General features: G+C 37.5%; 4 protein-coding genes, 2 long non-coding RNA genes and 2 pseudogenes across 8 annotated transcripts; 4 read left to right on the top strand and 4 right to left on the bottom strand.

Annotated features, from left to right (window-relative positions):
- The first annotated feature begins 44,648 nt into the window (after positions 1 to 44,648).
- Positions 44,649 to 45,543, top strand: LOC147496389 (thiosulfate/3-mercaptopyruvate sulfurtransferase 1, mitochondrial pseudogene; annotated as a pseudogene).
- Positions 45,544 to 61,106: 15,563 nt separating this feature from the next.
- On the bottom strand, positions 61,107 to 61,511 carry LOC147496388 (uncharacterized). Its single transcript, XM_086562568.1, has one exon. It carries the CDS (start codon positions 61,509 to 61,511, stop codon positions 61,107 to 61,109), a length of 405 nt encoding a protein of 134 aa, XP_086418694.1.
- A 1,985-nt stretch (positions 61,512 to 63,496) lies between these two features.
- Positions 63,497 to 63,856, bottom strand: LOC147496387 (uncharacterized). Its single transcript, XM_086562567.1, has one exon. It carries the CDS (start codon positions 63,854 to 63,856, stop codon positions 63,497 to 63,499), a length of 360 nt encoding a protein of 119 aa, XP_086418693.1.
- A 4,846-nt stretch (positions 63,857 to 68,702) lies between these two features.
- On the bottom strand, positions 68,703 to 70,362 carry LOC147496386 (uncharacterized). Of its 2 annotated transcripts, none has more exons than XR_015196581.1 (3): positions 70,290 to 70,362; positions 69,346 to 69,691; positions 68,703 to 69,236 (listed from the first exon to the last, which is right to left on the bottom strand). It is a non-coding gene; the product is annotated as an uncharacterized LOC147496386 (long non-coding RNA). The 2 variants fall into 2 exon arrangements; XR_015196582.1 differs by having other exon boundaries at positions 68,703 to 69,229.
- Positions 70,363 to 95,619: 25,257 nt separating this feature from the next.
- On the bottom strand, positions 95,620 to 96,480 carry LOC147496385 (uncharacterized). The gene has a single exon (XM_086562566.1). It carries the CDS (start codon positions 96,478 to 96,480, stop codon positions 95,620 to 95,622), a length of 861 nt encoding a protein of 286 aa, XP_086418692.1.
- Positions 96,481 to 105,936: 9,456 nt separating this feature from the next.
- LOC147496384 (uncharacterized) lies at positions 105,937 to 106,408 on the top strand. The gene is made up of 3 exons (XR_015194731.1): positions 105,937 to 106,069; positions 106,159 to 106,192; positions 106,275 to 106,408. It is a non-coding gene; the product is annotated as an uncharacterized LOC147496384 (long non-coding RNA).
- Positions 106,409 to 106,472: 64 nt separating this feature from the next.
- LOC147496383 (coatomer subunit delta-like) lies at positions 106,473 to 112,128 on the top strand (annotated as a pseudogene). Its single transcript, XR_015196737.1, has 9 exons — positions 106,473 to 106,491; positions 106,542 to 106,724; positions 106,950 to 107,097; positions 108,727 to 109,025; positions 109,970 to 110,165; positions 110,251 to 110,404; positions 110,912 to 110,974; positions 111,089 to 111,185; positions 111,899 to 112,128. The product of XR_015196737.1 is annotated as a coatomer subunit delta-like (transcript).
- A 4,483-nt stretch (positions 112,129 to 116,611) lies between these two features.
- On the top strand, positions 116,612 to 119,198 carry LOC147496382 (zerumbone synthase-like). The gene is made up of 3 exons (XM_086559407.1): positions 116,612 to 116,777; positions 116,891 to 116,989; positions 118,055 to 119,198. Exons 1-3 carry the CDS (start codon positions 116,755 to 116,757, stop codon positions 118,857 to 118,859), a joined length of 927 nt encoding a protein of 308 aa, XP_086415533.1. The 5' UTR covers positions 116,612 to 116,754; the 3' UTR covers positions 118,860 to 119,198.
- The last annotated feature ends 3,588 nt before the right edge of the window (positions 119,199 to 122,786 follow it).

The raw sequence follows: 122,786 nt of genomic DNA, 5'->3' as shown, positions 1-122,786 counted from the left end.
ATGGAAACGACCCTGAAGACCACCGACGCGGCTTGTTGTTTGGTGAGTTTTCTAGTTGTATCTTTTATTGTGACATGAATGAGGACTGTTAACAGTAACGTTCTTCGTGCAGTTTTTGGCGGGGTACGATAGGTTGAAGAGAACTGTTCAGCGTCCTGGTAACGGTGATGGTGGCGTGGCTGAGCTGGCGAGGATGCGTGCTGCTTGGGAAGTCGATAAGAAGAAGCTGACGTCCTTGAGGAACAAACATCAGGACACGCTGAAGGAGAAGACTGTGCTGGCTAGGGCAGTGAGGGATCTGCAAAAACAGTTGGTGTCCGTGACTGAGTACGCTAAGCAGTGTCAAGTGGTGGCTTGCAAAGTGCAAAAGGAGTATGATCGAAGTTGTGAGATCATGCTCTACTGGCAGAATTGTACGTGGAGCTACTGGAGAAGCAGGACCAGGAAGCTGAAGAAACCGCCGCACTTGTTGTTGCCCGTGATGCGAGTCATATCCCTTCTACTAGTGCCGTTCCAAGGGACAAGCATGTTGTTGCTAATGCAGGACGATGACTTTTTAGACTTCTCTCTGTAAGTGTTAAAGCGAGTTTTTTGATATGTTACGATTTCTCCTCTCTATAAGAGAATGAAACAATAGAGTTGGTTTCTCAGGCTTGCCTGAGTAGTTCGCTTTTTGGTGTAGAATCTTTAACGAGCTGGTTTCCATGAGAGTGGCAGATCGATGTTTTATCGCACTTGTAAGAACTACCGATCTGGATTTCCTGGGTAAACCCAGCAGATCGGTGAATTCGCGAACTGGTTTTCCAATATTGGGTCGGCAGTTCTATTGATGAATATGTATGGAATGCATGCTTATGCTTGATTGCTTGTAGCTAGTGTTTTGTTTATGATGGTTGTAGTACATAGTGGCTATGAAGCCTGAGATATAGCTTAAGAAAACATTTTACTCGTTAAGTTTTGCGTGAGAGAGCGATCTCACTGAGTTGATCCTAAAAGTATAGGTCCTCTACTAGTGAGAATTGGAGAGGCTATGAAGCCTGTTAGCTCAAGAGAGCATTCTGCTCGTGGAGAGCGTATTTAGCTTACAAAAGCGTATGGCTCTCTGAGAGCGTATTTAGACTATGAGGGTGTATTGCTCAATCGAGGCGATTTAGCCGAAGGCTACGCATCGCTCACTAAGAGCGTTTTGAGCCCTCGAAGGCGTCTTTGCTCATTTCGAGAGCATTCTCACTGAGTCAATCCTAGAAGTATAGGTCCTTAACTTAGTGAGAATTGGAGAGGCTATGAGCCTATAAGCTCATGAGAGCGTGCTACTCGCGGAGAGCATATTTAGCCTCTGAAGGCGTACTGCTCACTGAGAGCATTCTCACTGAGTCAATCCTAGAAGTATAGGTCCTTAACTTAGTAAGAATTGGAGAGGCTATGAGCCTGTAAGCTCATGAGAGCGTGCTGCTCGCGGAGAGCATATTTAGCCTCTGAAGGCGTACTGCTCACTGAGTTAATCCTAGAAGTATAGGTCTTCAACTTAGTGAGAATTGGAGAGGCTATGAGCCTGTAAGCTCATGAGAGCGTGCTGCTCGCGGAGAGCGTATTTAGCTTATGAAAGCGTATGGCTCACTGATAGCGTATTGAGCCTCTGAAGGCATCCTGCTCACTGAGAGCATTCTCATTGAGTCAAGCCTAGAAGTATCGGTCCTCAACTTAGTGAGAATTGGAGAGGCTGTGAGCCTGTAAGCTCATGAGAGCGTGCTGCTCGCGGAAAGCGTATTTAGCTTATGAAAGCGTATGGCTCATTGAGAGCGTATTGACCCTCTGAAGGCGTACTGCTCACTGAGAGCGTTGGAACTTATGAGAATGCTGGAAGTGCGCCGGTACTGGTGTTGCACTTGGTGCAAGTACGGTTTTGTCGTTGATGCGATTGAATAGAGTGGTTGACAACACAAACATAATTAAACTACCTTAATTGATAAGAAATAAAAACATGAATTGTACGAGACTGCCTCTTTATTGATAAAATCTCTTTAACAAATAAGTATTCCAGGGGCGTGGTAGTGGTTTCCCTTCTTGCGTCTTGATCCAGTACGCCCCGTTGCAAACAACTAGGTCGACGATGTATGGTCCCTCCCATGTTGGTGCTAGTTTGGACTCATCCTGAGTCTTTTTCAGAACTAGATCACCAAGCTGAAAAGATTAAGGATGTACTCGTTTGTTGTAGGACTTCTTTAGAATCTGTTGATACGATGCCACTCTGATGGCTGCCAGGTCGCGGCGCTCTTCCAGCAAATTGACCTCACGTGCTAGGACGGAGTCATTTCATCCTGATTCCACAAGTTCTGATCGAGTCATAGTGATTGTCAGCTCGGTGGGAATGACGGCTTCTGTGCCATAGCATAGGGAGAATGGTGACTCACCAATGCTGGAGCGAGCTGGGGTGCGATGAGCCCACAGAATGTTCTCTAACTGGTTTGGCCATTGGCTCTTGTTCTTTTTAATCTTTTTCTTCAAGTTTTCTAAGATTGCTTTGTTGCTGGCCTCTGCTTGGCCATTGCTTTGAGTGTACTGGGGAGTGGAGAATGCATGAACTATTTTCCACTTGGCTAGAAACTCTTTGACTATTTGCCCTTGAATTGGGAACCATTGTCCATCACCAGGGTGTGTGGCAAACCCAGTCTGGTGATAATATGAGTCCAAATGAAGTTTCTGACATGTGACTCTTTGACATGTGCTAACAGAATTGCTTCGACCCACTTAGTGAAATAATCAGTTACAGCTAAGACGAAGCGGAAACCGGTGCTTTTCTATGGGATGAATGGTCCCATGATGTCTATGCCCCACATGTGAAATGGCCAAGGGTTCGCAATGCTAATCAACTTGCGAGCTGGTTGGATGATGTTGTGGCCGAAGGTTTGGCATTTGATGCACTTGAGGACATATGTTTTGGTGACGATCTGCATGTGAGGCCAAAAGTATCCTTAGGAGATCGCTTTGTGGGTCAAAGAGCGCCCTCCAGCATGGTTGCCACACTCTCTTTCATGAATTTCTGCAAAAATTAATTGACCTTTTGGGCTTATGCACCTCAAAAGAGGTCTGCCAGCGGATTTGCGGAATAACTTGTTATTAACTAGGCAATAACGGCGAGCCAGATATGGGACTTGTCTGGCTTTGGAACGCTTTTCTGGGAGTGTACCGTGTTGGATGTACTCTATGATGGGCTGCATCCACGTCTGACTCATCTGAGCCTTAGAGAGTGGGCATAGGTCGCTGATTTCTAAAATGTAGTCCATTTGGTAAGTAGGTCGGTCAACTACCTCAATCAGTAGTTGTCTCGGGGCGCAGTTCGGTGTTTGAGTAGCCAAGTAAGCTAAACTGTTTGCGTGACAGTTCTCATCACGCAAGAAGTGGTGTATGGTGGCTCTCTTGAAAGACGGGAGTAACTAATTAACAACTTGAAGGTATTTAGAAAGGTTACCTTCATGGGTAGTGTACTATTTAGCAATCTGGCGAACGACCAGTTGCGAGTCACTAAAGACCTACAAATCTTATACATCGAGCTGTAGCGCCATTCTGAGCCCCATGATTAATGCCTCGTACTCTGCCCTATTGTTGGAGGTCGTAAAGTTGATGTGAACTGATTTCTCCACCATTGGTCCATCTGGCGACACTAAGACAACTCCGATTCCACTCCCTCTGGGGTTGCTAGAGCCATCCACAAAGAGAGACCAGACGGTCTTGTCATTTTGCTTTGAGGGTAAGATGTCGGCTTCAGGTTCCCAATGTAGGTTGTTGACAGGGAAGTCGGCGACGACCTGTCCTTTCTGCGAGGTGCGTGGGACGAACTCGATGTGGTGTTCCCCGAGTTCTTCAACACATACTGCCATGCGAGTTGTCTTGTTCTCTTTATGAAAGATTTTCTTCAACGGGAGGTCAGTGAGTACTTTGATTGGGTGCGCTTAGAAATAAGGCCTAAACTTCCTTGCAGAATATAATAATGCGAGTACTATTCTTTCGATGTAAGAGTAGTTCTTTTTGGCCAGAGTTAGCGTCTTACTTGTGAAGTAGATTGGTTTCTCGGAGTTGTTATCCTCTTTGAAGAGAACCAAACTGATAGCAAAGTCTAAATATTGCGAGATAAAGCCCAAGCATTTCTCTATCTGTTAGTTTAGCTAGGACAGGAGGTGTTGTGAGATACTCTTTGAGGGTGGAGAACGTTTGGTGACATTGATCGTTCCATGAGAACTGCTCGCCTTTTTTAAGAAGTTGTAGGAACGGTCGACACTTGTCTGATGCTCTGGATATGAATCGGTTGAGTGCAGCGACCATGCCTGACAGCTTTTGTATCTGCTTCTTTGTCTGCTGGTCGAGCATATCCAAGAACGACTGGATTTGGTCTGGGTTAGCTTCGATTCTGCGCTGTGAGACCTGATAGCCTAGAAATTTCCTGGAGGACGCTCCAAAAAGGCATTTTTCTGGATTCAGCTTCATTTGAGTGCGGCGTGACCTGGAGAACGCTTGCTCAAGGTGAGTGAGATGGTCACCTGCTTTCTTGCTCTTGGCGACCATGTCATAAATATAGACTTCCATGGTATCCCCTAACATGTCTTGGAACATGTCAGTTACCAGTCGTTGATACGTCGCTCCGGCATTCTTGAGGCCGAACGGGAGGATGTTGTGGTAATAAATGCCCTGCTCTGTAATGAAAGATGTTTTCTCTTGATCTTCCTCAGCAAGTGGTATTTGGTTGTACCCACTATATGCATCCATGAAGGAGAGGAGCTCGTGGCTGCAGGTCTGGTCTACAAGTCGATCGATTCTAGGTAAAAGGAAGTTGTCTTTGGGTGTTTCTTGGTTGACATTAGTGAAGTCAACGCAAAGGCGAACCGTGCCATTCTTTTTTGGAACTGCCACTATGTTAGCGATCCAATCTGGGTAGTTGACCTTTCGGATGAAACCGACTTCTTTGAGTTTGTCGACCTCATCATTGATTGCTTTTTGAAACCGTAATGATAGTCTCCTAGGTTGCTGTCGAACTAGTCGAGCATTAGGATTGACATTTAATCTATGGCATGCAATGCTAGGATCTATACCCGACACATCAATATACAACCAAGCAAAAACATCTTTATTCATGGATAAAAAGTTTACAAGCTGGGCTTTGAGTGTGGGGTCGAGGTTAGCCCTTACATAGACGAACTTAGGATCATCGTCTGTTCCTAAGTTCACTTTCTGCCTTTCGTCGGCTTGGACTGTGGCATGTGGTGGGTGAATGTCCTGTGGGGGACTGCTATTTGTAGTTACTTTGTCGGTCTGATGAGTAATGGGAGTTGCTGCGGGGAACTAGAGCTTTTCGTGGTTATGACATGTGGTCGAGATGACCGTGGTCATAACAACAGAGGCTCGAGTACTTGCCTGAAGCTGTATTGGTTGTATGGGATCTAGTGGGGCGACCTCTGGGGTCTGAACAGGTGGAGCACTGACTGTGGGAGCGACCTCTAGGGTCCTGACGATTGAATCAATAACTGCTTTAGTGACCTTCGGGATCTGGACAGATGGATAGACCTTTTTGCTGGAGCCCCCAGCATTCTGAGTTGGTGCGTTACCTCTTACCTCAGCGACCAAGTCTCAGGCCATCGTGTAGCTGGTGGGCTCGTTTCTTATGCTGACAGGGGACTCAACAGTTTTATTCGCTGAGAGGATTTGATTACAATGATAGGCCTTGAGTTGGTTGCTTCAAAGCTCCATCATGCCCCTAAGGCCTGGAAAATGAATGACTTGATGCAGTGTTGATGGTACGACCTGCATTTGATGAATCCAACGCCGTCCTAGGATGGCGTTGTAAGATGACTTGATATCTAAGACACTGAAACACGTATTGAAGCTGACTTTGTCCTCTCGTGATCCCACTGAAACTGGGAGTATAATATCCCCAATTGGGTCGGCTCTGGAGCCATTTAACCCGTATAGAGGAGCAATTGGATCTATGAAGACTGACTTGGGGAAGTTCATCTCTTGTACTGTGTGGTAGAACAAAATGTCACATGAGCTACCAGGGTCAATCAGAACACGCTTGACTGTCTAGTTGTTGATTTTGACATGGACTACAAAGCCGTCGTTGTCGCGGGGAAACAAACTTTTTGCCGAGGTCGGCTATCGCGGAAAGTGATGTCTTGGTCTTTGCGACACGAACTTCGCAGGCGAGTGCCGCTTGTGAGGAGAAATGGTAAACTTCTTGAAGGGCACCCATGCACCTTCTTTTCTCTTTGGACGAACTAACCGAGTCGTTAGGGAAAGTGATCATATGAATAGTTCTTTCATTTTCGTGATCTGATAAGTGCAGGCGTCGCTCGTGGCGGGAACGGTCACTGGGACGTCCTCTACTGCGAGATAGAGTTTGATCGTTGTGGCGATCAAGATGGGGTGGAGTTCGGCTGCGCAGCCTACGAGCCATCAATTTATGGCGCAGATCGCCATCAACTATGTTGGTGTACTGCTTGTTGTGTCCAGCTTCAATGAGGTCTTGAAGGTAATGCTTTAGCCCCCCAGCATGCATCAGTCTCATGACATTTTGCTCGGTGAAAGGCGCAGTAAGGCTTGTCAGGTCGATCTGCTGGTTGCCATACATCAGGTCGGTAGTATGCAGCTCGCTTGATCTTTTCCAGTATGTAACTGGGAGATCGTGTGAGGACTGCGAACTCACGATCATTATTCATTCGGTTTCCTGACTTCCGTTCTTGCTGTTGTGGTTGTTGTCGGGGTCACTTTTGTGAAGTTGAGGGGTTATCGGAAATTGCTGCGACTTCTTCTTCTTCTGGTAAGCCCTGGCACCTCAGTCCTTATTGTAGCTTAATGTACTTGTCCACGCGAGCATATAGCTCGGATAACGTCTCGGGGCGTTCTTTCATCAACGATCTGGCGAGTGCCATGTTGCACACGCGACAGGCATTAGAGAATGCCAAAGTGGCAAATGATTCTTTCAGGCTAGCTTCCATGCATAGTAACTCTGCTTTAAATCGACCTAGAAACTCACAAATGGTTTCGTCTTCACCCAGTGAGAGTTGGAACAGCGAATTGAGATCAACTTTCTTGCGTCTGTTACGGACATACTGACTAGCGAACAAATCGGTGAGTTGCTCGAAGGTCTTTATTAAGTCTGACTAAAGTGAAAAGAACCAATCGAGTGCGCCATCTTTGAGGCTGGCTGGAAATAGACGACAATGAAGATGGTCAAACTCAGGTGCGCTGTAGAGTATCAGGCTTTGAATGTAGCGAGCTACGTGCTGCCCAGGACATGTGCTGCCATCATACATCAGAAAACGTGGTTGTATGAAATCTAGAGGAGAAGCTCTGCTCAGTACTTCAGCAGTAAACGGAGATGTACGGTATGTCTTCAGTATTTTTTGGACGATCTGGGTGGCGTCTTTCTTGACAGCGCTTTGGTCAATCTGTTGTGACAATTCGTTGATCTGTTGATTAACTTCATTGATGTCGTCTTCTGCTAGGGGAGGAGGTGGAGTCTGAGTATCGACTTGCGTGCGAAGTAAGACGTTCTCCTGCCTGAGCAGGGTGATTTGTTCATTCATCGTTCCTAGCTGACCAGCTAAACTCTGGATTTGAGCTTCGAAGCTTGCCATGCTTCGTGGGCTTGAAAATTTTGGTTTCTGGTGTTAGGATTTGTTAGGTGGTTTCTCAAGAAATCGAGACCACAGGCGGCGCCAATGTAAAGGAACGTTTTGGTCTTTCCTTTACATACAAAAAGAGAGAAGGAGAACGGATTAGAATATGGTTAAGACTGAGTTTGTCGAGGAGCGAACTGCCTACGTATCTTCTCTTGATTCTGGGGGCAGAGAAGAATCAGGTCTGGCATAGTTCATATGGAGAGTATTTATAGGTGATCAAAGTGAATCCCCACCCAACACGTGTAAAGAACAACACAAATGTAGGGTCAAGATTATGGAGGCGTGTGGGAACTGTGTTTATAGGTCTGCTGTAATGATGGGGATTAGTAGCTTCATGGGATGGTCGATGGCGGTGATTTGATTTCGCGTCTGGCGTAGATTCCCTCATGATTGCTTCTAGAAGGTAAGATGAGTCATGCTATAGAACGGTCTGTATGATGATACGAACTGTTCTGGAGCGATCTCGTAGCTTGCTTGCGGCTGCGAGCTAGTGACATAGGTCGGCGAAGTACATCAGAGATTGGTGTGGTATCTCCACCATGCTGAGCACGTGCTTGATATTTCTGAAAGAGAATATTACTCCCTCACAAACATATTCGTACAGGAAAGAAAAGGGGTATAGGACAGCCCCTTGGATACCCAGGAACAATTCCCTGTGCATCAGTAAAACAACTGTCCAACCTCTTATTCCATTTAGAATACTAGGCCATACATTATATGTAATGCTTTTCTTCACATCATCATGTTCAATGACTTGTGTTGACAATAAAAGTAATTATCAAATATCAAGTAATATGTAATTGACCCGCCATTATACAATCTAAGTAAAAACATCTAATTACCATTACAGAACTGTATGCCAAAATCCAAATAAAATCAGGAAGAAATAGTGCATAGAATTAGTATTTGGCTTACTTGGCCAGATATAAAACAATTAAAAAAATACACTTGAGATCGATGCATAAGTGATAAACTTCGAACAACAAAGGTGTATCGGACGGCCGCTACAAATTCCGCTGCCCGACTACAGCAACACCTGCTATATCTAGGATTTTTTTTTTATGTGTAAGAGAGCACCACCCAGTTCCTTTAATTTTTTCATTGTTTCAATGTTGTTTGTGTTGTTAATATTTTATATATAAGGAAATATATATAAACTTAAATTAGGATAGACATCAAAATAGACTGGTCCATGACAAAGACTAGTCTCTATCGCTCCCATAAGGGATGGTAAATAGTTGAGCCACCTAGCATCTTTGAGAGTTGCTTGAATACAAGCATTCATACCCAAAAGGGTCAAAGGTCTAAATGCAACCTGTATTAATCCTACATGAATAAATTTATAATTTTTCATATAAGGATATAAATCACGAGGACTTAAAAGATGCAAATTATTACTCATGGAATGTAAACTAATAATTTGTTCCATAGTCTTTACAGCAATTTTATTGGTCAATTTTTCAATCCAGTTACCATATCTATATATGGTCTTGGGATCCATATTAGGAATCGTCTGTTTGTTTATTTTATCCTGCGTGTCGAGATCATATTCGATTAATTCTGTGTTCTTTATTGAACTCATATCATCATTTGATGACTATGCCATGGGTGTTGAGGTGTTAGTGCAAAAACAGGTAGAGTATAATGAATTGAATTAAAATCATACCAAACAGTATTAAAACTATTCATGATGTAATCATCGATATATCGTCTTCTTCACCAAGTATTATAAACAGTAAAATCAAAATCAAGTCTTCAGTGTTTATAATAGTAAAACCACGTCTGTCAATGCTTTACGGGGAGCAAACGGCCTAAAACGCATATCCTGCTAAACGGCACTGCATATACCCTACGCGACTTGGGTGACGTCTCAGAGTTACCACCATAAACGGAAGAAACTAGCAATGACCTATTGCTTATATCAATAGTCTTGTATAATAAATAATGAAATTAAGTAATCATAATATCATCTTTAACAAGATACTATTCATAATACTGGTAAGGAAGAGTCAACAGTATTTTAGGATCCAGGCGGACAGTCTTGTGGTCGGAAAACCGAACCTTTAGCAAGTAGTCCTTAAGAGTAACCCTCATGCTTTTTTCCTTAATCATACTGGGGCTATCCCTTACTTACATCTTTTCATAGGAAATACAATAATTAAATATAATTGTAAAATATTTTCTCATCGTTAATGTACTAACCTCAGTTTAAGCTGCCATGACTCTGATACCAAAGAAAAATAGAGATCAGGTAAAACACCTGATTAATGCGGAAGTGTCTTATCAGGCTAAACCTATTTACACTTGGAATATTGATGCTAAACCCGAATATCAGATTTATCACACTTTACAGGAGATGCTCATGTATGCGAGTGTTTGCAAAGCTCATGGTAATACAGATGCTGATGTCTGTAAGTTTATTTTCCATGGTTTTGTGGGAACCTTAAAAGGTTGGTGGGATAATCTTCTCACTAAGAGCAAATATATGAGATCTTTAACTCCACTAAGTTGGAGCTTAACTCAGAAGCAAACCAGGAAGTATCTACATCAGATGTTGTTTATACTTTATGTTTGTCTATTGATAAGCACGTAAATGTTACATTATTTACGCCCAATTTTATATCAGTTAGTTCGTTTATTTTATTCAGTTGATTAAGTTAGCGTATTTTCGGTGATTTTGCAGGAATTAGAGTAACTTGATTAATTATGTCGATATTGCAAAGAATTGAGATATCAGTGCGTGATTTTAGTTGGTACCCGAAAGAGCATCGGAGAATTGGGTAATTATTTGGATGGGCTAAAATAAAAGAATGAAAAGCAAAAGGACCATGAACTTAAGTGGGAACGTAACCAGCGAGAGTTGAGTTTAAGCCTATGTGCTGAAGACCGGACCGCCCATGTTCATCTAATTAGACCAGCCCATAACCAAACATCAAAGCCCACACAACTAACTAATGGCCACACCATTTCCTGTCCACCCGAGAAGTACCATATCCAAACATTAGTTTCCTTCTCCATTTCTCACGAACAGAAAACCCATCCTTCTTCTCCGGCGATAATAACCAAACATCCAAGCTAACCAAGCTACGCATGCTACCATCCATTTCTATCCCCGCACCACCTGATCACCACCTTCGATTCTCCATCTCCAATTTGCACAAATAGAAAAACCCATCCCTTAAATCCCGACTTATTCGATCGAACCCCGAACCAATCGAGCACTACACATCCTACCATTCTTCCATACGTCCACTTTCACTTGATCAACACTCTATATTCTCGATTGCACTAAAACCCAACAGGAAACAAAAGACCGACTTCCACTCAAACTGATCCAATCCCAAATCTCTCGCCACTGAATTAGACAATTTCAATTCTAATCAAACACTGCCCTAACCAAACCTCTATATATACAAGGGGAAACAAAGAGAAGGGGGGCGCTCCAGAATATCCAGAAGACAGAACAGAACATCGAAGAACCGAGAGCTGAAGAGCGAGAATTGGAGGGAGAAGAAGTAAGGCGAAGTGGAACTTGCTGTCGACATGAGTTTTTCCTCACCTTACTTTATTTTCAGTTCGATTATTATGTGCAGCTAAACTATTAGCTAGGGCTAAGATGAAGCCCTAGCCGTGATGTTATTATTTTGAGTTTGGGTTTTGATGATTTCACTTAGATGTTAACTGATTAATCTTCGTTCAATATATTCACGATTGATAGTAGTTTATTCTTTCACTTTGTATGTCATGCATCCTTAGTCGTTTGAATATATATTGTTATTGATCAAAGCTTGATTTAATTGCAAATATTAAATTTAGATATTATTCGTGCCGTAAAAAGCCGAGTAATCTTTTACGTTTAATCTTTAGTGCTCAAATTTGAAAGATGCTTTTATGTAAAAATAGTATTGCCACGATAAAATCCCGAGAAACACTGAATTCTCATTCGGATGTTTCTCGTTTTAATTTGAAACATTGAAACCTAATCTTAAAATATTTACTAAAAGGTTTAGTGGCGGAATCTAAAGTCCTAGTATTTCTCTCCAATCGTTCGTTTAATTTCAATTGTTTAATTTATTATTTTCGTAAACGTAGTTAAAATAATTAGCTTTAGTTAATAGCAATTCCAAATTTCTATAAAACAATATTGTCGAATTAGGTTAGGTAATATTTTAGTATTCAATTGTCTCTAAATAGCAATCCCTGTGGGATCGACCCGTTTGCCGCAACTATTTTCAACGATAGCTGTGCGCTTGCGGTTCAACTAGGGTTAGATTAGTCTATTTAATTAGACGGACTAGTTTCCTATCAAGTTTTTGGCGCCGCTGTCGGGGATTGCAGTGGTGCAATTGAGTTTTAGGGTCTTACTTAACGTAATTCATAGTTTAGGTTTAGTCGTAGTTTAGTTTTATTCCGTAGTCTAAGTGTTTGCTTTTGATTTTTACAGGTTTAGGAAAAGAAAAAATATATATATTAGAGCATACAGGTTCAAAGCTTAATAGAGAATAATCAAAGGAGCTTGCTTGTCGTCACCCGGCGTCGCAAGTGGCCCTTGAAGGCTCACGCCGGAGGTATGCTTTTAATTTTGTGGGGTTGAACTTGTGTGTTTGTTTGTTTTCGTAATTTTTCTTGCATTTAGGATTTGTTAAGTCACCTTTGACCAGCCTTAGGCATATTGCATTAGGATAGGTTTTAGCCCGCTCACTAGAAAAGCTCGTTTGACACGTGGATCAAGTGACGGTGCTTTTAGCACAAGAACCGGGAATCGTGTTATCCGGGTTTAGGAGCACTTATTTTAAACCTTAATTAAAAATTCAATTCGGTTTGAGATTTGTTTCTTATTTTCTGTGATTGTGTATCATCCCGCATCTTTCATTTTACGTCCGTTATCTTTCATTGTAGAGTTAGGTTTTCATCATCTAGAGTCAGAGGTTGTGTATGGTAGAAACCCATTCTGAAAATCCTGATATAGCACCTTTTGATCTGGAAATCGAAAGAACATTTCATAAGGGACCTACTAATCCAAACCAAGGCGAGTTAGAAAAACATTTGTTAGAAATGGCAGCATAACCCGAAGTTAAAACCCGTAAGGACTACTATTATCCAGTCCTTAATTCTAATCCTTCTTACATAGATTTGCCTGCATGTGATGCTAATTTTGAGTTAAGGGCAGCCATCATAAACTTGCTTCCCCAGTTCCATAGTCTTGATTCCGAAGCCCCTTATCTTCACGTTAAGGAGTTCTTAGATATATGTGGTACTCTTAACTTCCCTAGAGTCCAACCAGAGATTATCAAACTCCGCCTCTTTCCTTTTCTTTTCGAAGGATAAGGCAAAGTTGTGGTTGAATTCCTTAGAGTCTAAGTCTATCACTACATGGGATGAGTTGAACATTAAGTTTCTCATTAAATTCTTTCTTCTGCACAAGACTACTAGCCTTCGGCGACAGATCATGCATTTTACTCAAAACAAGAGTGAAGAGTTTTATATATGTTGGGAAAGATTTAAAGATCTTCTTTTGAGGTGTCCTCACCATAATTTTGTGAAATGGCAATTAGTGCAATTTTTCTTTGAGGGGTTGTCGATTTCACACCGTCAGTTTGTTGAGTCCCAAAGTGGGGCAGATATCCTCTCTTTGCAGGAGGACGCAGCTTGAAAACTTCTTGAGACAATCTCTGAAAGTTCTCAGCAATGGGAATCTCCAGGGAGGGTCTATGATATAAGTGTACAAGTAGCTTCTGAACCAAAGAAGGGTGGTGTTTATGAGGTGAGAGGCGATTTTGAGATGAGTGCCAAACTAGCCAATCTTGCTAGGGAGGTGGAATCCTTGAAGTTAAAAGGGGAGAGTTCTCATGTCAAGTCAGTTAGTCAAGTATGTCAGCTATGTGAGAGTCCCGCGCACACAGCCCAAACTTGTCCTTCTATCTCTGCGTTCAATGAGTGTATAGCTGAACAAGCTAATGCACTCAACACATATAATAAGAAATCGTTTGGTGACGCTTACTCTAACACATATAACCCTAGATGGAGGAATCATCCCAATTTCTCATGGAAAAATGGGTCGCATCAAACTGATCCAGGGGTGTCACCTGTGAACCCTCATTCCCAGTCATATGCTCAAGTTCCTTCCAACCAGTTTCAGCAATACCAACAACCACCTCCACCATCTAAGAAACCATCTCTTGAGGACACTCTTAGTCTTTTCATGCAGAGTTCCCTTCAATTTCATCAAGACACCCAATGATTTTAAAAGGATACCCGATAGAGTTTGCATTCAAACGCGTAATCTATTGCGAAGTTGGAAATTCAAATGGGTCAAATTGCTAATACTTTGAATGAGAGGGAAAATGGTAGGTTTCCTAGTCAACCAGTGGCTAATCCAAAGGGACAGTGCGAAATAGGCTCTAACTTGAGCCAAGAGCACCACTAGGAGCAAGCTAAGTCTATTATCGTTTTTAGAAGTGGTAAACATATTGATAATAGGGTTGAGATGCTTAGGGATGTTGAGGTCAGATCTGATCCTATAGAGTGTGGGGGCGAGAAGAGTGATGTAAGTGGTTCTAATAGTCATGATGCTTCTAAGAAGTGCTTAGAGCCTCCTACGTCTTTCGAGTCTAGTCATGTACCATCTTATATACCAAAAGCCCATTTTCCTGAGAGGTTAGTTCATGCTAAGAAAGGAAATACTTTTAATGAGATAATGGAGATGTTTAAGCAAGTTCATATTAATATTCCATTACTTGATGCTATAAAACAAGTTCCTTCTTATGCCAAGTTTCTTAGGGATATGTGTGCGCAAAAACGTAAGTTGAATGTGCATAAGAAAGCTTTCCTTACTGAGCAAATGAGTTCGATTATTCAAAACCGCACTCCACCTAAGTTTAGAGATCCAGGATGCCCTACTATTTCTTGTGTTATAGGTGATCATATGATTGAGAAGGCATTACTTGATTTGGGGGCTAGTGTTAATTTGTTACCTTATTCGGTTTATTTACAGCTTGGTCTTGGTAAAATGAAACCTACGTCGATTACACTTCAACTAGCGAATAGGTCTGTCAGGGTTCCACGTGGTATTGTTGAAGATATTTTGATTCAGGTTGATAAATTTTATTTCCCAGTTGATTTTATTGTTCTAGAAACACAACCTGTTCAAGATCTTAAACACCATATTCCTGTCATCTTAGGTCGTCCATTTTTGGCCACATCCAATGCTATCATTAACTGTCATAATTGAGTGTTGAAGCCTCCTTTTGGTAATATGACTATAGAACTTAATGTGTTTAATGTGAGTCAACAACCTCCTGAACCTAATGATCTTTAGGATATTAATCTTATTGACAGTGTGGTTCACAAGACTTTCTTGGAAAGTTATTCTGATGACACTCTTGAGTCTTGTTTAACTCACTTTGGTGGTGATTTTGATGTGGATAATTCTATTTGTGAAGTAAATGCTTTGCTTGATGCCACCCCAATCTTAGATACTAATAAGTGAAAAACCAATGTAGAACCTCTTTCTCCTTCTGAGTCTAAACCAGTTCCTTCCATAGAGAGTCCTCCTAAGCTTAAGTTGAAACCATTACTTGATAATCTTAAGTATGTCTTTCTGGGACCTGATGAGACTTTGCCTGTTATTATTGCTTCTAATCTTGATAGTGAACAAGAGAGTAAATTGCTTAGGGTTCTTAGAGACCATAAGACAGCTTTAGGGTGGACTATTGCTGATATTAATGGGATAAGCCCCACTGATTGTATGCATCATATTCATCTAGAGGAGAATGCTAAACCAACTCGTGAATTCGAGGACGATGCTTAATCCTAACATGAGAGGTAGTGAGAGCGAGGTTCTCAAGTTGTTAGATCGGGTATCATTTATCCCATCTCGATAGTAAATGGGTGAGTCGGTTTAGGTTGTCCCTAAGAAGTCCTGGTATTACGGTAGTTAAGAATGCTAATGGCGGGTTAGTTCCTACCATTATGACTCTTGGGTGGGCTTTTGCATTGACTATCGTAAGTTGAATCTAGCCACTAGGAAAGATCACTTTCCCTCTTCCTTTTATTGACCCGGATGCTTGAGCGGTTAGCGGTCATAAGTATTATTGTTTTCTCGATGGTTATTCCGGTTATTACCAAATATGTATTACACCTGAGGATCAAGAAAAGACTACATTTACTTGTCCTTTTGGAACTTTTGCCTACCGTCGTATGCCATTTGGGTTATGTAATGCACTCGGTACCTTCCAGAGATGCATGCTTAGCATTTTTTCTGACATGGTAGAAAGGTTTCTTGAGGTGTTTATGGATGATTTCTCTATATTTGGTGATTCTTTTGATGAGGTTTTGCACCATTTGGAATTAGTGTTAATTAGGTGCAAAGAGAAGAATCTTGTGTTGAATTGGGAGAAGTGTCATTTTATGGATCAACAGGGTATTGTTCTTGGTCATATTGTTTCTACTAAAGGAATTGAGGTCGATAAGGCTAAGATTGATGTCATTTCTAGTCTTCCACCACCTAAGACTGTGAAAGATATTAGGTCTTTTTTAGGTCATGCTGGATTTTATAGGCGATTCATTAAGAACTTTAGCAAGATTTCTCATCCCTTATGCAATTTACTTGGTAAGGACGTCGATTTTGTCTTTGATGATGATTGTTTGAAAGCTTTTGAGAAGCTTAAGCATTTATTGACTACCGCTCCTATCATACAACCACCTGATTGGAACGTATCTTTTGAGTTAATGTGTGATGCGTCGGACTATGTTCTTGGGGCGGTTTTAGGTCAACGGTTTGATAAGTTGGCCCATGTAATTTATTATGCGAGTCGAACTCTTAATGATGCCCAAATGAATTACACTACAACCGAGAAGGAGTTGTTAGCTGTTGTGTTTGCTTTAGACAAGTTTAGGTCTTATCTCATAGGGTCTAAGGTTGTCGTGTTTAGTGATCATTCAGCTTTGAAGTATCTTCTTTCTAAAAAAGGATGCTAAAGCGTGTCTTATTCTTTGGGTCCTCTTATTACAAGAGTTTGACATTGAGATTAGGGATAAAAAGGGAACAGAGAACGTGGTGGTTGACCACTTGTCTAGGCTTATAGTAGAGTCTTCTACTAGTCTTTTGCCTTTGAATGAGTCCTTCCACGATGAGCAACTTTTTTTGTCTCCCGGTTGCCTTGGTATGCAGATATTGTTAATTATCTTGTTATAGGTCGGGTTTCCTTCTCATTGGAGAAAACAAGATAAATCTAAGTTTCTTGGCCGAGGTTAAGTATTTTTCCGGGATGACCCATACTTGTTTAAGTCATGCCCTGATCAGATTGTTAGGAGATGTGTTCCTGAGAGTGAGTTTCGTAGTATTCTCTCCTTTTGCCATGACCATGCATATGGTGGTCACTTTGGTCCTAAGAAGACGGCTGCTAAGGTTTTGCAGTGTGGTTTTTATTGGCCTACTCTCTTTAGAGATGCACATGAGTTTTGTTTAGGATGTGATCGATGCCAGCGTACGGGTAATATTTCCCATAGGAACATGATGCCTCTTTCCCCTATTTTGGTTGTTGAGCTTTTTGATGTGTGGGGTATAGACTTCATCGGTCATTTTCCTCCTTCCTTTGGTTATATTTATATCCTCGTCGCGGTAGATTATGTTTCTAAATGGGTTGAGGTGGTGCCATGTAAAACGAATGATCACAAGGTTGTAGTTAACTTTTTGAAATATAATATATTTTTTCGTTTTGGTACTCCTCGTGCAATTATAAGTGATAATGGTACTCATTTTACAAATCGTGAGTTTGAATCTTTAATGAAAAAGTATTCTATTACTCATAAACTTGCTAGCCCTTACCATCCCCAAACTAGTGGCCAAGTTGAAGTATCTAATAGGGAAATTAAACAAATTTTAGAAAAGATGATATGACCTGACCGTAAGGATTGATCTCAACGTCTTAATGATTCCTTTTGGGCTTATAGGACTGCTTATAAGACTCCCATTGGTATGTCTCCTTATAGGCTTGTGTTTGGGAAGGCATGTCATTTGCCTGTGGAATTAGAACATCGTGCTTTTTGGGCCATTAAAACTTTTAACTTTGACATGCGTAGAGCAGCTTCACAACGTAAGCTCCAATTGAATGAGTTAGCTGAGTTAAGGAATGAAGCATATGAGAATGCTAAGATTTACAAAGAGCGGACTAAGATTTTTCATGATAAATCTATTCTTCGCAAGTCTTTTGAACCTAATCAAAAAGTTTTGCTATATAATTCTCGTTTGCGTATTTTTCCTGGTAAGTTACGTTCTAGGTGGACTGGTCCTTTCATTGTTAAAACTAATTTTCCTTATGGTGCTGTTGAGATAGAGGATCCTATGGGTGATCGTGTGTTTAAGGTTAATGGTGAACGCTTGAAACAGTATCTTGATGGTTTTGCTAATAAGGATGTGGAAGAGGTGGATCTTATTGATCCTGTTTATCATGACTGAATGAGTATGCTTGTTGTATTTTAGTAGTTTAGGTTTTGTTTTTCTTTTGTAAGAGTCGTTTCGCATTGTTCCCAAATATTTCATTATTGCCCCTAATCTTCATTTGGGTTAACCAATGAGAAACATATCATTGTGATTTTCAGGTTATGACAGGTTTTATATTTATGAAATGTCGAAAACACAGAGGAGACTCTGTCGATTTTTTTTTTTTGAATTTTGGGGCATTCATTTTATGTTTCATTGGTAGACAAAGTGCTCATCTAAGAATTGGGTGTGCGAAGCATTCGTTTGCTAGAGACGTTAACTGTAGCGCTTATGGGAGGCAACCCATGTTTTTATTTTTGTTGAGTCTTTTGTGCACGTGTATCATGCATTCCACTCTAGCACCTTTTCTCCGCCTTTTTGGAGACGTGTAACTCTATGGGATGAGACATGTGACACATTTTAGTCATTGTAGTAACTTGGTCCTCTTTTATATTATCATTGTTATATCTTTTGTGAGGTACTAATTTCTACAGGTGACTCAAAGATATTATTTTTCGTTTTTGGAAGCTCTTGGTAACCTCTTTCCTTATATACTTTTACTTGTCCATGTTGTTATCTTTTAAATTACGCATCTATGTTAACATTGAGGACAATGTCTATAAGAAGTTTGGGGGTGGGAACAAAATGTTTGTTTAGCGAAAAATAAATATGTCCAACATAGTATGATTAATGGTGATTTTCTATGATGAGAAATTTAAAAAAAATTTGATTTCTAAAGTCACTGATTTTCAAGGAATCTATGAAGTTAAGAGTCACTTTTGAAGTTATTGTTGCTTTTAGACTATTTTCTACCTCTAGAAATAGATTTTGTTGATGAAAGTTTAAGCCAAAGTGGAATATGCACTATTAGCCACCTGATACATGTCAAATTGAAGAGTAATTTAATCTCCTAGTGAACTAGAAGAGGAATATAGAGACTTAACCCGTGAGACTTGAGCCTTTGAATTTCTTGGAGAGTCTTTACGTAAATTCAGAGTCCAAGTTGACTCATTCATTCTTCTGTGCTGAAATTCGTTGTATAGTCTCATTTTTTTTTTCTTGTTTTGGTCGATCACGAAGTGACATCAACTAGGGAGATAGCCATTAGGTCTTGTAGTCTATTCGAAGCAGAATATCATATTGATAAGTCAAGTAGTGAACCAATTAGCCTTTATTTATACCACCTAGTAGGATTTTCATGTTAACCCTTTTGAGCCTTATATATCAAGCCTTTTCTTCTTAAACCAACTATCCTTAACCTAACTCCAAATTAGGAGTGTAAACCCATATTATTAGCCTTACCCATATTTCTGAGGATTTCTAAAGGACTATAGAGAAAGCTAGAAGAAGAAGATTATGAAGGAAAAATTTACCAAAATCAAAAGAAGAAAATCATTCCTTTTGCTCAAAGTGATTCAATAGAAAAGAAAGAAAGAATATATATATATATATATATATATATATATATATATATATATATATATAAGAAAAAGAAAAGAAAAAGAAAAGAAAAAGAAAGAGAAATCATTGAGCAGAAGTAGTGAGAAAGTAAAGTAATGTTGTCTACAAAGTGAAGAAATTTTTCCAAGAAGTACAAGTTGGTCTTTAGTTTATTCTCAGAAATTTTTTATTCCTTTTTACCTTTTTCTTGTCAGCCTATCCTAAGCCCCGTCTTAATACCCAAACTTATCACAAAAGTATGATATGAAGTCTAGAATAGGTGAGAGGATGCTAAAGTGAAGGACCCGACACTTCACATGTGATTGATATTCTTTTCATGAGACTAATTTGTTTTTGAAATTTCATATGTCCGTCTTTCTGGCTAAGTATGTGGGATGTTCTACTATTTTACTCATTTCCCTGCATACAGAGGTAAAATTGAAACTTATTTGAGAGAGAGACTTTCTTGTGAGTGTATGAATGGCGAGGATTGAGGTTGATATATTCTTTGGATAGTAAGTTAGGAATTCCGTTACTTGGATAAGAGACTGTATCAGTTTGACTAAACACACACACGCTTTGGTTTGGAGTAGTAATCAATGATTTCTATCTTTGGAAGTAGTGATGTGTCTTAGTGATAATGATGTAAACTGTGGTAATTGATGTTTATTGAACTTGTTTGTCAGTTGGAAAAAGTTTTTATCTCTGAGAAATTTATATATATCACTATATATCATGTTATGTTAATGTTTGTGGGTATCGTTTCTGAAAACCCTTACAAGACTAAACTCGTCCACTAGGGGTAACCTAGGTTAAAAGGCTTGTTACACATGCTAAGTGTAATCGTGATTCCTACGAAAGTGAGTTAGTTAGGATTTTTGTTAATTAGTTTAGTGTTAGTTTTTCTCGAGGACTAGCAAAATCTAAGTTTGGGGGGTATTTGATAAGCACGTAAATGTTACATTATTGACGCCCAATTTTATATCAGTTAGTCCGTTTATTTTATTCAGTTGATTAAGTTAGCGTATTTTCGGTGATTTTGCAGGAATTAGAGTAACTTGATTAATTATGTCGATATTGCAAAGAATTGAGATATCAGTGCGTGATTTTAGTTGGTACCCAAAAGAGCATCGGAGAATTGGGTAATTATTTGGATGGGCCGAAATAAAAGAATAAAAAGCAAAAGGACCATAAACTTAAGTGGGCACGTAACCAGCGGGAGTTAAGTTTAAGCCCATGTGTTGAAGACCGGACCACCCATGTTCATCTAATTAGACCAGCCCATAACCAAACATCAAAGCCCACACAACTAACTAATGGCCACACCATTTCCTATCCACCCAAGAAGCACCATATCCAAACATTAGTTTCCTTCTCCATTTCTCACGAACAGAAAACCCATCCTTCTTTTCCGGCGATAATAACCAAACATCCAAGCTAACCAAGCTACGCATTCTACCATCCATTTCTATCCCCGCACCACCTGATCACCACCTTCGATTATCCATCTCCAATTCGCACAAATAGAAAAACCCATCCCTTAAATCCCGACTTATTCAATCGAACCCCGAACCAATCGAGCACTACTCATCCTACCATTCTTCCATACGTCCACTTTCACTTGATCAACACTCTATATTCTCGATTGCACTAAAACCCAACAGGAAACAAAAGACCGACTTTCACTCAAACTGATCCAATCCCGAATCTCTCGCCACCAAATTAGACAATTTCAATTCTAATCAAACACTGCCCTAACCAAACCTCTATATATACAAGGGTTTAAGAGAAGGGGGGGCGCTCCAGAATATCCAGAAGACAGAACAGAACACCGAAGAACCGAGAGCTGAAAAGCGAGAATTGGAGGGAGAAGAAGTAAGGCGAAGCAGAACTTGCTGTCGACATGAGTTTTTCCTCACCTTACTTTATTTTCAGTTCGATTATTATGTGCAGCTAAACTATTAGCTAGGGCTAAGATGAAGCCCTAGCCTTGATGCTATTATTTTGAGTTTGGGTTTTGATGATTTCACTTAAATGTTAACTGATTAATCTTTGTTCAATATATTCACGATTGATAGTAGTTTATTCTTTCACTTTGTATGTCATGCATCCTTAGTCGTTTGAATATATATTGTTATTGATCAAATCTTGATTTAATTGCAAATATTAAATTTAGATATTATTTGTGCCGTAAAAAGACGAGTAATCTTTTACGTTTAATCTTTAATGCTGAATTTTGAAAGATGCTTTTATGTAAAAATAGTATTGTCACGATAAAATCCCGAGAAACACTGAATTCTCATTCGGATGTTTCTCGTTTTAATTTGAAACATTGAAACCTAATCTTAAAATATTTACTAAAAGGTTTAGTAGTGGAATCTAAAGTCCTAGTATTTCTCTCCAATCGTTCGTTTAATTTCAATTGTTTAATTTATTATTTTCGTAAACGTAGTTAAAATAATTAGCTTTAGTTAATAGCAATTCCAAATTTCTATAAAACAACATTGTCGAATTAGGTTAGGTAATATTTTAGTATTCAATTGTCCCTAAATAGCAATCCCTGTGGGATCGACCCGTTTGCCACAACTATTTTCAACGATAGCTATGCGCTTGCGATTCAACTAGGGTTAGATTAGTCTATTTAATTAGACCGACTAATTTTCTATCATCTATTGTCCATCATTTTATGGGACTTGACGGTATGAATGCTGAGAAGAACAAAGAACTTCTCCAAAACCTTAGATGTTCATCCCTATCTCATTTTAGATGGTATAAGGGTGTGTTCTTAGCCAAAGTGCTTCAATTACATAATGTTAATAAGGAGCATTGGAAATCTAAATTTATTGATGGTCTCCCTAACTTCTTGCATAAAAGGTTAGGAAAAAGCTTAGAGACCTAAATGGAGGATCTAATATTTCTTATAATTCTCATATATATGGGAATCTTATTAATCATGTCATTCAGGAAGGTCTTAGCCTTTATAATGATTTAAAGCTACAACATCAGCTTAAGAAGCAGAATCTTTCTGGTAAGAAAGAGTTAGGAGAATTTTGTGAGCAATTTGCTTATGATATTCCTCTTGAGAGGAAGAAGAAGATTTCTTCTCATAAAACTCAGAGACCTTATAAGAGAAAATATTATCGTAAAAATAAAAAGACTTTCAAAAATTGGAAATCTAATAAGGAGTTTTACAATAATCCACATAACAAAAATAATGTTACTTGTTTGAAATGTGGAAAGATCAGTCATTATGCCAATAGGTGCCAAACCAAACAGAAACTTAATAATTTAGAGATTGATGAAGATCTTAAATTACAATTAAGTAAATTATTACTTAATACTAGTTTTTCTGAATCAGAAAATGAATCTGACGATCCTTATTCTAGTTCTTCATATAAGGAATCACCATGTCAATGTAACATGTTGCAATCAAAATGTGATAGCATGGAAGCTATCTTACAGATGAATGGTTTGACGATTAATGTTTTAGCTTATGATCAGCAGTTTGTTTTAGATCTTATAGATACTATTACAAATCCGAAACTAAGCTAAAGTTAATTAAAACTTGCTTTAAAGCAGTAAAGGATGATATTGTTGATCCCTCTGTACAATCTTAAAGAAGTTTTTGATCGCCTAGGAAAGAAAAAACCTAGTTCTTCAAAACCACTATTTTCTCCTGACCTAAACACTGAGGTCCAAAATCTTAACAAGGAGATAATTCAATTAAAACAAAGAATGTTACAGATTGAGAAACACCAATATGAGGAAGTTACAGAAGAAAAGTCAGACAAAGACTTTCATCACTGCAATTTTATTTCCACTATATTTTCCAAAAAATGGAATATTTTTATAACTTTGATTATTAACAAAGAATATATTCTTACTGATTATATTGCTTTAGTTGATAGTGGTGCAGATATGAATTGCATCCAACAAGGATTGATTCCTCAAAAATATTTTGAAACTACTACTCAAACTATGACCAGTGCTAGTAGTAGTAAAATAGCTATTCAGCATAAATTAACTAAGGTTGCTATTAGTAAAAATGAGGTTAATATACCTCTATCCTTTTTATTAATAAAAAATCTTGCCCAGCAAATTATACTGGGAACCCCTTTTCTAAATACCAATTTTCTTATTAATAAAATTGATAAATATGGTATTTACACTAACTTTGAGAATCACCCTTTGGTTTTCGAATTTATTTCTTCTTCTTTGTAGGACATGAAGAGCCAAGATTGTGAAAACTAATTCACAAATAGATGTTTCTATGAGTATCCAAATATTTGGAAACGACATACTCTTCATTATTATTCAGAGAATATTTCTCTGGGATTATATCATGTGCATCTAAGACATAATTTAATGTCTTTTATAGAATCCAAAATGCTCCATTCATTGGAGAATCCATTATATGGACAGCCTTCAGAGCAACTTCCAGTGGCCTTTGAATCCTTACAGGATACTGCTGATGTTGGAAATACCAACAACTTTGAGGACAATATAGGCCTCCCTAATTAGGATTATTCCCAGGAGCCTGTTAGTCAACCTAATAGCAACAACAAGGGTAAAACCTTGGAGTCTGATGATATCAGCACCATTGCGAGTTCTTCGCATAATCTTTCTAGAAAGTCTAACAGTACTGGTAAAAGAAAAGTACGATTTGATAATCTAGAGTTACTTTATGTCTATGATAACAGACATAAGTACTTTACACATCAGAAGCTTCACAGCTTTCAGAAGTCCATTCTGGACAATGTTATCAATTATTTTGACCAGAATGATAAGAAGAATCTTATCCAGACCCTTAAGATTACTGCTAACTATTTTAGCAAGAATAACCAGAATGCAATTAAAACTTGGTATGATTTCACAAGTAAGTTTAATAGATCTCGTGATTTGAAGAGATCCCTTGATTGCGTTTCTTGGAGTACTCTCTCCAGAGACTTTGCCGAATCCTTTTGGAATAAAGCCAAAATATCCCTTCCATCACCTTTACCAGAAATTATACAGAATCTCCTCCCTTCACATTATCAGAAATGGATTCAAAATTAGAATTCAATTGTTTTGGGAACTTTTCCGTTAATTATTAAAGGCATTTCTCATATCACAGAAGGAACTCACAGCATGCATCCAAATTTGCATGTGTTTCTCCCTAGTTCATTCTGGCAGTATTTCAGGCAGTTAGATATGTATCTAATTGATGAACTGCTAGAAATGGGATTTATCAAATCCATCACAATCAGTCCAGTGGTATCTTTGGGAGCAGAAGTTGACACCAAGACATTCTTGGCTTTTCCTCTTGTTCAAGCTATAGATAATGCTATGGTGAAATGGCATTCTAATGTTTACTATGAATTTACCACAACATGTCCCGAATATACTGAATATGAAACTTATCCTTCAGTCCATTTGGTCTGAATTTACAGATAAAGACCGGTTGATATTTCAAAGGTTTTTTCACTTTTGGAAGCACAAGAGAAGCTTCATATTATTACTACTGAAGACAGATCCAAAGAGATGGCAGATATTCGTGATATTGGCCTTCAACAGATTAAATGGTCTATTAGATATAGTGCGGCACAAAAGAATCCAAGGTTCACTCTTTTGTCTGAATCTGATAGATTTCTGATCCAAACAGAATCATTGGATAATTCCAATAGAACCAGTTTTTATGAAAGGTTGGGCCGAAAGAGTTCTTTGGCACTTAGCCCATCTGCTCTTGAGACTTGGCAACTTATTAATGAAGAAGACCCCTTATGAATTCATTACTCATCTAGGTGGCTTTACTTCAGACTCAGAACCTGAAAACAGAAAAGAAGATTTCCTTTCTCAAATTGATGAGATGTTAAGCACTCAACTTTGCACTCATGATCATATTTGATCATATTGGCAGACATCATGGCTCATGATCAGGACCAGAAACAGAATCAACATTATTTTGCTTTGGATTCTTATCCTTACAGCTGGAATCAAGTCTATGATCAGGACCAGAAACAGAATCAGCATTATTTTGCTTTGGATTCTTATCCTTACAACTGGAATCAAGTAAAGTAATGCTTTGTCCAGTGGGACCCTTGAAGAAGACATCCTACCTTTTGCTTTTCTCAAAAGTCAAAAGTTGAATAGGATTTTAGCATTATAAGGATTTTTATCATTTCAAGACATAAGTAAAAAACAAGTATGCCTTGTCATGGTGGCCCAGTCGACTACGATTACTTTAGCACACGTAGCCACTTCCTGTGCGGACTCCAAATTATATTTTGAGATCCTACTAGTATAAAAGGGATACCTCACCCTTGTTGAGGAACATCTTTCATTTTAGCTTTTAATTTTCTCTTGGTTTGAGTGAGAAGAGTGCTCTCTTTTTTCTCCCCCTGTAATATAATTCTAGAATATAAATAAAAGTTCAGTTTATATCAAGTGTTCTTACTGCTGACTGATCATTTTTGCATTAATTAGGTGTTTTACCTGATCTATATTTTTCTTTGGTAAAAAAGAGAGATTAGGTAAAATACCTGATTAATGCGGAAGTGATCAGTCGGCAATAAGAACATTTGATATAAACTGAACTTTTATTTATATTTGTGGAATTATATTACTAGGGGGAGAAAAGAAAGCACTCTTATCACTCAAACAAAGAGAAAATTAAAAGCTAAAATGAAAAGATGTTCCTCAACAAGGGTGAGGTATCCCTTATATACTAGTCGGATCTTAAAATATAATTTGAGTCTGCACAGCAAGTGGCTACGTGTGCTAAAGTAGTCGCAGTCGACTGGGCCACCATGACAAGGCATACTTGTCTTTTACTTCTGTCTTGAAAGGATAAGAATCCTTATAATGCTCAAATCCTATTCAACTTTTGACTTCGGAGAAAAGCAAAAGGTAGGATGTCTTCTGTAGGGGTCCACCTTGACAAAGCCTTTATACCTTTATTCCGTCATTTAAGGATAAGAATCCTTATTATGATAATACTTTCTCTTTATGGAGAATAATTCTACTTTATGTCCTCTTCATGGGCCATATGTGGTCATCATTTCTTCTTTGATTTTTAGAAAACGTGTCGTGCAAGCATAAACTTCCTTATTTTGGAGAGGAAGTGGGCTTGGGCTCCTGATTAGCCTGAATGGCTTGCTTGAATTTAACCAACATGTCAATAGGTTCGACTGGGGGATTATAAGAACACTGATATATCTGGGTTAGAGCTTCCGTAAGATTAAAATTATCACCCAAGTCCTCATCTGGCTGACTTTCTCCTGCAAGGCAAGCAAATTGATTTGTTTCTTCTTGGCTATTATTTGATGTCATAGAAATATCATCATGCTGGGAGGATACTATTGCATTTTCTGAGGATGAGATCTCCTTTGTACTAGAGGATGCTTTAGCAGTAGTCGGTAGCTTGAATGAAGTCAAGAAATGACTCTTAAGCTTCTCCATATATAAGTCATTAATTTGACTTTCTGAGAAACTCAGATTCTGAAATCTGATAAGATTCTTCATCATATCAAAAGGGTTTCCTGTATCCATATCTCCGGCAGGATTATTTCTGGGAGTCTGTTCAATGGATGATTTCAAATCATTCTTAATACTGATAAGGCTTTCTTCTCTTGGAAAAGTAATCCACCATCTTGAATAAAATTTCCTTTTGAGAACTGGAATTTTAAGGTGATTATATTCACATTTAAAATCCCACTTAAAAATCCATGGGATACCATATAAGGTGAAAAAGGTTAAAGATGGTAAACCCATAGGAATCTTATCATCACCCTTTAATTGAGGATGATAATCTGTCCATTTTAGAAATATATCTAAAAGGCTAATAAGGAGAATATCAAGCTCAGGACCAAAATATAGCCACTAATGAAAAATCCAATATGGATAATCAGTCTTAATAGACTGGGGACGTACATAGTTTAATAAACCATGAATGTTTTCTGTGAGTATTTTGATAGAAAAATATGTTAGTACAAGCTGAGATATAATCCCAATAATTATAAGATATATTTTCCGAACTCAATTTTCGACATTTGTTAGGATCTAAACCCCAATCATTATAAGAGATAAATCTCTTAAATATTGCTTTGTTGTAAGAGATCAGACTATATTCCAAATCAGGCTTCTGTAATGTATGGTTAATATTCATAGTAGAAGTAGCCGAAGTTAGAATTTCTTCATAGATATATCTATGTTTGCCGTCAACAACAGGATATTGTTGTGTGTCAAAATATCTTCTTTGAATTTCCCAAGGATCAGGCATCCACTGCTCATCACCTGGTTGAAGATAAATGACTGTTTGATCTGCCCTTTTATTAGGGACATAAGGAGTCAGAGGAGTAAGAACTACCTCTTTCATTGACTTTCCTTTTTGCTGAGTATAACCATGAGACAAGGGAGGAAATTGCTCCTCATTGTCAAGGAAATTATATTTTCCTTTGTTCTTTCCATGACCTTTAGTGGTATAACCACAACCTTTGCCTCGTTGAGAGGTGCTCATGATCCCTGCAAAAATTCCCTAGTAAGAAAATATGGCAACGAATTAAAATCACCTTTAATATACTCAATATCAAAATCAAAGGCAGAGAGATCAGCTTGCTACCCTGCAAAAATATGTTTAGATGCAATATTCTTGATATCTTTCTGTAATACCTGTTTAGCAGCACTACAATCAATACGAACCAAGAATTTCTGATTTAATAAATCATCCTAAAATTTATGGATACATTTTACCAGCGAAAGAATCTCCTGCTTTATAATAGAATAATTAATCTGGGCTTTCTTCCAAGTTCCAGAATTAAACGGATTAATTCTTCTTTACTAGAAATAAAATTCTTTTGTTTTAAGATACCACCATATATATATATTAGATATCAGAGTATGAAGCTTTGCACAATGTGTTATAAAAAATTGTGAAGCTTTGCACAAAAGTCCTTGGCGTGTTATACAAAAATTCAATTTGATAATTCACAGTACAATTATAATTTGTTGTTTCAGATTTGTCTATTTTGGGAATGCATTTGACCATTAGGATGAACTCACTTGGATTTGTATTGACAAGCTTTGCTCCCTAGTCTAGTCTGTACCCAATTCCAGAAACTTGGATTTATTTTTCTTTTTTGTTCAGGAGCAAAATGGTGCCTCATACACTAAGCCTCGAGTGGTTGTAACATAAAATACAGTAACCAAGCTTAAACACTTCAAAGTTGTACCAAGTAGTGAACTTGTTAGACACTAAACATACATATAGTAATACATATATGACCTTCTGGCATTCTCAAGTTTACATACATGCACGAACTTGTTATCTATTGCGAGTAGAGAAAAATTCCTTTATTCCTTTATTCTTCATAATATCACCAGTGTCAAAATGTCTTATTGGTTGTACCAATTTTTTGCTTTTATAAATTGTGCATATCATTCATTTAGTGAGATGAGTTTCAGCACGTTGTCTTAAACGGTTTTTTCTTTTATCGATTTCTTTTACACGACTAAAATAAGGCGTTCACTCTTTGCGTTTTTATACATCAAGTTCTTGGAACTGTTTAACTTAAATTAGGTGAATTTTTTGCAGGGGACGTGATCATATTGGAAAAAAAAAGATGTCAATGGGTCAATATGAGCATTGGTATGATGTGCTCATTTTTTATTTGTATTTTTTTCTTTAATTATAAAAATTGACACTAACTGCAAGTTTTGATGCTCTTTGGAACTCTTGCATGCACCTCTGGGAATTGTCACTTGTTACCCTGTGCAAAGCCATTGCTATTTGGTATGTACGAATGGGATAATATTTTTGACCTTATGCAAAGCCTTTACTTATGTGTTTTTTACTCTTAAGTTCTAACCTCACACCACTCTCTCACAACTTACACAGATACACACATAAATTTGCATTATAATTTAACTTGATGTATTCCACTTAATGAAGACAAAAGAGATAGCTTAATCAAGTACTCAACTAGCCAACTTTCTGTTTCTTCCTAGGTGTACTTTGGAATGAGTGAAACATGGACCCTGGCTGCCACTTCACCTATATTTCAAAACATGTCTTAATGATATATATAACTTGGTTTCTAGCAATTACTTCTCGGTCATTCAAGGTATAGTATGGTTGGCCAGTAAGCTTGGGATATCTTTCATTGTGCAGGTACAAAGTGATTGTGTAAAGGTTACCTAGTTTAAGCTTAGGAGGACATATACACTATAGTCACGGATCTGAAGTCTAAATATCCTAATCTATCTATGTGAGTATAACCATACTCTCCTCTTTACTTTCTTTGTCCTTAATATCAGGGGTATCAAAATGTCTTATTGCTTATACCAAACTTTGCATTTATAATGGGTGCATTATTTCATTTAGTAAGACGACTTTCACTGATCTTTCGTAACTTGCTTTTGTTCAGTATGTAGTGACTTGTCATGACTAATAGATTCAAATTAATTAACAAATGGGCTCTTTACTTAATGCCATGTGAATATTATTATTTTACTAAACCATGTGCTTATCTTTCATTTTTCAATTATTTTTAATTGTAAAAGTTCACTGTTAACTACAAGGCAACAACTTAGATTATTATCTTGGGAACTCTTGTAGGTTTTTGCAAATTATTTGGGGGCATCATTGATCAAGTTCCCTAGCTTGTATACATTAAGTGCAGGCCATTGCTCGTAATCAGCATGCAAGAATGGAATAATCTTCAATGATGGATGGATGACTTGAGCATAACGTGATTTGTTTAGGTCTAGGTAATGAATAATTTGTTGGCCTCGTTGAATGTATGTAATGGAAAAATGTTTTACAATGTTAGTTATTGGTTATTTCAAAAAAATTGCAATGATGTATACTTGTTCGTTACTGTTATTCACTTGATATATTAATGGAAATTTCAAAGTTGCATACTTGTCATGTTATGGTTTGAAATATTGGAATGCAGTACATGTGAAATGATCTCAGCTAAAAATATATGGGTTGAGGTTATTGTAAATGTTCTAATTTTATTTTTGAGAATTTTGTAGTTGTTTTATTGGTGAAATAAGTTTGCAACTTAGGCATTGAATTACAGGTTATTATGCAGTATCTTTGGCAAGAAAAATATAAATAATATAATTAAAAAAAAAAAAAGATTTAGATGACGGGTCTAGAAGAACTATCATAGTGTAAACTTTTTGTTGGCGTATTTTTCCTCCATAAAATGACGGTTACACAGTAGTCAATGGGCATTTCTTGACGGTTTTGTCGTGAAGTGTTAGAAAATATTATGAATTTCTTGACGGTTCAAACTATAATTTATGACGGGTGCATATGAGGTATCATAATAAAATTTACCTACTATGAAGTTTTAAAGACTAATATATGTCATAATGAGAGGAATTTTTTAGACGTCTTTATATGAACTGTCATAAATTTAATGACGTTTTTAGTTGACTTTTTATGACACCCCCACTAATGACGGCTAATTTTTTCAATCAAAAAATGTCATGATATATATTTCATGATAGCTAAAAGAAGGAGAGATAGGTTTGTGGGTGGGGAGAGAGAGAGAGTTGGGTTTGGTTGAGCAAGTGAAGAAGAAGAAGGAGAGAGAGAGAGAGAGAGTGTTTGTTTCCAGCTCTCACTTAAGGAGGGAGAGGGAAAGTGGGAGTGAGCAGAGAGTAAACGAGGGAGAGGGAGAGAGAGAGAGAGAGGGAATGAGAAGGATTGAGGACATGTCAAGCCTTTAAGCACATTAAAACAGAAAAGTAATGAAAAAAAAAAAGGTTTGTTACATACCTTTAAGCTGTTAGGGATCGTATTTGTAAATATTCACAACAACTGAAGGTTTAATATTGTAGTGAGTATATTTCAAAATAGTTTAGATTAAGAGTTGAGGTTCATCCTAAATTGTTTAGAGTTTGAGTGAGAGAGATAGAAGAAGAAAGGTAGACTCTTGAATATTAGAATGGTTCTAAGCTAATGAACTTGAAAGCTTTGATTGTTGATTATAATGACTTGAAAACATGAAAGGAAGATTGATTAAAACATTGAAATGAAATAAGCAAACAAGATGAAGATTGAAACAAAGAACAAGTAACAAGTTGATTGAAATAAAGGAAATGAAATAACAAGTTGATTGAAAATAAAATAAAACAACAAAAAATTAAAAACGTGAATTGAAAAACAAGACAAGAAAATAAACAAACCAAATGTTTTGGATCCTAAGATAATGGATGAGTTCTTTCTCTTTTGCTTTTTGATTATATACCCCTACTTTTGTCATTTACAGATTTGCCCTCATCCATTCTAAACTAGACACCTCACCCCTTTCACTTTTGCTTTTGCTTTTTGGTGCCTTCTTGACCAAGATAGGTTTAGGGATAAGTCTTCATAATTTGAAATAAGGGCCTCCATCTTTGGTCTTTTGATTTGAGTCCTTTGACTGTTGACTTTGACTGATTGACTTGACTTTTTCAGTACTTTTCTATAGCAGCTACTGGTCTTCATAATAACCGTGATTAATGCTCCTTTTGGTGCTAAAACACAGCTTTTATAATAAGTGGTTTGAAATACTCCTTAACCTGAAAAATGTAGTAAAAGCTATGAGTTGTCTTTTCATTAAGCATAAGAGGGACTGTAATGTAGCAATATATGGGTGATAAAATGCACATTTGGGAGCTGATCACCACCACCAAATAGCATCTTGCTTGTCCTCAAGCAAGGATGAGAGAAAAAACTAAGATCACAAATGACTGATTTATTATATGTTATACTAATCTCGTTTCGCAGAGTGCGATTGCATTGACCATATACAACAAGGCCCTAAACTATTAGGAATTCCCTAGTGGATGAGCTTTAAGCCTTGTGAGAGTTTTCCAGTGAAGGTACTCACAAACTTCTTCTATTTAATACAAAGGGTCTTGTTTCCTTATTTATTCTCAGAAGTTCATACATCTCATTGGCGGTGAATAAGGACAAGCTCATTTGAACTCAGAATAACATATGTACAATAATTTAAGCATCTAAAGATAATTGTACAAAACATGAGCAATAAAATGCAAAAGCAAAGTTGTTTTCGAGGCTTTTGGAGAGCTTCCTTAAATTGGGTTCTCACATGTGTGTTGCAATCACAACTCTCTGATAGCTTCACTCAAGGTTCGTTCTCTCAAGTGCAATGGGCACTTATATTCCTCGCATACTCAAATGATGTCCAAAGGAACCGGGGTCGATTGATCACACTTGCCACTTACTATCACACCATCCTATTCCTAATCGAGCTAGAAATTTTTTATTAGGAGTTACGGGGCTAGGGTGATGGTTTAGAAAGAAAAATGAAGGAAAAAACAAAATCTGATAAGATGAGAAACTGGGCCTTCAAGATACTTGTAACCAGAGAAGAACCTCGTTTTTTTCTTTTGCTTTCGAATTGTGATACATTCTTTTAGCCCTTTGGCTTTGTGACTCCATATGATTTTAACTTTTGGGAGTTCTAACTTTACTTTTGATTCTTTTTGTTTATGATATCGTCTCCTTTTGATTTTGAACTTTTGGGAGATTCAAATTTTTTGACTCCTTTGGAGTTTTGGAGTTTTGGGTTTTTTGATGGGTCTTTCTTTTCTTTTATTCTCTTTTCTTTTCTTTTTCTTTTTGAAGAAAATAATTGTTATGCTTTTGTACAAAGTATTCTCTTCTCTTTTTCTGTTAACCATCCAGTTCTCAACTCATCAACTGGGTAAGATTTTTATTGTGTGTTGTGATGGGTTAGGAATTATTGGTGAAGAATAAAAAGGCTTTTAGAAAAAGTGAAGGCTCAAGAGGGGTAACTAGAGAAAAACTATATTTTTGGGTTTTTAACATTTATTTGGCTATATCGATCCAAAAAGGGCCTAAATTCCCTTATAGGATATGGCGTGGTGATCAAGTAAGTGGACGTGTGGTCTTTCTATCTAGACATCCTTTATGTCATCACTCAATAATCATTCAGATGAGGCTTTTGGCTAGATTCTTACAGGATATGGAACTTAATTGTTCTAACCTTGGCTTCGGAAACTCACTACTATATACAAACAAATGCTGATGCATGTCATTCTTGATTTTATGAAAAATGCAGAAACTATTGTACGTATATTAGTCTAAGTACGAAGAACAAGTCCTTACTCTATTGCTATAATGAGAATTCTAAATTTTTTATTCATCATAGAAAAAATAAACAAGACTTTTTAATACTAAACAGAAAAATATTTTTGGTCTGTTTTGAAAAAAAAAAAAATTAGAAAGGAAGAAATATACTATATATATACTACATAGAAAATGCATAGTTTTTGCAAAATGTTACTATACCAACTCTATGATAGAACTATGTTTGTCCTCAAGGTATGAAGAGATAAGAAAATATATTACCATAGAAACATGAGCAAAAACGGCAATACACCTGTATTCTGTTCTTCATGATTAAAATACGCCACCCCCAAATAAGTTTGGGCATGGGTTATTTGATATAGAATGAGAAATACATAGTTTATTATACTAGGGATATTTATTCTATTATAAAAATCTTTTTGGGTTTTTGTATTTTTGAAAACATATGTAATGCAGAAAATCTAACATGCATACATGAATATTATTACACTAACAAGTGAAGAAATAAAAATTGCAAAATGTAAAGTATGTAAACAACTATCTATACATACACATAAATAAAATGTGTGTTTATATTATATATATATATATATATATATATATATATATATATATATATATATATATATATATATATATATATATATATATATATAAAGGTTTTCTAAAACCATATAGAGGTTTTGATATAAAATAAAATATATATATATATGGATATATATATATATATATATATATATATATATATATATATATATATATATATATATATTTGGAATAATTATATTTTTTTTCAGGTGTAAAGGTATCTCTAACCATATAGAGGTTTTGACAAAAAGATAAAATTATACGTGGATCCGGTATCATTTTGTTTACTCCGGGGCGTATAATTTTTATTTTTATATCCTCTAGTTTTAAAAACTATGGAGAGATGTTTTAAGAAACTCGTACTCAAAAGCTGTAATTTCTAAATCAAAATTTTGAAAACCTAGTCTACCATGCCGTAAAATACTGAATCTAAATTTTGAAACTTGTACTCAAAAACCGTAATTAATCTACCTAAAGTATCATAATTAACGTGTCTTAGTCTACCATGCCATATACGTGAAGACTCAATCAAGTAAACAGAAGATTCAACTTTATAAGTGCTCTTTTACGCAATAGTAAAACAAGACATCCTAAAGAGCCCATCACTTAGATAGCCCTTGCCCACAAATACATCATTCTTAGTAAGTACAAACTTATCAGAAACAACGACCAGCCTAGCTTATAGCCATTCTTGATTAGCAGTGACCCAGAAACTAAGTTCTTGAGAATATCATGCATATATAGCACATCATTCAGAGTTAGTTCCTTCCCTGAAGTCAACTTCATCACCAACTTTCCTTTGCCTTCAACCTTGGACGTAGAAGAGTTTCCCATAAAGAGTTATTCTTCTTTCTCTATAGCATGATAAGTGGTGAACATTGATCTGGATGTAAAACAACGATCGGGTTTGTCATTTCGTTTAAATTTCAATAAAATTGCAAATGTTTATTTTCAAACATAAACTATTAATTCGATCACATGATTTAGTGAGAAAGTAGAGGAGAGAAAGTTTGATTTGATTTTGAAAGCATTTTGAGATTTTTCTATTTCCTAATTGATTTAGAGATTGAAAACATAATTTCAAATTAGAAAGTAGTAAAATGAAAGCAGTAAATGAATTTAAAACAAAAAGCAATAAATTAATCTAGAAAGCAATAAAATTACACTAGAAAGCAATAAATCTAACTCTACTCCTACTAATGGAATGCTAACCGTTCCATCAGAAAAACTAAAACTAGACCCTTCTATTTATAGATGAATGGATGGTCGTGATCGAATCTCATAAATCTGATCCAACGACTGAGATTTGATCACTATTCAACTTTTTAACTTTAAGGAATATTAATCACTATTTGACACTATTCGGAACTATTTCATCTTTTGACTTTACAAAAAGTTAAATAATAAAAAATCTAAAATATCTACGTCGTCTTCGATGAATAGTAACATGCTTGGCTTTATCTCTGATTTCAAACTATATGTTTATTTTGTAGAAGTAATATACGGTTGCGTAGAGTTTTCCGTGCTGATCATTTTGACAAGTCATATGTTTCAATCAAAGTTAGGAGACGGAAGATGTCGCCGTTTGAACTTTCTCCTGATTCTCGGGTTGTTTTAGGTCAGTTTGACCAAGTCTTGACCCAAAAATGACTCCTTTTGCTAGCTCAGGGGTTTAGGTTTGTTCTTTTGACTTGTTTCATGGCCCTTTCCATGGTGGGGCCCATTCTTGTTGTGGGACCCATAACTTTTACCAGTGAGACTCGAAAGTTGACTTTTTGCAAAATCTGGCATTGGATTGAGCATGTTGCACTGATCTTCTCGGCAGGTCACTTGCAGAATTTGGATTTCAGAATAATAAGATATGAGCTTCGGAATTTGGTTGACGTTTTGGCACTATTGACCTATTCTAGCCCGTTGAGTCCATGAGCTTTATTTTGGCATCTGTGAGCTTTAAACGGCTAAGACGAAAGATTTCAAGACCAAGCTTTATTCGACCGTATTATGTGCTAAAACACAGGTTTTGCTTGTATTTTGTCGTTTGAATGCCGAAACCTATAAAAGCACAAAAATATAATTAATTTATATTTATTAAACACATATTTAACCAAAATATTATGTCTCTATGGGGTTTATATTACAGTTTTGGGTGCTTATCAAACATCGACTTGTTAGAGCATATGTGGCGAGTAGCACCAGTATCCACCCACCATTCGCTTTCATTACCAACCAATAGATATTCAGAAACCACATCAGATAGGTTCATGTCATTAACATTGTCAAAAAGCTTCTCCATTGTCACATTTGCTTCAGTATTTTGCTTGTACTTCTTTGGCTTGCGACATTCGCTTGCCTTATGTCCACCTTTGCCACAGTTGAAGCATTTGCCTTTGAACTTGTTAGACACACTCCTTTCGCCTTGATTAGTGTCATCTTGGCGCTTCCTCTTTCCTTTAGCACTTGTGCCTCCACAACATTGGCTTTCGCCACCATGGGATTTTTGCCTTTCTTCTAAGATAAACGGTTATCTTCCTGTATCCTTAGACGGATGATCAATTCTTCAAGGTTCATCTCTTTGCGTTTATGCTTGAGATAGTTCTTAAAATCCTTCCAAGATGGTGGTAAGTTCTCCACCACAGCAGCCACTTGGAATGATTCACTCATACTCATTCCTTCAGCAATAACATCATGTAGGATTACTTGAAGTTCTTGAACTTGGCTTATGACAGTCTTAGAATCTGTCATTTTAAAATCAAGAAATCTGCCAACTATGAATTTCTTCATGCCAGCATCTTCACTCTTGTATTTCTTATTCAAATAATCCCAAAGTTCCTTAGCCATCTTGAACACACTATACACATTGTATAATGAGTCAGCCAACCCACTAAGGACATAATTTCTACATAAGAAATTAGCATGAAACCAAACATCTTTTGCCAACACCTTTTCCTTGTCAGTTTCATCATGACTTATTTTGGGAGCCTTGTCCAATGGAAACCTTGCCAAGTTAAGGGTGGTCAAATATATAGAAGAGCATCTTTTGTTGCCAGTGCTTGAAATCAGTTCCAGTAAACTTTTCAAGCTTCTCCCCATGAGAAATAGAATAGGGAACAACATTAGGAACAGGAACATGAACAGGAACAGGAGTAACTGGTGGTGTTGCCATTTCTGAAATAGAAATCGGCTTTGTTAATATTCAAAAATATAACAAACTAAAGCATAAACAAATTCTATTGGTAGTGAAAACTTGATTAGTAAGTATAATCGAAAAGAAGAGATCTTTCTTAAGTTGTTAGGAACCACAACCTAATTATACTTACACTTTACCAATTACCACAATAGTACAAACCTTTCTCTCTTATATATGTACCAAGTACAAAAATTTCAATTCGAGCCTAGTGAAGATTCACTATGTCCTTAAGACATATTTTCCCCCTCACGGTACTTCAAGGTTGAATCAGAAATCGTCTCCCAAGATAGAACATATTTTTCCTTCTATGGAAAGCAGCACTTCAATTCCACAGAATCAGCAAACGCAACGTTGTGTTTTGACTAAGAATAGAGGATTTTCAAGAGATGTCTCTTCATGCAAAAACGTCCAATATTTATATGAGAGTGGTGCCTTTTCGAAACAACACTGTGACTATTCGAACCAACACAGTGTCTTTTCGAAACAACACAGTGACTTTTCGAACCAACACAGTGACTTTTCAAAAGGACGCACTTTTTTGGCATAAAGCAACGTTTCGAACCGTTGCCTCTTTCCAAAGGTCGTACATTTTCAGCATAATGCAACGTTTCGAACTGTTGCACTATTTTGAAAAGGTTTTTCTCTCTTTACATATTGTTTCAAGTGAAACCCATTTCATCTCAAGTAAGGGTAACTTGGGAGACAAATTACTTATTCATTTCTTAATGGATTTGTGCAAATCCAAGTTCCATGTGTTCACTACACTTTGAACTTTCAATTGCACATCCATTTTTCTAACAAGGACAACCTTAACTGGGAAAGCACCACATACTATCATCACCATTTTTGCTCATAGTAGTTAGTAGTTACAACTTAAGCACACTTGCTCTAAACTAGTTTTCAATAACCTCCAAAGTAACACCCTTGATTCGTCACCATTCATAAGAACAATGTAAAACAAACTAGCAAAAATCGACTTGTTTCGTTTTGTCTGTGTTATTTTTTACACAACAAAACTAAATTTACCACAATTATCTGGTATTTTAAAAGCCAATTCAATGTAACCGGCCTGAAAAATCCAATTAAAGAAGAAAGAAAAGCCCAACTCCCAATTTGTGTGTGTTAGTCCCTAATTCATGAAATTTTGAAAGACCAAATATGTCAATTCTATATATAATAAGACTAAATATTATAATATTTTTTGCTTCGTGTTGTTTGTGGATTTCATGTGCATAGATACTCTGACTCGAATTGAGTTCAAGAGAGAGAGAGTCAGGTTTGAGAATTTTGCTGCCATTTTTTTAGTCTGAGAAAGAGATGAGATACGAAGGGCTTAATTAATCAAACATGAAAAAAAAAATTAAAATTAAAATTAAAAAAACATGGTATGTGACGTTTTGCTAATGTGGACATGACACGTCAGCGTCCACAGTTCAAGTCAACTGTGTCAAGTTTTGTGCATAGAATTACTGACAAGTAGGGGTGGCATTGGGTTGGGTTCGTGTCGTGTCATATTCGGGTCACGTGTTAAGAGAGCAAACCCAAACCCGACCCAATTACTAATCGTGTCGAGTTTGTCAAACCCAAACCCAACCTGCCTATATAACGGGTTAGCCAACGAGTGACCCGCTAAGCCAATGGGTCAATTTCGGATTAGTTTTGGATCGGATTCACAGATGATCTGTATGCAAAATATTTAGTATTTCACGATTTTATTTATCAAAAATATATATATATAAAAAATATGTATTAATTTTCAAAAACCATTCATAATTCAATTACATATCAATGAAAATTGAATAACGAAATATATTTTTATCAAATATCAAATGAATCAATATGACGGCTAATCCTTCTCTTTTTAGTTATTTATTTTAGGTAGATACTTCTCTTTTTAGTTATTTACTAGTTTTTTTATCCCGTTCAACAAACGGGGACCGTTTTCATCAAATTGATTTGATTTTTTTGAATATTTTTTGAATTATTATGTATCAAAAAAAATTTAACTATAGAATACTGTAATGATTCGTAGAAAGGGCGTTGAGGCATAATAATGTAGTATTAATAAAAGAAAAAAATATTTCAACAAACATAATTAATTTGTTTCATGAACAAATCACTGGCAAATCCTAAAATTTAAAAGTAGAATATATCTTTCTTTCATGCACAAATTCAAATTGGAAAAGTCATTGAACTCAAAATTTAACTATTGATATTTTTAAATTGATTATATTTTGACAACCAGTAATTTTTTTTCCCCTAATTTACACTTTAATTCATAGGCGGAACATGTTCAGTTCACATTTTGTGAAACGAAATTGTTTATATTTTTTAAAGTATTTACTTAAATTATATAAATTGGCACCCTTCACAAAACGGGGACCGTTTTCATATAATTGATTTTTTTAAATAATAGAACGGGGACCCACCACCCTAATAAAACCCTTCGCCTATTTTTTTGTTGTTTAATAATAGAAATTTGATTAAAGTTTTCTGAGAATGTCGAATTAGGTGAAGATCATAATTAATGAAGCCACTTGAATAGCAAGACAATCCCAATTATACAAAAAAAATATATAATAAACACCATTTTAAATGCAAAATTATATTTGTCGAGACTTTCTCACTACATACCATACAACTATGTTTTGAGGTTAGTATGATGCATTTGCATTCAGTTTCCGATTTTTTGTTAATAATTATTTGATGCTAGTTCAATGCATTTGCATCAGTTTCCGATTTCTCGTTAATTATTCTTTGAGGTTTGTTCAATGCATTTGCATTCAGTTATTTCCAATTTTTCGTTAATTATCCAAGGTGGTGTATAATACCAACTTCTATTGATCCTTCTGTAGCGTCCTTGAAAACATGGCATAAAAAAAATATACATGATTCATTATGTGGGATCATCATAGATTATCCAGTTTTCGATATCCCGTTAATTATTCTTTGAGGTTAGTTCTTTGTAGTTGCATCTAATTTTCGATTTTCTATTAATTATTTTTTGATTAAATTTCCCATTAATTATTCTTTGAGGTTATTTCAATACATTTGCATCTACCGATTTCCTGTTAAATATTCTTTAAGGTTAGTTCGATGTATTTGCATTTAATATTTTTTGAGGTTAGTTCCATGCATTTGTACCCAGTTTCCTATTTCCTGTTAATATTCTTTAAGGTTAGTTCAATTCATTTTGCATCCAATTTTCGAGTTCTCGTTAATTATTCTTTGAGATTAGCTCAATGCATTTGCATCTAGTTTCTGATTTTCAGTTGATTATTCTTTGATGTTAGTTATATTCATTGCATCCCATTTTCTATTTCCCGTTAATTATTCTTTGAGGTTAGTTCAACGCATTTGCATACAGTTTTCGAATTCCTGTTAATTATTCTCTGAGGTTAGTTCACTGCATTTGTATCTAATTAATTTTCAATTTTCTTTTGATTATCCTTTGAGGTTAGTTCCATTCATTTGCATCATGTTTCCGACTCCCGTTAATTATTCTTTGGGGTTAGTTCAATGCAATTGCATTTAGTTTCCAATTTCTCGTTAATTATCTTTTAAGGTCAGTTCAATGCAATTGCATCCAGTTGCCGATTTTCCGTTAATAATTCTTTGAGGTTAGTTCGATGCACTAGTTTCTGATTTCCCGTTAGCTATTAGTTGAGGTTAGTTCTTTGCAGTTGGATCTAGTTTCCGATTTCTCGTTAAATATTCTTTGACGTTAGTTTAATGCATTTGCATCAAGTTTTCGATTTCTCATTAATTATCCGAGGTGGTGTGTAATACTAACTTCTATTTATCCTTTTGTAGTGTCCTTGCAAACATGGCATTAAAAAAAATTAAAAAAAATTATACATGGCTCATGGGATCATCAAAAAATTATCGAGTTTCTGATTTCCCGTTAATTATTCTTTGAGGTTAGTTCAATGCATTTGTACCTAATTTTTTTTTATATTTCCCATGAATTGTTCTATGAGGTTAATTTTTTATTTCTCGTTAATTATTCTTTATCCAATTTCTGATTTCCCATTAATTACTCTTAAAGGTTAGATCAATGCATTTGCATCTAGTTTCTGATTTTCTGTTAATTATTATTTGACGTTAGTTAATGCAATTGCATCCAGTTTTTTATTTCCATATTTTTAAGGTTAGTTTAATGGATTTGCATCCAATTTCCTCTTTCCCATCAATTATTCTGTGAGGTTAGTTTAGTGCATTTGCATTCAGTTTTTTATTTTCCGTTAATTATTCTTTGAGGGTAGTTCCATGCTGTTGCATCCGGTTTCCATTTTCCCGTTAATTATTCTTTGATGTTAGTTATATTCATTGCATCCCGTTTTCTATTTTCTGTTAATTATTCTTAGAGGTTAGTTCAATGCATTTGCATCCAATTTTTGAATTCCCGTTAATTATTCTTTGAGGTTAGTTCAATACATTTGCATTCAATTAATTTTTTAATTTTCTGTTGATTATTCTTTGAGGTTAGTTCCATTCATTTGCATCACGTTTCTGACTCCCGTTAATTATTCTTTGGGGTTAGTTCAATACAATTGCATCTAGTTTCCGATTTCTCATTATTTATCTTTTAAGGTAAGTTCAATGCAATTGCATCCAGTTGCAGATTTCCCATTAATAATTCTTTGAGGTTAGTTTGATGCATCTAGTTTCTGATTTTCTGTTAGTTATTAGTTGAGGTTAGTTCCTTGTACTTGGATCTAGTTTCTGATTTTCCGTTAAGTATTCTTTGACGTTAGTTTAATGCATTTGCATCAAGTTTCCGATTTCTCATTAATTATCCGAGGTGGTGTGTAATACTAACTTCTATTTATCCTTTTGTAGTGTCCTTGCAAACATGGCATTAAAAAAAAATTAAAAAATATATATATACATGGCTCGTGGGATCATCAAAAAATTATCGAGTTTCTGATTTCCCGTTAATTATTCTTTGAGGTTAGTTCCATGCATTTGTACCCCAGTTTTATATTTCCTGTTAATTGTTATTTGAAGTTAATTTTCGATTTCCCGTTAATTATTCTTTTTCCCGTTAATTACTCTTCGGGTTAGATCAATGCATTTGCATCCAGTTTCCGATTTCCCGTTAATTATTATTTGACGTTAGTTCAATGCAGTTGCATCCAGTTTTTTATTTCCATTTTTTTAAGGTTAGTTCAATGGATTTGCATCCAATTTCCTCTTTCCCGTCAATTATTATGTGAGGTAACTTTAGTGCATTTGCATTCAGTTTTTGATTTTTCGTTAATTATTCTTTGAGGGTAGTTCCAAGCTGTTGCATCCAGTTTTCGTTTTCCTGTTAATTACTCTTTGAGGTTAGTTCCATGCACTTGCTCCCAATTTTCGATTTCCTGTTAATTATTCTAATTCAATGCAGTTGCATCCAGTGCCCAATTTTCTGTTAATTATTCTTTGAGGTTAGTTCAATGCATTTGCATTTAGTTTCTGATTTCCTGTTAATTATTATTTGAGATTAGTTCAATGCAATTGCATCTAGTTTCCCACTTCTCTTTAATTATTCTTTGAGGTTAGTTCAATGTATTTGCATATAGTTTATGATTTCTTGTTAATTATTCTTTGAGGTTAAACATTTGCATCTAGTTTCCGATTTTCCGTTAATTATTCTTTGAGGTTAACTTTAGTATCCGATTTCTCGTTAATCATTTTTTTAGGTTAGTTTAATGCAATTGCATCCAGTTTCTAATTTTCCGTTAATTATTCATTGAGGTTAGTTCAAGGCATTTGCATCATGTTTTCGATTTCTCATTAATTGTTCTTTAAGGTTAGTTCGATGCATTTGCATATAATTTCCAATTTCCCTTTAATTCTATATTGATTTTTTTTTTTAATGTTTCTATGAATGCTTGCAGATACATATTTTGATAAAAAATTGAGAAGGAGATCAAATACATGTACTTTAAGTGAAAGTAGTTTGGAGATTATTATTAGAGAAGTCATACAATTTACAGAACTTGGAGCTAATTGTGAGTGGAGCAGAGTTAGTTATCAAGGTGGTGGAGAACCTCAGGGTGTGCGTAGATTGTCATGCTGCTATTAAGGTGATTTAAAAGCTGACTGAAAGGGAAATAATTGTGAGGGATAACAATAGGTTTCACAGTTTCAAGGATGGTGTCTGCTCTTGTAAGGATTATTGATGAACCTAACAAATTCTTGCAATAGTTTGAGTATCACAATAGACATGCATGTTTGATAAAATAAATAGGTAGTTTTCGATAGATTGTAACTTAAAGATTCAAGTTTCTAAAGATTGAAGTGTATGATTGGGGCGTTCTATTTACTACATACGAGTACACTTGTACAATTTGGAGCACTTTAGTAAGAAAATTTATGCCAAACTACGCTATAGCCAGGGTACTTAGCTTCATACAAATTAGTTTTCATAATGAAAACTAATGTTTAATTAAGAATAGAGTAATTAAAGTGCATTAAGTCTACCCTTAACACTTGGTCGATAGGACATAGAATCAAACGTTGTTGGTAATATCTTCACTCAAATTAAAGAACATGCAAATCTTCTATTGTCTATGTTGCTAGGGTGTTGTGCCAATCAATGATGCAATTATGCAACTACTATATTGTGAATGATAATTGTAGTAGCCATATTCAGGGATGTATCATATAGGTACTGGGCCAAGAGATAAGGCCCATACCACAGTATGTATTGAGCCAACAGATAGGCCCAAGACCATACTAAGCCCCATGAAGTAAACCTAGGAGAGGGATATAAAAAGAGAGGAGGGGAAGAGAAAAAAGGGGGGGAGCTCATAATGGAGGTAGAGAGGGGTGAGGAGAGAGAGGTGAACTACAGCGGCTTGATCCCGAAATGGGTACGTAGGCAATCTAATTGGTGCAGCCGATAACAAATAGAGCTCTAATACTAGTAAGATTATTGGTCGCGGTAATTGGTTGCAACAAATGGCGCCGTCTGTGGGGACGAAGCAGTAGATGAGGCAAAGATGGTTGGCAGTTACCGATAATACCATGTTCCGCAGCAAATACAAGAAAAAGGTGTCACCTTTAACGAACAAACTCATTCCCTCCTCTGTTCACACTTCACCATTATTAAATTTTCACTTAATTACTTCAATCTCTTCCTCTTTAATAATTTGGGAAAACTCCAAAAACACACCTACACTCCAACACTTCATTTGATGATTTGAGTCACTGTAAATTTAATTTTTAAATGCCCTCATCTGCCTTTCTATCAAGAACACTTGTTGTTGGCCTTCGTTCTATTTGATCTTCTTCACTCTCACAAAAGTCTCAGTTTTTCTCCTCTTCATTCCATAGAAAATCATTATACCGACCTGTTCATCCTACTTCCTTGGCATTTAAAACCTTTGGTTTAGTGCGTTGTATTATGACTTCGTCAAGTGAAGCTATAGCTGATTTTGTTATTCAGTCTTTATCTACAAGTGAACCTGTTGTTTCAGCTGATTGGTTGCATGTGAATATCAGAGGCCCTAATGTGAAGGTTCTGGATGCATCTTGGTACATGCTAGACGAGAAGAGAAACCCATTTCAAGAATATCAGGTTGCCCACATTCTAGGCGCACTTTTCTTTGATGTAGATGGAATTTCAGATCGAGCTTCAAATTTACCGCACATGTTACCAAAGGAAGAAGCTTTTGCTGCTGTGGTTTCAGCGCTTGGTATCCAGAATAAAGATGGGCTGGTTGTTTATGATGGAAAGGGAATTTTTAGTGCTGCTCATGTTTGGTGGATGTTCCGAGCGTTTAGACATGATAGAGTTTGGGTATTAGATGGTGGCTTGCTACAATGGCGTGCTATAGGATTTGATGTTGAATCTGGTGCTTCAGGGGATGCTATTCTTAACGCTAGTGCTACGAGTGAAGTAGTGGAGAAAGTCTATAAGGGACAAGCAATTGCTCCAATCATGTTTCAAACTAAATATCAGCCTCACCTTGTTTGGACGCTTGAACAGTGTCTTGCGGTCTTGTTCTTCATTGGAGGATTTTGTGTCGGGGATTTGTATTCGGAGTCAAATGATAAAACTTGGGTTTGAGTCAAATCTAGTTTTGGGGAGTGCGTGGGTTGATGTTTATTCTAAATGTGGTTGCTTTCCGGAGGCTTTTGAAATATTTAAGGCTACGGATTGTGGTGATGTAATTTCTTGGACGACGATGATATCTTCATGTGTAAAAGCTCGAGAATGGGGCATGAGAGGTTTGTTGGGGCTGTGTGGTAGTGAGAGATGGCGACATGGTATACTGGAATGAAGCTCCAAAGGTGCTACTACCAGAAATAATATCGTAGGTGTTTGATGAAGTGTGTGGGTTGGTGGAGTAGTGTGCGGACTTAGGGAGTGTGGGTGATGGCATAGTGTGGGAATTGGGGGTATAGTGTGGACATTGGTGGACTAATAGGGTGTAGACGGTGGTAACAGGATAGGTGTACCACCTCAGGTTTGTGCGGGGCTGTTAAAAAGAGGTGGACAATCACGCCGAGTATTGCCAGAATGGTGACGGGTCTAACAAGAGGCAGCATAGTCCCTTCCTTTGTGTTATTGGTGATTTTAGTTTTTGTAGAGTATCCAACGTAACAACATCGACAGCGAGGAAGTTGGAGACAAAGGAACAATAGGATCAATAGATTGGGTTGAGATCAATGGCTTGGAGCGGCTGAATACGGATGGTAAGATGATTACAAAAAACGTAGAGAGGCATACACTGCGGCAGGTAACTCGTTTCTTTTACCGTCATGTACATAATGGACGGATGAGTAGTGACTCGGCTATCAGCCATAGTTACATTGCTTTCCCTCGTCCTTGGCAGAGATGTATGCAGGGACAGATTGGAATTGTCCCTAGACCTCGTGGTATTCCGCGAACCTATTCGCTCTGGGAGGTCGCAGACCATGAATAAGAAACGTGGTTGTACACCTTAGGGTAAGATGGATGGTACACTGTTTGGAGCACATGATCATCGTTATTTCTTGTATGCGTATACTTCTGTTGAATGTTCTTCATTATAACTCACGTGTTATTTGTACAACACTCAAACATGAAAAGTTCAGGTTACAGAGAAAGAGAAAGACTTGCGGTACCACATCAAAACTACAACAAATGCGATTGGATATGCTGTTACACTTTTCGAAGGAGAGCGGAGGGGTTCGAGAAAACCCTTCGCGTATATGTCGTGGGGCTATCCTAATGAGTGCGGGGGGGATGAGCCCTCCGCGGACCCTCGTGTCCGAATCAAACATGGGGTAGGCTAAGTTGTTCCCGGATGTGCATTCTGAAAGAGAGCGGAGGGGTTCGAGAAGACCTTTCGCGGATATGTCGTGAGGCTATCGAATGAGTCTTGGTGTGGGGATGAGCCATCCATCGACCCTCATGTCCGAATCAAACATGGGGGCGCTGAAAGCTGTTCCCGGATGTGCATGTCGAAGCGAGAAAGCGGAGGGTTCGAAGAAGACCCTTTGCGGATATGTCGTGGGGCTATCCGAATGAGTGCGGGGGGGATGAGCCCTTCGCAGACCCTCGTGTCCGAATCAAACATGGGGGCAGGCTGAGCTATTCCCGGATGTGAATTCCGAAGGAGAGCAGTGGGGTTCGAGAAGACCCTTCGCGGATATGTCGTGGGGCTATCCGAATGAGTGCGGGGGGGATGAGCCCTCCGCGGACCCTTATGTCCAAATCAAACATGGGGCAGGCTGAGCTGTTCCCGGATGTGCATTTCGAAGGAGAGCGGAGGAGTTCAAGAAGAACCTTCGCGGATATGCTGTGGGACTATCAAAATGAGTGCCGGGGGGAGGGGGATGAGCCCTCCGCGGACCCTCATGTCCGAATCAAACATGGGGTAGGCTGAGCTGTTCCCAGATGTGCTTTCCGAAGGAGAGCGGAGGGATTCAAGAAGACCCTTTGCGGATATGCCGTGGGGCTATCCAAATGAATCTGAGGGGATGAGCCTTTCGTGGACCGCTGTGTCCGAATCAAGCTTGGGGCAAAATGAGTTGCCTCTAAGCCAGAGAACGGGGGGGATGAGCCATTCGTGGACTAATATGTATCTGAATCAAGCTTGGGGCAAAATGAGATGCCTCTAAGCCAGAGAACGGGGGGAAGAGCCCTTCGTGGACCGCTATGTCCTAATCAAGCTTGGGGCAAAATGAGCTGCCTCTAAGCCAGAGAACAGGGGGGATGAGCCCTTCGTGGACTGCAGTGTCTAAATCAAGCTTGGGGCAAAATGAGCTGCCTCTAAGCCATAGAGCGGGGGAGATGAAGCCCTTCGCGAACATGATGTAGAGTTTTACAGAGCGTCGAGGAGAATGGGATGAGACTCTTGCAGAGATGTTAAGTGTTACAAATAAGAGTGAAGGGGTTAAGACCCTTCGCGGATATACTATCGAGTTCTACAAATGAGAGTGGAGGGCATGAGATCCTTCGCGGATACGTTAATGAGTTTTGAAAACGAGAGCCGATGGGTTGAGACATTTTGCTGGCATGGTGCGGAGTAAAAAGAGTGGGAATGAAGGGGATGAGATCCTTCGCGGAGATGGTAGTGAGTTCTATGAAAGAGAGATGGTGATTGAGGTTAGACACTCCGCAGACATGGGGGTAAGCTGAGTTGTCCCTAGATATGCTTCGTGCTTTCCGAATGAGAGCGGAGGGGATGAGACCCTTCGCGGATACAATGCTGAGTTCTACGAAAGAGAAACGAAAAGGACAACACACTCCGCGGACATGGTGGTGAGTTATATGAAAGAGAGATGGTTGCTAAGGTTAGACACTCCACGGACATGGGGGCAAGCTGAGTTGTCCCTGGATATGCTTCGCGATTTCCGAATGAGAGCGAAGGGGATGAGACACTTCACGGATATAATAATTAGTTCTACAAAAGAGAAACGGAGGGGACGAGACCTTTTGCGGACAAGATGTTGAGTTTGAAGAGTGAGAGTGAAGGGGATGAGACCCTTCATGGATACGCTAATGAGTTCTATGAACGAGAGCTGATGGATCGAGGCACTTTGTGGGCATGATGATTGATTGTGAAGAGTGAGTGCCAAGGGAAAGAGACCCTTCGTAGAATGGTAGTGAATTCTATGAAGGAGAGTTAATAGCAGAAAGAGAAATGAGGACTACAGGTCACGCGACCAAGGACGGTTAGCAAGGAAAACACTGCAAAAGTAAGGCTTCTTCGGTCCCAGACTATCGTAAGAGAGTTCACGGAGTAGAGATTATTTATTGCTGACACTCATGAAATCATTAGAGATTTCCAGAAAGAACCATAACAAAGAGGCTAAAAAGATAGAGAAAGCGTAATCAAGGAAAGAGGTTAGAAGAGGTGTAGTGTATATACATATAACGGAAACCTACGGAGATCTGAGATACACATAGTTTATCGGCTGAGGTTAGAGAACTCGGGTAAGTAGTGATGAAGAAAGAGCGAGACAAGTGGAGGATTATAATACAATTCGCGACCAACAAAGTCATAGGGTCAAGAAAGATGAGAGCGCAGAGTTTAAGAGTTCACGGACAAAGAGAGTAGGGATTGAGTACTTCACAGACATACGGTCCAGTAGCAGAGTACAAGGATATGAAATGTCCTGAGGAGAAGAAGACTACGTATAGTCACAGGATACTATGGATATCTAGAGTTCAAAGAGAGAGGCAAGGAAGTTCGAGGACTTCTCGGGTCCGCCGTCGTCATCGCCGCTGAACCCGAGAGGGGGCAAATGTAATAGCCATATTCAGGGATGTATCACATAGGTACTAGGCCAAGAGATAAGGCCCAGACCACAGTATGTATTAAGCCAAGAGATAGGCCCAAAACCATACTAAGCCCCATGAAGTAAACCTAGAAGAGGGATATAAAAAGAGAGGAGGGGAAGAGAAAAAAGGGGGGAGCTCATAATGGAGGCAGATAGGGGTGAGGAGAGAGAGGTGAACTACTGCGGCTTGATCCCAAAATGGGTACGTAGGCAACCTAATTGGTGTAGCCGATAACAAATAGAGCTCTAATACTAGTAAGATTATTGGTCGCGGTAATTGGTTGCAACAATAACTTGGAAAAAATTATTCAATTGCTGAAATATATTAAAGGGAATATGTTTATTTGAATGAAAATATATGATTGACAAGCGTCTCGGGCTTCCTATGACAAATGAAAAGTAAGGAAATCCCACTCATTACATGGCAAAATCCTATTGCTATGGGTCCTTCATAGAACATAACGATACTAAGCAGCTTGGAATCTATGTCCCTCACAATCTCTTGGGGATTTGAAGTCAGAGCTATCCTACTCAACCTTGCTATATATTGTAGAAAATGAGCTCCAATCAATGACTTTACTGACAATAAGTTTCATCAGTTTCTAAGAAAAAAAATGGGATTAAAATTATAATTGCTAAGTACAATGCAATGCAGACAGCTAGCTAATACTAATCCTTGTTACTGCGATTGAAAATCTATAGGCTAAAAAAACTATACTCAATATTTGCTAGAAAATGGAATTAAGAGAATACATTTGCTTTTTTATTCCATCAATAGTTTCTTAAGAAAATAACAATAATAGTAGCACAGGTATCCATTTTGAACATTTCCACCTGCATCTGTATACTTCCAACTGCAATTGTACGTATTTCCACTTGCGGTTTTTCTCAGTTTCAGATTTCATGTCAATCCTCAGCTCTTCCACCTACAAGTAAAATTGATTTTATACTCAAGTGAGTGGAGTTCATGGAGATTAGAGCTAGTATCACACATTGAGTAATTGGAAAGACTAATGAAGATGCATCAGTACAGGGCTTCAATTAGAAAGATTAGTAAGCATAACAGAAAATTTTAAATTTAACCTACACACTTACTGTAATACCTAAGCACTACTTTTCTAGAATCTAGACTGGATTGAAATACCATCATTATTGTGAGATTCCGGAGATATTTCCATAAGGCTAAGTCCAATGGTGCGGCAAAACACCAAATTTAACGTAAAATGTGATCCAATGGTACGTTAAAACGTTATACCGCCAACGCTATCTTTATAAATTTCTCTATTTTTGCAGTCAATTTTAACGTTATAGCGTATGCTCTGTACGCCATTGCCAATGGTGGACAATCAAAAAAATCCAAATTAGTCTGCACGCCGTAGCCAGTGGCGGGTAGGAATGTGATTTAATTCAAATAATAACTTACACGCCACTCACAATGGTGCACAGAATTCAATTATGATTTTCCACCCGCCACTCCCAATGGCGGTTAGAATTGATTCTTTTTTTTTTTTTTTTAATAACTTAATTTATGCAATTGCCATTTTATCCTACCCTTTGTCCGTGTGCCCATATCTGCATGGATCATTGCCACAGACCACATGCTCTGCTTACTACCAAAAGTACCAAGAGACTGCTATGTCATTGTTTGTTTTCATTGATCACAGTGAGTGGAAAAAACTTTTAGACTTGCTAACTTGCAACAACCACCTTACTAGTTCATCGGGCGACATTAAATTTCAAAAAAGAAAACTAACGAACTCCAAATGAAAAATAACCCGTTGAGAAGTAATGCAGGAAAAAATTCTGGAATTCTTAGACCTTCTCAATGTGACAATTCCTATTGAAGGGACAGAACAAACCAAATATGTTCAGGCCAGGGGCGTCACCATACTTGCAACTATTTTATTGTCTTTATAAGCTTTTGGGAACTGGCGGAGTAAATGTTTGAACCACATTCTTTGATTTGGAAGCATCTCTTTGATGGGATTGATTGCCATGGTTCGTAACCGCTCCGCATTTGCCACCACAAATCTATCAGTATCTATAAAGTTTGTAATACATTTACGCACGTCTTTGGAATCCCACACATGATGCGTGTTCATCTCGACATGAAGATCAAACACTTGTCTTTGTGTTCACTTGCAAAAACTCGAAAAGAAATTTTACCGAACTACTTAGTTCCCTTAGTTTCTCAGCAAGCTTATATCTAGTATCTTTTCAGGGCTCTCAACGGTGATGTCAACCCGAAGGAGCGTCAATTTGATGTAATGAGTTGGAGCCATTGCAAAAGAGGGAGTATCATCCCCATTCAAAGCTTTCACGATGAATCCTTCTTAGAAAGTGGTTTTGCAATTTTGGAAGAAACCCGGTTTGTTTTAGAGGAGAATCTATGTCTCTTAATTTTATTGGTCGGGGATGGTATAGCAACATGGTGAAAACAAATTTAGTGAAGCATTTTGTGTACTAAGTGTACTACCCAGTATTTTTGTTTACTTCTATTTTTCTGGCGCGGTAGTGTTGAACGGTGAGAGTGAGAGCGATTTTTTTTTTTTAGTGAGAGAGAGTGATTTTTTTTTTCTTTTTTGTGTTCTGGGGGGTTTTTTTTAAAGGGTAATATTGGGAGATAAATAACTACACGCCACTGGTGATGGCGTACAAAAAAGCTTCGTTTTTTTTTTTTTTTTATTTATTTCTTGACCGCCACTGGTGATGGCGTACAAAAAAGCTTGGTTTTTTGTTTAACCGATATTTAATATTTTGTGTTGGACGCCATTGTCACTAGCGGCTGGAAAAATAAACCATTGGATTTGATTTCGCTATTCCACTAACTGTATCTACTGTGCTATTGTGGTTTGGTGTTTTGGTGCACCAAACCATTGGAGTTAGCCTAAATTATTTTGAAAAAGTTGTTTGACTAAATCGTTGAGAAAGAAAAGAATATTGTGAAAACAACAATAGATGATATGTGGCACAACCTTGGTCAAAGGGCCACACATAGACACAACACTATAATATGGACGAACTTGATATAAAGAGTAACTGTGAATCACATTTAGTATTATGAGAATTTTAATGGAGCTTAGCAGTCGACCCAATAGAATTAGAGAAGACGCAATATTCGGCCAAAATCTAGCTACTCCTACCAAGCTACAAATTTGATCAATAAACTATAAATTTGATCAATAAGAATAAGAAAAATATGATGATGAGTGGCTCTAGCTACTATGTTCATGCATGTTTAAGCTTATTCATGTATTTCAGTTTGATACGATTGACTAAGTTTAATTAAAAATAGCATATAAGTTCCACGATAACATACCAAGATGCCTGAAATAGAAACTATTGATGTGCCAGCAGCGAAATAAAAGTACATAACTCGATCTCCATAAGCAAGGGTAGAGCTGGCTTTTAACCTGTGAAGAGGTACAATGAGATATAAAGTCCAAGAAAAATACCCTAGAATTATAATGGAGATATCAAAGGATTACTATGTTTGTTCGATATCAAAGGATTACTATGTTTAACCTCCTGAACTTTTGAGAATTTAAATTTTCCTAAGAGAGTTTGAATAGACAGAGACTTTATTGATGCTTGGTTGCAAAATCTTCAAAATGGTTGCTCCTGTGTATCTGCTAAAATGGTCAAAGAGATCAATAAACATCATATAACATCAAAATGACAATAGCTAGATAAGTTAAGCTATTAGGAAGTTGATATCTTTGTCCAGATACGGCCTTGGTCTAGAATAGTTTTTTTTTTCTTACATGGATCCGTGAATGTCTTGGTCAGTTTCGAAAAGCTACATAGCAAACAAATTGAAAATCCATTCCAAGAGCAATAATTTATAGACCTTTAGTTGTTTCTTTCTATTAAGGCTTAATTTATTATGCGCTCTGAGGGAATTATATATACTGATAGGTGGAAATCAGGCGTACATAGATATGTACTTGAATTAGTGTATCACTCTAAGCGGGTAAACCCCATGTAATTTGGCTCCTTTGGATATACGTGAGTGCTTTTTCTTGTGTCTAAATATTAATTTCTTAGAATATGTCATCATAACTTCTAAAGCTATGTCTTTCCGTTCCGATATAAAGCCAAACTCTATATTCTCCAAATAACAAAAAGGAAAAAAGTTTGTTCAAGGAATGATCTACATTGTTTAATAAGGTTAATTACTTAATTCTTTATGAAAGCAAATCAATTGAATAGTTAGACGGGATACGTGTTTACAGCTTCAACTAACGTCTCAACTGTGTAATTAAGTATTTGTTCTTATTAAAGCAACAGCTGTCAAATGTCAACTTGAATCTAAATCAAAGTGTAAAATATCTTCTAAAGTGTTTACCACTAAAATCATACTTAACCCAATAGGTCAAATCCTAAGGAAAACAAAAAAAATAAAATTGAATTAAGAAATCAATAAATTAACATAACCATACTTTATAGACTAATAATGATTGTATGGTTACCTTTTATTGAACAAATCATCTTTTTGTCCAAAGGAACAAAGGCTCTATTCCAGGTTCCTCTTCTTCCTTATTAACAGGATAAACAACAAAGTGACTACTCTGAAAAGTTTAAAGAGAGAACAATTACACCAAAAGGTTACCTAAACAATGCTTTTAGACTCAAAATCTTATCAAGAATGTAGCACCTGATTGTTTCACAAAATCATTATCTTTTCTCTTCGTGATCAACATATAACATCGAAGGTAAGCCTGAAGGTATTATAAATTGTATATTCGCACGTCAGATATATCCATTATTTTCTTAAATCTTGATAAAGAAAAGTTTGGATTTTTTACTAATATCTCATAATTACCTGTACGTGACAATTTTTTATCAATTATTGCACCACTTGATATCTTGTCCACAACTTTTGAGGATATTAAGATCAATCCAATAAAAATATATATACCTTTAATATCCTCATCCGTTGAATAGAAGAAATATTCTCCTTCACTGATATCTACAACACCCTTGCAGATTATTAGAGCTTATTTCTACTTACGGATGTTGCTTAAAAGTGAGATTTATCATTCTCTTTCATTAATATCTGCAACACAGATCAATCTATTTATCATTCATCTTTGGAATAAGAGTAGTAAAAAGGGAAGAAAAAAAAATGCAATGTTAATTATCTGTTTAAAAGAGAATAAACATGGCTAGATTTTGGACAATGATAGATCTCAACTTGAGATTTTACTGTTAACACTTGGTAGCCTAATGTACTAAGAGAGCATAAATTAGTGATCTGGTGATAAGGTTCACCTCCGTGAGTAGAAATAAGCTCCCCCATTATGTCCTCTCAGATTAATTGTAGATAGTAGGTCTCTTGACTGCAAGATATGCACACAAAAATCTAAGCATGAAGAACACTGTCTTCCAATGGTAGCTTACAAACAACTATACTTGTGCTATGGTCACAGGAGTGTAAAATACTAATTTTGGTATTCGTCAATGATTCCTCTAGTAGAAGCAACATATTGTTTTAGCAATTATATTCAGTCGATGCTATGGTTTTTAAATTACTATAATTTGTAGTGTTCATCAATAAAATGATGAAAAAGTGGATTGTCTCGATAGATTATCAAGAAATAAGCAAACTCTATCTTACCTATTTTATAACAATTTAGCAATGCTTCTTAGCTTAAGAAAACAAAAAAAATCTAACATAACAATAAGAGAAATGTGTAATTATAAAGGACCAAGTTAATATGTAACTTAAGACCTCAAGGAAAGCTAGGTCCCTTTCCACTGCTTTGAAGTGTACCAATTGATCGATCAAGAACGACTTAGTATCGACTACTTGAAAACCACATTATGATAGAAAATCATGAGAAAAAAAATATATAAAATTTATTCCACTCATACAAAAAAAATGAAAAAAATAGGATTATAAGATTATGAATATATCACTACTTTTTGTATGTAGCCAGAAAAAAAATTAAGTTTCTCAAAAAAAGTTGAAATATTAAAAGGCGCAATCACCAAGCAAGCATACTCTATTGAAAACAGGTAATTCGAATAGAAAATAGCTAAGCAAGAAAAAGCTTGTATGAATGGAAACTAATTTCTTAACGCAGCTAGCTAGGTAATCAAAGTGAACCAAATACATCAAATGAGAGCAATATATATCTGAAATTGGGCGTAGTTAAGAAAAAAGAACCCAGCCACATAACCAATAGAACGACTCAAACAATTATATGAATGTGCACTACCGAACAAAAAAAAATGAACTACATACTGAGGTGTATTAGGACTAAAGCAAGAAAACGTTAGAAAAACCGCATCACCATTGTTTTAGTGACAATGACAGATAATATTTGTATGAACCTCAAAGTCTCAAATGGGAATCCCTCAGATAAATAATTCAGTTCCCAGTTAATCACTATTCCCCCTTTTTTCTGTCTTCCTTTCCTTCTTTTCTCTCTCTCTTTCCTCTCTTTCTTGCTTAGCGGCCTCCTTCTTTCATCTCTCCTTCCTCTTCTTTTTATACCACTCCCCCTTTCATCTGGGCCATCCATCTGTCTCTTCATTTAACGGCTTCCTGTTAGTCGTACCTCGGCCACGTCTTCCCCTAGGGTTCCGCGGCTCCATTCCACTGCTCCCCACCTACCTGGTTACATTACCCCCACCTCTCCTCTTTGACTTAGTACACAGTTCTATTCTAGGCCACTACAGATTCCCCTTCTCGACTTCGCAGCCATATGATGGGCTCGAGGTCGAGAACTCTTCCCGTTCTCTCTCCTCTTTCGCTATTACTTGTCCCCTTTGGGAAGCGTGTGATGTGAGAGACACTCATCACGCGCGTTCTTTCTAACGGCCCCTGGTTTCCTGTGCAACCGCGTGTTATCCTACGACTGGATCCACAGCTGATGCTTCGTTTTCCTCACCGACTGAATTTACCCTTTTGCCCCTGACCTATTTAAACCACTCGCCCCTCTTCTTCTTCCCTCACTTTCTCCTTTCTGGTTCTATCTCTTGCTCTCCCTTGGCTCACTCCTCTTTTTTTCTCCTCCAAACCTTCACTGGTGTGCGTGTATTTCCTAGTGGTGATCTCCCCAGCACCTTCCTTCTTCTCCGGCTACCTCTCAAGACCTCACTGACTCTTTTTCCCCACTGATAGGTACGTTTTCTTGACATTTTCTTCTTTTAGTTGTATTGTTTTCCCCTTCTCATTGTGATCTAAATCGATTCTTAGAGTCTGTTCATCTTCCTTCCGATGTCGGGCCGCGAATCTGGTGACTCGACTTCTTCCCATTCATCAGGCACACCTTCTCCCACTCCTCCCCCTTCCACGGCCGTACCCTCCACCTCCGGTCGCCCTACTACTTTACTGCCGCCGCCCCCTAGATCTCGTAGACCTAATTTGGACACCATTAGAGCTGCCTATGGTGTTTCAGCTGACGTTATGTTGGAACACGTGCCCTCCGTCACCCACTACCCCCATTTGGTTCCCCGCCGACCAGGCTCACTTGTCATCACCGTAGGTCAGATGGTTGCCAGTCTGCGGCTTCCCCTTACTCTCTTGGATGTTGAAGTCTGCAACCACTTCAACATTCCCCCTTGTCAAGGTATCGGGAATTTCTGGCGGATAATGTATGCCGCAAATTCCTACAACAGATCCCATGAACCCAAGATTACCAGCCGCAACATCTACTCTCAATACTATCTCAAAACCAGCACCAAAGATGTCAGCATAAGATACCAGTCTTTCTGTGTCCGTCCTAAAAAACAATCTTTTCTCCTCAAGCTTACCACTTCCGACAAAGTTTGGCACCATTATCCGCTCTATGTATCAGGAAACTTTTTGTCCGTGGATATCCCCTCTTCCTTGACTATTAACCACCTCACCTTCCGACTTCACGGTGAGTATCATAATTCTTTCCCCGCTTTTTCAAAATGCTTTCCCTCCGGTTTACTAACTCATCTCTGTTCTTGTTTACAGGTTGGCAACCGGATTCCAAATCCCGGATTTACGACAGCATCCACAGCCTAGGCTCCGCCCAAGCTGCCCTCCTTGGTATTCATCCCACCACCGCGACTCCCTTACCGCCCATTCCCGCTCTCAACACCTTCCGCGGCTTATCAGGTCCCTTTTTTTGCCCTCCCCCTCCTAAGGAATGAAAGCCTCGCGCATCCCCTCCTTCCAAGAAGAGGTCCCGTTCACATAGCTCTCAACACCACCTTCCTCGATCTTCTCCACATTCTTCCGCCTCCCGTGAACCTCAAGATATCCACCCTTCCGCTATCCTCAGTGACATCCCTTCCTACCGCTCTATCTCCCATTGGGACGACCAATTCACCTCCCACCCATCACCTACTACAAACATGGATGTTCACAAACAGAAGCTGTTCGACAGCGACTCTGATGATGAAGAAGTCACAGAGATTCCTTCCACTAAGGTACAGATCACCATTGAACAACCGCCCTCCAAGAGGCCGCGGACATCATGCTCCACAGAGCCCGAACTCTCCTCGCAGCAATCTCCCGCATCAAAAGACCCTGCACCCAACCCTTCAACCCGACCCTCTGCCACTTCTTCATCTCCCCCTCGCCGGGCTGGCAAGGCCCCCGTCCCTGCGCTGCCCTACCGGATGCCCCGGCTTGACCTAACCCTTCGCGAAGAATTCCGCCATGTCTTCAAGGTGCGCAACCGTCGGGTAAATATTGACGACTCCACTCTGGATAATGCCGCGGTTGCCTCCTCCTTATTTTACAACTCCCATTTGCCCCGAGACATTGCCTATGCAGATGGCGGCACGTTCGACTCGCACCGCAGTTCGTTGTATACCAATTGGGAAGGGTGCGTTTTTTTTTTTTTTACCTTCTCCCTTGGGTCTCAGGTCAGTTTGGACATCTCGTTCATGATCCGCAGCCTGCTCAGCGCCAAAACCAAGCTAACTACCCTGGAGAGGGAGTTGGACGGCCCCCTAGGCTTGCGGGCGGCCAATGTTGTCCTTCAATTGGAGTTAGCGACTGCCAACTTGGCCAAACTCAAGGCCCAAGACGAGCTCTAGACCGCGGAGGGTTCTCATCAAAGGTACATGGACCAAGTCAACGATCGTCTAAGCCAGCAACGGGATTCCCTCCTCCAGCACCACCAGCTCAACCTGGAATCTATGTCCCAGCAACACTAGGAGGCCCTGGAGGCCCTCAAATAGCAGCATCAGGAGGCCTGGGCCGCCGAGTCGCAAAAGAACTTGGCTGATATGAACACAATCTGTGACCGTTTCAAGCTCCTGGCCGAGAAGAGGGTGGCCAAAAAACTCCAAGAAGCAATGGACAGGCTTACCCAAGAAGGCCGTCTTCCGTAAACGCGTCGACACTTCATGGCCCCCGGGAACACGGGGATGCTTTGCCAGCGCAAAGTCCCCCAGGCATGCTTGGAGCGGAGGATCATTACCTCCTTGGAAACTGCCGCTGCCCTCTCAGCCGAGACCTCCGAAGATGCCACGGCTGCCCAGATTCACTCGCCTTCCCATGTGTTGACTGGCAACGAGTCTGTCCCCGCAATGATTTAGAGACCTTTGCGTTTGTAATATGACATTTTTGTTTCCCTAGCTCATGATTTAGAAACCTTTGTGTTTGTAACATGACATTTTGCTTTCCTGGCCCTGTCGTTGGTCATACCTGGGTTCTGTATGTTATACTACTATCTCTTTATCATTTGAGGCTACTTATCAATTTGATCTCCCAACTTTCTCTTTATCCACATCTCTGTTTCCTTTCCAAGCTCTGTTCTTCTCTAGCACCAGCGAAAGGCTTACCCCCTCTGCTGCCTTTTTCCCTGAAACGTGCTGTAATAGGCCGGGGACACTCTCGTTGCCCCCACGCCACTTGCATCTCTGGTCCGCGAAGGGCTTATCCCACTCCGTGGGCTTGCGCCTGTTGGAGATCTCTCACTGCCCACGTATCTCTGCATCTCCGATCCGCGGAGTGCTCATCCCTCTCCGCGGGCTCGCGCGGACTCTCGCTTGTTGGGGCTCTCTTGCTGCCTCATGTACCTCCAGCATCTCTGATCCGCGGAGGGCTCATCCCACCCCGCGGGCTCTTACCATTTGGGGCTCCCTTGTTGCATCCTGTTCTTTCAGCATCCCTGATCCGCGGAGGGCTCATCCCACTCAGCGGGCTCGCTCAGGCTCTCGCCTGCTGGGACTCTCTCATTGCCCCACGTATCTCTAGCATCTCTGATCCGCGAAGGGTTCACCCCACTCCGCGGGCTCGCTCGGGCTGTCGCCTGTTGGGGCTCTCTTGCTGCCCCATGTACCTCCAGCATCTCTGATCCGCGGAGGGCTCATCCCACTCCGCGGGCTCTCGCCATTTGGGGCTCTCTTGTTGCCCCATGTACCTCCTGCGTCTCTGATTCGCGAAGGGCTCATCCCACTCCGCGGGTTCGCTCGGGCTCTCGCCTGCTGGGGTTCTCTCATTGCCCCACATATCCTTGGCATCTCTGATCCGCGAAGGGCTCACCCCACTTCGCGAGCTCGCTCGGGCTCTCGCCTGTTGGGGATCTCTTGCTGCCCCATGTACCTCAAGCATCTCTAATCCGCGGAGGGCTCACCCCACTCCGCGGGCTCTCGCCATTTGGGGCTCTCTTGTTGCCCCATGTACCTCCTGCCTCTCTGATCTGCGGAGGGCTCATCCCACTCCGCAGGCTCTCGCCTGCTGGGGCTCTCTCATTGCCCCATGTATCTCTGGCATCTCTGATCTGCGGAGGGCTCATCCCACTCTGCAGGCTCGCTCGGGCTCTCTCGTTGCCCCATGTTTCTCTTCCCGCCAATACCTAGTTTATATTCTTCTTTTAACGCTAAGCATAGCAAACACATTTCCATTCACAAAAGTGTTGTGGTTTAATACATTTACATACAGCTCTAGTCCTTTGTTCTGGACTTCATTACCTTACACGGCACTTCATTACATTCAGTTGTAAAATCTCTTCAACATTCTTATATTCCACGGTTTCTCTATTCGCTTTCCCTCGATGGTTTGCAGCTTGTACGTGCCTGAACCTCCCACTTCCACCACGATGTATGGCCCTCCCAATTAGGACCCAATTTCCCATCCTTCTCTTCTTTTGTACTGGGAGTCACTCGGCGTAGTACCAATTCCCCTTCCTTGAAACGCCGTGGCCTGACCCTCTTGTTGTACTGTCTCTGTAACCTCCTGTGATACTCCTCCAGTCGGATGCGAGCTGAGTCTCTTTTCTCTTCTATTAGGTTCAAGTGTCCCGCCAATATACGCCAGTTTGTCCCCTCCTCCACCGCTCTGGTCCTCCCAGTAGCTGCTACCATTTCCGAGGGAATTACCGCCTCGACTCCGTATGCTAAGGCAAACGGGGTTTCCTTAGTGCTCACCCGCGGTGTGGTTCGGTAAGCCCAGAGCACATGGTTTAACTCATCGGCCCACGCGCCCTTTTTGTCTTCCAACTTCCTTTTCAAATTGTTCATTATCGTTTTGTTGGAAGATTCCGCTTGTCCATTACCCTCAGGATTGTAGGGGGCTGAGAACCCTTGCTTCACCTTGTACGCCTGTAGAAACACTGCCACCTTGGCTCCCGTGAACTGTGTCCCATTATCTGCAATGATGGCATACGGCAACCCAAACCGACATATGATATTCTCCCATAGAAACTTCATTACTTGTGTTTCCTTCACTTGTTGCAAAGGGATTGCCTCTATCCATTTCGTAAAGTAGTCTGTAGCTGCCAGCATGTACCTCCTTTTACCGCTTGCCATGGGCAGCGGTCCCACAATATCCATAGCCCACATAGCAAATGGCCACGGACTTGAGACATTATGCAGGGGCTCCGCGGGCGCGAATATAAGCTGTGAAAACCTTTGACACTTGTCTCATTTCTTGGCGAAATCCACCGCGTCTTTCTTCATATGGGGCCAAGAATAACCTTGTGTCAAGAGCCGGTGTGCAGTTGTTCTTCCCGCAGAATGGCTTCCACAATCTCCCTCATACAACTCCGCCAACACCTCCAAGGTCCGTCGAAGTCCTAGGCATTTCAACAAAGGTCCACTGAAGTTTTTTTTGTATAGTTTGCCCTCCACCAAGACGTATCTCTGCGACGTCTGTTCCAACCTTCTCTTTTCTCTCTTGTCCGTCACCTCCCTTCCCTCCAGGAAATTCCTAATGGGATCTATCCACCCCCCCTCATTTTCACTGATCTGAAACACCTCTTCCACTTCCACTGTATTAGGCCTTTCCAATCGTCCTACGCTTATAGTCCTTTCCTCCGACCCAGGCATGGCTGCCGCCACGTACACTAGAGCGTCCACGTGCCTATTCTCGCCGCGACCCAGATGTACAAACTGGATTTTCACGAACTTGCTGGACCTCTCGTGTACCACCGCCGGATCTTCGCCATCCTCGGGAATCGGTATGAACCCCCATTAGCTTGACATACCACGAGATTCGAATCTGAATACACGATCAGCTCTGTTACCCCCAGATCCTCGGCCATTCTCATCCCCGCTATCACTGCCTCATACTCCGCTTCATTGTTGGTTGCCGCGAAACCTAACTTCATAGTCAGTTCTATTCTGTTGTTTTCGGGTGTGACCAACACGACCCCTATTCCGCTGCAAGTATCGGTGGCTGACCCATCCGCGAACACCCTCCATCCGTTTCTCTTATCCCAAGGGTCCAGAAAGTTGGGCTCCACCTCTCTCTCTGGTTCCATCACCATCTCCTCTCCCCAAGTGGGATCTTCAGCGGGGAACTCGGCCAGGAACTCCGCCACTGCCTGTGCCTTCTCCGCGGTCCTTACTTGATATTGTATCTCATATGCACTAAGCATCACCGCCCACTTCAACATTCTTCCTGACCTTTCTGTCCTTTACGTCTGTTTGAGAGGTAAGTTCGTGACCACTACAATGGAATGGGACTCGAAGTAGGGCTTCGGCTTCAGCTTCAGCGCCGAGAAAATCAATGCCAAGGCATACCTCTCAATTCTACTATACCGCGTCTCTGTGTCCAATAATGTTTTGCTCTGGAAGTACACCGGTTTCTCCACCCTATCTACGAGACGGACCAATACAGAACTTACTGCGTACTCAGTGGCCCCCAAGTACAAATACAACTTCTCCTCCTCTTCTGGCCTGGATAGTAAAGGAGCCTTGCCCAGATACCCCTTCAGCTCTTGGAATGCCTCCTCGCACTCCGCTGTCCATAAGAAATCCGGAGTCTTTCTCAACAATCGATATAGCAGCCTGCATATATCGGATGATTTGGAAATGAACCTATTCAACGCCGCCACCCTTCCTACTAGCCGTTGTACCTCATTAACATTCTGCGGGGAAGGCATCTTTATCAGTGATCTTATCTGCTCCGGATTGGCCTCTATTCCCCGATGAGTCACGATGTAGCCCAAGAACTTTCCTGTGGTCACTCCGAAGGTGCACTTCTCTGGATTCAACTTCAAATTGTACGTTCGCAGTATCCCAAATGTCTCCCGCAAGCCCTCTAAATGTTCCTCCTCGGACATGCTCTTTTCCACCATATCATCTATGTATACTTCAATCCCCTTTCGAATCTTGCTTTCAAACATTTTCTCCCCAATCTTTGGAAAGTGGCTCCCGCATTCTTTAGCCCAAATGGCATTCTTGTATAGCAGTACGTTCCGCCTTCTACCACAAACGCCGTTTTCTCCTGATCTGGCCCATACATCGCGACTTGATTATATCCCATAGATGCGACCATGAATGAGAATATTTTGTACCCTGCTGTTCTATCCACCAGCTCATCTACTCGTGGCATGGGGTAGCTATCCTTCAGACGCTCTCTATTTACATCCGTGAAGTCAACGCACATCCGGACCTTGTCATTCTTTTTCGGTACCGCTACCACATTGGACAACCACTCGGTGAACTCAGTTTCCCGTATTATGCCGGCTCCCTTCAATCGTGCCACCTCTTATATATACCTCCGCGATACTTTGGGTGCGATGTTCAGATCCTCTGCCTCACCGGCTTAGCATCTTCCTTCATGTGCAACCAATGGCATACAAATTCTGGGTCCAATCCCGTAACGTCTTCAATTGTCCACGCAAACACATCCCTGTATTCTGACAAGAACTGTACCAACTTACTCTTCCAACACTCTGACAGTCCGGATCCTACTGAAGTGAATCTCTCTTCCTCCCCGTCCCCTTTGTTCACCACTTCAATTTCATCTAGTGTCTTTGGGCCCTCCGCTGGTTCCTTCTTACTTTCCACGGGGCACCCTGTAATTGCTATGCTTGCCTTTTCCTAGGGTGGGAACTTTCTTCCTCTGTTCCATGGACCAACCGCTTCACTGTGCTCCTATGACTGTTCTTGGCCGTCACTTGGTCTCCGCGGACTTCATGTATGCCCGTCGGAGTTGGGAACCGTATCACTTGATAGTAAGTAGACGGGACGGCCTTCATCTCATGAATCCACCTCCTCCCCAAGTTGGCGTTGTACTGTAAGGCAGAATCTACCACCATGAATCGGGTGAACACTGTCACCGGACCCGCAGTTACCGGCAACAAGACTTCCCTGAGGGGCTTGGTCATACTACCATTGAACCCGTACAAATTCGTGCGCGGGGGCCTCAACTGCTTCAGGTCCATTCCTATTTACTCCAAAGCTCCCTTGAACAACAGATCCGCCGCACTACCGCAATCAACTAATACTCTCTTCACCATGTAATTGCCCATTGCTACCGTGATAACCAACGTGTCCTCATGGGTCCACTGCCCGCAAATCCGCCTTGCTGAAGACGATCATGTCTTTGTCCTCGGCTGACCCTACTCTATATCGCAGCACCTCATTCCTATTGCTGATCTGCTGGATGCTTGCGGTCCTCCTCACCCTATCTCTATGTGCATTATGACTCAACACCTCCCCACTAAAAATCACGTGTATAGTCCCCAATATCTAATCCTGTCGTGGCCTACGCTCCTCGTTCTGCGCCTCCCTCGCATACTCCCTCATCTTACCCTTTTCCACCAATCTCTGTACCATCCACCCGGTCGCGTAGCGATCGTCGATCTCATGGTTCGCGATCCGGTGGTACGTATGAAAGGCTTATCCGGAAGCTCTATTGGTGTGTTCCGCGGTCCTTCATACCCCTATAAATTTTTGATCAACGGCAATATTTCTCTCAATGGTCTATTCAGCGGCGTCACCTCTATCTCCCTGTATGGCTTCCTTTCTCTATTCTCCCGGCGAATCCCTTCTCGTGCTCTCTCCACCCTCGGGGATTTACCGTGATACCTACCGCTTTCCCTTTCCGAGGCCCCCTCCCTTCGGTGCTCCCTATCTTTCTCTAATGATAAAACAGCTTTCCCTGACCTTTTCGATTCCTTCGGTAAAGTGTCCTCATATCTGATGTATTTCTCTACCCGAGGATAGAGCTCATGCAAAGTCGCGATCTCATTCTTCGCGACCGATTGGTGCACTCCCGTTCCTGGTTGCAAACCTCGCTCAAACGCGATAACCGCGGTTCTCTCGTCCAGGTTCTCGACCTTCAGAGTCTCAGCCTTGAACCGACACAAATATTCCCTCACTGTCTCCCCTGACCTTTGTCTCACATTGAACAGTGCCGCGATGTCCACGGCTCGCTTCTTCTGGTGGATGAAATGATCTATAAATGCTCGTTCCAACTCTTGAAAATTCCCTATGCTCCCCGCCGACAACCGATAGTACCAATTAGACGCCCCTCCCTTCAAGCTGGCCGAGAACATCATGTATCGTAGCCCATCATATCTCGCCACTTGCCATAACGGCATCTGCTGCCTGAAGTGGAGGATGTGATCCGCTGGGTCGCCTTTCCCATCATACCTCTCAAATTTAGGTTGGTTAAAGCGCTTTGGAACCTCCGAGGACCCAATGCCTTCCGCCAATGGGTTGCGGTTTAGCCCAGCCACCACCTGACTTGCAGCTCCTCCCCGACTTCTCGCCTTCAGCTGGTTCACTTCTCTATCTCTGTCTATCATCTCTTGCACCTGCTCGATTGTCAAGCCTACCACTGGGTTTTCAACGAGGTTTGGCTCCCCTCCTTCCTCTTCCGAGCCGTCACTTGCCTCCCCGCCTGTACCTTCCTCCTCTCTTTCCCTCTCTCTCCTTAACCCATCGTTCTCCTCTCTTAACCGTACAATTTCTTCCCTCATAAGCCGCACCTCCTCTATCTCCGTCCCCTCTCTTCTGTCCCTTTCTTCGTCAATCACCGCTTCTGGTGTCGTTTCCTACACCGCTACTTTCTTCGGTCTGCCTACTCGTTTCTTAGGTGCCATCTCTATTTTGCTTTTCTTTGTCGGTTCCCATAGACGGCGCCAAATGTATGAACCTCAAAGTCTCAAATGGGAATCCCTCAGATAAACAATTCAATTCCCAGTTAATCACTATTCCCCCTTTTTTCTGTCTTCCTTCCCTTCTTTTCTCTCTCTCTCTTTCCTCTCTTTCTTGCTTAGCGGCCTCCTTCTTTCATCTCTCCTTCCTCTTCTTTTTATACCACTCCCCCTTTCATCTGGGCCATCCATCTGTCTCTTCATCTAACGGCTTCCTATTAGTCGTACCTCGGCCACGTCTTCCCCTAGGGTTCCGCGGCTCCATTCCACTGCTCCCCACCTACCTGGTTACATTACCCCCACCTCTCCTCTTTGACTTAGTACACAGTTCTATCTTGGGCCACTACAATATTCACATCTAAAATTCATCTATTTAGATAAAGAGATAATCTTGGTCTTAAACAAAAGGGAAATGCTACAACACAATAAATCAGTAACCTACCATTAAAAAAAGAAATTTAGAATTGTATCTTAAAACCTTATCAGTTGCAACAGATCAACTGCAAAATAAATGATCAAAGGTAAAACAATATAATATAGATTGGTTATGTAAATATCTAAGGCCTAATCACAATACAATAAGCTATCAGTACCAAAAGAAGTTTTGAACCCATTCAAATAATCAATATACGCTCTCATAAGATGGAAAAAAGAAAATCAGAAGCTTCTAGCTAGGATGTACTTCTAGAAAATCAAAAGGCTTTCTCGAGCAACCAAAATCTCCCAAGATAGAAAATAATAGCAAAAGCTTCTAGGGATACTGTTTACATTAGACTTTGACAATGATTCAGGAAAGAAGTCGTGGAATCAATTCAAGTTGATCTTACATGTTAACTTCTTAATGTGCATAGTCAGAGATTCAACGTATTCTAGTGCATTAATCCAAATTTATTTATTTCATAACTTATACAAACAACTTAGCAGCTTAACATGTTCCTAATATTACCATATTCTAGCTCAACCTATCAAGTTCTAGAGCTTGAAAAATTGTATCAATAACCTATATATACACCACTAATTCTTATAAATGTATCTATGTCTTATGTCTTGTGATTATTGTACTCTATCACAGGAATAGATGTACTCAAGCTTAACATTATATTAATAGAAAACACAGTAACCACCTTTCATTTGTCTAGCTCTAATCTATTAAACTATAGTTTCAATCCTTCAAGTTTTCTAGCTTCCGAAACTGTATAAATATAACGTAGCACCCATGTAGAGAGTATAGAAAAACATATTGACTCGCACGAAAAGTAAAACATGATCACTGGACATTATATAATAGCTGAAAATAAAAAATTGTACCTTCAAGCCATCGCTCAATTCGTAAACTAATCAAATAATTTCAATAGATAATACCAAAAAATAAATAAATAAATAAAAACTTTCCTGAGGTTTCCAAACCTAGAACACTCACTGAATACGACCGTTGGTGAAAAATAGCTTCATTGCCAAGATTGATAAATCCCATAATAACTTACGGTGACATTCCCCAACATTATTGCAAGTTCAGTTGCTGGCAATCACGTTTGTGGATGAGGTATCATAAGTATAAGGCTTTAGATATAAACAACAGCAGATTCAATTGAAAAACATGGATGATAAACCAAAACCCTCATGGATGACTTCATTCCTTGTGAAATTCATGAAGAAGACCCTCGCTTGAATCAAAACCCTAACTTCTTAAACCCAAACCTCGTTTTTCAATTGGGAACTTGCAAAAAACCAAAACTTCTAAATATTTGTGTGATTGATTGTCCCTAATATTTGTGTCGATAGTTTGCTTATCGACAGAGAAGATGAATGTTGAGACGATAGGGTAAATTAGGTAGTGTTGCAGTTGCGGGTTTTTTGTTTCCAAAATAAGCAAACCACATTTTAAAAGTATGACCGACTTCTTAAGACCCCTCTCCCCACCTTCCTTACAGTTGTACAATAGTCAAGGCATCACATTCCAAACTTGTTTATTTCTTTTAATAAGTAGGTGTAAAAGTTACACATTTGAACATTTGATTTCTTATCTTAACCCACTGGTGAAGACACTCATCTCTCCCAATAAAACAGGTATCGTTTCTCGTCATAAAACATGTAACAGACAAACAGGGGAAATAAGAATATTGAATGAATAAAAAAATGACAATCACCTGAGTCACAAGCTTATAAGGATTAGGCATTTGGCTATCCTCCCAATCCTTTCTCGGTGGTCGAGAAGTTAAACCCCAACCTGGATGATCAAAAGCAGCAACTGAGCACCCAAACTGCCATGCCAACACTCCCATCACATGCCTCAAACTTTCTGAATTCATCATATCGATTTTATTATCTCCACCATCTTGACTCAAAACCGGGATCTCATCAGAAATATAGACAGGGGATATTACTGCGGTTGCATTCAAGGGGATCCTAAGTTGATGAAATAATAATGAATATCAAAAGAAACTAAATACTATGGATTTTAGATGAGTACCAAATTAACAATGAAATCAAGAAAAAGAATAAATCAATGATTCAATAAATTGAGAAAAACTAAAGAAACAAATAATATACAGTGATGGGAGATGAGAGAGAGAGGAGAATTATTACTAAAAAAGAAAAAAAAAATACAACTTTGGTGATTAATAAAAAAAAACTCATTAGTATCAAAATGCATATACTGAGATTTAAAATCATTCAAATCCAAAATGGGGTAAAGGAATTACATGTTTATCAAGTTTGTATCGTCAGTAGTTGATTAAAAGTTTTTGAAGAAGGCGGATTGAACCACGTTCGGCTTCCTTCAAGCATCTCTCTCTCTCTCTCTCTCTCTCTCTCTCTCTCTCTCTCTCTCTCTCTCTCTCTCTCTCTCTCTCTCTCTCTCTCTCTCTGTTCGGTGAAGAAAGGAGAGAAGAGTTTGCTTAGGGTATCATGAATCATAATATATAATTAGTTTATGTTTTGATATTTGAGGTCAAAATAAATATAGAATAATTGAAGGAGAAAGTAACAAATCTAGGGAGGTCTAACTAATATATGGAATGAGCATTTTTTTAGGAGTCTATGAGAATGCCCGGTTAAGAAAACAAACGCATGTGATGAGGAGAGATGTCAAGTGCGATATATATATATATCCAAGTTAAATATCATTAAAAAAATCCGTACGATATGATAGTAACAAAAAGTGTCACAGAAAGGGTTGTCCAAAAATCAGAATGCGGCCCTTGTCCGTCCTTATTATCATCCCCTCAATTATGGGATAACTCAAGGTCACTACGAAAAATGAGAGGAAGATTTGTCCGAACATAGTATCATATGTTGTCTCAAGGATTGCTCTTCTCAATCCAAGAACTAATGATGCTATGTTAAGAATAGTGATTGTCGTTAAAGGGAGTAGCAACCCTGTTGCTGCTTGAAAATCAAATGTATCCATTTGATATCTTTTGACTTGCTCTTCAACAACAACTTTACTTGTCGTCTCAAAATTTAGCTCCTTCATACCGAATCGTTTCATTAGTATATCTAAGCATCCCATGAAGTAAGATGTAACTGATTTTATCATCAATATTCTCAAGTGATTCCACCATAACCTCAAGGATCCACCAGTTGCGAGGACCTCCAACATATGCTGGAAATGCCAAGAAGCGTGGACAATGGTAAAGACATCAAACCATGGATCTGAAACCTTTGATGCATTGAAAAATGTTAGAATTTGATGTAGTATACTTTTCAAAATAGGTATCTACAATTTACATAAATTACAAAGAAACGAATGGTAAAGACATATTTCTTACCTTAGGGTACAGGGAAATCCCATTCAAGAGAGAGTTTAGGAATGATTGCATAACAAAGTATAGGGAGAGCACTTAGTGGCTGGTATGCAAAGGATGCATATCACATTCTTTGAAGAAATGAAATTGTTGATGATCCATAAGTAAGAGGGCAAAATCTTGAGAAACCAACATCTAGCAAGCCAGAGTTCCATCTTGTTGTTTGGATCAAAGTATCATTTAAATTTGTTGTGACACTACCCAAAAAAGACGGCTTTGAACTATGACAGTATACAGAGATCCACCCTTTCCATTGTAGAATTAACCCTGTAAGGTAATCTTCTACAACTGAATGATAAATGAAACCTATCTGTCATTCAGTCAAGCAATACAAAATTAGTTATATATAACCATTTAATTGAAGTAAAAAGAAATATGCATATAGAAATGCGATATGGTTCAGTTATATGTAGACTTTCCTGTTCACCCCATTATGTCTGTTGCTCATAGGTGCTAGAGGCCAAAAGTTAGCCTCTTGTTGCAATCTGTCTAATGCATCTTCATCATTTTCAATTGCTTTATATTTGTAATAAGGACGAGGTGACGCAATGAACTGTTTGGAACGGCCAGCATATTCTGTGGTCGCAGTGTGACTAAGATCTGAAACAATTCCATAAAATTTTCTAATTGCATGCTAATGTCTTAATAATGAGCGTCTAAAAAGTAAGTACTTATATTGGTTATCTAGTCGATAGTTCTTCATAACAGGGGTTCATGAGTTCCTGATATCATCTTCGGAACTCTCTCTTATTGGCTTTTAATGTTATTATTCTAATGTCCATTTAGCAACAACCTCAATAATAAAGAGGATTTTAGGGAAAAATTAGTTCCATTTAATTAGCATTATAAATACAGAGGGTTGTGTTGCAAACTGATTTCCCTGGGATCAAGTTTCTCTGGCGCTATACCTTTTTGAGTAGGACTTCTGTAAAAAGCTTCTCTCTTCATGTAAAATCCAGTCCTAGACAGATATGGTCCATTAATCCCATCTACACCATACCACAAAAGAACTTGAGAAACTGTCTATAAGCACTTCACGACCAGGTACTCCAACATGATCCGGTAAACCACCATTGCCTAAAAAGTCTATAATCAACTCTATGTCGAGAAAACTTGGGTGCCTTTACCCCTTCATGCGGCCTGATGGAGTCGAACCTTCTGATGACAAGGGTAGAGTAAAGCCCAGCAAAGATCGAAGATATTCCATCTCCTAGTTTCTACCTATATTGTGAGTATTGTAATTTGGTTCATTAGGAGTATACACTTTATGTTGTTTGGCTTCTATACCTTAGAGAATTACTTACATTAATCTGCTTCTTGTTTTACTGATTCACTCATGTTAGTATTTTTTGTAAATAAACTTGTCCTTGAGTTTTGAGAATCATCTGTGAATTCAAGGTTATTCAGTAATTTTTACCAGTAAATATGCTAAAAAAATTAACTGAAGTTTAATTACCTCCTTTGTCAATTCAACTCTAATGATCTAATCTCATCTATTTCCACAACCATTTTCTTCCTATACGTCTCCATTTGCTTCCACAGCCTAGAGTTTTTTTTTTTTGGCATCAGGTACGGTAGTCATTCCTGTTTAACACTGGAGGCATCTTCTTCGTGGCTGATTTGCACACGCCTGTAGCCATAGCACGCATTGACACCTTCAATCCTTTCCACCACCTGAATTCAAACACATTTTACCATGTTTAAAAGAATAAAGCACAAACACTTCTTAGTTCAAGGAAATAGAGTAGCACAGTATATTAAGATTATTACCTTTCAAGCGAAAGCTTCGTGCAAAACTCTTGAAGCTCTGTTTTAGTAAAGAAATAGTTTGGGTGTTGACAGGGCCGGCTCAACCCAACTCGAGGCCTAAGGCAGGGACCCAAGTGAGGCCTTAAAAAAAATCAAAAAGCCTTGAACAATCTAAACGAGACTTCTTCTATAAGAAGATTCTTATAGAATTACTTACTATGAATGCCTAATTTATAGGATTCTATGTAGATTATACACCAGAAGATGTTTAAGAGTGATTCGACTGAATTAGAGAGGCCTATTTATCAGGAGAGTTTAGTTGAATGATTGAAATTAAAGTCCATGTTTTCAGGAATTTAAGGCTTTTGTGTGAATCAAACTCCTATTTTCTAGGAAATTTCTTTTTTGATAGTACGTAATTATATACATACCAAACTTTACTAGGCCTTTTCGAGAGTGTGGCCTTAGGCGGTCGCCTATTTCACCTTAAGGATGAGCCGGCACTGGGTGTTGATCGATCAAATAAGATGAGAAAACAGAGATAGAAGATGGAGATTAGAGACTTTGTATTTTCAGAAAGTAAGTGTTGGGTTTAGTGTTTAGGGTCTAACTTTTTTTAAGGCTGAGTCCAATGGCTCTCTATCCCCTCTATCCCCCTTAAAATTAAAAGTAGAGCTAAAGTCAACAGATTTTACTCTCTATCAAAAATAGAGCTAAAGTCAACAGAGAGTAAAATATAAGGATAGAGAGTAAAAATTTTTGTATATATACGACGAAATTAATGATAGAGAGTAAAATCTGTTTACTTTAGCTCTACTTTTTTTAAGGGGATAGGGAGCTATTAGACTCAGCCTTAAGTGTTAGGAGTTTCAATCGCACTAATACTATTTTTGGTTTACTAATTTGAGGGCATAGTAATTAAATAATAAAAGATGGAGAAACTAACAAATCTAGGGAGGTGTTTAGAGTTTTAATAAGTACCTATCTTTTTCAAGAACGTATAATTTGTTTTATTTGAGGAGGTCCAAATAAATAAAGAATAAAATAAGGAGAAAGTAGCAAATCTAGGGAGGTCTAACTAATTTATAGAGTTGCTTTTTTTTTAGGAGTCAATTAGAATGCCCGGTTAAGAAAACAACAATAAATTGGGCCGATTTCAATTTCAATTCAATGAACAACTGTAGAGGACAGTGTTTTGTGATAATGACTCACAAAACCATTTTCATAAATAAAATAACTCACGGACCCAATTTCTTGATTTTAATAACCCTCAAGGACAAAATAAGTTGGTCCGGTTTATTTTATATTTCTTAAATACCACTTTTACCCTTTCATGTTAATAAACAAAATTATGAGTGAGAAAACCCAAAACCCCTTTCTTCTCCAACTGACTTGACTTTTTTATTCATGACGCACCTCATCAAACTACAAATCGAATCCCTTCCCTGTTTTAATCAAACGAAATTACAAGAGATAAAACCCAAAACCCCTTCCCTATTTTAATCAAACGAAATTACAAGAGAAAAAAACATAAAACCAAAGTCGAGAAATAGACGAAGTTGTGCGAAGCTTCAGTTATTTTAAATAAGTTGAACAAAGATGGCAACCATTATCCAACAAATCAAAGACATTGAAGATGAAGTATCACACCATTATCATTTTATCTTTTTTTTTTTTTTTTTTTTTTTTAAAAAAAAATTTAAACCCTGGTGGATCTTTAGCTCAAATGAGCGGGCACTTTGGAGATATCCAAAGATGATGGTGGTTCGATTCCACCAAGATCCTCTAAAATTTTAATGTTAATCAAACAATAATTGTTCATTTTTTACTATTGAACACATATTGTTCATACCTACTTTAAGTATGAACACGTATTGTTCATATATGTTTTGGGTATAAACATTTATTGTTCATATCTGATTTGGGTTCATGTATTTTTGTTGGTATGAACACGTATTTTTCATATCTGTTTTGGGTATGAACAATCAATGTTCATATATGTTTTGGGTATGAACAATCAATGTTCATGTCTATTTTGGGTATGAACATTTATTGTTCATATATGTTTTGGGTATAAACAATCAATGTTCATATCTGTTTTGGGTTTATGTTTTTTTGGGTATGAACACAGATTGTTCATACCTAAAGAAGGTATGAACAATCAATGTTCATATCTGTTTTGGGTGTGAACATTTATTGTTCATATCTATTTTGTTCATACCTATTGTTCATAGCTAATGTTCATAATTTGGGATATGAACAGTTATTGTTTATATCTGTTTTGGGTTCATGTTTTCATAGCCACAATCAATGTTCATAGCTGATGTTCAGCATGGGTAGGTATGAACAATCAATGTTCATACCTATTGTGGGTATGAACAATCAATGTTCATAACTTGATCAATGTTCATACATGGATAGGTATGAACAATGCTTGTTCATAGCTCAAATAGGTATGAACACTCATTGTTCATAGCTAATGTTCATAATTGGGGGTATGAACAATCAATGTTCATAGCTATTGTTCATACATGGATAGGTATGAACAATCATTGTTCATACCTATTGTGGGTATGAACAATCAATGTTCATAATCGGGTTGTTTTAGTTGGGTCGGGCCATTTTTTTTTTCTTCAAGGGTATACTTGACCTTTCATCTACCCAAGCCGTTCTTATTTCGCGTCAAGGGTAAACTTGAACTTTCATCCACCCAGTCCTTGCGAGTGATTTCAAAAATAACATGTCCTCTAGAGTTCCTCTTTCGGCCGATTTGTCCTCTAGAGTCGCTCCCTGAGAAAACAAAGGCATGTGATAAGGAGAGATGTAAGGTGTGAGCTTTTATATATATATATATAGATTTTAGGTAGATAGGATGATGAGATTTTAAAAGGGTAATTGCCTTAATCGGCCATGATAAAAGCACATTGTGCTCCAACCGGCCATGCCTTCTAATTTTGACCAATTCAACAGGTTTTTTACCGTTTTGCCCTTCCTTACAACACTCTCTTTCCTCTTGCCACACTCTCTCTCCTCTACAAGACACTCTCTCTCCTCTTGTACTTCTGATGTTGACATGCACAATAATATTTATCCGTTAGATTCTCTTAGCGATATGTACTAGCGATTAATGACCGTTGGATTTCAACCAAGCACAAATGAAAACAGACATTAGCTATTGTGGGAATCAGGAACCAGCAACTTATGGACCTACTATCAGCAATTTCTGGGTTGTTTTTGTTGTACGAACATGAAACAATGTTGACCTCAATTTTTGTGTCAAACTATAAAAGTGTTTACAAACCTCCAAAGCTTCCAGTTTTTTTACTTCATCTTCTTGGTTATCCTATCCTTCGTGATTTTGGTAAGTTTTTTCATGGAGGACAAGAACACAAATCTTGATAATAGATTTTTTCTAAGGTTCATCTTATTGATTATCCTATCCCTCTATAGTTCTCATTGTTTATTGATATGTTTTGAACTTTGGTTTGTTGTCTTTAGTGTTGGTTTCTTTCTAGGTCGTCTTGGGTTTTTTTTACGTAGTAGTGTATAGAGTTTTTTAAGGTTTCCATAGTTGTGTTTACTATTTTCATGTTGATTTTGTTCTTGTTGCATGGAGTGAAGAAGTATGTAACAGGTGAGGTGAAATTGAGAGTGTTTGATGTGTATATTTCCTTAGCAGGATTCATGTGTCTTGTAGAAGGTTTGTCCAAGCGCATGAAATTGAGTTTTTGTATGATGTACTTGATAAACAAGTCCCTTTTTAGATCGATGAAAAAATTGACTACTTGAATATGATTCAAAAGCAGAAGAAGACAACTGAGCAGTCATTGTGGTGAGCTTGGATTGCCTTTTCAGTCGCAGTTCCGCCAGGTTTTAGCAATGAAGACTCTGTGGATGCCACCATAAGCGACACTTACATGTACCGTCAGCAACTTAGGTTTCTTTGGAAATCCCACTTCTACTTCACAAATCACCTTATGGAGTTTTGGAAGTATGTTTCACTGTATAGGTTTGGGCATGAATCAATGTAATGATATTTTGTGGTTTGCGAAATGACCAGTTCATTGTGCTTGAGTGTTAGCACAGTAACTGTTAATGTTCATATGTTTTGTTTGTGATTATATCAAGGGTACCCTTATATCACTATTGTTGTTTATAAGGAGATAATGAGAAAGAAATATGTATGGAAACTCAATAAAAAAAGATGTATTTAGCATTCACAAAACTGGGCTGAACGTGCTATTCTAAAAGGAGGTAACCGGCAGCGTATTATGTATGATACATCAGCAACTAAAGCCATAAACAAGAACACAATTAAGACTATCACGTTGACTTTAATATACACCTATAACTTATGTACAAAGGGTACCCATGTACAAAATAGTATTATCCAATAACAAGTTAAACAAAAGTTAACTTTGATAAGTTTATTCAATATCAAGTAAAGCAAAAGTGTAGCATTTAATAACACATACTGAAGTTGAGAAGTAGTAACTAGCATCTCAGTGCCATATTTCACCATTGTTCCCACCCAACTCAGTTACAAGCTTGTTTGTTGTTCAATATTTAAAAAGTTTTCTTATACAAATAGCCAAAATGTTTGGAAGTCCCACCCTTTGTAAAATGACCAGACTCAGAAGTTGCTGATGGTTAGTACATTCGAATATATCTGTACTTAGATAAACTGGTGAGATGAAGAATCTAGTTTGGGTGGGAAAAATCTTTGCCACGTGTTAGGAACGATACGATAGCATTAATTATTCGCCTAACTGTTGAAGAAATTATGGTTTTTTAACCTTTAACTAGTACGTGTCGGTAGTAATATGTGTGAGCTATAAGGACTATTCAGTGTTCATTTTCGGACCAAAAAAACTGCCCAAATTGAATACCTTGAATCCCTAATTTTCCAACCATTTCCAATCTTTCATAAATGAGAAAGCTTAATTTGACTATTCGTATGTCACTCGATAAAATGCATAAATTGTTCAAGACATTCACTACTGAAAAGAGGGAAGATTTTGAGAAGTCTTACTTCGGGAAGTTTTTAAGCATTAACGAGAGAATGCACACCACTACTACGCTAGTGTATGCTGTTTTGGGACACCAAGTAGGACAACTTTGCTACCGAATCAGTAAGAAGGATTTGGTGTTTAAAAAAAGTGATGTTGCTCTTATAATGGGTTTTAGTGTGAAGCCGGTTTCTAATTCATTCTACACGGCAGACATCAAGATCCCATCCCAATTTCGTGCAAGGTTTTTTAAAGGAACTACGGTTTCTAAAACAGAAATATTGGAAGCTAGAAACTTGGCAAAATCAAGTGTTGGTGAAGAAAGTCAGAATGATATGTTTTAATTTGAATAGGTTGTATATATCATTGCGGGTTGTGCTTCCGGGGATCTCTTTGGGACGGTTTATGGGAGGTATATTGATCTGGCCAAGAATTTAAATGCATTTGACAGCTTTCCTTGGGGCACACCTCTGTTTGAAATGTTGGAAGAGTCTTTGGAAGACATGTCTAACCTGGTAAGTGTTGGAAAGGATTCTTTTGCAGTTTATGGTTGTTTAATTTATTTTGTTATTTTGGTATATCTTCACATCCCATCTCTTGGGGCTCGAAAACAAGTTGATGGTAGGTTCCCCAGAATACTAGATTGGGTAGACTTGCCTTCCAGAAACATACATCTACATACTTATAAGAAAAAGCTTCAGCCTCTTAAGGGGAAGGTAGTGGTGTTGGAAAGTCTAGATCTTTCTGAAGGAGAACTGAATGAAGAAGTGTTAAAGGATGCTTTGGCACAACAGCCCATGCAAAGTGGCCGGTGCAGCAGTTTCAGGGAAATACAATAATGAGGAACTTTTTCAAAGACAGGCAAAAGTAATTAAAGGCCTTGTAAGTAACTTGTTTTCTTTACTGTGTTCAACAATGTTGCATGTTGTATCCCAAAATGGTAATAGGGTACCCATGATAATATATGGGTAACCAGTTTTTGACATTTGAAGTACTCATATAATCTTATAATGTTATAGAAATTGTAATATGATACTGGTACCCTATTATATAGTCTTAAATTGGAATTGCAAATGTTGTTAGGACCCATGTTGTTATATGAAGCACTAATAATGTGTTGTTATGGAACTGCATATTGCAGCATTGTTTCATATATGAGGCAGTAATATATTATGGTACCATGAGTGAACTATTGGTAAACAAGATATGTTAGCAACTACAATGTATCTGTTGTGGCTTGCAAATAATGAAGTTGGATCTTGCATGTTGATCCCAGAATGATAATAGGGGTACCCATGATAATATATGGGTAACCAGTTTTTGACATTTGAAGTACTCATATAATCTTATAATGTTATAGAAGTTGTAATATGATATGGGTACCCTATTATATAGTCTTGAATTGGAATTGCAAATGTTGTTAGGACCCATGTTGTTATATGAAGCACTGATAATGTGTTGTTATGGAACTGCATGTTGCAACATTGTTTCATATATGAGGCAGTAATATGTTATGGTACCATGAGTGAGCTATTGTGAAACATGATATGTCAGCCACAACAATGTATCTGTTGTGGTTTATAAATAGTGAAGTGGGATCTTGCATGTTGATCCCAGAATGATAATAGGGTACCCATGATAATATATGGGTAACCAGTTTTTGACATTTGAAGTACTCATATAATCTTATAATGTTATAGAAGTTGTAATATGATATGGGTACCCTATTATATAGTCTTGAATTGGAATTGCAAATGTTGTTAGGACCCATGTTGTTATATGAAGCACTAATAATATGTTGTTATTGAACTGCATGTTGCATCATTATTTCATATATGAGTCGGTAATATGTTATGGTACCATGAGTGAGCTATTGTTAAACAAGATATGTCAGCAATTAACTATAATGTATCTGTTGTGGTTTACAAATAGTGAAGTCGGATCTTACTTATATTCTTTGTTATGTGCTCTGATTAATCTAAAACAAGTCAGTAAGGAGGTTAGGGTTGTTGGGGATATACTCCAAAGTGAAATAAGGACTGACATGGAAACAATAATTCAAGAGATTGTTCATGGTGGGTTGAAAGGTGGTATGGAAAGTTCAGAGGTTGAGGTTGTGAAAGGGCCTAGAACAAGGGGTAGAACAAGGAGTAGATCAAGGAGTAGAAGTTTGGAGGTTGAGGTTATGAAAGGAGCTACAACTAGAAGCCCAAAGAAGCCAAGCAATGTAGGTGCTGATGCTATACTAAAAACACCAACAAGGTCTTCCCAGAAGAAGGTTCACTCAGAACCTAAGAAAGGGAGTTCATCTGCTTCTAAGAAAGTTACATTTGAGGTTTCTCCTAGTTCCTCATATAAAAGAAAAAGAGCATTGGACAAGGATCAAAGCCTTGAAGTTTTGGGAGATACTTTAATACCTACTCAGTATGAAGTAAAGAAAAGGAAAGTGGTCAAAGTTTGTGGTACCCGAGTTCAGCCATCAAGGGCAAGCAAAGTTGAGGCTATAAAGGCTAATGAGAGGCAAAACTTGAAGAAAAAATATCAAATCAGTGAGAGAACAAGGGAACGGGAGATGAAGCTTAAGGAAGCAGAGACACCCAAACAGAGACGAAAGTTGATCCAGGCTGAGTCTGATGAACATGAAGATGTTGAACAACAACAAAAAGGGCAAAATGAGTCGAAGTTAGCTGCTGCAAGTGCTTTGTAAGAGATTAGTGAGGCCATACCAAAGGGGACATACCAAGAACATAGTGTGGAGCTGGAGGAGGACCTGGTGGGGTACAGACTACTATAGTACCTTATGCTGAATCTGCAATGTTTGACCATGTTCCCTTTTACTCTCCTTTGGCTTGTGCTTTAGTGCTTCCTCCTGGTGATCTTGATGGGGAAGCAGTCCTAAACAGAGAAATGGAAAAAATCAGTTTTGCTTCACTATTGGCTGGAAGTGCAGAGCTCCCTGACATAACTGAATTGCCAGACCTATCACCATCTGAAGGAGCAAGCACTGAACATGTTGTGGCATCTGTAAATGATGATCAGAACACTATGGGTCAGGATGATGTTGCTGATTTGGAGTAACCTGATATGGTCCTCATTCACACTCAGATGGAGATGAAAATGGATAAAAAACTGAAGAGAGTGGACGTAGAAGGAGGAGGGAAAAAAGACTAGGAAATGAAAGTACTGGTTTATGGGAAGAGAAAATAGGAAATGAATGTGGCTTTTTAATCAAGGTTGCTCTGTCATCAACCTTTTAAAAGAAAATAACTACCACAGATGAGGTAAATGTTGTTAATTATTACTGGAAAAAGTTTAGTAGGAAGATGGATCAATAGAGCTCTCCAGATATGAGAGTTTTTGGGTGCGATCAAGTTATTTCAGTGCATAATTTTCATTCATTACATGGAAGACAATGGGTGGATGGTGAGGTAATGAATCTACCATTAGTAATTAGCTCTAAAACTATCAGCAACTTAGTATTGCCTGTGCAAAGTAAACTACTATAGAAAGTTAATTGTTACTAATTACTATATAATTCTTTTCTAGGTTCTCAGCTTATATGTCAAGCTATTGATAAGGTGGTATAAGCAACACTGTAAGAAACATGTCATTCCAGAAGAGGAAGTGTATACTATTGTGGAGGATGTTTACTTTGTTGTGAGTTCTCTATACTTTAATACTAAGTTTCTGTTGAAGCTTACTGACTTAAGTTTGATAAGCTTCATCATCACTTTGTGGATGTAGAAATTCATCATAAGAGAGGATGAGATATTCAAGAAAAAGCTACAAGACTCAAGTTTTCGAGCTGCAAGCCCAAAGGAGAGAGTGGGTAATGGTTTTGTAACACCCCATTTTTTATTTATCTAATTAAGTGTGGTATTATTATTTATTGATATAATTTTTGGAAATTTAGAAAATATAGAAAATAGAAATTTTGGTTTAGCAAAACTAGGACTCTAGGAGAGAAACGTGGGATAGTTATCAAGGATAACTCACGTAGCTAACTTTTTCTTTCTCTCCCACGTTTTCAAAACAAAAGAAAAACCCTACTGAAAAAGAAGAAGAAAATAAAAGAGAAGAAGAAAAGAGAAAAGGGGAATGCAAAGTATTGGGCTCACCGTACAATTGATATTCATAGTTGTTTACATCTTGTAGATTTAATAAGGTGAGTTATATTTCTTTCTTTTTTGTTTCCATAGAAATAAGATATGTTGTTTGTTATGTGTGATCATATGGATTGTATATTGGGAGTATAAAGCCATTAATGAACTGTATAGAGTTTTGTGAAGAAGATGAATAGTTAACAGTAAACATCATTCCAGAAAACTTGTCTGCGCAATCTTTTAATTATGTTCAGATGGAGATTTTGCCTTACTCGGATGTCTCTCAAATTTAATCCTTAGCTACCTAATACATTTAACTCTGACATATATAAATTTAGACAGATTCAACGGTGGAGTTTCTGTCGAGGCACGCATAAGCATGAATGGTCGTAGTATATACTACGCCAGAAAACTACACTGTGCAGTCATAGGTTTAGGCATAGATGAAGGATGACCACATATGGGATCTTCTTCAAATTTGATATGCATATTTAAAACACACAGTAGTCATACCCATTAATATTGTAGGGCAATCCGACGGTGGGATGTCAGTCGAGGCATTAAAATACGAGTCTATTGATTTTGGATAAAGTTGTGAATGAATGGAAAATGGTTAATCTATTGAATGGATTGTTGTTTATGATCATTGTGCATGATTTTTTACTGCTTGAAATTAGTATATTTACATAAAAAGTGTAACTTTGGTTTATTTGAATATAAACATGGTAATTGATTGAGCTTGTGCAAACTGTCGCTCTTGGGAATGTGTTATAAGAAATATTGTCTGGAAAGTATTGTTGATCGTGAAAATTTATTTTGTTTTGTATAACCTATATACTATATGGATGTGAAATTATTAGAAAAATTATGACAATATTAGAATATGATGGACATTTCCCATACTAATGATATGATGATTATGCATTCCATCTCTAGGAGATGTGACGTGAATGTGGGTTGGATATATTTGATGTTTTGACGCATTCTATCCTTCTGAGATGTGACGTAAATGTGGGTTTGGATATATTTTATGACGCATTCCATCATTGTGAGATGTGACGTAAATGCGGGATTAAAATTTATAACAAGGTTCCATCTTTTAGGGGAGGAACTAAATGTCTTTTGTCTCACTAAGAGATGTGACATAAACCTTAGATATGTGGATTCATATGATATTTTATGTCGCATTCCATCCTTATGAGATGTGATGTAAATGCGGGATTAAAATTTATGGCAAGATTCCATCTTTTAGGGGAGGAACTAAATGTCATTTGCCTCACTAAGAGATGTGACGTAAACCTTGGTTATGTGAATTTACATGATATTGGTATTTAACGAGTTCGAAGTGCGGAAATGGGAAATGGTCCTTTAGGAAATATAAAATAAGTCTAATATAATTTAATAAATCATCGGGCGAGGGGGTCTTAATTAAAAAGTGTATTAATAATTTATATAATACTTGAGACATTATTTTTATATTTTATTGTTATCATTGAATTAACTCTGTTTTGTAGGAGGGTGGGCTACCTAATCCTTATTGCAGGGATGAAGCCCACTATAGACTGTTAGGCGCTAAGGTACTGTATACTTCTTAAAGTTATTATTTAGATAGTTGGTTACAATGTTATATTAAATTTTATGTATTATATTGGTATGTGCTACATGGATTGCACGTTAAGAGAAACTAAGTTTCTCTTATCAGTTGGTGACAAGGGATCGATGTCTCTAACGTAGCTGAATGATGTAGACGTGGTATAAGTAACTTCATGGCGATAATGTGTATTGTTATGAACTATCATGAGCATTGCATTTAGGGCACTCACACCAGCATTTTTATTGCTGACCCCAGTTTGTTTTGCATTCGGGGGTATGTTCCTTATGGAACCTAGACCCTTCACAGGAACCGCAGCAGTAGTAGCTGTTTGAGTTGGAAAACCGTGGAGCTATAGTTGGAGTAGCTGGCTTTGCTTAGGAGATATTTTTCTTTAGATATTCTACCTTTTTTATTGTATGTTGGATTTTGAGTTAATAATTTGAGACGTTCTCGTTTATCTTTATTTTGGTTTGACGTTCCTCGACATATCAGGATGATTGTAATTTGGAGGTTATTCATTTTTTATTTATGCAAGTATTCTTATTCCAATATTTGTTTATTTTTTTGTTGTAATTAAATGCATGTTTATCATAAAGGTATGATCTCGGTTCACACCTTGGGATTTGTAGGATTTGGATGATGTGGAAATAGAGTAAATATCTATTTGTTGTCGATTCAGATTCTACGAAAAATCGGGGTGTGACAGGTTTGTACCATGCAGATGAAATTGTGAAAGATTATTTGGACCCCTTTGAAGGAAGGATAAGAAATCAACCCCACCTAGTACAGGGTAAAGGAGTATGTAACACCCTTATTTTATTAAATGTCCAAATTTTATTATTTTGTAAAATAATAATTATAATTATAATAATTATAATATAATATAATATTGACTAAGTCTTAAGTTAAGTGGAGTGAATATGTATGTTTGACTTTTTGAAAAAAAGAGGGAAAATAGTTTGTTTGGTTTGAAAATAATTTAATAGAAAAGTTTTTAAGTTTTAAAATAAAGTGTAGAGATTTTGCTAATAAGGAAACATGGAGAGAATAATTTCATAATTTATGGGATAAAATATAGAAAGTTTCTTAAAGTAAAATATGGCAGAATTCTTTAGAATGGGATCGTTTATCAAAAATGGAGGATTTTTAAGAAAACTAATTTTTTGCTTAGAACTAGACAAGTTAAAACAAAGAAGAACGGAGACCGGATTGTGCATCTCTTATCTAGCTGTGGATCGGATTTGTGGCGTTCTATTTTATATATTTTTTCTGCAGGAATACGAAAGTGAGTAGTTATTTTGCTATTTCATCGAACCTATAGTTTTACGTGTATACAGACATATTTCTCTGTCCAAGGTTTCCGTCTATTTTTTTTTACTGCTCATTCTCCTGTTATTATTCGGCATCCTGTCGTATTGCTAAACTCTGTTGAAACTCTGAAATTGATATTGAACTGTAGAAGCTTTATGGGCCGTTAATGGCGTCACGAGCCCAAAATAATGGAATCGTCCTGCCTTTTCTGTTTGAACTCTTTTTTGTTGTGGTTTTGTATTTGTTGGTTGATGTCGGGGGTCAAGTGTTTGATGTTGGTGGTTGGTTGATTGGGTGGTGCTGTTGAACTCTGAAGAGATCGTTAATGGAGGCGCGAGCCTCAGGAATCGTACTGGATTTCTATGTGAACCTTTATTATGTTGTTGTTTTGGTGGGTTTAGGTTGTTGTTTTAGTTGGATTATGATTGAATTGGTGATAGTGGGGTGTGTGAGGGTTGTCGAATGAGGACTGTGGGGAGCTTGAAGAAGCGTTAATAGTGGTCGAGATCTATGGTTGGGGAGTGATCTCAACACTTAATAAAATTGAGTGGTGCGTTAATTAAAAGGGTAGGGTTTTTGTTCAGGAGTAAAACCGTGGGGATGAGGAAGTGAGGAGTGGTGGCCGAAATGCGAGCTGCTGCGGTGGAGGGGACGACTGAGATTGGGATCCAGTGCTCCCAGTCTCACCAGTTCAGTTTCTAACTCTGTTGGGCTTGGGCTTGGGCTTGGGCTGGACCTAAGTTGGTTTGTTTTGTTTGGGCCAGTTTCTATTTTTTGTTTAGGCCAGTTTCTATTTTTATTTTGGGTTGGTCCATATAACTTAAAATGGGTCAGGTTGTATAAATAGGTTGTGTAGACTTTTGGGCTTTAGTTTTGGGCCTTGGTTTTGGGATTTGTTTTGGTTAGTTAGATTAGGACGATATGTTGAAGTGTTTTACATACGGGTTTGCATCAGGACCCGTATGGATGAACACCGATTTGGAATTGGTAACTGTTGGGCTTGACCGGCCTGTTGACCAGTCAACCCTGGGATTGTTGACCGTTGACTGTTTATTGTGTTACTTTTTTTATATACTAATTTTATAGACCCTAATCCAATGGTAGGATGTTGTGGAAGTTTGTATAAACTATTTTGCCATTATCTAAGAAAGATTTGACTTTGATATTGTGTATTTCTGACAAGTGACGAGATTGAAATTTTAGGAGACATAATATTCCTAAAACGCTATAAAAATGTTATGCGGTACGTTTGGAGCAATTGTGACATTATGTGGCATGTTCAAATTGTTGTTCCGTTAAATGATATGTTAGAATATATTAAATGCGATATTTTTTGAGAAATAAATGTAAACACTCCATTATTATGTCTGTGAGATGCTACTATGAGGTAGTATAATAATTATGGATATTTCCCAAGGGATTGTGGCTTAGTGCAATAATTTATTTGGCATGTGAAAGAATGAAAGTTGTTATAAGATATATTGAGATATTTCTAAATATTGTGACTTAGTGCAATAATGTATTTGGCAGACACGTGATAAAGTGAAATGGTTATGAGATAAAAATGTATGATACCTGAATAAATTACGTAACAAAAATCTTAGAACCTAGCTACCACAACTCATGTGATTTGGCTCATGTGTAGGGCGTATGTGATATGATTGGCCCTTGTATAGGGTGTATGAGATGTTGATTGACCCATGTGTAGGACAATCGTAGCCAAATAGTGGCTTGATTTTCTCGTTCGCAAAATTAGAACAAGACGTGCGATATTTTATGCCGAATAGTGGCAATACCCACGTAATGACGTTCATGTGGGGGTTACCTGGTATGCGATATCCCGCTTAGGATAATTACGCACGGAGTGGTTCATTACGTGAGGGGAGACATGTGGATATACATGTTCGGCGTTGGGGAGCGATTATGGTAGCCAGGGAAACTAGGTAAGACATAGAGACGACGTGATTCTAGAGACACTTGAAGAAATTTTAAACAATAATTGTGATGTTATATCAAAGTGTACGTTGAATCTATAATAAATGATTTATTGTGATTTAGGTTGCATTCACAATGGTTTTGCAGAAGGGTGGGTTGAATTGACTATTTTTACAGGTGTGACTCACTCTGTGATTTGGCTTACACCAGTGCAAGTATAGAGTAAGTTTTAGGTTGGTTATTCTATTATTAGATACAATTGATTTAATACGGTTTGAAGCTAAGGCGCCTCAGTGGATGAACTAAATGTCTTATTATTATTGAATTGAAAGCTAAGACGCCTCAATGGAGGAACTACCTGCCTTAATTAGTGTATTTAAGAATGGTGTATTATTCATTGGAAGTTAAGGCGCCTCGGTGGATGAACTAACTGCCTTAATTAGTGTATTTAAGAATGTTGTATTATTCGTTGGAAGTTAAGGCGCCTCGGTGAAGGAACTAACTGCCTTATTGATTGTGTATGTATATGTATATGTATGATTTGTATTTTAGGGCTACTCATACCAGTATTATTTATAATGCTGGCCCGATTTGCATGTTTGCTTATCGGGTGTGTTCATAAAATAAACCAAGTTGATAAGTCTTGACAGGATTAGTGTTGAAGAAGGTTGGTTGCTGCTTGTGGTTTGCGTTAGCGTCTCATTACCAAATATGTTTTGTTTTCCCTTGAGGTGCAATAGGTTTTAATTGAGTCAATGTTTTTTTGTATTTTCAGTTGTAATTATAATTAAAGAGTTATTGAAAGGAAATTTGTAACTTAATCATATTTGTGAATTTTTGTAATGAAGATAACTTTTGTTTATTTAAAAAACTTATTGGTTTCAAATTATTGGAATAATTAAACAGGTTATGGGTTTTTGGAAGTTGAGAGTGCATCACACCTCGTTAGTCGAAGAGTCGGGAACAAATATTGTTTTTCCGATTTTGTCGAAATTTGGAGTATGACAGTTTAGTATCAGAGTATTTGGTTGGCTTAGACTTAGGTGAGTCTAAGTGATCCTCAGATCGTGGTTTATGGGTAGTGTTTAGAAAATATTATTTTCAAAATTATTTGCGCTAGTCGTTTTATTTTTTTACAAAGAAAAAAATAAATAAATAAATAAAGCGAGTCAATATTTTACTTGATTGTTTGTATGTATAATGTGTATATTTATATTAGTTACTTTTGTGGAGTGCATATGAAATGCTTTTTATTTTCCTTATCATATAAGGAGTAGTTATATTTGTTATATATAAATTATTAGCCGTTTTTGCCAAAGCAATGTGTGCTGCTATAATGCTATTTTATTGTTGGTGTCCATTTTCACATGGAGTATGGATTAAGTACGACAACATGTTTGTGAACTTTGTATTTGAGTGTTATACTATTATTCAAGAAACAAGAGATATTTTAATCTATATTGAATGAGCTGCATTAACTGATGACGTTGTGACGTACTAAGTGAGAAATTAATTGCCTCTGTGTTGGAGGAATTATCTCGCCTCACTCGTACACTTTAATGGATTAATAATGTTTTAAAGTATAAGAGATCGATTAATTTGTTAGATGTGATTAGTTAGAAATAGAAAGAAAAATAAAATAAAATATATGTGTATTTCTTTTGAGATGTGTATACTTGTGTATACACGCTTTCTTATATTATTGTATATAGATGAACTATTACCGTGTGTATATGATGATTATAATGTTCCACCAACATGACATGTGTAAAGTTGTTTTCCTAATGTCACGTTATTCATTATTAATTAAAATAATTATGATAATTGTTATTCTTAAACTATATTGGGATTTCTGTAGAGGATGTCTTAAGATAATGATGATTTTACTTCAACAGCAAACAAATTTTTATTTTGTCTTATAAGTGTGCTTCGTGCCTATAAATTAGGATATGATTGATTAATATTGTTAAATTAGTTTCACATTGATTTTTACATATTCGAGTATTCTTAAACATATACCTTGATTTATTGTTCATAAATATTATATTGAGAATATAACTTGGTGTGGGTGATATATTAGATGTGGGTTTATATTATCCTAAATTTTTAAAAATTCGTGTTATACGGTAGCAAGACTTATTTTAATTGTCATTGTATATGAAGATTAATTTTTGAACCTATTCATTGTTTAAAATAATTAGTAATAATAATAATAACAATGAACGTCAAGTATTTCTTCTTAATTGTTTTGTTTCAGTCTATATAATTTTAATGGATGGATATGAAAAATTATTTTTTTGAATACGTGTTATATTTGATCTAGTTGCATTCCTGAATTAGGATTCGATAGTTGTTCTCATGTTCATGATTTATATACTTTTAAATGATTTATTTTTGCTGGCTTAAATGAGAGTATTATATGTTTGATTGTTTATCTTCCTCTTATATTGATGAATTATAGTTGTATGAAGTTGAGTTAGAGTTCATTAATATTTTGTTTGATAATGCAAAGAAATAACATTTGTAGATACAATGAAATAATAAAATAAAAGGTTTCTGATAGCATGACTAAAGTAAATATAAAGTTTTATTATTTGAGGTTGTTACTATCCTGTGACATTTCAGAAGCATAATAGTTAGTGTAATTCATCTGTTCTCTATAATTTTTTCCAACTAATTAATTATATTATTGTTTACTTAAAGTGCATTGGTGTGCCGATATTTTCTTTCACTATATTTAGTCTCATGGTTTATCATAATTAGTTGTCATGGAGGAAACTACAAATTTTATGCATTTTATTGTTTCAATTTTCTTATGAAATGCGTAGTATGTTCATTGCTTAGATTGTCATCCCTGATAATAAGAGAAACTTGATTTGTTTGTTTAGTAAGAAAAAAAAAATAGTTTACTAGTAAAAGAAAATAAATTTTAATATAGGCATGAGAAGAAATTGATGTAAAATTGGATAAGAGTGTTTTAATGCGTTATTGACGACGATACATTGGTGTTTAAAGTAGTGAACGTTATTGATTCATATTATTGTTTATATTTTTTTTTAGATGTTTCCCCTTCGATTTGACTCATACGCTTAATTAAAATGTTTGAGATTTTTATTGTAGTTTCAATGACACGAGTGATTTTTGTTTTAAGTGTATTAGGACACTAATTTTCTTTTGTGCATGATAATTTAAAAAAATAATAATAATAAAAAAATAAAAAATAAAAAAATAAAAAAATAAAAAAAACTCCCTATTGTTTTATGCAGGAATGAACTTACCCCACATTATTGATTAGTTAAAGTAGAATATTATTTTTTTCGTAAAGGTTGCTACGTGTCACGAAACTGCATGCTAATGATAAATGATATATTTAATTATCTTGTGTTTAAGTAGTAATAATTTGTTTTAATATAGACAGTTAAACTATAATAGATTTTGAAGTGGCATGAGGACATATATTCTGGAATTATTTAAAAATAATTAATATCTACGTTATCTTGCTTAAGTTTAATCTCGGTACATTCTTGTGTAGGTTCTAAATTAATAACCAACGTTATTTGTTCGTATAGATTACTTTACTTCCGAATCTCGGGACGAGATTCTTTTGAGATGTGTATAACTGTAACACCCTCATTTTATTAAATGTCCAAAATTTATTATTTTGCAAAATAATAATAATAATAATAATATAGTATTAACTAAGTCTTAAGTTAAGTAGAGTGAATATGTATGTTTGACTTTTTGAAAAAAAGATGGAAAATAGTTTGTTTGGTTTGAAAATGATTTAATAAGAAAGTTTTTAAGTTTTAAAATAAAGTGTAGATATTTTACTAATAAGGAAACATGGAGGGAATAATTTCGTAATTTATGGGAGAAAATATGGAAAGTTTCTTTAAGTAAAATATGGCAGAATTCTTTAGAATGGGATGATTTATCAAAAATGGAGGATTTTTAAGAAAACTAATTTTTTTGTTTAGAAATAGACAAGTTAAAACAAAGAAGAACGGAGCCCGAATTATGCATCTCTTATCTAGCTGTGGATCAAATTTGTGGCGTTCTATTTTATATATTTTTTCTGCAGGAATACGAAGGTGAGTAGTTATTTTGCTATTTCATTGAACCTAAAGGTTTCCGTCCATTTTTTTTTTTACTGCTCATTCTCCTGTTATTATTCGGCGTCCTATCGTATTGTTAAACTCTGAAATTGATATTGAACTGTAGAAGCTTTATGGGTCGTTAATGGCATCGCAAGCCCAAAATAATGGAATCATCCTACTTTTTTAGTTTGAACTCTTTTTTGTTGTGGTTTTGTATTTGTTGGTTGATGTCGGGGGTTAAGTGTTTGATGTTGGTGGTTGGTTGATTGGGTGGTGCTGTTGAACTCTGAAGAGGTCGTTAATGGAGGCGCGAGCCGCAGGAATTGTACTGGATTTCTCTGTGAACCTTTATTATGTTGTTGTTTTGGTGGGTTTAGGTTGTTGTTTTAGTTGGATTATGATTGGTGATAGTGGGGTGTGTGAGGGTTGTCGAATGAGGACTTTGGGGAGCTTGAAAAAGCGTTAATAGCAGTTAAGATCTATGGTTGGGGAGTGATCTCGACACTTAATAAAATTGAGTGGTGTGTTAATTAAAAGGGTAGGGTTTTTGTTCAGGAGTGAAACCGTGGGGATGAGGAAGTGAGGAGTGGTGACCGGAATGCGAGCTGCTGCAGTGGAGGGGATGACTGAGATTGGGATCCATTGCTCCCAGTCTCACCAGTTCAGTTTCTAACTCTATTGGGCTTGGACCGGACCTAATTGGTTTGTTTTGTTTGGGCCAGTTTCTATTTTTTGTTTGGGCCAGTTTCTATTTATATTTTGGGCCGGTCCATATAACTTAAAATGGGTCAGATTGTATAAATAGGTTGTGTAGACTTTTGGGCCTTGGTTTTGGGTTTTGTTTTGGTTAGTTGGATTAGAACGATGGGTTGAAGTGTTTATCATACGGGTTTGCGTCAGGACTCGTTTGGATGAACACCGGTTTGGAACTGATGACTATTGGGCTTGACCTGTTGACCAGTCAACCCTGGGATTGTTGATCGTTAACTGTTTATTGTGTTACTTTTTTTATATACTAATATTATAGACCCTAATCCAATGGTAGTATGTTGTCGAAGTCTGTATAAACTGTTTTGTCATTATTTAAGAAAGATTTGACGTTGATATTGTGTATTTTTGACAAGTGACGAGATTGAAATTTTAGAAGACATAATATTCCTAAAACGCTATAAAAATATTATGCGGTACGTTTGGAGCAATTGTGACATTATGTGGCATGTTAAAATTGTTGTTCTTGTAAATGATATGATATGTTAGGATATATATTAAATGCGATATTTTTTTAGAAATAAATGTAAACGCTCCATTATTACGTCTGTGAGATGCTACTATGAGGTAGTATAATAATTGTAGATATTTCCCAAGGGATTGTGGCTTAGTGCAATAATTTATTTGGCACGTGAAAGAATGAAAGTCATTATGAGATGTATTGAGATATTTCTAAATATTGTGGCTTAGTGCAATAATGTATTTGGCAGACACGTGATAAAGTGAAATGGTTATGAAATACAAATGTATAATACCTGAATAAATTATGTAACAAAAATCTTAGAACCTAGCTACCACAACTCATGTAATTTGGCCTATGTGTAGGGCGTATGTGATATGATTGGCCCTTGTATAGGGTGTATGAGATGTTGATTGACCCATGTGTAAGGCAATCATAGCCGAATAGTAGCTTAATTTTCTCATTCACAAAATTAGAACGAGACGCGCGATATTTTATGCCGAATAGTGACAATACCCACGTAATGACGTTCGTGTGGGGGTTACCTGGTATGCGATATCCCACTTATGGTAATTACGCACGGAGTGGTTCATTACGTGAGGGGAGGCATGTGGATGTACATGTTCGGCGTTGGGGAGCGATTATGGTAGCTAGGGAAACTAGGTAAGACATAGAGACGACGTGATTCTAGAGACACTTGAAGAAACTTTAAACAATAATTGTGATGTTATATCAAAGTGTACATTAAATCTATAATAAATGATTTATTGTGATTTAGGTTGCATTCACAATGGTTTTGCAGAAGGGTGGGTTGAATTGACTATTTATGCAGGTGTGACCCACTTTGTGATTTGGCTTACACTAGTGTAAGTATAAAGTAAGTTTTAGTTTGGTTATTCTATTATTAGATGCAGTTGATTTAGTACGGTTTGAAGCTAAGGCGCCTTAGTGGAGGAACTAAATACCTTATTATTATTGAATTGGAAGCTAAGGCGCCTCATTGGAGGAACTACTTGTCTTAATTAGTGTATTTAAGAATGTTGTATCATTCGTTGGAAGTTAAAGCGACTCGGTGGAGGAACTAACTGCCTTAATTAGTGTATTTAAGAATGTTGTATTATTCGTTGGAAGTTAAGGTGCCTCGGTGGAGGAACTAACTGTCTTATTAATTGTATACGTATATGTATAAGTATGATTTGTATTTTAGGGCTACTCATACCAATATTGTTTATAATGCTAACCTGATTTGCATGTTTGCTTATCGGGTGTGTTCATAAAATGAACCCAGTTGATAAGTCTTGACAAGATTAGTGTTGAAGATGGTTAGTTGTTGTTTGTGGTTTGCGTTAGCGTCTCATTACCGGATATGTTTTGTTTTCCCTTGAGGTGCAATAGGTTTTAATTGAGACAATGTTTTTTTGTATTTTCAGTTGTAATTATAATTAAAGAGTTACTGAAAGGAAATTTGTAACTTAATTATATTTGTTTATTTAAAAAATTTATTTGTTTCAAATTATTGGAATAATTAAACAGGTTATGGGTTTTTGGAAGTTGAGAATGCATCACACCTCCAAAGTCGAAGAGTCGGGAACAAATATTGTTTTTCCGATTTTGTCGAAATTCGGGGTGTGACAGAGTAATTGTACCTCTTCAAGTTCATGGTAGTCACTGGATTGTTGATGTCTTTAATTGTAAAAAGATGAAAGTGTGCACCTATGATTCTCTTAGTGGAAAGGATGAACAACTAGCTTTGGAGAGAATGATTCTTTATGTGCTCTGGTGTGTTGATCCAAGCTCCACTGTTGACTTGAACACATCATGGGCTCATGAATTTGTTAGTGTCACACAACAACCAGATTCCAACAGTTATGGGTTATATTGCCTTACCTTTATTGATAGTTTTCTTAGAGGTGTTCCTGAGAGGGTAAACCATATTGACATGCAACCATTTAGAATGCGGCTGAGGATTGGAATGGACATTATATCCTTTGGATTAAATCCAGATGAAGTTGCTAAGAAGAGAAAAGCATTTGAAGAGAGGTTAACAGAAAGAAGTCTGCAAGTAGAGAACCAATTTGTAGCATTTGAAGAGAGGTTAACAGAAAGAAGTCTGCAAGAAAGAGGCACTGAAGCAAGTTGACATTGGCATAGAGCTACAAAGTGAAGCAGATTCAGCTGGAATTGACAAAGAGCCCAAGGATGCTGAAGCAGCTACTGAGAACTAAGTAGACATTGACCAATGCAAATAGAGTCAAGTGAACAAGGATGTTGAAGCTAGAAGTGAACAAGGATGCTGAAGCTGGAAGTGACCAAGTGAACAAGGATGCTGAAGCTGGAAGTGACCAAGTAAACAAGGATGTTGACCCTGCTACTGAGAACCAAGTGGAGACTGACCAATGCCAACAGAGTCAAGCAGATGCAGCTGGAAGTGAGCAAGTGAACGAGGATGTCAAAGCTACTACTGAGGACCAACTCAACATTGACCAAGATGAACAGAGTCATGATGATGCAGCTGGAAGATAGGTATAGCTAAAGGATGCAGAAAGCAACAAAGGTAAGGATGCTGGAAATGGTGAGGATGGGTCTGCTGACCAACAGGAGAACATAGCTGAAGACAAGAACTAGGGGACATCAAAATGTTGTCTCATTTTCAGATGTTTGTTATTATTTTGGAAGTTATGTGTCTCATTTTGCAGTGCCCCATTTTGATAAACATAATATTTTGATGTCAGTGGTTTGTTTAGATAACGTCTCTCATTTTCAAGTTACAATCCTAAGTGTTTCAATTATGGCGTTAATTTTATAGTATTTTTTATAGTATTTATTTTTTTTGCTACCTTACATATTGATAACTTCAATAGACAAAACATCTGCCACTTTATAAACAACAAAATACCATTACATTGATTCCCAAATAACTTACATAGTCATTGAAAGGCCAAAGAAAATCCAAATAACATTACAATAGTGGTTGATAGTTCTTTTATATGTCGTTGATGGTTTACTCAAATTAAGTCTTTGTTGGTAAACTCAGCCGAAACCCCAGCTGAAAAGTCAATCCAAGCAACATCATCTGTTGCATTAAGGCAGGTTGCTCTGTTGTGTCCAAGGGCACCACAACGGCTGCACCTTCTCATTTGCACTGGCACACCCTCCCCTTTAGAATGTTTCCTCTTTTTTTGGGGCCTGCCAAGCATTACCTTATCTGTGGGAGGACGAACCATGATGTTGTAACTTCCTCAATGCCACTGCTTTTTGCCCTTCATCGGTGTCCAATTCTCTTGATAGGTATCTATCATCATTTCCTTTGAGTAGCACGGCAGGCAGAAGTCATATACACAGAACCGACCATCGTCAATGGCCTTCATTGCATGGCTGCAAGGAATACCAACTTGTTGAAAAAAACCACATGTACAACATTTATTGAGTAGGTTAATTGTATCCGTGCGCTCTACGCTGGTGATAAGCACCCAAAACTGTAATATTAAACCCCGAGAAACATAGCATTTTGGTCAATTATGTGTTTAATAATCATATAATAATTATATTTTCGTACTTTTACAAGTTTCCACAGTTAAGGTGAATATGATAATAAAACATGCATCGAAGTACGGGAATACTAGAATTCTTGAAGTCTTCCCACTCAGCCCCAGTGAAGCCCAACAAAGCCTGACTAGAGCCGAAGTTTTCAAAGGAACAAAACCAGTGCAGAACGAGTCCACATATAAAGAAGGATCAAAGTTCCGAAGCTCACATCTTTCAAACCTGGACGCCGACTTCGGCTAGTGAACTGCCAGAGCAACCAAAGTGACGAACTCTACGCAAAGACAGAAAGTTGTAAAAATGCCAAAATCGACGCCGCCACTGGACACACCACATGGACCCACTCTGCTGGCCCAAAAGGCATGATGAGTCAGCATAGGCAGGTGGCAAGTGATGGTCACAATTTTGTGCCACCTTGCAAAAGGGAAAGACATATCAATTCAATGTTTGAATTGAATTGGCTGAAGACAAAACATTAATTGCAAGTTTTGTTTAGTAAACAAAACTTTGGAAGGAATACAAATGAGGAAAAGACAAAAAACCAAAGTAAACCATGTCAAGACAAAACTGTTTTGAAGGATTCAAATTAAGAAAGGATGAAATGAATTAAAAGGTCACGAGGGGAGACCAGCCTATATATATATGAGGGGGTCTTCAATATTTCTTCTTCAGCTTTTACGCTCAAGCCTTTGCTCATTAGTTAGTTAGTTTTAGTTTATCGTCTGTAGCTTCATTCCAGTAGGTAGTTTACATTCCGTCATTTTTCCTTCCAGCAGTTTCAGTACTGTAAGTTTTTCTTCTTAATAAAAGTCATTTCTTTTCAAGTTTAATTCCTGTTCTGCATTTACTTATTTATTGTATACAACAAGTTTAATTATTCCTTCAATGACCATGAGCTAATCCCCTCCCAAAGGGAGGGTTATGCTGCTCGTGTGAGAATCCGGATTGACACTTTAATGTTCTAGAATCACTACTTAGGAATTAGGTGTAGATTATACATCCGGTCCGAAAATGATTGAGACTATACAAATTTGGAGTGCTGATGATGCTCCAGAACAGTCTCGCGAGAGACCCAAAATGTCTCGCGCGCGACTCTATGGTGTCAGACAGCTCTCCAATTTGTCCAACTGATGTAGAATCGAACCAGGAGCTAAAATGATATTCCAGAGATGAAATATTAGTTCAACTCCTTATGCTAGTAAGATGCACTCAGAGATGCGTGTATTTCGCTAGGGATCAATACTCGACGTCGCCTCGGGTTTGTCTATGAACTCGAGACGGATTAGAGCTGTAGTGATGTGGTAGTATAAACTGTTGAAAATGATTCTTGCATGAGTACGATTAACCCTCTCCCTGTCTCTCTATCTTTGTTTATTTACGTCAAAATCATCGTTATTAATTTTACATTACTTGCATTACTGTTAATTTACTTAAACCAACTAAATAACCTAAAATCTTACTCACCAAAAGTTGTAAATCTAGTTGTAAACCTTGCCGAGCCCTAAAGTTTGGATGATCCCTTACTCGACCTATCCTACCAAACCCACGTGAGTAAGGTAACTTGACTAAACGAACGACTATACGAACTTTGGACTTTGGACTTTGGTCTTCGGACTTCGGACTGTGGATTTCGGACTTAAGTAAACCAAAACGTGAAAATAACGTTTTATCAGCTGGTAACCGAGTATACGTACTCACTAGCCCTTATTGTAGTGAACGGACAACTAATATAACGAGAGGAAATGATTACATCCTCAGCTGATTTCGTCAACTTTGTCTTCAGCTTTGAAGCCATGACCCGATAGTCATAAAAGTGCCTCATAATGTTCATTCGAATACCATTTAGTAGAAATGTAATTGGCATAGCTCGCTCAGGCATAATCATCTTATTCCAACTCTTGATATGATTTGTATAACAAATTGCATACCTTCTCATTTTAGCATAGGCAAATGACCACTGTTCCTTAGGAATCTTTATTATTTTTGCGTAACCTTTACTATCACTACCCCAAATGCGACACATAATTCTCACAAAGTCAGCTTTATCATAAGTTTCTGCTGCGGCCTTAACTCTCCCTTTGGTGTCTTCTTTGCTGACATTGTTAGAGATATGTTGTGCACAAAAGCAATGGTACGCATTGGGAAGGATTTTTAGCATTGCCTGGAGAATGCTTGTATGCCTATCTGATAATAGAACAAACTTATCTGTAGGACTAACTACAACATCTCTGAGTTTTTGAAGAAACCAATCCCAATGTTCATTATTCTCTTTTGGGACTACACCAACTGCAATTGGAAAGCAATGACTATCTCCATCAACAGAAAGAGCAGTTAGGATGACAGACTTGTATCTACCCTTCATAAAAGTTCCATCGATCATAATCAACAGATGAAGGCACCTTCTGTAGGCACGAATAGTTATGTCATAGCTCAGAAACAAACGCTCAAACCTATGCTCGCTTGTTGTTATTATATCAGTGTGGCAATCTGGATCAATTTTCTTTAGTTCTTTAAAATAAATTGGCAGCATCTGGTATGATTGACTGAAGCTGCCCCTTATCTACATCAAAACAAAATACACCATCTCAGGTTACATATGCCTAACAGTTACTTATTTAGTGGGTGACAGTTACACGTCATTTAGCTGTCCTAACAGTTACACGCCATGACAGATACAAGTTAATCGAAAAGATGATACATGTTCTTCATAGCATACTATAAAGAATAATTCGGTGCACAACTAGATGTTCTTCATAGTATACCTTAAACCCATAATTGTACTAAGACGTTACATATTAGTACTAGTTATCTTCATAGTTGCTGACAGTTCGAATAGTACTCTGACCTTTTCTAACGCAATTTCTCTGGCCTTCCACGCAACTTTATATGTCATATCAGTTAGTTGTGCCTGTTTTACCTCCAACTAAAGGTTCTTTGCAGTCAGTTCTTCATTGTCCTTAAGCTTAGACATAACAATTTCTGAAACCCACTTTGCGTCTGCTTGTGAATTTTTTGAAACAGCCTTATTGTTTCGACCCCCACCTACATGGCAAACGTCCATTAGTAGGGGTCTCTATTTTATTCGTTTAATTGACAGGGCTAAAGCCCAATTTGTAATACCATGGATCAATGTACATGCCCATTAACTCATATGTCTAAGGCTAAACCTTAGCCACATGGCTTGCCACTAATATACGTTAATTTATGTCCAGATTTGTTTCTTATCAAAGAGATAATTATCACTTGAGAGTTATATTCAATCGCAATTACTTAAGATACAAGGATACTTGAGCTACAAGGACTCTCTACTCTACCTATATAAATACCAAACTATTTTTCATACAGAACTACATTCTTGAGACTTGATCCCATTGATAATTTGGGTATATAGGTAACCGCAAGGTACAGTCTCATCATTCTCCCGATCACCATCATTTTTCTAACTACTTTTCTACGTTCTTCGTTTCTTTCGTCACCACTTAGTGTTTTGATCATATTTGGTCGAAACACTTATCTTATGCACAAGTGTGTGCATCTCTAAAAATTATAACCACCCACATATCATACTCAGTTGCAGGTTTTGCATACAAATGAAATGGATAGTTAGTTACCTTACACTTGATTACCAACTTTTGGGAGGCAGTATTGCAATGACGTCAATCAAACATGTGTGTAATTGCATAAGATTTCATGTCTTTCACAAGATCATCTCGAGTGGCGTAGTGCTGACCTACTTTAGGGGGTACAAACTTCAACCCCTCATTACAAGGATTTACAGCCTCACTTTGGTTCGTAGGGGTTTTTGGACTACGAGAACCACACAAAGGATCATATCCTTAACGTAGGTCTTCAGAATTCAGATCTTTAGCACCAAAAACCCTAGCATCAACCATTCCCTCCAATTTGAAATCAATCTCACCTTCCCCATCGCCATCATTCACAACTGTCATAGGTGTGTCCCCCCACAAATACTCTTGACTTCGATTCGGAGTCGACCATATATCACCATCATCACGATCGTATTTGTCACGCTCCGAGACCCATCACACATCCGGAGGACATGGAGATGAATCTCGAGTGTAACGTCCCGATTTTCTAGACAATTGAATATTCGGATAAAAAGAGCTCAATCTAAATATTCAACAGTCTAATAAACCAAGACGTGAGCAAGTTTGACTCACACGAGTCCAAACTAGAACTAAAATATAAAACCCCCTCTGACCATCGCGTTCAAAGAAAATTTCGACAGAGTTTCCTCTGTATTTCTAACCTTTCATAAATTTACAACCTATCCTAACCTGAAAGTCAGATAATATACTTCCATTTAATATATTACAACCTCAGTCGTAAACCCAACTATTAAAAGATATATAGATTCGTGGCACCGGCTACTTAACCATCTCGACAAATGCTAGTTAAAATCAAAGCGCAAATACTTAAACCGATCTTTTACCCAATTATCGCCATAACTTCTAATTAATGAATTCATAACTAAAGACAATTAACATTATAACTAAATTATTACAAAACCAATTAAAGGGAATAAATTTAGGAATAAGAACAACTAAAAGAACCATCTTAGCCGATCAGAGTACGCTTCACGTTCAATTTTCCTTAGGGAACACATACGCCCTTTTCCTGTTTTCTGAGAGCCTGTTTGTCCCTGTGAAGATACTCCAACGTTCAACGTTGGATACGTAGTCAATATAAATAATCCACTTGAAATGAAATTGAAAAGAAAAGACAAGGTTACACATACCTGTAGCTGCTTAATACCACTTACCGTTTCCTTATTAAATCCTTGTAAGTGCATCAATTAACATACTCTCAAGAAAAACGTTAGCATTCAACATAATTCCATATATCCATGCATAACACGTACAATATAATTTAGCCAGACTTTATCACTAATAAAACATGTTAAACACTCGACTTCTTTATACAAAGGGTAGGGGTTTTCCTAGGGAAGCGGCTGAGCCGGGTGGCTGCCTACGTACCCATTTAGGGATCAAGCCAATCGTAGTTCCCCTATTCGGGTAAGGATCTATGGGATGGATTAAGCCATTTCCGATGAGGAAGGCGGTATAGGTTCCTCACTCTTGTTCTAATCATGTTTCTCTGCTAACAACTATTCACGGTTCCATCAGAACTAATCACTAATAAAACTAACTAGAGCATATGGTGTATCCTCCTCATCGATTACCGATAACCATATCACTCTATTATGTACTAAGAGTTAACCTACTTCAATGTAAAGACAATTAAAATAGTAACTAGACCTTACTTCTATCCGGTACCCAACGTTATTCCAACTCGTTGTTCCTTCACCTCATGTGTTCAGTAACCAAGCAACAACTAAGCAAGACCGACTTTAATCTATGGTTGATTAGTCCACCAGGTTATATAAACACAATCAATGTCGCTTAACCAACATCAATATTCAGAGCAACCACTTACATATTAATCAAGTTTGTTACTGGCCTTGAGCGCAAGAAACTATCCTTATTATCATGTACTCACTTATTAATATATGCTTCAACCATAACCAATCCGGCGGCGTTTTTGAACCGATTAACCATCGACTTAGTTCTTTGATGGTTTATAATGCTTTCCTCGTTCAAAGCAATTAAAGTTAGAAAAAGAGTAGGACACCACCCCAAAACAATGTAACTGAACAAGTGTCTTCATATACGAATATAATTCGAAAACCCTTTTTGTTTTTCCACTGCATGCAACTCTCTTTAATCATAAGATACTATAATAACTAACTTGATCCCTTACTTGAACTTACCTTCGATATATCTAACCTGGTGGCACTCAAAGTGAGGGCCAGAGATCCGCTTATTCGAGAGAGAGAGAGAGAATCATCCCCAAAATCTTCAATAATCGGTGACGGTAGATCCTCTTTTTCAAGCAAGGAGGTGTTTACGCTTATCCTTTTCAGAGGTAGTGTGGAAAGTTTAGAGAGTGGTGAAGGAGATGAGATAGATGGGCACTTCAGGCGTCCATTTCCATCTGCTCCTCTTTTCTTTCTTTTTTTTTTTTTTTTTCTTTTTCCTCCTCATCCCCTCTTAAGCGCTCGTGGTTAAAGTGAAACATATCCCCTTAATATTAGAGCAGGCCCAACATAAAATAGGCCCACTAAAAGAACAGACCCCATATTCTAAACCAAGCCCAAAATAAAACAAGCCCAATATAATAGCACATGCACATTGATATTTCTACTCAAGCCCACACAATCAAGTCCAATTCAATTCTAAGCCCACATAATCAAACAATTAATATAAATAAAGGCCCAATATAAAATTAACCATCAAGGAAAAAAAAAAAACCATATCAATTAATCAAGCTCACCAAATGATAAAAGTTAAACCTCGCCATATAGTACGTAATTACCTAGAGTAGCACTGAACTAACACGTAAAATGACCGGTTTACCCGTAGGTAAAATTCCGGATCATTACATTGAGGCAGTCACTGACACAATTCTATTGAAATTTCGACGGAGTTTCATTTGTTTAATCAACGTTTCGTATACTTAAAACTTGTCATAACTTGTAAATCTCATAATTCACCCTTCCAACAACCATATATATACTACTCTTAACTTTATATAAGACAGGGATATATCTATATATCTACAAAACTGTTTAAGTGAGAACCGTTGCCCAAATACATCGATTAAATACAACAAAATGAACTGGCTCTCTATATACAACCCAAAATGAACTAGTCTCTCTCTATACAATAAAATGAGCTAGATTCGCTCTATACCACAAAATAACTTGACTCTGTCCCTCGTCAAGCATAAGGAAAACCACCCAAATCCCCGTAACCATCTTCACTAGTGGTAGGATAGATCTCCTCCCAAGAATCGCTCGTCTGAAAATGTTAATGTAGGATGAGCAAAACAACTATGCTTTCGAGAGAAACGATATAACCAATAAATAGTCTACTTATAGCAAAACATTTAAGACATGCGGGGGTTTTCCATAATAATAATCAAAATATCATGACTATATAATAAATCACTAACTCACATCAATCATATCGGCATGCTTCTTTAATATTCAAAATAGAGTTTTCACAATCATCATACAACTATTGTGGTCGCTGCATCCTATTAGAATGGTGAGGGTACGACCGGTATTTCAGCCCGATCCGCGGGCATATCTCGGTTCAAGACTTCCTAGTATGAACCATGCACTTGTTGTTTTCCGATTTTTGCAGTGAGGGGAGTGAAATGTCATTGTTGTGTTCGTACACACAAAACCCAAAGCTTTTAGGGCTCAGGTGGGCCCTGTAACCACGACCCCCATACGGGATGTCACCTAACTTACGGTGGTCAACCATTCGACACGCAGATCGCCAGATCGACACACGCCCGGGGAGTGGACTAAACTCTCACTCCTCCCGTCTAAACCTCATCGAGGTAACATGTAACCTCACACAAGCTAAGCACCATACAGCGTGACACGTACAAACATGGTTATCTAGAAAAGTAGCAAAGGAATTTCCGGACTACATCTTGTGATGCATTCCTTTAAAGATGGCCCACCACCTCGAAAGGTGTACACCATAGTTGGAATCCTAGAATGAACTGCCGTCTCTGAAAATGCGACAACAATTCCTTCTTTATAGGAATTCACAATTCATTTTCTAAATTTCCCCGTGATAAGCATAGTAATATATACTCGTATTACCAGTTATTTCCAAATATTATAAATACATATTTAGTTTTTCCTTTAAAACTGCTGGTTCTGTATGTGTGAGTTCTTGGATTTCCAACAATCGATTAAATACAACCTCTGACTCCCAAACAGGCCAGTCATAGCAAATGACAACTGATGATTCCCAAACGGCGAATCATCGAAAATAACAACGAACTATATCCATGGAACAATCCAGAACCTCACACATAGTTACAAACACTCGGGTAATCCATACCCACATAACAAAATCCATCTCTCTTTCTCCTTCCTGAGACAAGAAACGACAACCTTTCCCAAAACCAGTTTTTGCTCTTTTAACGAAAGAAAACAATCCCAACTACCCAGATTTTACAAAACTCATTTCTACACAAAAGCTATCCATATATTTAGTTTATATCGAGGAAAATACAAATGCAAAACATGAATATCACATATATATGCATGGTCGATAAGCAAACTATCTTTTACCAATTAAAACCAATCAAATCATGCATGAAAATAAACATGCTATATATTGGTATGTAAGTTCCTACCTTAGCAAGCTCCGTTTCTTCTCAAGTCCCACTTAACCGAATCCACTCGTATTTACTCCTATAACATCATATATATACGTAGGTTATTAGAATTTATAAAACTAACGAGTAATTCTTATCTAATGTAAGCCGAGAGAAATCTCGACGCTAAAAATTTGGGTTCAGATAACTTTTCCTATAACTACTGTTAACAGCGCTACAGGCCATTTCTCGCACTGCTCCTCTGACAAGTCTCCGCAGGCCTTTATGTCAATACCAATCCTATCAATTCCACTAACGATTAAGATTTTTCCCAACTCTAACAACAACAAATTCCACACCCTTCCATTCACATTAAATCCAGTAATAACTAAGTGGGTGTTCCTTCTCATTAAATCATAATTCAACATGCTCTTAAACAAAGTATAGAACTAACATAAATTCTCTAAAATAGATTGAATAACTAATGATTCTTACCAAGTCAGTAAGAATAGCTCCTTAGCTTTCTGCTCCACCAATATATCTCCACTCTATCTTCACCAACTAGCTACTGTCGAAATTCAACACCCCCAATTCAATTAATTTCATCAATACACCCCCAATCCATCGAAATTGAGTTTAAATATCTATTTGAGGCTAAATTAAACTCACCTTTCATTTGTGATCTGACCTTGATTTCAATAAATTTTGAATCTTCACACTTGAATTTATGGTTTCTAAGGATTGGGTGTGAATACTTAGGTTTAGGATCGATAGAAATTGGCGAATTGGGTTTTCTCTCTCCTAGGTTTTCAAATGGCGAAATGGGGAAGAAATTGGGTGCAATTTCTTTGTTTGGTGCGATTTCATTTTGGGGATAATTCTAAAGTTTGGTAAAAAGACCATCCTACCCTTACCTTGTAACTTAGTATCAAGCAAGGGTTTGATCACACGCTCTCGCGTGCAACACCCAAGTTTGCGCACGCTATATAGTAATTGCGACGCTGTCGTCGAATGACTTGTCTAGTTCTACAGTTTTTGGGTTTACAGGCAACAGACTCGTATTGACTAGGCGAGTATTTAGTTATGCGCACACGAATTTACCCTGTATAGAATTATTTTATCACTTATTATTTATCTTCTTTTTCGATCTTCCTATATTCTAGGTAACTAATGATATGAAACCTTAGAATTTTTCAAGTGATTTACCTTAACTAACTTGGTTTCTCGATCAGTGTTAAATTAATTTACGTTACGTCATGCTAAACCTCTATCCGACTGGCCACATATGTAATCGTCCCTAAGGTTTAAATGTCTTTTACTAATTTACCCTTAATAAGAATTCAGGACTTTACAGTATTCTTCAACCTGATCATCATCATCATCTTCAACTACCATAACTTCACCCGCAACAGCATCTTCATATTCATTTTGAAATTCAACATCCTCATTACTTCGAGAACTGCCGATTATGTTTTATTGAGGAATGTCAGCTCTATCAACTAAATTATTTAGTATTTGAACTTCATCTTCATTTTGAAATTCAACCTCCTCATTACTTCGAGGACTGGCAATTATGTATTCTTGAGGAATATCAGCTGTATCAACTAAATCATTTAGTATTTGAACTTCATCTTCATTTTTAAATTCAACATCTTCATTACTTCGAGGACTGGCAATTATGTATTCTTCAGGAATGTCAGCTGTATCTCCATATGGATTTTGCGAATCAAACTCTTCATAGTCTGGTTGATCAAAGATCTTCAACACACCGGTGGGATCATCCTGCATTATTATCATAGGTCAGCCATTAGTGCACGGACTATCAGCGACTTAAACTATAATTATCCCCTGTAATGTTTATACTACTCACCTTCAATGACAATTGCAAGAGGTATCCTTTCGTCTATTGATTTGCAACTACCAACTGCACTTGAGCTTCCCTTTAGGAACAAATCTAAAACGGTTACTAAATGTGAGTAATTTAACAGGGATATATCAATAACTAACATATTTACAGGTGTACTACATGTTCGACATCCCTCACATGCTATGACCTTTTCGAACGTTTCCAAGCTATGTGGGACATTTTCATTTTCCACATCTTGCAATTGACGAGTCGCAGTTGAAGGTTGTTCTAGCGGACTATCTGGGGAACACAACGTTTATAACTGTTAGCAACCAAACCATGTACTGGAACTAAGAATAACTAAAATAAAATTAGTGATTTACCTATTGGTTCGTCCACAAGTTTAAATTGATTAAAAGAATATTTCTGTCGAGCTAGCACTTTTTCTTTCAAAAAAGATTGTTTTCTTGGAGAATCAGTTATTGGAATTTCTTTATTGAGTTTCTTCTTCATATAATGTTCTCCACCACTTGATCCAGGACAAGCACTCTTTGGCAGAGAAGGTTTAAACAGCTCACTACAAACTTATTTCTTCTTCGTACTAGGAATTCCTTAACTTGATCCAGTACTTACACTTCTAACCATTTCTTGTTTATATAGCTCACTACCAACCAGTTTATTCTGCACTCTAGGTTGTCCACCACTTTTTCCAGGAGTAACAATATCTACTTTAAACAACTCAGTACGAACTTTTTTGTTCTTCACAGTAGGTTGTCTAGGACTTGATCTTCTAATTTGTCCTGCTCCCATACCACATGGTGTGATGATGATTGCTTCATTGATAACCCAAACTTTCATTGCTTTCGTTGGAGTCTTCTTCTGCTTCTTAATCATGTTCAAGTAGTCGGTTTCTTCATTGATTCTACAAGGGGACTTGTTCATCAAATACCTAACAGAAAAACCCAATCTCATGCGCGATGACACAATTTCAACAAGACACGTGAATCCTTCAGAAGGAGTATCCACATCAAACACTCTCAATTTCACCTCACCCCCTAGATATTTCATCACACCATGCTTGTCAGATTTCATCTCGCCATCATAATAAATGAGCCTATTGAATTAACCTACAAAAATACAAAGTTAGCACAATAAAAAGTATGAGCTTTTAATAAAACGACAATAAAGTTATTTCATTTATTGTTCTACATTTATGACATTGTATTAATACCATAACTATGACAACAAAATCAACATGGAAATGGTAAACAACCATGGAAATCTTATAAAAAAAAACACTCACACTTCTACGTAAATCCACAAAGAAGCAAACCTAAACATAAACCTACGTAGAAACAAACCAACACTAAAGATTACTAAACAAACATCAAAACTGACCATTATCGAGGTTTGAGTTGTTTTCATCTATCAAAATCCTTAGAAAAATCGAAAAGGAGAAGACAGAGTAGAATAACAAAAAAGAAGAACCAGAAAAAAATAAAAATAATAAAAATAAAAAAATAAAAATGTGTAACTTTGGAGCTTTGTAAAAACTTTTTGAGGTTGGCACAAAAAACGAGATAAATATTGTCTCGTCTTTGAATTATAAAAACAACGAAAGAGTTGCTGATATAGATCCATAAGTTGCTGGTTCCTTATTCCCACAATAGCTAAAGTTCGTTTTCATTTTTGCTGGGTTGAAATCCGGTCATTAATCGCTAGTACGTATTGCTAAGAAAATCTAACGGATAAATATTACTGTGCATGTCAACATCAAAAATATAAAGAGGAGAGAGTGTGTTGTACGAAAGGGCAAAATGGTCAAAAACCCATTGAAAAGGTCAAAATTAAAAGGCATGGCCGGTTGGAGCACAATCTGCTTTTATCATGGCCGATTTAGGCAATTACCCATTTTAAAAAATAAGAAAACTTATCTTAAAAGCGGCCACCCCGAATGCACGTGACTTTATTTTTGTCGAAAACCGAAACCACTATAAATTTTCATTCCAGTTTCCACTACAAAGAAGTGAGCGGTTGTTGTGATTATTACTGATTACTAATCAATATGGTAATATCTTTCTTGACACAATCAGTTTAGTGTAGTAGTTGATGCTTAGCTTATTTATATTCTTGTATTTGTTGAATGTTATTATATAGGTGGTTCTTGCTGTTTCGGTTTTAGGTAAATCTGGTAAAGGTCAGTTTGTGTATGGAGGCTCCTTATTTAGCATGATTATATAATGTTTATATTGGTTTTTTTTTTTGGGGGGCAGTTTTTTGTGGATACAAGTCGTATAAGGATTGAAAGGATACTCGGAGCATTCCCCAAGGGAAACGACACACCTCCTTTGAGTATGAAGACGTTCGCTATGTTTTCTACTTGTTGCTTGTAACTGACAAACAAAGCAACATTCTCTTAGATCTTGACACGCTGAAGCTGCTCTCCAAACTTGTATATTTTTTGTTCCTCCATGTCTCTACTCATTTCTTGCTTTCTTTCATATTGGTTATATTAATAGTTTGCTCCGGCCTTGTATCAGCTTTTGAACTGATTTTTGCATTTGATGAAGTCATCACCTTGGGGCAGAATGAAAATGTAACTTTTACAGACATTAAGGAGTACTGTAAGATGGTGAGTCCCAATGAGAATTTGCATAAACTGAAAATGAACAACATGATCAAAACAGCCAACGCGTAGAGCTAGTGAGATTGACAAAGCCAAGGTACCTTATGGTCCTTAGAGGGACAACTGTCTTATCTAACTAGGTTGTATTTCCATTTGATCTTTGTTTTTTTTTTGTAATTAGCAACAGAACTAAGTATCTCATTCTATCTTATAAAATCTGTCCTTGGCTTCTCGTATTATATCTTCTCTATCTTAATAGTTCTAATTCTAATTAAACCATTCTCTCACTATTTTATATTTATTTTTTCTGCATGATTTGCAGATCGATAAGAATACAGGCGAGAAGGGAGGGTCCGTGTCTTTGCAGTCTACGTGTCCAGCAAGAGTCGAGAGTAAATGTAGTGATTTGAGTATATCTGCTACTGGAGGTGGTTTGAGTACTGACACTACCTGTTTAAGCGAATCTAAAGGTTTGTCCTATTCATACTGTAAAACCATTCAATGATTTTTGAAGTTTTGGTAAGTGTTTCCGGAAAAGAAAGGAGTTTGGTTGTATTATGAATTGTTCAAGTTGGTTGGTTCTTGTTGAAGGTGATTTAAAAAGCTGTAAGTGGCCTTCTTGGAGCCAAACAGCTGAAATTCCTGTTGCTTTTCGATGATTCTAACATTTTATTTGCTTAAGTGGTGGTCATCTGTTCAGCCATTATGATGCTTCTGTTATCAAGTTAATCGTTTAGGTATATGGACGTACATATTACACTCTGTTTGAGTAGTATAAACATTGTAGGTGCAGATATTCACAGGCACATCCACTTTATAATGTTGAGGAAACTATTCTCAGTTATGGCTTCTTGGTCCTTTGTGCTCTCTTTTGTAAACCGTATCAAACATAACAGACCCAACTGAAAACAGTTGTTACCAGAGAACATCACCATGTAATTTACAACTTACAAACTTACAACCACAGACGTGTGACCCAACTGAAAACAGTTTTACTCAGAGAAAACCATATATAATTTACAACTGATGTTTGCCATCAAGGCTTCGTTGCCATACCAGTTCCTTTCAGAAGGTGAAGTTCCTTCTCCTTACTTTTGTTTTAAAGTCTTCATTTGGGAACAGGGGTCTTCTTATATGGCCGTTGGAACTCAAGGTGTAGAACGAAGGGACACCTATGCATCACTTGATTTTCCCTTTCCACCTGGATTTAAAGCTAAGTTACATTGACACGGGTACATGTATCACTATTGGACACACATGTAAAAAACTGAAATATATCAAATACAATGTGTGTTCAACACAGACATGTGGACATGTACCCGACATGGATTATTTTTATAACGAAATGTGTCCATGTAACATAGTTTCAAAGCCTCTATGTCCTATCAGATAATCAAGAATTATGTAGTTGACGTGCTGCATACTTTCTAAGTTCATTTCACAGCATGTCACAGAAATCACTCTTGGATTTCTGCATTTTCTGTTATAATCAGCACATTGACTGAAGATAAGCAGTCAAGTTTTATCTCTCGTTATAAACACCCCTTGAAAATCGTAACAGTTCCACCCCTTGAGATAAACACCCTTGAGAATCAAAACAGAGCAACTGCATTCAATCTGAATTCTGGAGGCTTTATCCGTGGGTAAAATATTGTAAACTCTGTGCACAAATTATACCGCAAAAGTTGTAGAACAGTATCAGGACATTAACTTCTGGTATGTAGGACTCTTAGATTGAAACCCTGCATGTTGAAATCTTCTGGCATAGCGGAAGGAGGGTGATCTAAAGCTAAAATCTCTTTTGAGGGGGAGTTTCACCAGTACCTTTTGAAGTTCCAAGATTCATCCAGGAACTTTAGATAAGCAAAGTCTGTTATTCCCTATGTGGAAGGTTCTTTGTGAAACGTCTTGAGGGATTCTGCTACTTTACCACTAAATTTGTCACTGTACATGGTAAATGTATTGATTTCATATTTTATTGTTGTGATAAATCAGCCACCAAAATCTACTTCTATCCTCATAGTTTTAAAATGATCCCTGTATTTAAGCGTTTGGGATATTGTTTTTATTGAATTTTATTTCTATGTATTTTCTTGTAGGTTGTCCTCCTGAATTTGTTACTGCACCGTTAAAAGGTGGAATGCAGCTTGGTAAGACAAATAAGACAAACAAATTCTTGGAATCTTTGAGAGCTGAGGGTGAAGTGATCCTTGAGGATGTGCTACTTAATCCTTGCCAATACAAATCAGTTGCTCTACCATCTGATCCGATCATATTGACTGTTGAAGAGAAGCTTAATGTGTCACTGAAACGAAATGGTGGTATGAGTAACTTTGATGTTCAAGGTGCTCTTTGGCTTAAGATTCTTAACGAAAAAGATGGGCTCTTGCTAATTCAGGTCTCTCTCTCTCTCTCTCTCTCTCTCTCTTAATAATCCTCTAAGAAAGACTATTTGACGTTGTTTCTTGCTTTTGTTTTTTTCTTCATTGTATTACATATGGTATGTATGAAGGTAGCCTTGCATGCATAGTAAGGAAATATTTTCATCCGTCATCCACATCGGTGAAGGAAGCATCAATGAATTTTTTTTTTTTTAATAAAATAACTGTATGGATGTGAACTCCTTTTTATATAGACCCACACCAAAAAGAAGGGAAATAATAAATAGAGTCACAAGTGATTAATAATTTGTATCCTTAAGACCATGAAGCTTAGAAATGCCGAAAAATTGGCAGTGTTAAAGAACTCCAAACCATTTTTTTCCAACTTTCAAGTGCATGATCTAATTGTTACAAGTTTTTAATGAATCTGTGTGCGGCTTCAATTCACCATCTAAGGTGATTTGGTGGGGAGTTAATGCTTCACTCACCAACATGGGTTATGCAAGTAGAAATCCTAATGAAACTGATTTATTTTTAGAGTTGCACCTGGTTAGGCAGATGAAACTTCACCAACCTATTCATTTTAGTTTGAACTTATTGAACTTATCGGCAAGCCTTGTCGAGAATATCGATTTTAACTGCAAGCAAGATCCATTGTTCATATACATATTCCTCAAGTTATGTGCAGCCTGAAATATTGTTCCCCACTTTTGGTTCTTAAACCAATGTATTAGCATAATATGTGGAAAACTAAATGCACTGTCTTTTTGGAAGTCAATTGTTTTCTATAGGAAGACAGTTCACCAAATATTTATTTGTAAATCAATAGTACCTGTTGCCTGGTGTGATGTTTGTAATATATTTCAGTTGTGCAGGTTGTCTTGTTGATGTAACTTATATAATTATTTGCTACAAACACATCCTTCATACCGGTTCACTACATTATATGTTTTATTATCAGGTTAAAACTCCGAAGGATCCAGGCATTCATTTCAGAACTCATCCAAATATCAACAAGGAGCTGTTTAACAAATTAAATATTCTAGGTCTGAAGGATCCGGATAGACCTTTTCCAACAGATCGAGATAGTGTTGCTGGCATTTGCCTTTTGAAGTGGACAATGCAGAGTGTGGATGAGGTTATGGTGCCATTGACCAGTGAGTATTGTTTGGAGCTTTAGGTTTTTGAAAAATGCTTCATATATTATGTGTAGTCTACTAATGTGTGTTTATATACTTGCAGTAAACTGCTGGGCTTCTTCTTTGAGAAATGAAACTTTTGTCAGTCTAGAGTATGAAGCCTCGCCTATGACCGACCTTCAAAAGGTCGTAATCTCAATACCTCTTCCTGCTCTTCGAGAGGCACCGAATGTCAGACGGGTCGATGGAGAACTTAGGTAAGTGATATTCATGTTATCATTATGTTATTAGTGGTATATTTTATTTCATCATTTAGTTTTCTGGTTATGATCCAGATTCTCTTTAACCATTTAATGCTACGTGGATTTACATTCTTTTTTGGTGCACTTTCTTATAGTTTTTCCCTTAACAAATTTCATCCTTTTCTCTTTCTCTCACCCTTTTGAGAACTTTAACCAGCATTGAAGAGGTGCTGACTGTTCTATTCGTGGTCTTCATTATACATGCCAAAATGATTTTAGGCGCACTTTCTTCTATTCTGTGTTAGGGGGTATTCTCCTCAGTTTTTATGCAGATGCAGCTAGCCTAATTGGTAAATGTTTTACACACTTCTTACCAAAGAGGTGGGCTAAAATTACACTAACAAATACTTCATAAAAGTGACAGTTTCTTAACAAGTTAATCAGTATTAGATTAATATCTTATTATGATCACTGTTTGTCAAGGATTTGGATGGCTAAATATTGCACTTCCTTGAATGACAGGTATAACTCGCAGAATTCCATCTTGGAATGGTCAATATCTCTTATTGATAAATCGAACCGCAGGTAAGTAGCTGTTGGATTGTCATTATGTATCTCTTTAAAATTATCCTTTTAATAAAATCTGGGTGATCATTATCTTTAGGCATCTCTAATTTACCTCTTCTATGTTGTTTACAGTGGATCAATGGAGTTTGTTGTTCCTCCAGCAGATTCTTCAGTGTTCTTTCCCATCTCTGCCAGTTTTACTGCTACAAGGACATTCAGTGACCTGAAGGTTTTTGAAGCTTAAATTTCTCTATCATCACCGATAATAATAGTAATTATAAAAATAAAATGATATCTCTCTATCAGTTTCTGTATTTATATTCGTAAATTTTTGTGGATATTCAGCACGATTTACCCACACCTTTGTTATTGTTTCACGATAGATATGGTGACTGAAAAGACCGTGATGTTTAGATCTTTGATATTTCTTATATTTCTCCTTGTTTTATGTTCATACTTCCTGGATAATATATGTTTCTAGATGTTCTCAAATTGGCGCCATCATAGTATTCTCTGCCCTCCAGAGTTTTAATTTAGTTTACAAACACTTCAAACAACATGAACCAAGGAGCTCATAAGTGTGTAGCAGAACCTTACAGCATCAGGCTCGTTTGGTCTTACATTTTGTCAGCTTAACTTTATGGACACGTGGGCTTATTTCATCATCCGACTGAGATAGACTAAATGTTATGCCATGACTACAATTGTTTTAGCCTTTCACAGTAGCTACATTTAATCGACGTTGAGTTTTTTTCTTCATAATGTTTGTTTCAGCGTCATCTTGTTTGTGTACTTTTAAGCTTCACCTAACCTTTAACCCATCAGTTGAAGCATTCTTGATTGTACAGTGGAGTTTGTTTTTGTTCCTCAATATATTGATGAACAGTAATGATACATATTAAATATATATGCTATTAAATGTCTTTATATATGATCTCGCAGGTTGTTGATATTTTATCCCTTCATGGTGGGCTCTCTCCAACCTTTTCTCAAAGTACACAGTTGATCACAGGAAGATATGAGGTGGTGTAAACTGGATGGTTACAGTTTAGTAAGGCTAAGTCCAATAGTGTGGCAAAACACCAAATTTAACGTAAAATGTGATCCAATGGTACGTTAAAATGTTATACCGCCAACGCTATCTTTATAAATTTCTCTATTTTTGCAGTCAATTTTAACGTTATAGCGTATGCTCTATACGCCATTGCCAATGGTGGGCAATCAAAAAAATCCAAATTAGTCTGCACGCCGTAGCCAGTGGCGGGTAGGAATGTGATTTAATTCAAATAATAACTTACACGCCACTCACAATGGCGCACAGAATTCAATTATGATTTTCCACCCGCCACTCCCAATGGCGGTTAGAATTGATTTTTTTTTTTTTTTTTTTTTTTAATAACTTAATTTATGCAATTACCATTCTATCCTACCCTTTGTCCGTGTGCCCATATCTGCATGGATCATTGCCACAGACCACATGCTCTGCTTACTACCAAAAGTACCAAGAGACTGCTATGTCATTGTTTGTTTTCATTGACCACAGTGAGTGGAAAAAACTTTTAGACCTGCTAACTTGCAACAACCACCTTACTAGTTCATCGGCGATTAAATTTCAAAAAAGAAAACTAACGAACTCCAAATGAAAAATAACCCGTTGAGAAGTAATGCAGGAAAAAATTCTGGAATTCTTAGACCTTCTCAATGTGACAATTCCTATTGAAGGGACAGAACAAACCAAATATGTTCAGGCCAGGGGCGTCACCATACTTGCAACTATTTTATTGTCTTTATAAGCTTTTGGGAACTGGCGGAGTAAATGTTTGAACCACATTCTTTGATTTGGAAGCATCTCTTTGATGGGATTGATTGCCATGGTTAAGAATCGCCTCGCGATTTGCCACCACAAATCTATCAAGATCTATAAAGTTTGTAATACATTTACGACGTCTTTGGAAAATTCTCACAACAAGCGTAAACTGAATACTTGTTGTTTTTGTGGGTTGGTTCCCGCAGGGCCTTTGCATTTGGAATCCCACACATGATGCGTGTTCATCTCGACATGAAGATCAAACACTTGTCTTTGTGTTCACTTGCAAAACTCGAAAAGAAATTTTACCGAACTACTTAGTTCCCTTAGTTTCCCAGCAAGCTTATATGTAGTATCTTTTCATGCTCTCAACAGTGATGTCAACTTCGAAGGAACGTCAATTTGATGTAATGAGTTGGAGCCATTGCAAAAAGAGGGAGTATCATCCCCATTCAAAGCTTTCACCTGATGAATCCTTCTTAGAAAGTGGTTTTGCAATTTTCGGAAGGAACCAGTTTGTTTTAGAGGAGAATCTATGTCTCTTAATTTTATTGGTCGAGGATGGTATAGCAACATGGTGAAAACAAATTTAGTGAAGCATTTTGTGTACTAAATGTACTACCCAGTATTTTTGTTTACTTCTATTTTTCTGGCGCGGTAGTGTTGAACGGTGAGAGTGAGAGCGATTTTTTTTTTTAGTGAGAGTGATTTTTTTTTTTTTTTCTTTTTTGTGTTCTGGGGTTTTTTTTTAAAGGGTAATATTGGGAGATAAATAACTACACGCCACTGGTGATGGCGTACAAAAAAGCTTGGTTTTTTTTTTTTTATTTCTTGCCCGCCACTGGTGATGGCGTACAAAAAAGCTTGGTTTTTTGTTTAACCGATATTTAATATTTTGTGTTGGACGCCATTGTCACTGGCGGCTGGAAAAATAAACCATTGGATTTGATTTCGCTATCCCACTAACTGTATCTACTGTGCTATTGTGGTTTGGTGTTTTGGTGCACCAAACCATTGGATTTGTACTACTTGCTCCAGCCTTTTTTTCATATTTAGCTACAATTGCATCTTGTTTTAGCTCTAAAACCCTTCGCAAACGAGGATTGACATTGTCGAGTGACATTGCCAACAACCTAGTCTCATTTTCCTCCTCTCTAACACGGAGTTTTTCTTGCTTCAAAAATAACTTTTTTTGTGTCTTCTCTTGCTTCAATTTCATCATACTTTGAAATTGCTCATTTTGAATCTCTTCTTTATTTCTTCGACTTTCTTTAAAAGCTTCAAGAAAATCATCCATATTTTTAGTAGTGGATGCAACATTACCCTCAACAGTAGAAGCAACTTTCTTGTTCTTCTCAATTTCTTTGCTTTCTCGCTTCCTACCGACCGACCTCTCCAAAAACCTTCTAGATCGCTAGGATCGCATACTCGAAAGTACTGATGAAGGTGAAGGGGTAGAGTAAGGCGTTAAAGGGGTTGGAGTTGAGGGTGAAGAATCGAAACCTTCAACATCTCCGGATCTTGCTTTCTTCTTTGGTCTTGGAGCAAGCGTTTTCGTACAGAATCGAAGTTCTTTGCCACTTTGGCGATTTTTTACTAGATTATAATAATCTTGCCATATCCATGGTTTTCCAAAGAGTAGCCGCGATAAGTTGTTCTTTGCGCCCGAAAGCTACGTTTATTATAAAAAAAAAATCAATATCAAGTAGTATATAAAATGAAGTATAAATTAAACGAAATATAAACAAATCTTACAATGTCTTCACATCCCCACCCGCTTGGAGGTTGTTCTTCAAGCTTTTTTAGTATAGCATGATATTTGTTGAAGAACGGTAAAATAATCGCCCAACGTTGTGAGACTCCCTTCCACTTACGGTTGCGGTCAAAACCTTGAATTTGATTCATTCTAGCCATAATTCGTTCCCAATAAACTTGACCCGATTGATCATTCCCTACTATAGGATTTTCTCCAATCTCAATCTATGCTCTAGTAAGAGCAATATTTTCTTCATTTGTCCAATTTGGACCCCTTTCTTGTTTTGGTTGTGACATTGAGAGTGTTATGTGTGAAAGGTTGAGAGTGTTGTGTGTAAAATGGTTGAGAGTGTTGTGTGTGAAAATGAAGAAGGAGATGAGTGTAGATATAGGAGGTAGAAATCCGGCCGTTTTTTTCCCCTTGGAGCACGCGACATTAGGGCGTAAGGCCAAATAGTAGTAGTGGCGGCGCGAAATGCTGGTAATGGCGCCTTGGTTGTGGTCAAAGTCAAAAAGTGGCGCGACATTACTATTGTCGCTCCGCATCCACATCCAAATTGCCAAATTTGCGAACAAGAATGCGAACAAGCAGGTGATGCGACCACGAATGCGACCACTTAGAGTTGGAATTCCGGAAAATTCCGACGCATTTCTTCAAATTTGAAGAATGCGACCACGGATACGTCCACCTAGAGATGCTCTAACAGCTGAAGATTCTAAAACAATTTTCAAAGTTTTCCTCCACTGACTTTTGTTTTCTTCTAAATCGTACTTCTGTTGTAGTGTTGTACATAGAAAAGAAATGTTTTCATGCAGCTGGCTTTACTCCATATTATTGAGATCTTAATCTAGCAGTGCTTGAATGGAAGTTCTAGTTATCTTCATTTTGTTTGTTTTTATTATTTTCTCCCAGTTAGTGTGAGCCAATACCAGGTTTGGAAGTGTTATAGGTAACCCTTTTATTGATGTAATTCTAGAACAAGAATTTTAGTTCTGTATGATCTTGTAAATATATACTACGGTGTGGTTACTTTTCGGATTGCTAGGGAAGTTCATCCTGGGTTAGTGTAGTTGTCGTATGAAAAGTTGCTACTGTCACCCAATGAAAGAATCCTTGCCACTCATCTTCTCGAAGTGCAATAGCTTAGTTTGCCTCAACGATATAATGTACTGTATGTTTAAACTCTCGAGACTTGAGTACTTGGCTTGATAGGTTTAATTACTTTTGACTTTCAGAGTGTAAGACGAGGTAGGATTGGAGTGAGGTTATAGAGGAGAGGAGGAAGAGGTAGGAAGTTTAGTGCTGAGTACTAACCACTGATCTACTCCTCCAAACGAACAAGGGTTTTGTTCATTCCCTGGATTAATTAAATTTGAAGTAATTTTGAACACCAATATTGTATCAGTGGTGATCTTATGAGGTGATTCTAGTGATGGATTCTTATTGGGTAGTGTCTGTGGGTGGTAAATCATAGGAGTAAATTCATTGATTGTTTGTGAATATGCCTATCTGTCTCTTAACATGTTTAAAGTAAGGCGCAAAAGTGCAACTGGTATGCCCAACCACTGGAGTAGGAACATGTTTTTATATTAATAAGAGCTGGATGAAAGATACTTGAGTTGTCATGGTTGATGAAGCTAAAAAGAAGCTATCCAAAGTTTAGAATCTTTCTAGACATAATCGAACATCTTCCACATGTTCCCCTCCTTACATGCGTGTGGTCCTCCACTTCATTAAAGAGTGATCACAAACACAAAATATTAGGCTGAATTCAAGATTTGTAGCCCTTAGATTAAACAGTTTCAAATAGTTATCAGTATTTTAGGAAAAGTGATACTTCTTTTTTGCGACAAGGAGCAGGGAAATTGATTTCCTTACAATATTTCAAAAGTACTCTCAAGCTCACCCACTGATGAACTGCTAGTTGATGGTGTTAGCATTAACGTCCAAAAGACCAATTCAAATTCCAAACGAACTTTAAGATTGATTACTTAATACATTACTTTAGTCTTATTAGATTAATCAATTGTGCTTTAAATAAGTAAGACTGGCAGTTGGCAACTCATCACAGATCAGGGACTGAGTTCTGAACACTAAATACTGATGGATCTTCTCTGCATGGATATACGTGCCCAATTATTTTTTTAGTAGGCGAAGCAAGTGTGTCTCACTTCATAGTTGACACAAATCTATCTCTATCTTGATCGGGATCTGACGCCATAGCTTACTGGAGTCATGTTGAGATCGCTAGCCAGCAGGTTCGTGAGTTTTTTCCCCTCTCTTTTTTACTTGTAATCTTGTTTTGGTTATATAGTGTTTGCGAGAAGTAGTGTATAGTAAAAACAACTAGATTGTTGATGACAATTCTTAGAGTACGAGATTTGAGGGGGTTAGTTGCTGCTGCAACTTTCAAGGAAGGTAAGCATGGGACGGCAAACTTTGCATCCAAGAGTGGAGTTGGTGGTGGAAGGTGTGTTCATTTCTTTCTCTTTCTTTCGGTATTTCTTATTTTCTTTTTATCTTGTTATAGGGTTTATTTTTCATTTTAGTAATGAAAAACTTGAGTGTTAACAAGGCTTGACATACACGGAAGTGGGAATGAGATTTTAGATTTTTAGTCATACTCTGAATTTTTTTGCAAAACCGATGGAGCGAAAAGATTTTGAAAATCATTGTGAAATGCAGAATTGTAGAGGTTAGAAAATTCTTGAAACTGCTAGTAAGTAGATCGCTGCACGAAAACATTTGCTTCTTGATTACAAATATAATAATAGGGTCCTCTTAAAAACAAATGCAAATAATGCTCAAAACCACAAACATTTTCACGTCGGTCCACTTGATGGCACTGGCCTTCTACGAGAAAGAGTGGAATTCCTTTATTGCACTGATTTGAGCTAAGAATCACCAGCCAATTTCATATTACCAATTGAAATTTCCTTTATAAGCAATCTAACTGTGTAGATCCATGGTGCTCATTTAGATGGATTGTAGTACCACTGTACCAGACAGGCAGACACCATGCATTAGTCAGTTGATAGATTTTGATTTAAAGCAGTTAGATGGACCTCAAGAAAATATCAAATGACTTTAAATCTTTAAAGTTGTGAGTTGTAACCATTTTTCATGGTGTTTTAAGGCGCACGATGTGATGACTATAAATGTGATCAGATCACCATTCACTTTTGTACTGGTCTATCAAACTATCTAATAAGAGAGGGTTGCACATTCATCCAAGAAATTATTTAAAAAGTTTTGCCACATGCCCACATGGTATTATTTGATGCTTAGTTGTTTAAATTCCCATAATTGGCTCAGACTCTGGAGAGAATCTGAGAAAGAAAAAATCAGCATCGTCCTATCAATGGGCTCTGGTTTTTCTCCATTCCAAATAATTGTGTATTCCATATCCCAACTTGGCAATACGCAAACTAGAATACAAGGGACCCATACCCTAGCGACATCAAATCCCAATCCTTGTTAAGTGACATCCGAGAAAAGAAGTATGCCGCAACACTGACATCTCTATATCATACAGGTTAGAAGGTAAGGTCGCTCTGATAACAGGTGGAGCAAGTGGACTGGGCAAGGTAACAGCTCATGAGTTCATCCAAGAAGGTGCCAACGTCATCATAGCTGACATCAACACAGAATTAGGCCAACAAACTGCTGAAGAATTGGGTCCAGAGGCACACTTTGTTACTTGTGATGTAACCATCGAGAACCAAGTTGCTGAAGCTGTAGACTTCGCAATGGCCCATCATGGTAAACTTGATGTCATGTACAACAATGCTGGTATCACAGGCCCGTCATTCCCACCTAGTGTTGCTGATCTTAACCTTGATGAATTTGACCGGGTCATGCGGATTAACGTCCGTGGCACAATGGCAGGAATAAAGCATGCAGCGAGAGCAATGATACCAAGAAACTCAGGTTCCATTCTCTGCACTGCCAGCATCAGTGGGATACTGGGCGGTCTTGGACCGCATCCTTACGCTGTCTCCAAGTTCGCTCTTCCTGGAATTGTGAAGTCTGTCTCAAGTGAGCTTTGCAGACATGGCATCCGCGTCAATTGCATTTCCCCATTTGTGGTCCTCACGCCACTCGTTGCTAAACAACTAGGAGCAATATATGGAAATGCCAGCCAGGAATGGATAGCAAATATGGTTAATGGACTAGGGGAGCTTAAGGGGGCAACTTGTGAAGAAATAGATATTGCTCATGCAGCTGTGTATTTAGCATCTGACGAAGCCAAGTATGTTAATGGGCATAACCTGGTCGTTGATGGCGGTTTCACTAGCTTCAAGCAGCTAAGGCTCCCAATGCCTGATCATCTCGCATAATACATTTTCCGACCCCAAGATGCTAGGTGTAGTCATGGTAAAGGATATGCAGGAACTTCTTTGGGGCTCTTTGAACCGCTTAGTACCTGTAACAAATGTAGAAGGAGCACACTTGAATTCTGACGAAGCAACACATTAATGGGTGTATCATCGACGAAGGAATGTACACTTCATGCAGCAAATGGAAGTTTAGACTTTACTTTAATTTAGAACTGAGGACAATCTCCGTTAGATTTTATAGCAAACCATTGTAGAATGTAGACTAATTATTCGGACTTGTGAAATCTGAACAACAGTGATTGTATCCTATTCAATATGTAAAATACCCCTTTATGGTTAGGCACGTAGGCCAGCATCTTCGGAAGAACAAAACACAGTCGATTACTCGATTTTATGGTTTTTCAGTTTTGGTTTTTTTTTCTTGGGCTTGACAATGTAAACCCCATGTATATCTTCATCGATCCATTAGCAACTGGGGCACTACTCAATGTAAGAGGCCCATGGCATATGCCATTATAGTTTACCAATTAGATTTTGGACCCGGGCATAGGCCCGGAATCTATTAAATATATTTTGTATGTTGAAAAGACTTTACAAAATGTCTCACACAAATTTTCGAATAAGAATATATTTTTATTGAAAATCAACTGAAATACGTTAATGAGCAGCGATTATAGTGTATAAATACTTAGAAACTAAGAGATCAAATTGAGATAGCCTCTTCACTTTGTGGTTTAGGATATTAATCCGTAATTTTCAAATGGAATTATTTTAAACTTGATCTAGCTTGTATGATAGTTTTCTTAGATTTATGGTGATTTAGCGGCAAATTTTCGAATCAAAAAATATTTTTATTAAAAATAAACTGAAATACGTTAATGAGCAGCGATTGTGGTGTATAAGTACTTGGAAACTAAGGGATTAAATTGAGGTAGCCTCTTCACTTTGTGGTTTAAGATATTAATCTGTAATTTTCAAATGAAATTATCTTAAACTTGATCTAGCTTGTATAATAGTTTTCTTAGATTTATAGTGATTTAGCGGTAAATCATCACCGCTCAGCTTACGTACTAATATGTACAAATAACTAAAATATCTATCAAATCATTAAAACAGATTGATTGTTTCCATATCCTCAAAAAATACACTACTCCCACTTGAAAAGATTTATCACATGAACATGCTCTATGATGAATTGATGAATACAAAAAAAATCCTCTTTCAAGAAAATGCATTCACCTACTTAGAATACTCCCCCAAGTATTTTCTCTTTTTCTAGGTGATTGTTTGTATACATGGAAAATATACTTATTCAATTCCAACATGAATAACAGAGAAGATCATGTCGTTCTATGTCTTTCGTCAATGTGAACATGTCAAAGTGTTAACGTAAGATTGGGTGGGTAAAATGAGTAATGGCCATTAATTTTCAGATTGAAACAATCTAATAATCAAATGGATGAAATAAGAGTGTGCCTTTCAAATAACATTCCCTTTCCAAACTTAAAGCTACTAACACACACCTTAAACTTATAATAAAATGTTCAAATATTCCATCTTATTCCACATTTTTCCTTATTTCGTTTCTTATAATAGATTTAGCTATTATCAATATTTCTGTAAGCACATTGCAAAACAAAGTTCGGATGAAGAATTAGTATGACAAAATTCTTCCAATATTGCATTAATGTTGAAAGAGTTAAGTTTGATGGTATCAATAAAGTGTCACAAAAATAAGTATAACAATAATTCACACAAATACTATTCACTCTTTTGGACCAAAGAATTATCATCCATCAATTATCAGTAGAACACTCGTAAGAATTTTTAAGCTTCGATATATTTTACTCCAAAATTATTAAAATTCCTACAACCAAAAAATATTTAGGTGGCTCTCTTTGCAACCAAAGTTTGTTGCGTATCTATTAAAGGTTGTTGAGCTATTGCAAGTTCAACTATAGTTCCATCGCTTTGAAATGTTCATCACAATGCAAATTCAATAATAGCTTTCTTATGCAATACCAAGAGTAGCTCATATAGGACATCATATTATTATGCAACTTGGCAAGATCCTACTCCATGACGATATGGACATTCTATAAGCATCCGATCTACACCTATTTATGAAGTTAGAGAGGTGAAACATACTTGGCAGGATCCTACTCCATAATATGAACATTCTATAATCATCCTGACCCATATCTTTTAGCACTATCACATCTTCCTACACTCATAATGAGCACAAATTTTGAAAATTTATTTTTAGCACTATCGTTCTCATCTTCCTGTACTCAGGAAAAAAAAAAGAATAAAACTTAGAAAACCAAAGACAGCTGCCTCGATCAGTTAATTTAATCATCGCTCCTGAATGAAGTGATTTCACTCACCGTATCTTGTATTTGTTATAAGAGTTAGTTCTAATTTATGTTCCAAGAACTAAAATGAAATGTAAGAAAGTTGTATATATTCAGTTCAAAGAAAGCCAATATATTGTTTATAAATGAAATTAGTTAAGTACATATACTTTAGGTTTTGCTTACCATTTGGGCCCTAAAGGAACCCGTCCCAAGTGTAAAATACAATTTTGCTTTTGAGTTCATTTATGTTTTCCGATGATATCCGAATACAAAATCTAGATTGTTATAGTCAGCTCTTATTGTGATGGAAAAAACTCTATGGATTTACATGTAAACGTACTCTATTGCTCTATATACATTGAATAGAAAAATATCACATGCATAACCGTGCATTACATCTATCTATCTTCCAAATATGACTATCGGTGATCGTCCGATCCTTTCATAGTGTTCTTAAACCGATAGAAGCACAGTTCTTTACATTAATGAGAAAGAACTTGTGAAAGTTTGCACCTTGACATTTGATCTCGTGTTAACTTTGACATTTTTTGAATCGAGTGTTCGAGTGTTTGTATGTGAGAGGTTGTGTTTGGATGATTATTAGATATATCATTAGATTGTCTAAAGAAACAATGTCATACAAAGAAGCATAAACCAAATGTGCAAATAAAAGCACCCCTTCATAATAAGCCGATATTTTTTTTACAGATTTAGACTTTCAATATGTATTATCATATTGTAGCATGCATGTGTTTGAAAATCATAATGAGATCAAAGAAAGAAAAACAAAAATGAAGAAAAGTGCATATATTAAAAATGTGAGAGTACGTGATGGGTATTCGGACACTTACTCGGGAAGTGTATTAGTATACATCTTAAGAAGTTAATAACCAACAAATGCAAATTCTAGGTATATAAAAGGGTTATGCGAATACCATTTTAAGTGTTCTAATTCGGTATATCTCACATAATCCTTAGAGAATGTGGGGAACCGTCGGAAGCTGATTTTACACCCTATAATAAGTTATTAACTGAAGAATATGTAGTGTTTTTTAGGTTGCGTTAAGAATATATTCGAAATAAGTCGGTGCTTTATCATAGACACTAAAAGTATATGATTTGTAATAGGGAATTAGCTTCTACAAATCACCTATTTTTTAGTAATTTTTTTTATTTGATCAAATATATAAGAATTAATTGGAAAACTAAAAGTGTTTGATTCGTAATAGGAACCTTCTACAAATCACATATTTTTTAGCAATTTTTTTTTATTTGATCAAATATATAAGAATTGGAAATACACTCAAACTCTCCAAATATAAGAGTTAGAAATACACTCAAATTCTCCAAAGATGTTCCATGTACGTGAGATTGTAGGATATTAGAAAAGAATATCTTTTATATTAGAGTGCGACATAGGAGAAAGAAAAGACTAACTCTCATATTATAGTGTCATATAAGAGAGAGAAAATCCTCCGTTTGAGGTCTCTGCTTTAGTGAAAGAAGTCGGTGCTTTATCATAGACACTAAAAGTGTATGATTTGTAATAGGGAATTAGCTTCTACAAATC

This window comes from Coptis chinensis, chromosome 5 (genome assembly GCF_015680905.1).
Source record: "Coptis chinensis isolate HL-2020 chromosome 5, ASM1568090v1, whole genome shotgun sequence".
In the NCBI taxonomy this organism is placed as follows: Eukaryota; Viridiplantae; Streptophyta; class Magnoliopsida; order Ranunculales; family Ranunculaceae; genus Coptis; species Coptis chinensis.
This window is presented reverse-complemented; position numbering and strand designations above follow the sequence as displayed.

Excerpts from the sequence above, each read along its gene's own strand:
- LOC147496387 (XM_086562567.1), bottom strand. The coding sequence starts at position 63,856 with ATGGACCTGAAGCAGTTGAGGCCCCCGCGCACGAATTTGTACGGGTTC.
- LOC147496388 (XM_086562568.1), bottom strand. The coding sequence starts at position 61,511 with ATGCCTGGGTCGGAGGAAAGGACTATAAGCGTAGGACGATTGGAAAGG.
- LOC147496385 (XM_086562566.1), bottom strand. The coding sequence starts at position 96,480 with ATGCTGCCAATTTATTTTAAAGAACTAAAGAAAATTGATCCAGATTGC.
- LOC147496382 (XM_086559407.1), top strand. The coding sequence starts at position 116,755 with ATGTTGAGATCGCTAGCCAGCAG. Across the intron at positions 116,778-116,890 it reads TTGAGATCGCTAGCCAGCAG|AGTACGAGATTTGAGGGGGT; the intron begins GTTCGTGAGTTT and ends GACAATTCTTAG. Across the intron at positions 116,990-118,054 it reads AGTGGAGTTGGTGGTGGAAG|GTTAGAAGGTAAGGTCGCTC; the intron begins GTGTGTTCATTT and ends TATATCATACAG.